Source organism: Solanum dulcamara, chromosome 10 (genome assembly GCF_947179165.1).
Source record: "Solanum dulcamara chromosome 10, daSolDulc1.2, whole genome shotgun sequence".
NCBI classification, from domain to species: domain Eukaryota; kingdom Viridiplantae; phylum Streptophyta; class Magnoliopsida; order Solanales; family Solanaceae; genus Solanum; species Solanum dulcamara.
Genome location: NC_077246.1, coordinates 64,815,771 through 64,959,949, shown reverse-complemented (window position 1 = coordinate 64,959,949; position 144,179 = coordinate 64,815,771). Strand labels below are relative to the sequence as shown.

At 35.8% G+C, this 144,179-nt stretch overlaps 3 protein-coding genes, 2 long non-coding RNA genes and 2 pseudogenes across 6 annotated transcripts; 3 read left to right on the top strand and 4 right to left on the bottom strand.

The window, feature by feature from the left end:
• The first annotated feature begins 26,919 nt into the window (after positions 1 to 26,919).
• On the top strand, positions 26,920 to 29,975 carry LOC129870731 (LEAF RUST 10 DISEASE-RESISTANCE LOCUS RECEPTOR-LIKE PROTEIN KINASE-like 1.1). The gene is made up of 4 exons (XM_055945581.1): positions 26,920 to 27,690; positions 28,343 to 28,375; positions 28,540 to 28,794; positions 28,910 to 29,975. The coding sequence occupies exons 1-4, from the start codon at positions 26,934 to 26,936 to the stop codon at positions 29,881 to 29,883; spliced, it is 2,019 nt and encodes a 672-aa protein (XP_055801556.1). The 5' UTR covers positions 26,920 to 26,933; the 3' UTR covers positions 29,884 to 29,975.
• Positions 29,976 to 34,096: 4,121 nt separating this feature from the next.
• Positions 34,097 to 36,686, bottom strand: LOC129870470 (PR5-like receptor kinase; annotated as a pseudogene).
• A 19,887-nt stretch (positions 36,687 to 56,573) lies between these two features.
• Positions 56,574 to 58,612, top strand: LOC129870472 (uncharacterized). Its single transcript, XR_008762086.1, has 2 exons — positions 56,574 to 56,793; positions 58,364 to 58,612. It is a non-coding gene; the product is annotated as an uncharacterized LOC129870472 (long non-coding RNA).
• A 5,382-nt stretch (positions 58,613 to 63,994) lies between these two features.
• Positions 63,995 to 66,033, top strand: LOC129870473 (uncharacterized). Of its 2 annotated transcripts, XR_008762088.1 has the most exons (3): positions 64,008 to 64,214; positions 64,952 to 65,075; positions 65,785 to 66,033. It is a non-coding gene; the product is annotated as an uncharacterized LOC129870473 (long non-coding RNA). The 2 variants fall into 2 exon arrangements; XR_008762087.1 differs by lacking the exon at positions 64,952 to 65,075 and having other exon boundaries at positions 63,995 to 64,214.
• Positions 66,034 to 90,401: 24,368 nt separating this feature from the next.
• Positions 90,402 to 93,069, bottom strand: LOC129870471 (PR5-like receptor kinase; annotated as a pseudogene).
• LOC129869881 (uncharacterized) lies at positions 93,047 to 93,854 on the bottom strand. Its single transcript, XM_055944461.1, has 2 exons — positions 93,221 to 93,854; positions 93,047 to 93,073 (listed from the first exon to the last, which is right to left on the bottom strand). The coding sequence occupies exons 1-2, from the start codon at positions 93,827 to 93,829 to the stop codon at positions 93,047 to 93,049; spliced, it is 636 nt and encodes a 211-aa protein (XP_055800436.1). The 5' UTR covers positions 93,830 to 93,854.
• A 35,963-nt stretch (positions 93,855 to 129,817) lies between these two features.
• On the bottom strand, positions 129,818 to 133,081 carry LOC129869880 (LEAF RUST 10 DISEASE-RESISTANCE LOCUS RECEPTOR-LIKE PROTEIN KINASE-like 2.3). The gene is made up of 3 exons (XM_055944460.1): positions 132,695 to 133,081; positions 132,494 to 132,604; positions 129,818 to 130,270 (listed from the first exon to the last, which is right to left on the bottom strand). The coding sequence occupies exons 1-3, from the start codon at positions 133,079 to 133,081 to the stop codon at positions 129,818 to 129,820; spliced, it is 951 nt and encodes a 316-aa protein (XP_055800435.1).
• Between the last annotated feature and the right edge of the window lie 11,098 nt (positions 133,082 to 144,179).

Genomic DNA, 144,179 nt, shown 5'->3' with positions numbered 1-144,179 from the left:
TGGCAGTACTCACATTCTTGATAATCATCTTATTGACAATGTCCTATTTGTCCCTAACTCTAAATGCAATCTCCTATCTGTATCAAAACTCACCAAAGAACTCAACTGTATGGCAACCTTCTTTCTTGACTTTTATATTTTTCAGGATCTCTTCAGTAGTCAGGTCAAGGGGATTGGTAAAGAGGATCAAGGACTCTACATTCTAAAGGAAGGTGGTCTAAAGACAGCAGTCAATGGTGCAGCAACTCAGCTCCAAATGTAGTCCCTACTCTCCCTACAAGGAGCAGTGTCACCTCATCTTGTAACTCTGCTTCTGCTTCTCTATGGCATCTAACACTAGGCCATGTACCTGTAGATATAATAAAGAAATCTTCTAGTATTGAGATTCTAGAAACTGATCACTCTACTTGTACAGTTTGCCCACTTGCTAAGCAAACTAAACTCCCCTTTCCTGTAAGTTCTCATGTTTCAAATGCTATACTTGAGCTGGTTCATTGTGATATTTGGGGTCCCTACAGGGTACCTACTCATGATGGAAAAAAGTATTTTGTGACTGTGGTAGATGATTACTCCAGGTTTACTTGGATTTTCCTTATCACTTCTAAGTCTGATGCCATTGTGGTGTTAAGAAACTTTTTTACACCGGTTCACAACCTCCACTCTACAACTGTTAAGACTCTGAGAACTGACAATGGAAGTGAATTCTTCAGTGCTGCATTTCAGACCATGCTGTTTAACCTTGGAATCCTACATCAGAGTACTTGTGTATACACTCCTAAACAAAATGGTATTGCTGAGAGGAAGCATAGAACTATCTTGGAGATGGTCAGGGCACTCAGGTTTCCTTCAATAGTGTTGCAGGGTAAATCACCTTACGAAATTTTCTTTGGCAAAGCCCCTTCCTTAGATCATTTGAGAATTTTTGGTTATTTATGCTACATTGTGAATGTCAAGAGGCATGATAGGTTCTACCCTAGAGGGATTCCTGTTGTCTTTCTAGGTTATTCTTCTACCAGGAAGGATTACAAGGTATATGATTTAAAATCCAACCATGTCACAGTTAGTAGAGATGTGGTGTTTAAAGAGGATTTGTTTCCCTTTAAGCAAATGAAAAAAGCTCTCCAATTCTTTACTTTATGTTTTGGATTTTGTTGAAGGACCTGATACACTAGATCATGCTATCCCTGTAGTTTTGGATGAGCTTATTACTATTACTGATCCAATCCCTGATGTTGAGGTACTTGATGTTCCAGATGTTATGCTACCCATGGCTTCTTTTCCTGAGACTCAGGATATTATGGCCTCTTTGCTTATTGATCTTGCAAATATTCCTATGGTTGGTCCTATTGCTCCTTCTGATCTTCCCAGAAGATATCAAAGGCAATCTGTTCCTCCCATTTTGCTGTATGATTTTGTTACTCCTCAACAGGCTCATGGTTCTTATGTGTACCTAATCTTTTATTATCTAGGTTATGATTACCTATCTTTTGATTATGCTCATTGCCTTGTTGTTCATTCCTCTTTGAAAGAACCTTCTTCTTATTTAGAGGCTATTACTAATAGTAGATGGATTGATGCTATGCATCAGAAAATCAAGGCTTTAGAAGATAATCACACTTGTAAGGTCTTACCTTTACCTCTAGAAGCATCTAATAGGTTGTAGGTAGGTCTATAAGATCAAATACCAAGCCAATGGTGAAGTTGAAAGATTTAAGGCTAAACTAGTAGCCAAAAGATATAGTCAACAAGAGGATTTGGACTATGAGGATACTTTTACTCCTGTTGCCAAAATGGTTACAGTTAAGGCTGTTATATCAGTGATCTTCTAAGCATTGGGACATATTCCAAATGGATGTCTATAATGTTTTTCTGCAGGGGAATCTCATTGAGGATGTTTACATGTGAATTCCTCCAAGTTTTGTCTCTTAGGGGAAGTATTCTGGTGAGGCCAAAGTATGCAAGTTGAAAAAGTCATTGTATGACTTAAAATAAGCATCAAGGCAATGGAATCCCAAGCTCACAGAGGCACTGAAGGGTCTAGGATTTCTACATAGTCATTTTAATTATTCCTTTTTCACATTGAGACAGAAAAATGATATTGTGATGGTGCTAGTATATGTTGATGATCTCTTAGTGACCGCAAATTCTCCAAACCTAATACAATCTTGATGTGCCGTGAATTTACGATACTATCAATGCTCAAAATAAAGGATTGTCGTGAGTTTCCAAGCATGTTTAAGTTGATACGATGTGTTTTTGTGTAAATGTGTAGAAAAAGTAAGTTAAGGCATTGGGAGAATAAAAGTGGAAAAAATTGAAGTTGTGGTAGTCCACGAGACCTTATACGGACTGTAAAAATTTGTATGTTCTGTGGACTTGTTCATGAAAGGTATGATTAAAAGATAAAGAAAGGGCTAAGGCAGGCATCATGATACCCTATATGGATTGTGAAAACTTATATGGTCCATAGTGTTATCTATGAAAAAAAGCGAAGGAAACTGTGAAGGAATGTATACGAGATCCTTCACAGACCGTGAAGATCTATACGACTCGTGGAGATGCCCGTGGAGAGGAAAGGCCAAAGCTAGTTATGAAACCAAGTCAAAGTTCACGAGCCCTTATACGGGCCGTGAACATCTGTATGGACAGTGAAGATTGAGCGTAAGGAAGTGCCGACTTAAGTTTTCCAATTTTGTTTAAGATTCGTCTTATGTCTATAAATAATTCATGTTAGAGTTTATTGTTTTCTGGATATATGCACTGGAATGCAGCCTTGGAGCATTGCTAAGGATATTTTAAGGATTTTGACTTGATTAATATTATTACTCACTTCTTGATTCATCGTTCTTCCATTACTTCGAGATTTGTTGTTTAATTATCATAAATATCAGTTATATGAATTTTACACAAATTCTTGATATTTTTCTTGCGATCATGAACAGTTAAACACCACATCTAGGATTGTGTGAATCATGACTGAGTAATAACGTAGGCCAAATATGAGTGATTCTCAATCAATGTATTAGCATTAATAAATTTTAATGAGTGCACACTTTAGAACTCGCCTGTATTCAATACTTGCTTAGAAGAGGGGTAGTGATTTGAAAAATATAACAACAACAGAGATTCAAAGCCGCAAACCTTCGTCTAAGGACTTGAGTCCGGGAGAGAATAGTCTTCTAAGATCAAAAGTAAGGGTTAGTTGGTAATACATTCTAAAACTAAAAGATGATGAGTGAAGTTCATTTAATAGGGTCGGAATGCGTTTAGGTTCATTAAATTGTTATATATTGCATACTACACATTGAGAAAAAATTACTAATACGATATGCCTATTGAGTTACGACATCATCGAAAACACAATCCTAGCTACTTCCATACATTATTCACAACTCTAAGTTTGTTTTGATTTTCTACTGCGAACACTGTTACTGAATTACTAAATTACTAAATTAATCCAAAACTCAATTTACTTTATGCATTTTTACTTTTTAGAAATATTGACTACAACTGAATATAAGTGTTAGTAGATGTATTTCCTCCGCATTTTCTGTGGGATCGACCCCAACCTAGTTGGATTCTATATTTGATAGCGACCACTTTATACTTCTTAATTGAGGTATAAGTTTGAGCATATCAAAGCTAACATAGAAAATTTTCAAAAAAAATTTCAAGATGAGGGACTTAGGAATTCTCATGTTTTTCCTTGGTATTGAGTTCTCTAGAAGTCAAGAAGGAATTCTCATGAACTAAAGGAAATATGCATTGGAAGTGATAGTAGAATCAGGTCTAGGGGGACCCAAACCTATGTCCACACCTTTGAAGTTCAATCAAAATTTGACTTCAGTAGCTTATGATAATGCTGTTGGAAGTAATGATATTGTTGATCATGTCCTAGATGATGCAAGTTCATATTAGAGATTGGTTGGACGGTTGATATACCTAATCATGATAAGGCTAGACATTGCTTTTGCAGTAGGTCGTAAGTTAGTTCATGCACAAGCCCAATGTGTCACACATGAATGTAACATTGAGAGTGGTCAAGTACATCAAGAATGCACTTGGTTTAGTCATTTTGATGTCTTCCAAGAAGACAAAATTGTTGACAGCTTATTATATAAGTAACAGATTGTAAATTTTAGAGATCATTAATTTCTTAGAAATCTAAAAAGCAAAACATAGTCTCTAGAAGTTCAGCAGAAGTTGAATTTAAAATCATGACATGCATAATGACTAAATTACCTTGGTTGATCAGGTTATTTGATGAATTGGAAGTCATTATTTCACAATTTGTAGCCTTATACTGTGATGGTAAATTAGCCATCCATATTGTTGCAAATCCTATATTTCATGAATGAACTAAATATATAGATATAGATTCTCACTTCATAAGAGATCATTTACAACAAGATACAATTCAAACATAGTATGTGAAAACCACTAAGAAGCCTGGAGATTTATGAACCAAGGGTCTTGGCAAATGATAACTCCATTGATAGAGTCCTAGCATTGATCAATTTACAGAGAAACAAGAGACAAAAAGAAGAAGAAAGGATAAAAGAGGAGAAGCTGCTATTGAAAAATCACTATTACATTGAACTCCCTTGATTGATTGATCATGTCATTCTACCCCCCTCCACATATTTACACACACATCTATATCTAACAAACTCCTCAACTAACTTATGCTATAAGTTCATATTCTAACTAACTAACTAACTTGTGCCAGCTCACATTCTAACTAACTAGTCACACCATACAAATTGTTTAACTACCATCATTGGCTAACACTCTCTCTCACGCTTATGGTTGAAAGAAGTTCTTTCCAAACTTGCTCAATAGTTGATTATGTTGTGCTTTGCTTAGAACTTTAGTGAGTAAGTCAGCTGGCTGATCCTTAGTGTTGATATGCTCAGTCTTCAACATACTTTGACAAATATTTTCTCACACAAAGTGACAAACAATGTCTATATGCTTTGTTCTTTCATAGAAGATTGGATTGGCTGCAATTTGAATAGCCGCCTTGATATCACGTATCATCTTTATTGGGAGATTCACACTGATTTCCAGTTTTTTATACAGTCCTATCAACCAAGTTATCTTAGCTGCAGATGTTGCCATGCTTCTAAATTCTGCTTCTGCTGAACTTCTTGACGTATTATCTTACTTATTTTACTTTCAAGAGATGAGTCCACCTCCAAAATTCACCAAGCATCTTGTAACTAACCTCATGGTTTCCAAGCATGCTCCCCAATCAGAGTCACAGTAAGCTGTGAGTTGTGTAGTGTGTTTTGTTGGCATTAATAGACCTAGACTAGGAGCTTCTTTAATGTATCTCACTACTCTTAGTGCTGCTTCTATGTGGGACTTCTTGGGATAATGCATGAATTGGCTTAGTACTTGTATAGAGAAGGCAAGATCAGGTCTTGTCATGGTGATATAGAGTAGTCTTCCTACTTGTCTTTGGTACTTTGTATGATCTGTTAGAATGTTGTCACCTTCAATGCCTTTGTTGTTTACCTATTTATCATATTATACGGATGTGATCTTTTGATTCATCTCTAGTAGTGTGCAGGCATGTTTAGCTCCGCCTAGTCCAGTTTTAGAAATTAGCTCTAATATACTTTCTTTGTAACATTAGTATCCCCTTGCTAGACCTTGAGAACTCAATTCCCAGAAAGAATTTAAGTTCCCCTAGATCCTTTATTTTGAACTTCTTTTGAATTTCTTATCTAGTGTTACACAAGAGTTGATGATTGTTATACTAGTAATCAGTAGGCCATCTACATAAACTATCACCACCGTAGTGTCATTACTAACTGTTTTTGTGAATAATGAGTAGTCATAGCGACTTTGCTTGAACCCCATTCGTACTAGAGCCTCATCAGTTTCACATTCCATTGCATTGGTGCTTGTTTAAAGTCATATAGAGACTTATGTAGTTTGCAAACCTTCTGAGTCTCTCCTGTTTGGCAAACACACAAGGAATCTCCATATAGACTTCTTCTAGTAAGTCACTATTGAGAAAGACATTATGGACATCCATTTGATAGATGAACCAGCCTCTAGAGGCTGTAATGGCCACCACTGACCTGACTGTAACCATTTTTTCCACAAGACTAAAAGTTTCTCCATAGTCAATGTCTTCCTTCTGACTAAAGCCCTTGGCTACTAGTCTGACCTTATACATTTCAACTTCTCCTGATACTAAGTATTTGATCTTATAGATCCACTACACCCAATGGGTTTCTTGACAGGCGGTAAGTCAATAATGCTCCATGTTTTGTTGCTCTCTAGTGCAGTAATTTCAAGTTCCATAGCTTTACCCAAGCAGGATCAGTAGTTGTCTCTTTGAAGGACATAGGTTCACTCAAAATAGAATAATACTTTAGGACCTGTATATATGAATGAGAGAGATGTGAATAAGAGAGTTGAGATATCAAGGGATAAACACATGCATTACTCTTCCTTTTAGTCACAAAATCCTATAACCACAATAATGGTCTAGTTGCTCTGCTGGATCTCCTAGAGGGTGCAACTACTGATGATTCTGCAGGTCGAAAAGGCTCTACAGGTAAGGATGGAGGAGGGATGTTAGGAGGTATTACAATAGCCATAGAAGTAGTAGTATCAGTAGATACAACACCAAGAGCAGTATGTAAAGTGTCACTATTTGGCAACACTAGTTCAAGGACTAGAAACATAGGATCAAATGAAGCTTTCATAGTCTTAAAGGGAAATATATTCTCCTGAAACACCACATTCATATTCACAAAGAAGGAAGGAGCATGGATATCATACAACACATAACCCTTTTGAGTGGAGGAGTATCCCATAAAGATAGAAGGAACAACTCTAAATGAGAACTTATCAGGTGCTCTAGGACATACAACATAATACAAGCATCCAAAAACCTTGAGATAAGATAAAGAAGGTGGATAGGAATACAATTTTTCAAATAGACATTTGAAACTAAGCATTCTGGATGGTAGTTTATTGGTAAGATACACATTAGTAGATACACACTCTCCCCAGTACCTGAGGGGTATAGAAGCTTGAAATCTTAAGGATCTGGCCACATCCAATATAGTTCCGTGCTTTTTCTCATCCACCCCATGCTGATGTGGTGTATACACAAAACTAGTTTGATAAATAATACCAATCTCACACAGTAGGTCTTGAAGTGCATGGCTAAAGAACTCACATTTATTATCAGTTCTCATAGTTCTAACATTTGTAGAGAATACATTTTTTACTTGTGAATGAAAATGTCTGAGCACTACAATAATATCAACCTTAGAAGCAATCAAGAAAAACCATGTATACCTGCTAAAGTCATCCACAATAGTCATAAAATATCTTTTTCCATTATAGTTGGGAACTCTGTAGAGTCCCCAAACATCACAATGAAACAATTATTTAGTCTTGTTTCCACCTTTTCAGTCATTCTCGTTACTATTTTCTTTTGATTTTCTGTTATTCAAAACACATTTTTGGACACATGAGTGCTTATAGGGAAATAGGGTTTTTTATGTTTAGCTAGAGGACACATAATGCAATGGGAGTGATCTTTGCTTCTTAAGGAGATAAGGGAGCCATGTCTCTTTATTATATCTATAGGAGCATGATCTAGTCTTTTGTACAAGATATCAACAGAGTTAACAAAAACAGACCGAATAGACTCAACAAGACCTCTACTACTATTGACCAGCTTCTTTGGAGCTTGATATGGTCCTCTTTTTAGTATTTAGAGTCCAATTTCTTCCTTACCAATCCCTTTCACCCGACTAGTGTAAAGATCCTGAAAAATACAAAAGTCAGGGAAGAAGTCTACCATGCACTATAATTCTTCAATGATCTTTGAAATTGATAGTAAATTAACTTTGAAGTCTGGTAAGTAGAGAACATTAGAGATATGTTGGTTTGCAAGCACACATGTACTGCCAATATGAGAGATTGAAACTGCTTTTCCATTTGGTAAGTATACTCTACTTCTTGCATTATCAAGTACATCCTTGGCTTTATCTAGTATTTCCAAGTTAGATGTGACTTAGTGAGTAGCTCCAGTATCTAATATCCACTCACCACCTTTGTACTTACATAAAAAGGCTCTAAGAGAACTACCTGCATCAGCAACAACTTCTTTGGCTGGTGGTCCTGACTCACTCATACCACTGATTTTAGACAGAAATTATAGGATTTGTTGGTACTGATCCTGGGTAAAGAAAGCTCCAGAGTATGGGTTTGAAACTTATTTTCCTTGGCTATCCCATGCTTTATGGTAGTTCAACATGATTTGCATATGCTCCTAAGTTCATAGGTTTTTTCTTAGACTTAAACTCTGCAGGATAACCTACAATTTTGTAGCACTGATCATTAGTATCCCTTGCATCCATAATGTTCACACTACAGAAATTTCTTCCTTGCTCAATAGTTTCCTCTAGAGGTACCTGCATTACCACCACAACTTCCACAAGGATTTCTGTGTCCACTAGAATCACCACTAGAGTAGGAGACACCAGAGTAGGAACTAGGAAAGGGTCCTTTGGATGTACCTGCTCCATTGTTGTAATAAGAGTTCTTGTGACTATATATTGTTGTACCTTCTATTACCTCTGAGCTAGATGAACTTATTAGATTTCTCTGACTCTTTTGATCAATGAGAAGAGCATAGGCTTTGTTCAATATAGGAATGGGATACATCATGAGAATTTGACTTCTAGAAGGGGAATAGGACTCGTTTAATCCCATCAAAAGTTGTAGTAACCTATGATACTCACAATGTTTACTGAATTTCTTTGATTCAGGACATGGACATCTAAGGCAAGGAATAAAAGCATCATACTCATCCCAGAGATCTCTAATCTTGGAGAAGTAATCACCAATTGACATTGTGCCCTGAGTGAGAGTGTGAATTTCTCTATGTAGATGGAATATTATAAATCCATTTACAATGTCAAATCTCTCTCTCAAGTCAAGTCATACCTTGCGTGCAGCAGATCCATACACAACAAAACTAAGTAGGCCAGGTCTAACAACATTCATAATCCAAGACAATACTACTGCATTACATTTCTTCCATTGATCATGCAACTCTGCTTAGAATTTAGACTTAGGAAAACTGCCATATACAAATCCTAGCTTACTTCGACCTACAAGTCCAATCCTAAAGGATCTACTCCATAAAACATAGTTCTCTGAGCCTGTTAATTGTAGAGAAATTAGGGTGCTACCTGTAGTATCTGTGGGCTGGAGAAAGAGTGAATGATTATGATCAATGAATGGAAATGTAGTTGTGCGTGTAGTTCCATTGTCACCACCAAATCCTTCAGTTGCAATACCATTCGACATTATAGTGAGCTTTCTCTTGCAGCTTTGACTTGTGATACTTCTTTTCAATTCACCTTTATCACTAAGTGAACCTGAGCATCCAATAGTCTCTTGCTTAGTGAGTGATCACTTACGATCTAAGTTCTGATACCATGATAACTCTATTAATAGAGTTCTAGCATTGAACAATTTACATAGAAAGAAGAGCGAAAAGAAGAAAAGATGAGAAGCTGCTATTGAAAAATCATTGTTACATTGAACTTTCTTGATTGATTGATCATGCCATTCTACCACATATATACACACAGTTATAGCTAACAAACTCCTCAACTAGCTTGTGCTGCAAGTTCACATTCTAACTAATTAACTTGTGCCAGCTCACATTCTAACTAACTAACTAACAAGTCACATCATACAACTTGTTTAACTACCTTCACTGGCTAACAACAAAGGTCAACATCATTTTTTTTAGGCAAGCTAGTGTAAAAAATCTATTTTTACCTTCAGCATGAGGGAGAGTATTGACGGTTGTTAATTAACTTAAACAGTTAGTTAGTTGACTATTGTGGTTAGTTGTCTAGTTAAGACAATTGTTAATGTAACCATAGTTAGTGTTAAGTCGGTTAGAATTAGCTATAAGTAGTTAGTTACATTGTATAATTTTTCACTTCAGCTCATTATCAATACAACAGTATTTTGATAATAATATTTCTTCTCCTTCTTCTCTCTATCACTCGAGCATTTTGTTTAAGCTCAATCCATGAAATCCATGGGTGCATGGATAGATTGAGCTAGGTTCACATATTCCTTGCTTATTCAAGAATCGTTCAATTTAATCCAACGCGTTCACTTGTCACGCCTAGTCTAGTACTAAAGCATCAATTTGCCCATCCTTCATCTCACATAATACAACAATTGAAGTTTTTTCAATAGTATTAATATCCCTTCAGACGCTATGCTTTTTCCACACACCTACACTGTGGATAGAGACTTTGACTAAATATTATTTTGTTATGCTCAAAATTATGTGCATAAGCTTTCAGTAATGTGTGTATCACATTGCTCACTCTTCAAATTAGATTTTTTTTTTAAAAAAGTGACTAATAGTTTGTTGGTACTTAAATATGTGGATCCCATTGCTCTCTCTTCAAATTTAGATTGGAAACATGAAAGTGACTAATAGTCTGGTCACATTACTAAAAATAGAGAAAAAAATTTTCACCCACGAATCAATAAAAATTTTATACTATAAAATATGATTTTTTCACTCATTTTTTATTAAACCAATTTACAGAGAAAATACTAGTATTTTTTTTTTCATTGATTCAGTCAAAATATCTGTGAAAATAGACACAAAATATTTTTCAGTGGAAAAATATTAATTTTTTAATATATAAATTTTATATATTTGAGCTAGTTCCGATAATTAAGTTTAGCCGACGGTACAAAATAAAGACCATGACGTTTCGTCTCTGTGAGTTATCTACTCATCTTTGCACTGCTTCTCCAACTTTAACAAAACAAACACAATTTGATAGTGGCGCACAAAACGCCCATTTGCGAAATAATTCAAACAAAGGCAAAGTCGGAATTTTAATTTTATTGATTTTGAATTTTGTAACGATGATTTTAAGTGTTAATAACTGGATTCTAAGTTTAATATATATACCTATTTAATAAATTTCTTAATACAAATACATTATTTGAGAGCAAAAATTACTAAGGTCGATTGAACTCGTATCCGGACTCTTAACTCCGCCCGTGAATTCAAGGTTAATTTCATTAATGATTACTAAATTATCTTTTCTTTTTTCCATCAAAGTCACCTAATTTTATTTTTGTCACACAAATATCACAATACTCTCATAAATGTAATTAAACGAATGTGAGGAATTCTGAACCTAAATGAGGGGAAAAGACTGTAAATGGACTCAAGTAAGGTGAAAAAAAAACTATATCCAATCTAGCTATAAAGCATGAAATATAGGGATTTTTACAAAAGTATACAGTTCAATATAAAATATTACATCTACATAATCCATATTTTCATATTACATTTGTATAGTCCTTTCTTTCCACAAGAGTGATTATACAGATGGACACAATTATACATTTACTATACATAATGTATAATATAAAAATATATAAGTGTGTATAATGTGCTTATACACACTTATACGCTGCTATAGATAATTAGTCAAACGTATACAAAAAAATTTTGTTTGGTCTCCTACGAATTTCAACTACAAAACTCCATTCGAAATGAGTCAATTTTTTTTCAAATAACTTCAAATTTTAACTGCAACTTCGAAATAATACCCCCTAACGAACCACAATCATCAATTTGTTATAATTTTCAACAAATTCAAAATCCATTTGTGAGTTTTCAATCTTTTGATAACTCCAACAATGAAGTTGAGTTTTACACATATCCCAAAAAAATATAAGATTTACACATAATATCTACATATATGAATACAAAAATCATGGAAAAAGAAAAATAAGAATAAGCAGTAATGACTATCAGAAAATAAAGAAGCAACAACAGTGGCTGCTAGGAAAAGTAAATTAAGGCGGAATAAAGTCGCAGAGGGCTAAAGCGGGTAACAACTAAAATATAGGGCTAGTTTGGTTAGTAATTTTACCCTAAAAACCATACAGTGTAATTTTTCCTAAAATGTATGTCCTACAAGGTATTTGACTAACGTCCCAACAATTAACCATCCGTTAGTTGTTGAGAACCAGCGTATCGATTTTTGAGAACCAGTTCAGATTTATGCGGGGGCATTTAACTACAAAATTCATTCATCTGGTTAGGAGACTGATGGATCAATATAGAGAGAGGAAGAGTGACTCTCACATGGTGTTCATTGACGTTGAAAAGGCTTATGACAAATATCTGAGGAGGTTTTGTGCAAGTGTTTGGAGGCTAATGGTATTCCTATGGCGTATACTAGAATGATTAAGGACATGTACAATGGATCCAAGACCCGGATTAAGACAGTGGGCTGCGACTTAGAGCTCAATTGTGATGGGGTTGCACTAGGAATCAACTCCTAATCCATTTTTATTTGTTGTAGTGATGAATGAATTGACTCAACAAATTCAAGATGAGGTGCAATTGTGTGTGTTATTTGCAGATGTCCGGTATGAAAATATGAGCGATTGTCTATGAATGATTACTTGAGAGGTTAAAATGACGTTTTATTTGTGGGATCGAGAAAAATTGACTTTAATGACTTTTTTTAAATTAAACAAAAATGAAAGTGGGAGACTAATGAGAAGAAAATGTCGAGGCATAAACTTTTAGGAGATTGTATAGCACATTAAATATATGTGATATATGGTTACTATAGATGAAACTTTCATTAGACAACGCCTAATACCCTATAGTCAGGGGCGGATCTATGGGGAGGGATTTGTCACGCTCCGGGATGGTACTCTAGACATGGCCGACACTCAAAAATCATTATTATCCTTCAAGCGAACCACTTGATTCAATCACACTTTTATTCAGTCATATTCTATCAGCGGAAGACTCAACTCACAAGAATACTATTCATAATTAAGGCCAAAGTCCAACCACATATCCAATCAACAACTACTAAGAATAAAACTAGTCAAAATGAAACAAATCAACATCATCCACACTCTAGTCTATGAAGCCTCTATCAATAATCCAAGAGGTGCCAATGACAGGTTAATGGCTACCAAAAATCAAAATAAAAGAAAACTAACTCAAAGCTGAAAAGATAACTGCGGTATCCTCCGGAAATAGGGAGGACTCACCAACTAGCTAGAAGTGAATAGATCCTCAACGGTGCACCTGTTGATGATCTCTAGTACCTGTCTCTACATCATGAAATGATGCAGGACAAATAGCGTTAGTACGTGAAATGTACGAGTATGTAAAATGGCCGAATAAAACAGACATCAAGGTAGAATCAAATCAACTCGGAATCTCAACTCAGAAGAAGGAGCACCTCAATCAAAATGTCCTGAGTCTAAACAAGAATATATGATTTAGACAAGACCAATCATATACAATCTAACCCAATCAATCCCAATCCGACTCAGAGTACTATCAAGACCTATATATGAGTTTTTTATCCAACAACTATCACTTATGAGCCAGTTATAGTACAACAAGCCGACGTTGTTGCCATGTCCATTCATACCTTTCTAAGGTAAGAATGAATCAACCATCATGGATCCGTAACCAATCAAGTCCTATCATGTCAAGACAAATAATTTGGGAAACATCCAACTTTAACGGTTCAATCCTCTCCTACGTTTGGCGACATAGTTATTGGGTTCGAGTTATTACTTACTCTTACCCAATTTGGTGCTCGATACTCCTCCCAAGACTCAATGCTCATAAAACTCTATCCAATCAGTTCAATCTAGTCATATTGACAAGTCTCATTTGGACCCTTATCAATTCATCAATTTTATCACAATCAACCCTTTCAACAAATCATACTATCCAATTAGTCTCAATCACATCTTTCAATAGTAATTACATATACTTGTATGACAACATTAAGTTATTTTCTATTTTATGCCATTGACAACATTAATTTATGTTTCTATTTTATGTCATTCACATTCCTAGCTATCCCAATTCATGCTTTTCATTTCAATCAATACATATACATAATAATTTATAATCAATATATATATGGCTAAAGTTTATGAATTATCATTTGAAAAGTAATTTGTTCAAGAATTTAAGTGATGAAGATCATCAATAAGTTAATAGTATGTAAAGATATTCTAGGGTTTTAGAAAAATTCGAGAAAACGTTCATAGAGGGTTCAAGTCTTTCACAATTTCTATCCAACACATCTATGAGGCATATGGAAGAACTCAATCCATATTTTAGGTTAGCCTTATATACCTTAGAGTAGATTTTGAAGGAATCTTGATGTTACGTCTTTAATGGAAAGCTTGAATCCTTGAATTTTGAGGGCAAATCTTGTTGGAGATGATTTGAGAGAGAAGAGGATGAAGATTAGGGTTCTTTGGAGGTGAAAGACTATAAAATTTTGACCCCAAAACGTTCCAAGTTCGTATATATAGATATTAGGTAATTTTCTCAAAATATCCCTACAAAATCTAGAAAACTGGACAAGTCCACAACAGGTCCGTGATGCGGACGTGTCGCGCACCTTTCTGGTCGACAAAAAATGAAATATGAAAAAATTGTCCAAGTTCTCTGCAGGTCCGCGACGCGGACTTATCGCAGACCTCTCTGTTCAATCAAGCATAACTTTTGACTCAAAACTTGGAAAAATACAATCTTGGTGGAGATGGAAAAAAGACTGGAAGACCTTTAATTTGATAGGTCATGGGCCACCCAATTCTTTATATTTTAGGAGATATGGTCGTTTCAAGGTTACCATCATACGGACTCATCGGAAAACTTAACCGATAGAAATTCTTTGGACTCGGCTTGGTGTTAGGAATCCCTTATGACCCTAAAACACATCTAATACACTTCAAATACTTAGGAATTGATCCTAACTCATGGATACAATTTGAATTCTTCGAGTTCAAATCTATACGCATACGAAGAATGGTTCGAGTCTTGACGTAGAAATATTTGAGGTGTTACAATATCCCCCCCTTGGGATCATTCGTCCTTGAATGATGAGTAAACCAAGGATGGACTTGAGGTGTAAATAAAAATCATGACTCCATCATTCAACCACTCAAATGCTCAAATAAATTACTATTCAAACTCAAGAATGGACATTCCAATTCAAATCAAGAAAATGGGCATTACCTTCAACATTTTCATCGATAGGCACGAATAGATGCGGATATTTAGCTTTCATATCTTCCTCAGCTTCCCATGTGCCTTCCTCAACAAATTGATTTCTTCACAAGACTTTGACTGAGGCAATATCCTTGGTCTTCAATTTGCGAACTTGACGATCAACAATTTGGATTAGAACCTCTTCATAGGACAAGCTATCATTAACTCTAATACTATAAATGAGGACTACCAATGAAGGATCACCCAAGCACTTCTTCAACATCGAGACGTGAAATACCGAATGAATAGAGGCTAGCTCAGAAGGTAACTCCAACTCATAAGCGACATTCCCCATCCTCCTCACAATCTGGTAAGGACCAATGTATCGAGGAATAAGCTTTTTCTTCCTTCCAAACCTCATGACACCCTTCATGGGTAACACTTTTAAGTATACCCAATCATCCACCTCAAACTCTAAGTCTCTCCTTCTCACATCGATGTAAGATTTATGGTGGCTTTGGGCTATCTTTAGCCTATCTCGAATAACCTTCACCTTCTCCATAGCTTGTTTAACAAAATCAGGCCCAATCAACTCAACTTCACCAACTTCAAACCACCCAATTGGCGACCTACACCTCCTCCTATACAAAGCTTCATAGGGATCCATTTGTATACTTGCATGATAATTATTATTGTATGCAAACTCTATGAGAGGTAAATGATCATCCCAATTTTCTTTGAAGTCAAGTACATATGCCCTCAACATATCCTCTAATTTTTGGATGGTGCGCTCCGCTTGGACATCTGTCTGGGAATGAAAGGTTGTACTAAGATTCACCTTTGAACCCAGTCCTTTCTGAAAGGATCTCCAAAATTAGTAAGTGAATTGAGATCCTCTGTCTGAGATGATAGACAAGGGAACCCCATGAAACCTGACAATCTCCTGAATATATAATTTTGCATAATTTTATGCGGTGTCAGTAGTCTTAAATGCCAAGAAGTGGGCTGATTTAGTCATTCTATCCACAATCACCCAAATTGAATCATGTTATTTTCGGGACTTGGCAATCCTGTAATAAAGTCCATATTAATCATTTCCCACTTCCATTCCAGAATTTCTATATTTTGAGCTAACCCACATGGCCTTTGATGCTCAACTTTAACTTGTTGGCAATTTAGACACTTGGAAAAAATTCAGCGATATCTCTCTTCATTCCACTCCACCAATATACTTAAGTCATGATATATCTTTGTAGAACCCGGATGACTAGAGTACCTGGAACTATGTGCTTCAGCCATAATCCTTTCTCGAACATCATCAATATCCGAGACACAATTTATTTTGGTACCTCAACGCACCATCTCCCCCTTTGGAGAAAACAATTACCTTTTATTTGTGAACAAACTCTTTCAACTGAAGGAGGATAGGATCTTGGTCTTGCTTCTCTTCTACCTCTACCACAAGGGAGTATGCAGACCTATTCTAAACATTAACTCCACCTTCATTATTGTCTTCAAGCTGAACTCCTAATCAAGCTAATCTATGCACCTCTTTAGCCAATTCTTTCCTTCCCTTCTTTATATGGGTAGTTCTACCCATAGATAACCTGCTAAGAGCATCAACAACAACATTAGCTTTACCTAGATGGTAGAGAATGCTCATATCATAATCCTTGAGCAACTCTAGCCATCTCTTTTGCCTCAAGCTGAGTTCTTTCTGACTAAAGACGTACTGCAAACTCTTATAATTGGTGAACACATCAATATGCACTCTATACAAGTGGTGGCGCCAAATTTTAAGAGCAAATACCACAGATGCCAGCTCAAGGTCATAAGTTGGGTAATTTCTCTCATGAATCTTAAGCTGTCTTGAAGCATAGGCTATCTTTTTTCCCCTCTGCATCAACACACAACCCAAACCAACTCTAGACACATCACAATAGATTACAAAATCCTCTGTTCTATCGGGCAAAGTCAAAATAGGAGCAGTGGTCAGCTTGGTCTTTAATTTCTAGAAACTCTCCTCGCAACCATCAGAACATTGGAACTTAGCCTTCTTTTGGGTCATCTTGGTCAATAGTGATGATATGGATAAGAATCTCTCTACAAACCTTCGATAATAGTCAGCCAAACCCAAGAAGCTTCTTATATCTGTTGGGGATATGGGTCTGGGCTAATTTTTCACCGCCTCAATCTTCTGAGTATCAACCTGAATACCATCTCTAGATATAATGTGGCCTAGGAAAGCCACTGATGCAAGCCAAAATTCATATTTGGAGAACTTTGCATACAATACCTGGTCTTTTAGAGTTTGCAAGATGACTCTAAGATGATAGGCGTGCTCCTCCTCATTCTTGGAGTAAACCAAAATATCATCAATGAAGACAATCATAAATATATCAAGATATGACTTAAATACTCGATTCATGAGATCCATAAAAGCTGCAGCGGTATTAGTCAACCCAAAGGACATAACCAAGAACTCAAAATGGCCATAACGGTTCTGAAAAGTTATCTTTGGGATATCACATTCCCTCACCTTCAACTGATGGTAACCTGATCTTAGGTCTATCTTTGAGAAACAAGTGGCACCCTGAAGTTGATCAAATAAATCATCTATTCTGGGAGAGGGTATTTGTTCTTTATGGTGACCTTGTTTAGTTGCCTGTAATTAATACACATTCTAAGGGACCTATCTTTCTTTCGCACGAATAGGACAGGAGCACCCCATAGTGAGACACTCGGTCTAATGAATCCCTTATCTAACAAGTCTTTCAACTGTTCTTTCAACTCTTTCAACTCAGCCGGAGCCATTCTATATGGAGGGATAGAGATAGGCTGGGTATCAGGAAGAACATCAATCCCAAAGTCGATCTCCCTATCAGGAGGGACTCCGGGCAGGTCTTCAGGAAAGACTTCAAGAAACTCATTGGCAATCAGAACTGACTCAAGGGATGGAGACTCAATATTGTTATCTTTCACTCAGACAATGTGATAAATACACCCTTTCGAGATTAACTTTCTGGCCTTAAGGTAGGAAATAAACTTACCCTTAGGCACGACAAGACTAGCCTTCCACTCTATGACTGCCTCATTCGAGAATTTAAACTTAACAATCTGAGTCCTACAATCGATAGAGGCATAACAGACATAAAGTTAGTCCATGCCAAGAATCACATCAAAATTAACCATGTCCAACTCAATTAAGTCAACCAAGGTATCTCTGTGATAGATTGACACGGTACAATCTCTATAGATTTACTCAGCTAAGACAGAATCACCAACAGGAGTAGCTACACTGAAAGGTTATAGAAGATATTCAGGAATTTTATCAAATTTACTAGCCACATAAGGTGACACAAAAGATAGTGTGGTACCCAGATCTATCAAAACATAACAATTAAGAGTAAAGACTAGGATCATACCTATCACAACGTTTGGGGAGTTCTCCTGATCTTGGCGACTACCCATGGCATATAGACAATTTATACCTCCACTCATACCTGAAGTAGTACCCCTCTGATTACTTCTAGCTAGTGGTGCAGTGGTAGAATATTGGGCTCTGTTTTCCCATGTCGAACACTCCCTTAGAAAATGGCCCACTTGGCCACATTTATTACAACCATCCTTTCCCTCTCTACACTCTCCAAAATGGAGCTTACCATAATTGTGTAAGATTCCTAAAATGTGCTCACAAAATTCCTTAAGAATGCCTTGAAAATAGGCAGTTCATGTAACACATTATCCTTAGTCTTTTTGGAAAATCCAAGTTTGGAATATTGATTAGGGTTTAAAGCCTGTGGGAAAATGGTCTCGGGGAATTTTTAGGATCCGTAGATAACAACAACGATTTTCAAAAAAATCCACAAAATAGTGTGGTCCACGATGCGGTCTAGTTTTTCGATCTAGATGATCGCGACAGGTCTGCATCGCGAACCTAAGAAGGATTTCTGGCCGAATTGAGTTTTTAAGGGTGTTTTAGACTTTTTCCAAATTATTAGTTAATGAATCTAGACGTTTTTAGGACCTAATTCAAATCTATAAATTAACCTATACTTCTAATTCTATTCATTCTTCTATAATTCATCTATCAAATATTTCTCTCTCTACAAAAACAATTTTCAAGAGTTTTCATTGAAGATTTCAAGCAAATTCACTCAAGCTCTCCATCAAAACTCTCAAGTTATTCCAAATTAATTGGTGTTCTCACTCAAGGTATGTGAGTATTGATTCATGGATCTTTTCATCCTTGAAGCTCAATCAATTTCTCAAGGTTTTCTATCAAATCAAAGTATGATATTTTATGGGTTTTGTGATCTCTATTTCAATTGCATGAATTTTGATTTAAAGTATGATCATGAGTCTATTTTGATATAAATTTATGGTTATTGAATTAAATTGAAGAGTTTTTCCATGAATTTTCCTATTTTAATTTTCTAGGGTTAATGGTGTAAATTATGAGTATTTTCAATTATACTTCTAAATGATATTATCTATATGAATTATGTATGGGCTGATATAAAGTTTATGATCATGCATGTTTTTAAGTTAATTTTATGATTCTTAAGTCAATTGATCATGCATTTATGTCTTACCCAAATTTTTAAGTATAAGCTATGATCATGACTTCTCATGGATGAATTATGATTACGTATTTTAATTATGATCATGGAATATAAGTATGTTCCGAATAATGATTTTTACACAAGTCATGAAGTATGGTTGTAATGATGAAAGGGCAATTCTCACATTACTAACTATATGAATTATGAATCATGATTGTAATGTGGAAGGACAATTCCGGCATTGCACTTATGTTCATGTATGGATAATGGCGATGTGGAAGGATAATTCCCGCATTGCACGCATGTTATGTCATGAGCTACTCTATGATTCCAAATCTATGTTAATAACTATGGTATATGAAATTATGGTTTCTATGTATTCTGTGGGGTTTTGACTTAGCACCGAATGTGGACTTGAGGTGGGGGCTCGAAAGAAGGGGTCCTTATATAAACTCTCTTGTCTCATAACTACGTGCCACCGTAAGATTGCCTTTTTTGCCTAGCTAGTGGATCCATAAATAACACATGTTCATGATTAGGAGTCTACCTTGGCAAAGTAGTCTCCTCCTTCTCGATGTGGGTATCATCGGATTCCATGTTATAGCTCACATGGCCTTATTATCGGTTACGGTTCCTATCCCACATATGTATGATCTCTCAAGTATGCTATTATTTAAAGATTTATGTTTTAAAACTGATTTGGTCAATATAATTTTCTCATGACTTTACATATTTCATCTTATCATGTGATTTACTTGATCCTTGCATTCTATGATTCATGTTGCATGTCGCGCCCTCATACTTAGTACATTCCAATGTACTAATGCATATTTTTTCCTACATTATGAAATAATGTAGGGGTTGAGGTTGAAGATCCTTATCGTCTACATAACTAGTACGCACTCCCTATCCGCAGGTGTTGTGGTGAGTCCTCATTGATCGGGGACTAGTTTCAAGTTGGTTACTGTATTCTTTTCAAAAGACTTTTTGCTTATGCTGTATATTGAGGGTGAGCTAGGGACATATCTTAGCCCCCACCAATACTCATGTTTAGAGGCATTTAGTTGGACTTATGTTTGAGTCTATGCTGTCATAAAATATTTCCAAATTTCTATTCATGGTTTTAGACTCTCTTATGATGTTTCTGCTTTTATATTTTACCTTATGTATGCTTATGATATGTACAAGAGGTTTGATTGGAGCCCTTCAAGGTTTCGATCGTCGTGTTACGACTAGGACCTAGGTCGGATCGTGATAATTTGCCGCATGGTGGATTTCCCTTCGAATCTTGACCTACACTAGCCTGGGATTAAGAACCCTAGGACCTAAAATTCTGGTGACTCTGTCCCTGCCGATCATACTTGTTATGCGGCGCAGATGCACTTATCGCAGATGGGGCATAGTTGGAAGACCTTTTCTGAAAGAAGGACCTGTTGCCCTTGCTTTACCTCTACTCACTCTCATGTCCAACTGATTTTGCCTTCTCGCTCAAATGCTCCTACTTGTCTTTCCTCTTCTCATCCTCTACCTGCTGAGCATACATCGTTAATATGGAAATATCTATGTCAGAGATCAACAATGCTGCTTTGCACTTCTTCTTCACATGTCTTCCCAATCCGGAGACAAATTTTCTCATCTTTGACCTCATATCTGGGATTATCTCTGAGGCACATCTGGATAGCTGGGTGAACTTCAGACTATACTCCTTAACTGCTATACCTTTTTATTTCAAATTCACAAACTCTTCTACTTTTTCTTCCCTCAATTCTTTGGGAAAGAAGTGATCAAGGAATGCCCTCTCAAACTCATCCCAAATGACAGGCTCCGCATCATTATCTCTACTTTCTTCCCACTGGTTATACTAGATATTTTCCACATCCTTGAGCTGATAAGACACTGAATCAACCCTCTCGATCTCTGTAGCATGCATCGCCTTCAGGATCTTCCACATCTCATCAATAAAATTTTGAGGGTCCTCATCAACCTTGAAACCCGTGAATATCGGCGGATTCATTCTAAGAAAGTCTCTAATCCTCGTGGCAGCAGCGGGCTCCTGATAACTAGAGCTAGGAGTTGGTGAACTCTGGCTACCATTGCGGGCAGTCACCAACTGAGTGAGCATAGCAATCGCTCCTCGGAAATATGCTTCCGAAGTTGGTGTAGGCTGAGTAGTAGGCATTTGAGGTGCCTCAGTATATCTTGTAGGTCGGTCCTAGTCCTCAGCAGGGGCATCTCTGTCTGTGGAACCTTTGTACGAACAACGTTCCTCTAACTTGCGGTATGTTTTGAAGGCATTATCTGCAATGTGTAAATGCATGAATTAGAAAAGAACCTTCATAGAATTAGACTCTATTGCACGAATTCAGAACATGAAAGAAGTGAAACAATTCATAATGTCCTATAGCCTCCTGATTATAAGCGTGGTGCACAACACACCCATAAGCAAGACTCTACTAGACATGGCTTCATAGACTCCCTAGGACTCTTGAACTCTGTGCTCTAATACCAAATTTGTCACACACCGAAAGGGTACCCTAGACGTGGCCGGCACTCAAAAACCATTGCTGGCCTTCAAGAGAACCACTTGGTCCAATCATACTTCTATTCAGTCATATTCTATCAGCGAAAGAATCAACTCACAAGAATACTATTCATAATTAAGGTCAAAGTCCAACCACATATCCAATCAACAACTAGTAAGAATAAAGTTAGTCAAAATGAAACAAATCAATATCATCCGCACTCTAGTCTATGAAGCCTCTATCAATAATCCAAGAGGTGCCAATGACAGGTTAATGGCTAGCGGTATCCTCCGGAAGCAGAGAGGACTCACCAACTAGCTAGAAGTGAATAGATCCTCAACGGTGCGCCTGTTGATGATCTCTATTACCTGTCTCTGCATCATGAAACGATGCAGGCCAAATAGCGTCAGTACATGGAATGTACAAGTATGTAAAATGGCCGAATAAAACAAATATGAAGATAGAATCAAATTAACTCGGAATCTCAATTCAGAAGAAGGAGAACCTCAATCAAAATGTCCTGAGTCTAAACAAGAATATATGATTTAGACAAGACCAATCACATACAATCTAACCCAATCAATCTCAATCCGACTCAGAGTACTATCAAGACCTATATATGAGTTTTTTATCCAACAACTATCACTTATGAGCCAGTTATAGTACAACAAGCCGACGTTGTTGCCATGTCCATTCATACATTGCTAAGGTAAGAATGAATCAACCATCATGGATCCGTAACCAATCAAGTCCTATCATGTCAAGACAAATAATTTGGGAAACATCCAACTTTAACAGTTCAATCCTCTCCTACGTTTGGCGACATAGTTATTGGGTTCGAGTTATTACTTACTCTTACCCAATTTGGTGCTCGATACTCCTCCCAAGACTCAATGCTCATAAAACTCTATCCAATCAGTTCAATCTAGTCATATTGACAAGTCTCATTTGGACCCTTATCAATTCATCAATTTTATCACAATCAACCCTTTCAACAAATCATACTATCCAATTAGTCTCAATCACATCTTTCAATAGTAATTACATATACTTGTATGACAACATTAAGTTATTTTCTATTTTATGCCATTGACAACATTAATTTATGTTTCTATTTTATGTCATTCACATTCCTAGCTATCCCAATTCATGCTTTTCATTCCAATCAATACATATACATAATAATTTATAATCAATATATATATGGCTAAAGTTTATGAATTATCATTTGAAAAGTAATTTGTTCAAGAATTCAAGTGATGAAGATCATCAATCAGTTAATAGTATGTAAAGATATTCTAGGGTTTTAGAAAAATTCGAGAAAACGTTCATAGAGGGTTCAAGTCTTTCACAATTTCTATCCAACACATCTATGAGGCATATGGAAGAACTCAATCCATATTTTAGGTTAGCCTTATATACCTTAGAGTAGATTTTGAAGGAATCTTGATGTTACGTCTTTAATGGAAAGCTTGAATCCTTGAATTTTGAGGGCAAATCTTGTTGGAGATGATTTGAGAGAGAAGAGGATGAAGATTAGGGTTCTTTGGAGGTGAAAGACTACAAAATTTTGACCCCAAAACGTTCCAAGTTCGTATATATAGATATTAGGTAATTTTCTCAAAATATCCCTACAAAATCTAGAAAACTGGACAAGTCCACAACAGGTCCGCGATGCGGACGTGTCGCGCACCTTTCTGGTCGACAAAAAATGAAATATGAAAAAATTGTCCAAGTTCTCTGCAGGTCCGCGACGCGGACTTATCGCGGACCTCTCTGTTCAACCAAGCATAACTTTTGACTCAAAACTTGGAAAAATACAATCTTGGTGGAGTTGGAAAAAAGACTGGAAGACCTTTAATTTGATAGGTCATGGGCCACCCAATTCGTTATATTTTAGGAGACATGGTCGTTTAAAGTTGACCATTATATGGACTCATCAGAAAACTTAGCCAATAGAAATTCTTTGGACTCGGCTTGGTGTTAGGGATCCCTTATGACCCTAAAACACATCTAATACACTTTAAATACTTAAAAATTGATCCTAACTCATATACACAATTTGAAGTCTTCGAGTTCAAGCCTATACGCATACGAAGAATGGTTCGAGTCTTGACGTAGAATTTTTTGAGGTGTTACAGGATTCAACCAAACTCCCTCGATAAAAAGTTATATTGATGTATAAGGTAATTTTTTTATGTACATATATTAATTTTGAACCACCTAAATAAGAAACAAAGTATAGCTCAGTGGTATAGGTCCTTGCAAATTGACCCCTCTGTCTATGGTTTGAACCTCACTGTAGGTATTACATTTTTGGAAAAAGAACATTTGTATCCAAAAAGGGAAACTATATACAAGCAGTTACCCCATTACTTTCATTCTCCTTGTTTTTAACTAGTAATTTGTGTGACTATATATATAACTGACATTATTTCAGTGAAAAGACTACTCAATTATTGTTTGATACCATCAAATTATTTAAATACCATCAGAGTGTATATATAGATACCATCGAGTATATATATATTCTGATGGTATTAAAGATGAAAAAGCAGTGATTCAATGAATAGAACAATGAGGCAGCCAGGTAAGTAGTTTGGGTTGGGTCCAATTTGAGTAAATACTTTGCCTAATAGGTCCAATTTGTGTAGTTTTCCCCACATTTTTAGCTTCTGTTATTTCTTTTTATTTAATTTCGGAAACAATCACTAGCCCGACCCAATATTTCACTATTAATTATTAATTTTTTTTAAAAAAAAGTATTGAAATAGTGGATTTAACCCCCCAAAAAATTAATCAGTGCCAAAAAATTGAATCTCCTGAGTAAAAATCCTGAATCACTAACTGCCTATAGCACATATATTTCATGTGCTATACATAGTTTGGGTATAGTTTGTTTTTTCCAAAACTCCCCTTTGGGAGGCTCCTCCTAATTTCACTAGAGAGCAATAGTCTATTTGACCAAGCTTCTCGAAGTTAATAATAATTTTTTTTTAGAAATACATGTTTATTTTTTAAAATTGAATAGTTTGGCGTATCTTTTAGGAATAAAATAAGTGTGTTTAAGTAGCAATAAAAAGTAGTTTTTAGAAGCTAAAAAATAGTTTTTTCGTAGACATTCTTAGAAATTTGATCAAGCACACAAATTACTTCCTCCGTCCATCTTTACTTGTCCACTATACTAAAAATAGATGTGCAACAATACTTGTCCAATTTATGAAATCAAGAGATAATTTTAACTTAGTTTCTAATTTATCCTTATCATTAATTAGTTGTTATTTCCCTATTATATTTTTCAAAATATTGTATTTATTATATTCAAATGGTGATATAATAAACTTTATTTATTATATTCAAATGGTGATATAATAAACTTACCCTTCTATTTATAGTTTCTTAAATATTGTGCAAAGTCAATAGTGGACAAGTAAAGATGAACGAAGAGAGTACTGTTCTAATATTGACAAAAACGCTTTGAAATTGATTAGCCAAACATAAATTGGAACTTTCTAAAACACTCTTTTGAATCACATTTATAATTTGGAAGTTCGACCAACTAGGTTATAATTTGGAACCACATTAAAAAAAACTTTCTTTTAAAAAAAATATTTTTGCTTTATTTTTTTAACTTTTCTTCTATTCAATTAATCGAAAAAAGGAGTCAGAATTCGAATTCAAGTCTTCATGGATGACTAGAAAAAGGTGAAATTGTCATCCCTCCATCATAGCTTTGATTAGTATAATTTTTTGTCAAAACTTTCCCCTTTTAATGTTCTACTAGCTGTAATATCTCTATTTCTTTATAGACTTCAAGAGAGAAGACAAACTCAATATTGATTCTTTTTTTCTATGATGCAGTCAGAATTTTCACTAAGATGATCCAAAATATAAAAAATTAAACACACGAAGAAATCAAGAAAAATTCAACATCTTCCAGGTAGAATACATAGAAAAATACTTTTGATCTTATATATATAATGTAAATTTTTAACGATACGATATGATAACCTGACTCTACCCTTGTTTTTCCCAGCCTATACTGAGAAAGCGATAGCAAAGAGACTTTAGAAATTTTGGAATAATGTCAATCCAATTCCAATAACAACTTGTCATTTTGTCAATACTGAAGGAGTTTAAGAAAAAAAAAAGTGGTGTGTTTGGTACGAAGGAGAATATTTTCTATGAAAAATGTTTCCTTAAAAAATAAGTTGGTTTCTTACTTATTTTCTATAGATAATTAAGTAAAAATTCTATCTCAAGAACATTAATATATAATCTATCAAAATACTGTAAGGAATGGAAAGGGATGAGGAGTGGGGCCTCGCGGGTGGGATTGTGAAAGAGTAGAGGTTGGGACTTTGGGTGGGTCGAGAGAATACACTTATAAAATTTGTTTTTCCTACTTTCATTAAAAAAATTATTTTTTTCATTAGAACTTATTTTTGTAGAGAAAATATTTTCTGACTAAACATAATTTTCCTCAATACCAAACATACCCTTAATATGAAAAGTCATAAAAAATGTCTAGTCAAATGGGCACAAAAGTCGGTGATGTCTTTCATTTTCATTCAGCCCTCTCTTTTGATTCTTTCTTAAAAAGTAGTCCTAAGAGTTAAATCTCCAAGTCAACTAACGTGTTAAACGAATAGAGATACATACAAATATGTAGTGCACAAAATAAAAACTACTATAGTTTACTTTTTGCATATACATCTTATGAACAATTTATTATTAGTACTTAGATTTTTGAGTATGGTGTTATTAAATTCTTTGTCAGCTTTCTTGATTTTCTATCCTTTGATGAATTTTCATTCAGTTGTATCTCAGAATCAAACAGAAAATAGTAGTAACAGCTGCCTCAATGAATTCAAGTGTGGGAATCTTGGAAATGTGAGATTTCCTTTTTCTATGAATCAGTCACAACCTGATTGTGGATTGTACACTATAGATTGTGATGTTACTCCGAATCCAACAATTCACCTAGGAGAAAATGTTTATAGTGTTCTGCAAAAACGGTCGTTTGATGGTTTTCGAGTTTTAGACCTTAGGCTTCATGACTTGTTGGCGAAAAATAGTTGTCATTCTTTTGATAGAAGTATATCGTTTCCAAGTTCTCCTTCTATCTCGTTTGGAATCAACGAACGTAATCTTACCTTGTTTAGATGCAATGATAGTCTAGATATCAATAGAACCATGAATGATAATCATTTTCGCGATTATCTGAACTATAGTAAATGTAGTGGCTTCAACATATACTATAAGTATCCTAGAAGAGAACGGGAAGGTTCCTTGGATGCACCAGAGGGATATATTCCGGGTAACTGTTCACCGATTCAATTGCCAATTACATGGGGGTCACTGTCAAATGCTCGAAATAGTAATAGCTTGTTTGATCTCATAACTGCGAATTTTAGAATTCAGTGGAGCCTGTCTGATGATTGCAGTAAATGTTTCTATGGAGGGGGTCGATGTTTAACCGACAGCAACAACAATTTTCATTGTTCCACAGGTAATATTTTACTTCGAATAGTTGCTTCTAGTTTTTGTACTCCAAGAAAATGGACTGCTTTCATGAGATTCTCCTTTTTTCTGGTGCCATTCAGTTTTCATTGTAGTTTATTGGCTTTATCCATCTGTGATTTCAACTGTATAGCTTTTGAATTCATGACAATGGAAAGAATTTTAGAAAAGGCGTAAGACATAAACAAGACATCTACACACCTCAATTAGTAATTGAACACTCCAACTCGGCTCCATTGTATCTCATGGACACCGACTGACACATAAATTTTGGAGGTGTTTATATGATCATTTTGTAAGTTAGAGCGCTTGTTCAACTAACACAGTAGAGACTAGTTGAGGTGTCTAGATGTGCATTCTCAAAGCTGAAGTATTTACTTGTCAGTTGAGGACAAATTTGAGTGTCTGTTTATGTATTATGCCGATAGAAAATAATGAGCCACAAATGTTCTGCTTGTTTCCATGTATTACCGCGGAAAAATTATTTTTACAGAATTTCTGCAGGATTTATGGCTGTAGCTTCTTCATGTTGATCTTGTTCTGAATTTAATATAGCAGTATAAGCTTGTCATATTTAACTCTCAGTTCCTCCTCCGCATGCAACATTTATCTAACATTTTCATGATTTGCTTTGGTTGCAGTAACAAGAAAGTCAAGACGAGTTCTAGTTGTAGGTAACAATCTATAACTTCAAAATACTTTTCATATTACCAGATGTTCTCAACTATGTTCCTTACTTTGAGATGTCTAACCACTGACAGCTTTCATCGAATTCTATCCACTCTTCTATAGACATTTTTCAAACAAATTCTGATTAGTTTCTCTGCATTTGCTTCAGTCTTACCTGCAGTGATTGGCTTGACCCTTTTAATCTGTCTTGGTGTTGTTATCTGGCATTTCAAGAAAGGAAAAGGCGGTCGTTCTCACTCTTTCACAAGAAATACATATTCTGATCCTTCAAGAAAAGATCTTGAAGGGGATAGCAAGTACTTTGGGGTCCCTGTCTTCTCCTACTCTACTCTTGAAGAAGCCACCAATAATTTCGATTCCTCCCAAGAGCTTGGAGGCGGAGGTTTTGGAACTGTATACTATGGTAATAAGCCACATAAATCAAGTCATGGCATTAGGCAGAGTTTTGCATTATTGTATTAAAAATGCGATGGTTTGGTAACATATTTCAGTAGCTAACAATGTACTTCTTTGATTAGGTAAACTTCGTGATGGACGAGAAGTTGCAGTGAAACGCCTCTATGAGCAAAGTTCCAAGAGGATGGTGCAATTTAAGAATGAAATTGAAATTCTTACTCGCTTAAGACACCAGAATCTTGTTATGCTTTATGGTTGCACGTCAAGGCATAGTCGTGAACTCCTCCTGGTTTATGAATACATCCCGAATGGAACAGTTGCTGATCACCTTCATGGAGAGAAAGCAAGGAATGGAACCCTTAAATGGCCTATCCGCATGAAGATTGCCATAGAAACTGCTAGCGCTTTAGCTTATCTCCACGCTTCTGACATAATACATCGTGATGTCAAGACTTGTAATATTCTACTTGACAACCATTTCTGTGTCAAAGTTGCAGATTTGGGGCTTTCACGACTTTTTCCAAATGATGTGACTCATATCTCAACTGCTCCACAGGGGACACCAGGATATGTTGATCCGGATTATCATGCTTGCTATCAGCTAACTTGTAAAAGTGACGTATATAGCTTTGGAGTTGTCCTAATTGAGCTCATATCATCTCTCCTTGCTGTGGATATAAGAAGGCATAGGGATGAAATTAGTTTGGCTAACTTTGCAATAAGCAAGATTTTGAAATGTGCATTTGAGGAGTTGATTGATCCATCTCTTGGTTACAAGTCCAATGCTGAAGTTAGGAGAATGACTACTTCAGTTGCAGAGCTAGCTTTTCAATGTCTCCAACTTGAAAAGGAGATGAGGCCAACAATGGATGAAGTGTTGGAAATTCTAAAGGCAATTCAGAGAGGCGAGTATGAAGACCAGAAGAAAGAGGAGATTAACGTCGTTGATAATGAGCTTAGCTATGTAGAAATCCCTCCAGATCCTGAATCAGAAAATGATGATGCACAATTGATGAAATCAAAATTACCTGTTTCAATGAATTCTGTAAATGATAAGTTGTTTAGGTGCTCTACCACACCTAGTATTAGCGGGTAAAATTCCTTCGATGTCAATGCTAACTTCATTATTTTTTAGCTTTCACACGCTCTTTTTAAAAGGCTTCATTCGCCTATATGAAGTAAACTTTGGTGTACAAAAAATAGTTTGTGAACATTGTTATACCTCATTTTAACTCAAGGTAAAACGATGTACAACATATTAGTGATTTCTAAAATATTTAAGTTAAGGAGTCGTCACCTAATTATTTTTTAAGGTAAATTAGGACACCTAAATATTTAACTAATGTAATGCTAAAATTAACTCCATTTAATGGTCTACTTAACTTATATGATTCTAGGTAAGGGTTTTAGTTATTCTAAAGGGAAGGGGTTAAGCATCCTTTAAAATTAGTTAAAACGATTACCGGCCAAACTTAGATTAATTAAAAGAAGATTATAAAAATATATTATTGAAAAATTTAGGAAAATATCAATATCTATGATAACTAGATTTAAATTAACCTTAAGAAGATTTCAAAGTAGAAAGTTTTAAAAATATACTAACTTTACATATAAAGACTCCAAAAAAATGAAAGAAAAAGTTATCATAATTTTTTAAAGAATTGAATTGATTAAAACTTGATTTTTTTTTTGTCTTTAAATGAGTCTAAGAGTTTGAAAGAATGTGTATAAATTGTTAGGTTTTTTTTTTAAAAAACATAACTAAGAGAGATGCTTCCGTTTTTTTTTTTCTAAAAAAAATTATATATATATATATTTTATAAAATACTAGTTTAACAAAGTTTTTTTTAAAAGCTAAGAGGTCTAAAAAAAAATTATATATATATATATTTTATAAAATATTAGTTTAACAAAGGTTTTTTTAAAAGCTAAGAGGTTAAATTTTCAACAATATATAACATGCATTTTACTTTAAAAAAATATACTTTTTATCCACTTGAAAGCTATATTTCATTTTTTAAATCGGCCAATTTAAAGTTTTCAAAAAAAAAAGAGAGAGAGTGTTTTTAACTCTAAACCATGTCAATATTTTATACTAAAATAAAAAAAAATCTGCATTTAAGAGTGCTAAAAATGGTGTATCTTCATTTAAGATCAATCTTTTAATATTTAAATTGCTTCACTTTAAAGCCCTCAAATATTACATTTTCTTTTTAACATCAAAATCTATTTTAATTTTTTTTAAGACTATATTTTAAAAAAGCTAATGATTTATCGATTTAAAAAAAAAAACAAATATACATCTACCAAAAAATGGTTCACAGTCTTCATAATTAAAAGAAATAAGTTAAATAATAAAACTCAATTAAGAGAATCATTCCGAATGAGTATACTAAACTCAATATCTAAAGGATAGATAAGCGAGTGACTACATCTTACTATAGTTCTTAGTTGGTTTGTATAAATTCAAACACAAATAAAAGCAAACATAACTATAACTACAAAAATATGTAAAATATTAACCAAGGGATAACAATATATGTATGCATAAAATAAAAATATAAAGCTTTGAAGTGAGGAGGAAGTGATGGATTTTGGAGTGAGCAAATCACTATAGACTCAGCCAAAAAATGCATATATTGATCGCTTCTCTGATTTGGACAGAAATGGAGTCATATCACAACTCCAAATACGCTTTCGAGTGTACATGTAAATAAAAAGAGTAAGAGATTAGGAATACGATTCAAATTTTTATGATAAAAATATATATACAGGTATTTACAAACTTAAAATAACGAAGGATTCTGCAATATTAAATGCAAAGGAAAGGGGACAAGAAAAAAAATTAATATTATAGAGTTTCTAGCAGAATTCAATTTAATTTTTCATGAATAACTTTTCTATTTTTATTTATTTTTTACTTACCTTCTCTCAATTGATAACATTTCGAACTATTTAACTTTATAATGGAGTATTATCCAATATAATCTTTAAACTACAGGCAGCGTCTTATTATTATGACATAGTTGCATTTCACCACACAATATGCCCAATATTTCTAACTATGTGAGAATAAAAAATCATCGCCTTTAAATCAGCCTTTGCATAAAAAAATATGAGCTAAAATTTTCTCATTCATATAAAGATCCCAAATGAATCATCAACGGAAAATAAAAAATAAAAAAATAAACAACGGAAAAATGAAAGAAAGGGGCAAAAATCACCTGTTGCGGAGAAGTAAACGGGAAAGTTATTAGCCTCGAATCTACCCTCGCTCTTCAAGTAGAGACAAATGCAGTAGAGAAAAAAAATTCGAAAATCCTTTGTCAGAAAAAAATTCTCTCTTTTTTTTTGGCTCCCTCTCCTTTTTTTTCTTTCTTCCTCTCTTCTTTTTCTTTTTTTTGGCTCTCTTCTTCTCCTCCTTATATAGGAGTGAAAAGTTGAGAATTTTTTTTGGGAAACTTACATAAATATACAATATTAAGAAAATATTTATCATTTATAGCAATAAATATTTTTTTTCAGTGAACACTTATAATACATTTATAATACAATTTTAATACATATTGCAGAGAACTATTTATAAAACATATATAATACAAATTTTATAGATGGATAATACATTTATCACATATTTTAATAGATTTATAATACATTATGTTAGTTTCTTACTACACAAACATAATATATATTTTAAAACACTTATAATACATTTATATTGTATGCATAATTCACTTTTAATACAAGTGTAGATTTATCATAGTATTGCTATATATTGCTATAAATGGTAATAAATAAAAAATATCGCTAAAATCGGTAATTAATTTTTAAAAAGCACTCAATCAAGTAATTTTTCCATTTTTTTGGGGGGTGAGAGAGTTTAGTGGAGGTTTTTAGGGAAAAGAAAAGAAAAAGGAGAGGTTTTTTTAGGAAAATGGGTTTGCATGTTTTAGGGCAAAGATGAAATATGGGGTAGTAGGATGATTTTTTATTTTATTTTATTTTTCATAAAAAATGAAATAATAATAATAATAGTAACCAATTAAAAAGGAGAGCGTTTTTTAGGAAAAGGGGTTTGCACGTTTTAGGAGAAAGATGAATATGGGGTAGTAGGATTGTTTCTTTCATTCATTTTATTTTTCATATAATAATAGTAACCCATTATTTTATACTAATAAAATATATAAAAGTTAAATGACTAGTCAAAAAATATTAAAATAACTAACTTATTTATTAAACCTAAATTTAAATAAAACATATGTATTTTTAAAACTTTCTTTTCTTTTGAAATAATAAAAATAAAAATAAAATAAAACTTATACTAAAATGTGACTCTATTTTTGTAGTTTTTTTTTTAAATTCCCCTTTTCTTTTTATAGAATAAACTTACTAAAATAAGATAAAAACCAAAAATATTTAATTTAGATATAAAATAAATATTTAAGAACTAAAAATTGTGTAAAATCTCAAATTCGGTTAAAAATTACGTGTCTACATATATTATCTTAAAATAATAAAGATGACAAAAATTGTTTTAAAATAACTTGAAAATATTTTGAGATTTATAAAAATCAATTATTTCAATTTATTTAACATTGAAGAGAGCTAAAATTAAAATAAGGTGAATAAATATTGAAAAAATATTTAATTAATTAATAAATAAAATATAATAATAATAATAATGATACTAATAATAAAAAATAAATTTGAGATGATTTTCGTAATAATTATATAAATAAAAAATATATATATTGTTCAAGAATTATTTAAAAAATTGCAAAAATTACGTAAAATAAAAAATGTATATATTTTTTTTGATTTTTGCAAGCTAATTGTTTTTGGAGTGTCAAAATTGGATGTCAACAAACATGGCTTTAGAATATAATGAATCCAAAAGTATAATACGTTTATGGATGCATGATGAACTCCTTGTTGTTTACGAGTACATTCCCAAAGGAACAGTAGTTGATCACCTTCATGAAAATGCAGCAAAGTCACTTTCTGGCCTGTCTGAATTATGAGACTTGCTATTGAAACTACTAGTCCATTGTCTTATCTTTATGCTTCTATTTAAGACAATCCCTAATAAGCTTATAAGCACCTCTTGGCTTATCTACGCGTTTGGACAGGATTGCAGCAAGGGTGAGTTGCTGGACAACAAGGTTCTTATCCTACAGTGTAGAGTACAATTAATCAGAAGACTAACCACAGTTGATCGATTGGCAAAATGGATATCAAAGTGCTACTCACTTTAGAGTGCTCTATAATTCTATTAACAATGGAACTAAATTACTAAAAGTAGTTTATGTGATATCTTGATTAGTTCAAAATAATAACACATTATTTGACAAGTCTAGATCATCAAATTTGATCTTTCGAGTCCAAAATCATAGAGGTAGTACTAGGCATGTCTCTGTCTGATACTGAAGAAGAATATAAGAAAGGCTTGGGAGGCATTTGCAAAGATCCGAGTTCACCGTGTAACATCTCTACAACCATACTGATAGAAGGCCTGCTGGATGGATCGGTTTGTATGCACCACAGGCTCACCAGTATCATCTTCTCTGCAAGTTTTTTATCCTCTTCCTCTACAATGCCAGTTGATCCAAGCTCTTTCTTTTGTTCAATTTGTTTCTAAATCCAGTGTGGAAAGTATATTTCACTGGTACGATCAACAACATCAACATTTTTCCTTCCCCCAACCATCTCGAGCACCATCATACCATAGATGTACACATCTGACTTGTGAGAAACTCCTCCAATGTTTTTACACACAATTTCAGGCGCAATGTAGCCAATAGTCCCTCTTGCGCCCAATAAAGTTACGATGCTTTCCTTATTGTTACATAGTTTTGCAAGGCCAAAATCGGATATTTTTGGACAAAAGTCTTCATCAAGAAGAATGTTGTGAGGCTTTATATCGAAATGCAGGATTCTAGTATTGCAACCGCGATGCAGATACTCCAATCCTCTAGCAATGCCAAGCGAAATGTTGTACAATGTTTGCCATCCTAGTTGACGATTTGTCCCAGATTTTGCATCGTAAATGAACTTCTCAAGGGATCCATTGGGCATGAAATCATATATGAGAGCTCTGTCTTGACCCTCAAAACAAAATCCCACAAGTGATACAATATTAATGTGAGAAGTCCTACTGATACTCGCCACCTCATTGATAAACTCCTCTCCCCCTCCCTTCGATTCCTTCAAGACCTTGACTGCCACAAGACTCCCATTATGTAACTTTCCCTTGTACACAGAACCATAGCCACCTTGACCAAGTTTATTTTTGAAATACTCTGTCATCTTTTTAACTTCAGAATAACTGTACTTCCTTGACACGAGTGATCCATGGTTCTTCAAGAAGGCTTTTACAATTCTGTAATCCTCTCCTTTTGTCTTCCAGAAAATCAGTGAGCATTTTGTTCTTAAGTAGAGGAGTAAGACAACTACCATAGCAATTCCTCCAATAGAAGAAGTAACTGTTGCTGTCAAGACACAAATTGGAAAATAGTTGTCAATTTTTGAAGATGCACCAGTTTTGCAGGATATTGTATTGGCCGTAAACGTGCCTTTTAACTTGGACTCATCTGGCATCTCTGCCCTTCAACTTTAGGTGTGCACAAAGAGGCACTTAAACTTGTGTAGAGTTACAAGTAGACATACATGTCCTACTTGACAATTTGCGTCATATCTAGCATTCTACATGTATTATGCCAAGTGGGATGTATATGTCTATTTGTTCAACTTTATGCAAGTTTAAGTGTCTACTTATGCACATCCAAAGTTGGAGGGCATAGATGCCAGTTGAGGCCAAGTTAAAGGGCACTTTTATGTTTTATGCCTACTATATTTTATCAGCATAATAACGTTCCCGTGAAGAAGGTACTCTTTATCTGTGTGTGTACGTGTTTTTATGCAATGGTAACACATTTGTAGTAATATGAAATGGAAACTTGTAGCTATAGATAGTTACCTGCAACTAGAATACATTTCGACTTTCTTTTGGCTGCAGCCAAAGAAAAACACAAACATGTTAGATATATAAAATATAGGAGTCCAGTATGTTTGTTTTATAGGAGAAACCTTTAAACTTTATTGCAGTGTAGGGAAGAATAACTAAGTTTATTAACTTCTCTTTAGAAGTAAAATTTAACTTTGGGATAGGTGGAACAAAGAAATTTGTTATTGTTGTCAGTCAAACATTTACCTCCTCCTTGAGAGTAACAAGTACTACAATCATCAGACAGGGTCCACTGAATTGTAAAATTTGCAGTTAAGAGATCAAACAAGCTATTACTATTTCGAGCATTTGACGGTGACCTCCATGTAATTGGCAATTGAATCGGTGAACAGTTACCCGGAATATATCTCTCTGGTGCATCCAAGGAACCTTCCCGTTCTCTTCTAGGATACTTGTAGTATATGTTGAAGCCACTACATTTACTATAGTTCAGATAATCGCGAAAATAATTATCATTCATGGTTCTATCGATATCTAGACTATCATTGCATCTAAACAAGGTAAGATTACGTTTGTTGATTTCAAACGAGATAGAAGGAGAACTTGGAAACGATATAATTCTATCAAAAGAACGACAACTGTTTTTCGCCAACAAGTCATGAAGCCTAAGGTCTAAAACTCGAAAACCATCAGACAACCGTTTTTCCTGAACACTATAAACATCCACAATCAGGTTTTGAGGATACAGAAAAAGGAAATCTCACATTTCCAAGATTCCCACACTTGAATTCATTGAGGCAGCTGTTACTACTATTTTGTGTTTGATTCTGAGATACAACTGAATGAAAATTCATCAAAGGATAGAAAATCAAGAAAACTGACAAAGAATTTAATAACACCATACTCAAAAATCTAAGTACTAATAATAAATTGTTCATAAGATGTATATGCAAAAAGTAAACAACAGTAGTTTTTATTTTGTGCACTACATATTTGTATGTATCTCTATTCATTTAACACGTTATTTGACTTGGAAATTTAACTCTTAGGACTACTTTTATAGAAAGAACCAAAAGAGAAGGCTGAATGAAAATGAAATACATCACCGACTATTGTGCCCATCTGACTAGACATTTTTTAAGACTTTTCAAATTAAGGGTATGTTTGGTATTGAGGAAAATTATGTTTAGTCGGAAAATATTTTCTCTACCAAAAGAAATTTCTTATGAAAAAAAGTATAGGAAAAAAATTGTGGCGTGGGTTAGATTAGAGGATATTTAGGAGTTTAATTTTATGAGTTAGATATGTGGGAATAATATTGAGTTGTGTATAATAATTAATTAGGATTTTTTTTTAAATAGAACCAATATATATATATATATATATATCCATGTAGGCACGCCACGTAGGCGCCACATAGGATATAATAAAAGTGGGACATAAACTTTACAGTCCAAAGATAAATATGTGCTTAACGTTGGATGACATGGATAAATATATCAAAAAACATATGATAAAAGAGCAAATATAATCCTTTTAAGAGAATATAGAGAAAAATATGACCCTTTTCCGTTCTTCATACTGCAGTTCGGCGACTCTTTTTTTTCTCTCCCTGAATTGGGCATTTGACTACTTTCTTTTTCTTTTTATTTTTTTTCCTTTTCTTTTATATTTTAAGAAATTTAATCTCTCCCATCTTCTTTTTTTCATTATTAGTAGCAATAAAATAATCTTTACTTAATTTGAAAATCATGCCATTCATTTTCATAAGTCATAAATTATTTATAAAAGCTAAGGATTAAAATAGGAAAATCAACAAAATTCACAAAACGACTAGAAAGGTCGTTACACAAATTGTCATGTAAGATGTCACGTAGGATAAAAATGTCTACTTGTTTAACTTTATAAAAGTTTAAGTGTTTACTAGTGCACACTCAAAGTTGGAGAACATAAATATGAAGTAAAATCAAGTTAAAGGGCATATTATGTATTATGTTTTAAGAATTTTCAATATTTTGGATTGACATTATTCCAAAATTTCCGAAGTCTATTGACATATCTTTGTTAGCATGATCAGCAGATCGTACAATATCTTGTATAATCTATATTAAGATATTTAGATACTATATTTAATGTAGAATATTATGTAGCATTAGTTGTAGAATATATGTAAGAGATATTTTAGTTATGATATTTAGTGTAGTATATTGTGTAACATTAGTTGAAGAATATTATGCACATTTATTTGTAGGATTTACATTAAATGTAGAATATTTTCTCTTGTGAATAAATATCAATGTTTCTTTTATGTATTGATTTTGAATCAATGAATTGAGATAATCATTCTTCAGTTTCTCTTGTGTCTATTCTTGACATGGTATCAGATTCTGCTCTTCTTTGTTTCATAGAGTCCTTGAATTGTGGTTTCAATTTTTTTAAAAGTTTTTGTTTTCTTGGTTGTTCATCAACAGGTAGTCTTAAATATTTAGGGCTCTTGATCTTGGTTGTTCTAGCTATTTTTTTTGTCTCATAATATTTTTGATTTACGCTATTCAAAAACATAACTTCACATCACTTTGAGTGATTCAATGTTCGTTTCACTAAAAAAAAATTATTCTGCTTAGGAATTTATGTTTCAACTATTTGTCACTGAAAAATATATTATGGAGCCATATAGATGGAAGTGATCATGCTCCTACTGATCCTATAAAGTTAGGTTAGTGGAAGGTCAAAGATGTTCGGGTGATGACATGAATTTTAAGGTCAATTGATCCTCTTATTGTCCTTAATCTCAGGTCATACAAGATTGCAAAGGCCCTGTAGGATTATTTACAAAAGTTTTACAACCAAGACAATAGCCCAAGACGTTTTAAGCAAGAGCATGAAATTGCTAATTACTCTCAAGGAGACCTCTCTGTTAGATTATTTTCTGGATTTCAGAACTTATGTGTTGAATTTACTGAAATCTTTCTTGCTAAAATAGCTCCGGAATCTCTCTCTATAATTAAAGCAGTTCATGAAGAAAGCAAGCGTAACCAATTTTTGATGAAATTGCAATCTAATTTTGAGAGTGTTTGTTCTAACTTGATGAATCGTGACCCATCTTCCTCCTTGGGTGTCTTTTTTAGGGAATTACTTTGTGAATTCCCGCATCCCTCTTCGCACGAGTAAAACACCAAAGATACACAATACATGGGTCTTATCTAATGATGATGACTTTTGATTCTTCACTTCAAGGAGTTGAGCAATGTCTTCTCATACAAAATGCTTTCAAGCATGACAATATTCACATTGTTGTATTTTCTACTCAAGAAAAATGAAGGGGCGGGGATGTGAGCAAAAACGAAATCTCTTCTCAGTCTATGATCTCAACTGTGGGTGGAAAAACTAAATGCTACTATTACTCTTTTTCATCTTGAGAACCAATGAAAGTTGTGAAATGAAAGAATGGCCTAAAGGAAATGAATTGGAAGGAATATGATCATATTGCTAGCAATTATGGTAAGAAGTTTTGCAATTATTATAAACAACATGGGCATATTATCAAAGAGTGTCCCTCACGTCCTCAAAATCACAAGATCAATATTTTTCAAGCTGGAACAAATGCTTCTGCTTCGGATAACTCATCTTCAACTGGAGTAGCTAGACAAGTTCTTTCTCTTGAAATGATACAACAAATGATTGTGTCACCCTTTTTAGCTTTGGGGCTACAAGGTAATGATATTATATTTAATTTTTGGCCTGTTGATTCTGGCACTTCCAATCATATGACCAACTCAGCTAGTATGCTAAAAAATGTTCGTGAGTATCACGATCCATCACAAATCTAGATTGTTAATGGTAATAATTTATTCACTACCAAGGTTGGAAATATTACTAAAACTTTCAAGAATATTTTTATATCACCAAAGCTCTCCACTAGTCTTATTTTGGTTGGTCAGCCGGTACATAACAATTCATGTGATGTGATTATTTTTTTTGTAATGATAGCCTTGTGCAGGATCAAGTGTCGGAGACAATAATTGCTGAGGGGCCTAAAGTTGGAAGATTGTTTCCTATATGCTTTTTCATTCCTCATGCTTTATCTCTTGCTTGTACTTCTACAGCTAGTAAGACTGAGGTTTGGCATAAGCATCTAGGATATTTAAATTCTATCGTGTTGTCTCATTTATCAAATCTGGTCTAATGAAAAATAAAAATCAATTTTCAGCAACTCTCTTTGATTATTCTACTGGAAAATTAGGCAAAAGTAAAATTCTTTCTTTTTTAAATTTTGATAGTTGTGCTACTAAGTATTTTGATGTCATTCATAGTGATGTTTGGTTTCAAAAGAGGTAGGGGTAGGCCGACAAAATATTGGGGAGAGGTGATTAGACGGGACATGGAGCATTTACAGCTTACCGAGGACATGAACTTAGATAGGAGGGTGTGGAGGACCCATATTAGGGTAGAAGGCTAGTACATAATCTCGTTATTCTACCCTATTAGTAGAATATTAGCCCACTATAATTTCTTGTGCTCTGTTTTCTGTTATTATTTATTATTTTCTGTAATTTGATTACTCTATTTTATCTGTGTCGCTCTCGTTATTTGCTTTCTCATATCGCTTTGAACTTCTTAGCCTTATCTAACCTCTTTTTATGCTTTTACTGAGCCGAGGTCTATCGGAAACAATCGTCATACATTGGTTGGAGTAAGGTCTGCGTACACTTTACCCTCCGTAGACCCCACGTTGTGGGATTTCACTGGGTTGTTGTTGTCGTCATAGTGATGTTTGGAGCATTTCACCATTCTCATTTTAAGTACTTTGTGACATTCATAAATGATTATAGTCATGTATTTTCTCCATTCCAAATCTGAAGTATTTCCATATTCAAGACATTTTGGCTTACGTTGAGACTCAATCTTATATCTGCATCAAATTATTAAGATCTAATTCTGGTGGAAAATATATGTCTAGTGAATTCCATACTTTCATGCTTCAAAAAGAAATTGGCTACCAAAGTTCTTGGCCATATACGTCACAACAAAATGGGGTTATTAAGGGTAAAAATCGTCATCTTTTGGATATAACCCGTAGTTTGTTGATTAAATCCTCTGTCTCATATAAATGTTGGGTAGAAGCTTTTTCTATTGTTATCTATTTAATTTATAGGCTGCCAGCTTGTTAATTCTTGACTTTCCATATTATCGTCTTTATCACCAAAATTCTAAATATGATATTTTTCATACATTTTGTTGTGTTTGTTTAGTGCACCTGCTTCCTTCTCAACACAATAAACTTTCTTTTCAATCTACAAAATGTGATTTTATGGGTTATAGTACTTCACATAAAGGTTTTACCTGCTATGATCCAAGTTCTAACTAATTTCATGTTTCTAAAATTGTTGTTTTCTTTGAGAATCAATATTTATTGTCTGCTCATGTTGAGTCATCTTTTGTTTCTCCTCTTATTCCAACCTTTGAAGATGTATCATTTGCTTCTTAGCAGTTCAAACCTAAATTTGTATATGAATGACCTCTATCAACTTTACCCCATCCCAAAATTGTCCGTCAATTGATACTACTCTTTAATCAGAATTTGGGATTTTTTTCAAGGCATGCTTCTCTTGAGCCTCCTCGACGATCAAGCAGAGTATCTCGTACTCCTAACTGGTATGGTTTCTCTTTTACATTATCCACTATCTATATTACAACTATTACTCACAAGCCTCCAAGCTTGAATGTTGGCAGAAAGCAATGAAGAAGGAACTTTTGGCACTTAAAAGAAAATAACACATGAGATATAATTTCTTGATCGGTACATATATAGTTCGATTGCTGGTCCTTGGTAACAAACAGGAGTATGGTGTGGACTATGGAAGAATTTTGTACTGATAGCAAAAATGACTATGGTGCGAACTATTATTGCCATTGTTGCGTCACAAAATTGGTCTCTTCATCAAATGAATGTAAAAAAATGTTTTTCTCTATGGTGATCTCTAAGAAGATGTTTATATCAAACCTCCACCTAGTTTGTTTTCATCACCTACATCAAATATTTGCAAGCTGAAGCGCCACAAGAACTGATTCTTCATTAATCTCTACCCTCCAACAACAATCTTGGTACTCTTACATATTTTTTGGGGTTGAAATTTCATTATGATTCTTTAGATGTGTTCTTAAACCAACACAAATATACGTATCTCTGTGATGGAGGAGATCTACTTCCTGATCCTTTGTTTCAACGATTAATTGGGAGCCTAAATTATCTTACTATTATTCAATTTGATATATCTTTTGCAGTTCAACGAGTCAGTCAATTTATGTAGGCTCTCCGTCATCTACATTTGGTGGTTATTTGTAGCATCATTCGGTATCCCGGGATTATCTACTCGTTGATTATTCTTTTCTAATGGTTCTCCTACTCAGCTTAACGTGTTTAGTGATGCAGATACTCCAATCCTCTAGTAATGACAAGTGAAATACCATACAATGTTTGCCATCCTAGTTGACCAACTGTCCCCATTTTTGCATCATAAATGATCTTCTCAAGAGATTCATTAGGCATGAAATCATAGATGAGAGCTCTGTGTTTACCCTCATGACAAAATCCCACAAGTGATATAAAATTAATGTGAGAAGTCCTACTGATACTCACCATCTCATTGATAAACTCTTCTCCCCCACCCTTCGATTTCTTCAAGACCTTGATTGCCACAAAACCCCAATTATGTGTCACGATCCGAATCCTGGTGTGATGGCACATGTCCTTTCCCACCGGATAAGTCAGCCTAAAACCAAACATTCACTGAAAACAAAGAGGAAACAGTTTAAATAGGAAAGTAATAAACAAAAGCAGAAGTCTTTCAACTTAAATAGCCCCCAAGGATTGGTTGTCACATGTACAAGCCACCAAAACAGAACTGAAATGAAAATACAAGTTTCAAGTATGTCTTTGACTCTCAAATAGAGTAAAACATAAAAATACAGGAATCGGAGAGTCCGTCGGACAATAGCTACCTCTCTCAATCTCCTGAAAGCCTCAGACGATCAGAAAGATGAGTAATCAAAGTCTACGCTCGGAACCTACACAAGTGTAGAAGTAAGGAGTGAGTACTAAATAACACGGTACCTAGCAAGCCATAACAAAACTAAGTAAATCTAAAATGATACACGAACTCATTTCCAACACAACCGAACCTCCATAACTATAACCTACATAGAAAATCAACCCAACAGAATAGTTCATACTAAACAGTTCAAATAATGTTTAAATCATATCTCAATATCACAAGTCATGGCGTACAATTGATCACAAGTCAAGTAAAACTATCAAGTCTGCCACACAGTATATGCAGGAATATATATGCATACTAAATGATCATGCATGTGTGCAATTGCCAAAGACCTCAGCATCACAATATAAGTTTTGCACTTCTCAAGCTCTTGGAGGACACCGGAATGCTCATAAGCGTGAAAGAGCCGCTTCTCGCCGTAATATGTTCTCCGGAAATGACCTTGGCATCACACTCTCGCTAGAAATGATCTCGGCCTCGCACTCACATCGGAAATGACCTCGACATCATACTATCCCACCGAAAATGACCTCGACATCATAATACCTCACTGAAAATAACCTTGGCATCATAGTATCTCATTGGAAATAACCTCGGGATCATAATATCTCGCCATGAATGACCTTGTCATCATAATATCTCGCCATGACCTCAGCCTCACAATCATATGCATCTCATCACGGTGTTTCAGAATAAATGCAATCAGCATGCTCACATAAGTAATGAGGAATATAACAAGTCCAAACAATCCACAATCATACTCAAACTATCAAAGTATTTTATCAAATACACATAGATATCAAGATCATGTCATGTCATACTTGAATCATTACAATAGCACATATTATGTTTTATTAAGCCTGTCGATCAATTTAGATTAGTTCATATCATAACTCAATCCATAACCTCATCCCCGTTACTCCCCAATATACACAACAAAGGAAATTTTGGGATTCTATAAGATTCACGGAGTTTTAGGTGTCCACTTGCCTTAGCCAATTCGCGATCAGTCAATCAACGTGAGCCTTCCCCTTCTGAATATACTCTCAATCGCCACAATCTAGTCAAATAAGGTTTGGCAATCAACAACCAGATCCAATGACACCAAAAACACAAAATTTGGGTAAAAGAGTCAAAACGGCTCAAAATTCTGATTCCTGAAACGAAGTCTAAATCTGGAAATTTTTGGTTGAAATCATTCCCTAATCATTAGGAACCTATCATTGAAAAGTGTTATGAAAAATGAATTCAAATCAGATCATAATCACCATTTAAAACATTTTTTTAAAGTTCTTGAAAAACCCCAATTTCACCGATTAAAATCATCAATTTCCGGTTAAAATTCGATATTATTCAATGTGAAATGAAGGTTTGAAATTAAAATAGCTTATCCAATAGTTTTCACGCAAACATTTACTTAGAAATTGCTACTCACGAGGTCCCAAGTCCCAACAATGGAGAAAAATGAATAATTCTCGACTAAGCCCCTCTCAGATGTCGCTTAAGAAACACATGGTTCACTTTAGCGACTAGTGGCTCGCTTACCTGCTTAAATGACCTTGTTCGCTAAAGGGGACTCCCTTCGCTAAAGCGGAGTTCGCTTAAGCGACACTCCTTTGGCTAAAGAGGCACTCCTTTTGCTAAAGCGGAGGCACCAGATATCAGCAACCTCAAAAATTCACCGTCTCAAAAGTTTCCGAATGACCCTTGGGATTCATTCGAAATCCCATACACATAAATCATATATTCCAAAATACTAATTTCGACGTTCCGGACTCAATGGATCCATCAAAATTCAAATTCAAGTTCTTCTTGACCTAGAATCCAAAAATACGTAACTAAACCAACTTTATTCCTCCAAAGACCAAAATGCCATAAGGGCTTCCGAATGATACAAAGGAACTCTCATTAGGCCTAAAATCATCTGCTGAATATAATAGATTTTCAAAATTTAATTTCGAGTATTTGATTACCAAATGTTGACCAAGGTCAAGTCTATGGCCAAAAACTCAAACATTTTCAACTCAACACCTCAAATCTACGATATAACCCCAAATCGAATTCCGTCAAGTCTCATAGACCAAGATCAACATTCCGGAGCCGATGAAATTGATAGAATTTCATTCCGAAATTTGAAACTTCAGATGACCTCAAATACCACTTTTAAGACACTTAAACCTCTAAAACTCAAAGTTTACCAAAAAATCTCAACTTTTCAAGGAACTTCACGAAATTGACTCCGGATATGATCAAATATGACTCAAAAAAATTTTGGGAGGGGGAAAATGGTTATTTTGTGAAATTTACAAAAAATGACCTCTAGGGTCATTATATTATGCAACTTTCCCTTGTACACAGAACCATTGCCACCTTGACTAAGTTTATTTTTAAATACTACGTCATCTTTTTAACTTCAGAATAACTGTACTTCCTTTGCGCGAGTGATCCATGGTTCTTCAAGAAGGATTTTACATTTCTGTAATCCTCTCCTTTTGTCTTCCAGAAAATCAGGGAGCATTTTTTTCTCAAGTAGAGGAGTAAAACAACTAGCATTGAAATTCCTCCAATAGAAAAAGTAATTGTTGTAGTCAAGACACAATTTGAAAAATTGGGGTCAATTTTTGAAGTTACACCAATTTTGCAGGAATCATGATATTATTCTTAGGTATCGGTGAAAAAGGTACTCTTGTTTAGGCATAATACATAAACGTGCCCTTTAACTTGATCTCATTTGACATCTACGCCTTCCAACTTTGGATGTGCACAAATAGACACTTAAACTTGTATAGAATTGAACAAGTAGACACGCGTGTCCTGCGTGAAAATTTGCGTACTACGCAATACCTTACGTGACATCCTACGTATATTATGTCACATAGGAAGCGTGTGTCTAGTCGTTCAACTTTCTACAAGTTTTTATCTGTGCACACCCAAAATTGGAGGATATAGATGCCAACTGAGGCCAAGTTAAATGACATATTTATGTATTATGCCTTTTTTAAAAATATTTTTGTATACATATTTTAGCAATAGTAACACATTATGTTTGAATGAAAACTGTTACAGAATGAACCTAGACCATTTCATAGGAATGTACATATATATAGAAATAACATATTTATAGGAATCTCTTTTATTTCTTTCCTTAGCTAGAACCTTATGTACTTGTATTTATATTGCTCACCTCTTGGAATTATATATTAAGTTATTCTCCACACCTTATCTATTACATGGTATCAGAGCCATGATAGATCTATTTTGTTTGTGTTAATCAGAATATTCACCGGAGGAACTAATAGATTTTCCGGCGATCTGCTGAGGTGGCCTATCTGGGCGCATTCATCACCAGAAATTGGATCTTATTTCATTTTCAACATTGTCTCAGTGTTTCCAAATAGGACGTGGTAATATCTCATTCGAATAATCTCTCTTTGTGAGAGCTTTAATGGTTCCAGACTTGACCCAGGTTCTTTATTTTCGATTAGTTAATTTTCTCTGTTATTTGACTGCTTGACCCAGGTCTGGCATTTTGTTTGGTCTCTGATTATTTGTTAAGCTTTGGGTGTTAGATTTTTTCTCCTTGTCAACTCAATCTTGTTTGCAAATTGAATTTATCAAGTGGGTGGACTAGTGTGCTTTCAAATTTCATAGTTAAGCAAAGTGATTGTCTTTTTGTCTAGGATTAATCTGTTGGTTATTGACATACCGTTGGTCCAACTTCATTTTTTTTAAAGATATTGTTATCATTTAGTTGGAAAATGACTCAAACAGCTAATCTTGTAATTACATCTGGTCCATTATCTGGTCAAATAATTTTGGTTTCAATGGAGGAGTTTAATAAGTTATTGCAATATCAGAAATCAGTAAACGAATCTATTTTAGTTACTACCCTTGCTGAGTTAAGTAAAATATATTCGAGAAAACTCTATTTGAATCCATTTAATTTGTTTAACGACAAACTTGTTCTCGAAAATCAAAAGTCTTATGATATATCTTAGTATGGAGGATGAGACCAAAGAGCTGTATTTGTTTATAAACTCTCTCGGGGGCTGGGTAATACCTGGGATCGCCATTTATGATACTATGCAATTCTATCTTGTCTCCTCTTTAAATAAGTGGGTTATGGATTCGGGTGCCACTAATCATATGAGCGGTAATCCTAATATATTTTCTAGCTTTCAGTCATACAAAATACCCTCTCTTGTTAAGGAACTAATGGTTCAACTTGGATCTGGGACTTTTAAACCAACCTCTTCCATTACTTTGTCATCTGTATTGGGTTTACCAAAGCTGGCCTTTAATTTGATATATGTCAGTAAACTTACTAAAGACCTCAATTGTTATATCTTCTTCTTTCCCGATCATTGTCTATTTTGATATTTTACAACAAATCAAGTTATTGGTAAACGACATATATGTGATGATCTTTACATCCTTGATGAATTCAAGCCTCTATTTGTTGCCTATTCCAGTGTCGGGTCTCCATATGAAGTACATTGTCAATTAGGACATCCTTTTTTACCTATTTTAAAGAAGCTTTATCCTCGATTTCAGAACATTTCTTCATTAGAATGTGAGTCATGTCAATTTGCAAGATATCATTGTAGCTCCGTAGGTCCAAGTGTTAATAAGCGAGTTGAGTCATCTTTTGAGTTAGTTCACTCTGATGTTTGGGGACCATGTCTGGTCGTTCCCAAAACTGAAAACAAGTATTTTGTCACTTTTGTGGATTATTTTTCTCAAATGACTTGGATTTATTTTACGAAGAGTCGTTCTGAAGTGTTCACTCATTTTTTTTCCTTTTATGCTGAAATCAAAACTCAATCCAATGCTTCAGTACGTATTTTAAGAAGTGACAATGCTAAAGAATACATGTCAAAATTGTTTCAGTCCCACATGAGAATACACAATATTCTTCTTCAGTCTTCATGTGTTGATACACCTTCTCAAAATGGAGTTGTTGAGAGGAAGAATAGGCATCTACTTGAGACAGCTTGGTCACTTTTGTTCCAAATGAAAGTATCTAAATAGTTTTAGGCATATGTGGTTTCTCCGGCTTGTTTTCTAATCAATCGCATGCCATCTATTGTGATTGTCGGTAATGCTCCCTAGAGTGTCCTTTTTCCAAACAAGTCACTTTTTTCAGTGGAACCTAAGGTTTTTGGAAGCACATGTTATGTTCCAGATATTCGGCTTTCTGTTACAAGTTGGATCCCAAAGCAGTAAAGTGTGTTTTTCTGGGCTATTCTCGACTCCAGAAAGGCTAACGATGTTATTCTACTGAACTTGGAAAATACTTGGTGTCCAATGATGTGGTGTTCTCAGAGACTACACCATTCTTCTATGCATCTCCCATTTCTACAAATCAGGGGGAGGAAGATGACTAGTTAGTCTATCAGGTTACTCGTGCTTCGACAGCACCATCAAACAATATTATTCATCCATATTTTATTCCATCTATTGAGCACCAATTGTGTATTGTGCCTTCATTACCTGCTCTATCTGTGATAGCCAGACTGTCAATTATTCAAGTTTACTCAAAGAGGCAAGAGACTAATGATATATGTCTTGCACCAATCCCTTCGTCATCAGATCTTCCTCCACCTGATCCTCCAGAAAATCTTGACCCCCCTATTGCTCTTCACAAAGGTACAAGGACTTGAAAATCCATAAATTCAATTGCAAATTTTGTTTCCTATGATCGCTTATCCTCTACATCAAGATCTTTGATTGCTTCTGTAGACTCTATATATGTACTTAAAATAGTGAAGGAGGCTTTGAGTCATCATGGATGGTCTAATGTGATGTTTGAGCAAAATACATGTCTTAGAGGAAAACCACACATGGGGTTTAATAGATTTACCAAATGGAAAGAAACTAGTGGGGTATATGTGGGTGTTCATAGTTAAAGTAAACCCAGATGGTTCAGTGGCAAGACTTAAAGCCAGACTTGTGGCTAAAGGGTATGCTCAGATTTATGGAGTGGATTATTCAGACACCTTTTCTCCGGTTAACAAACTTACTTATGTCCGCTTGTTCATTTCTCTAGCTTCTTTTATGAATTTGTAATGACCTCCAGGTTTATTTTCATATTTTTGTGTGAATTTACCATTTTACCCTTTTCTATAGCTTTTTTATAACTCTTATGTGATGTTGGGATATATGGAACGCTCCTCGAGGTGGTGGAGTGAGCTTGTTGCCAATTTTCCTCTTTTTAGAGGTTTAAAATGAAAAGAGTTGACTTCAGTCAGAATCTGTAGATTCAATCATCGTATGGAAATTCTGATGATTTCATCAGCTCTGGAAGGTCTATTTTGGTTTGGAAGGAAGGTTAGTTTGGGTTTTGGAGTCTTCGCTTTGAGATTGTGTAGTTTTGTCATTTTAACTTTAAGTTTTGGCCATGTTTGACTTTGATCAACATTTGGAGTAAACACGCTCGGATAAAAATTTTGTAGTGTGGTTAGCTTTGGAACATCGAATTTGATCTAAAAAAAACCTTTGGTTTGATTCACAGGCGCTCGTAATGAGTTTTTGGCTGTTTAGGCATTTTAAGTGTTTTCCTTTGAAAGTGTTGACTTTGGTCAACATTTCGACGAGACGACCTTTGTTGGTCATTTTGTCGATTTTATTGAGTTTGAAATGTCATTTTTAGTTGGGTAGCATAGTACGTTTACATTGATGGAGTTTCGAATGAGTTTCGAGCCTCTGCCGGGGGACTTTTTATCCCTTGGTAAAATGCTGATGCACAGCTGCTGGTGCAGCTCTTGGTTGTTCTCCGTGATCTCAAGCCTTTTGGCCGCATTCGTAGAAGGTTACCTGACCCTTCTCTATGTTTGTGAACTAGCCTCTACGTTCACTGAGGGTCAGCTGACTGACCTCCGCATTCACAAAGCTAGTCTCCGCTTTCGCGAAGGCCAATTAGGTCTGGCATTTCAGTCCCTTCAAGACCTATTTCCATCCCCTCCTATTTCATTTTGCTCCATATACAAAGCTTGTTTTTGAGAGCTCCTCTTGACCAATTTCAATTTTTTTGTTGCTTTACGTCGTGAACTCTTGCGGGAATGTTTTGGAACCCTTCCTCATCCTAAAACCCTCGTAAGTCTTGCATAAATTCATCATTTTCGTGCATTTTTTACCATCTTTGGGATTGAATTTGGTGGGGTTGATTTGACACCTTTCGGTGCTTGGATTATGCCTAGTTTTGGGGCACAAGTTCCTTGAGCTATTTGTGACCTTGTGACAAAGTTGGTTTTTTAATTTTGCGCGCGAGTCCCAATGTTGAATTTTGACCCAATTTTGGTTCCATTTTTAATTGTGGTAATATGGATATAGTTGGCTTTGTTTTGATGTGTTCTTCGATAATTTGGTAGAGTGGCATCGGCCAGAGGTGGCCCAGAAAGGAAAAGCTCTGGTTCAGCAATTAGTATGCAGTTTCGCCGTGAGGTAGGTTACAGTTTTTTCCTTTTAGACTTGGCTCGTTTAGAATTTGTATATTATGAGTAGCAACGTATGTTTAGGTTGGTAAATTTAGGTGTTGCTATCCTTTTAAGTAAAATAGGAGTAATGGCCATAGTGGGTAATTAGCTTGGATCTTAGCCGTTAAAGCCTTAATTTAGGCGCTTTCTTTTCTTATTTGTATCGCTTAGTATCCTTAGAAATTTCTCCTAGGTGGCTTAAAATATAAGATGCCGCTTGTTTGACTTGGTTGACTACGTTGCTCTTTTTGGGGTGTTTTCGGCTTAGGCTTGTGTTTTACTTGCTTATGATATTGAAATGCTGGGCCCAAGCTATACTTTTGGTAAGCCGGAGTTCCAAGTTAGTGAATTGATGCCTTTGGTGTGGGTCTTTCCCCGACCTTGAGTGATAAATGATTATTGATATGCCACTTGCCTTGGTTGTTTCACCGATGTTTAAGACCATTTAAATGGATGAATAAATTAAGAGACTGGATTTTGGTAAATAAATAAATATAAGGATTTTAAAATACTGATAATCTCATTATTTATGACACTCATACTTTTGATGAGCTCGATGTATGATTCCGGGCGACCCTCTTATTGACTTTGGGCTACTCTATTATTTTCAGTGTGATAAGCTAGAGGCTTGAATCCCGGGCGGCCTGTTGATAATATTTCGGGTTATGACTTTGATATTGATGAGCTCAAGGGTTATTCCGAGCGTACCGTAATATTTTTGGATTATTGTTACATCTTTGTTTTGTTATATTTTGCATATTCTATGAGTTAAGGCCATTATTATGATTATTTGTTGTTATTGAATTATTTGGCCTCTATATGTTCTCTCTCCTTACCCGATGCACATGTAGTTATAGTTTATAACTCATTTATGTTATTATTAGTTACATCGTACTGCTTATTTTATATTTGTTCTATCTGAGTTCGGTCGGCCTATGATGTGATACCCCAGAAATCTTTTTCGCAAAGACTCGAACATTTCTTCACGTGTGGGTAGACTCAGACCAGAGGACTTGTAATTCTACACATGAGTTAGGATTAATTCCAAAGTATTTGAAGTGTGTTAGATGTGTTTAGGGGTCACAAGGGATCTCTAACACCAAGTCGATTCCAAAGAACTCCAATCGATTAAGTTTTTGGATAAGTTAGTATAAGGGTCGACTTCAAACGACCATATCTCCTAGAATATAATGAACTGGGTGGACCACGACGAAGCAAACCATTTCTCATAATAGAATAGAAAATCACAAGAAAGATTTCCTACCAAATTAAAGGTCCTTGAGTCTTCTTTCAAACGCCACAAAAATTGCAATTTTTGGAGTTTGGAGTCAAAAGTTATGGTCATTTTACTACAGACTAGTACTGCAGGAATTTCATGCCTGAGCAAAATTTAGGCTTGGCGCTCCAGTGGCGCTGTCACGCTCCGGGAGGGTACCCTAGACGTAACCGGCACCCGAAGGCCATTTCTGACCTCCGAGCGAACCACTTGGTACAGTCACTCATTCATTCAAACACATTCTCTTAGCGGAAAACTCAATTAAAGAAATACTTTTCATAACATAAGGGCCGAAGGCCAAACATTTACAAATCAAAGGAGATAATCAAAATAGGACTCCTCAAGATGACTGCTCGACCTCCCCACACTCCAATCTATGAAGCCTCTATTCAAGTCTAAAAGGTGCCAATGACAAGCCCATGGCTACCGACAATCTAAATAAAAAAAAGACAATCAAAACTGTACAAGAAGGCCCAATGTCCTCCGGGAACTAGGAGGACTCACCGACTGGCTGGGAGTGTAATCGGATCTTCAACGGGGCGCCGGTTGATGATCTCTAGTACCTGTCTCTGCATCATGAAACGATGCAGGCCAAATGGCGTCAGTACATGGAATGTACGAGTATGTAAAATGGACGAATACAACGAACATCAAGGAAGAATCAATCAACTCGGGAACTCAACTCAAAAGGAATGACAACTCAATCAAATGCCCTAAGTCTAAACAAAGATATGATTTAGACGGGATCAATCATATACAAATAAACTCAATCTGACTCAGAGCACTACCAACACCTATTTGGGAGTTTCTCTTAACCGACAACCAACACTTATGAGCCAGTGAAGGTACAACAAAGCGACGTTGTTGCCACGCCCGTTCATACCTTGCCGGGGTATGAACGAATCGAACACTCATGGATCCAATCCAACCAGGTCCTATAATGTCAGGACAAAAGCTCTCGGGGAAGCATCCGACTTTAACGGTTCAATCCCCCCTACGTTTGGCAACACATGTATTGGGTTCGAGTATGGACTATACTCTTGCCCAATTCGGTGCTCGATACTCCTCCCAAGACTCAATGCTCATAAAACTCCATCAAATCAACTCAATCAACTCATATCAATAAGTCTCATTACAACCTTGTCAACTCATCAACTCTATCACAATCAAATCTCAATCTCAATGCTCAATCTCAATCATATCTTCAAGGAAGTTTTAAATGCACATATATAACATCATCTAGATATAATCAATCATTACCTCCATCCATTTGAGAAAATCCTTGTGACTCATCACATACTCAAGACTTCAAATCGACATTTTTATAATAAGCAACATGTTTAAGAAAATAATATACTTTATCAAGTCTACATAATTAAGAAGACCAATAAAACATATTTAGCAACTCATTTCTTCATCATCTCATACTCACATAAGGGCTCATTTTAGGAACCTCTTAGCTCAACAACATCAATGCATATAGAATCAAATAAATAGGGGACAAAACTCATTAAACTTAGACCATATCAAGAGACTCCATTTTCATGGACATCTAACCTTAAAACAAGAATAGGGCACATGGGTGGACTCAACCCATGTTTTGGATAGCCTTACATACCTTAGTGAAGACTTGGAGAAAACCTTGAGGTTGGGTCTTCAATGGAGGACTCTAATCTTGAAGCTTCTTGGACTCCTTTTTGGTTAGAAGTGGAGAAGAAGAGTAGAGAGAGAAACTAGGGCTTTTAGAGAGAGGGAGGGGCTGAAGAAAATGATCCCAAAATACACAAGGATTGTGTATATATAAATTTGGGAAATTTCCCAAATTGCCCTTTCTCCAATTTCTGAAAATTAGGCAAAAACGCCCTTGGCGCGATAGTGGCGCGTCGCGCCTTTACAGCGCCAAGGCCAATTACGCCTAAAACCTGCACAACTTTTAGTGGCGCGTCGCGCCAGGGACCAAACTACTGAGGCATGTTTCTGGCGCGATAGTGGCGCATCGCGCCCTTACAGCGCCAAGCCTATTGTCCTAAATTCTGGAATTTGGCCTGAAAAACCCTACACACTTTTAGTGGCGCATCGCGCCAGGGACCAAACTACTGAGGCATGTTTCTGGCGCGATAGTGGCGCGTCGCACCCTTACAGCGCCAAGGCCATTTCCCCAGCAGTTGTAACCCAGGCCAAAATGAAATCCCTGTCGTGCTAGTTCATCTTCAGATCGTCATATCTTTTGACTCCGAACTCCAAATTTTATTTTCTTGGTGGCGTTGGAAAGAAGACCTGACGACTTTTAATTTGATAGGTCGTGGGCCACCCAGATTGATGTCTTTCGAAAGATAGGGTCGTTAAAAGTCGACCCTTACATAAACTCATCTTAAACTTAGCCACGACGGATATTTTGGACTTAGCTCGGTCCTAGAGGCCCTCAATGACCCCACATCACCTCCAACGCTCTTAAATTTACCAGGGACTCATCTTAACTCAAGCACATACTTCGAAATAAATACGATGGGCCCCCATACGTATGCAAAGAAGGCCCGAATCTTAGGAAAATTTTAAGGGGTATTACATTATCTCCCTATTGGGATCATTCGTCCTCGAATGACAAGCAACCAAGAATGGACTCGGGGTACAAATCACAATCAAAACTCAGTCATTCAATCAATCAAATTTTCAATCAAGTATCAATCAAACTCAAAAAAGGCACAAATGAATTTGAGTCAAGGAAATAATCATTACCTTCAATATTCTCCTCGGTAGGCACGAATAGATGTGGATATTTAGATTTCATGGCCTCCTCCGCTTCCCATGTGGCTTCCTCAACAAGTTGGTTCCTCCACAGAACTTTGACTGAGGCGACTTCCTTGTTCCTCAATTTGTGAATCTGGCGATCAAGAATTTAGACTGGGACCTCTTCATAAGACAAGTTATCCTTGATTTCAACACTGTCAATGGGGACTACCAATGAGGGGTCGCCCAAGCACTTTTTCAATATCGAAACGTGGAATACCGGATGAATAGAAGCTAGCTCTAAGGGTAAGTCCAACTTATAAGCAACACTCCCAATCCGTCTCAAAATTTGGTACGGACCAATATATCGAGGACTAAGTTTCCCCTTCTTTCCAAACCTCATGATGCCCTTCATGGGTGACACTTTCAAATATACCCAATCATCCACCTCAAACTCTAAGTCTCTCCTCCTCACATCGGTGTAAGATTTTTGGCGACTTTGGGCTGTCTTTAGCCTCTCCCGGATAACTCGTACCTTCTCCATGGCTTGATGAACGAGGTCAGGCCCAATCAACTCGGCTTCACCTACTTCAAACCACCCAATGGGTGATCTATACCTCCTTCCATACAAGGCTTCATAAGGAGCCATTTGAATGCTTGCATGATAGCTATTGTTATATGCAAACTCTATGAGAGGCAAGTGATCATCCTAATTCCCCTTGAAGTCAAGCACACACGCCCTCAACATATCTTCCAATGTCTGAATGGTGCGCTCTGCTTGGCCATCTGTCTGGGGATGGAAGGCTGTACTCAAGTTCACCCTCGAACCTAATCCCTTCTGAAAGGATTTCTAAAATTGGGAAGTGAATTGAGCTCCTTTGTTTGAGATGATAGACAAAGGGACCCCATGCAATCTGACGATCTCCTATATATACAACTTTGCATAATCTTCTGCGATGTCAGTAGTCTTAACCGCCAAGAAGTGAGCTGATTTCGTCATTCTATCCACAATCACCCAAATGGAATCATGTTGCTTTCGGGACTTCGGCAAGCCTGTAATAAAGTCCATGTTGATCATCTCCCACTTCCATTCTGGAATTTCTATGTTTTGGGCTAGACCACATGGTCTTTGATGCTCAACCTTCACTTGTTGACAATTCGGGCATTTGAAAACGAATTCCTCAATATCCCTCTTCATCTCGCTCCACCAATAGATCTCCCTCAAGTCATGGTACATTTTTGTGGAACCCGGATGAATAGAGTATCTAGAACTATGCGCTTCGGCCATAATCCTCTCTCGAACATCATCGACACCTGGCACACACAATCTATTTTGGTACCGCAATACACCATCTCCCCCTTGGGTAAAGACCATTACCTCTTGTTTGTGAACGACTCCCTTTAATTGGAGAAGGACGGGATCTTGGTCTTGCTTCTCCTTCACCTCTGCCACAAGTGAGGATGTAGACCCATCCTGAACTGTAACTCCGCCTTCATTGTTCTCTTCCAGATGAACTCTCAATCGGGCTAATCTGTGTACCTCCTTCGCCAATTCTCTCCTTCTTTCCTCCACGTGGCTAGTGCTACCCATAGACAACCTGCTAAGAGCATCAGCAACAACATTAGCTTTACCTGGATGGTAGAGGATGCTCATATCATAGTCCTTGAGTAGCTCAAGCCATCTCCTTTGCCTCAGGTTGAGTTCCTTCTGGCTAAAGACGTATTGCAAGCTCTTGTGATCGGTGAATACATCGATATGCACTCCATACAGGTAGTGGCGCCAGATTTTAAGTGCAAACACCACAGCTGCCAGCTCAAGGTCATGAGTTGGGTAATTCCTCTCGTGAAGCTTAAGCTGTCTTGAAGCATAGGCTATCACCTTCCCCCTTTGCATCAACACATAACCCAAACCAATTCTAGAGGCATCACAATAAATCACAAAACCCTCTGTTCCATCGGGCAGAGCTAGAATAAGAGCAGTTGTAACACCCCAATTTATTTTTAAGATTTTTTTTTTATTTATTTGTTTTAAGTTATGTTTTTTTTTGGATGATTTGACTTCAGGAGGACATAATCCTATCAAAATTTGAAAATTTGGGAAAACTCATAAAATAAAAGTTGTAGATAATTGAAATACCTTTCCAACCATAGGTCATGGGCTTATATACGACATCGGAATAAAAAGTTATGGACATTGCAAGGCAGAAGGGTCAAGATAGGAAGAAAATTTGGCCCAACCCGATTCCAAATCGGGTCAGCCATATTTATTTCCATGTAAGAGATAAGTTCAGCCTTATCTCTTTCCTTTCATCCAAAATATTTCCAGAACACCATAGAAATATAGAGAGATAGAGAGAGAGTGAATTAAAATCCATTTTTGACCCAAATTCGAGTTCCGATTTCAAAAGCTCATGAAGAGAAAAACGTTGCACGTTGCGTTGTCTTCATTTTGAGCTAAAAATCAGAGAAGAAGGAGTGTATTAAGGTGGTTGACTTATACTTCAAGGTAAGATTTAGTTGTTGTTTTTCCTTTTTATCAAACTTGTTTAGAGATTTAACGGATTAGAACGGAGAAAATAGTGTTATAAACTTGTTTGTTGCTTTGTTGGAATTTATGGATTAGGGGATGTTTTGGTTGGATTAAATGGGTGGAATTAGTTAAGTTATGAAGTAGAATGATTGTTTATATTGTTGTTGATGTTCTTGATAAGTTGTTGTTGTCGAAATTGGGGGAATAAACTTTGGTTGCAAACCCGTTTTTGGTTGGGACTGCTGTTAGTAATTGTAGTATAACTCCTTGTGTAAAACTTAGTTTTGAGTGATTCAAGATGTTTTGGAAAGCTATTTCATAGGGCTATAACTTTTATTTAGGATCCAAAATCCAGTTTTGCTTTTATTGACTCGAAAAAGGGTGATGAAGTACAGGGGAGGTGCTGCCCAGATTTTGGTCTAAAAGTCCTACATGGACTGCTGTGGGTATTTTGAGCATATCTTGTTGTACATAATTGATGTAGGGGTGATTCAAAGTTGTATATGACCCTAAGACATATAGCTATAACTTTCTTTGAGGACACAAAGCCTAATTATCCCATTTACCCCTTCGAAACTGAGCAGCAATACAAGACAGTAGTGCTGCCCAGAATTTCTGTTTTGATATTTTGGGTTGATTTTCAGTGATTTTATGTTTAGTTTCGATATGTTGGAGCTTTTAAACTTAAGTAGATGTTTGATTGTGTATTTAAGGTGTATATTCTCTTATACAAGCTAAGAGGAATTGTTTGACGAAGTGGATTTTGGTTGATCTATGACATAGAGAAATTGAACTCCGCGAGTGGTGGTAGAACTTGTTGTATGCTAAAATGCCAAGGTTCGTGTATAAACTTGAACTTGAAATATTTTATTTTTCAGAAATTTAAAGTATTTTATTGGGTTGTTTTCTTACTCCTTGTTTTATATTTTGGTATGACTATTATCTCAAGTATTGCAAAACTTTCGTTGAATCGCCCACTTGTACGAATTGCTAGATCATTTTGCATTCTTGTTGGGAAATTGTCCTTCTTGTTACGGTGACTTATCATCGATATTGGCATGCCTCTCGATTCAGATCTTGCCCATCTTGACTTTGGATTTACATTTCGTCTTGACGATGGATTTTCGCCCATTTTTGAGTACGAGTGAAAAGCCACTTTCAACATGGTCTTTGATCTTCTTGATATTGGGTGACGACCCTTCTTGATATGGACACTTCTTGATTTTGGGGCTTCGGTCCGTCTTGATATTGATTGTGCTTAGTGTGAAGGCATGACGTACATATGGGGTGAAATTGGTTATTTGACTACTCTTTTGAATTGAATTATAAGCATTCTTGGTACTTAAGCCTGTGAATATTAGTATTGGTATTTTGAAACTCTCTAAGATTTGTATTTGATACTTGATATACTTGTTCACTTGGACTTAATGCTACCTTATTGAACCGTTTATGATGAAAAAGAAAATTGAGAATTTTTAATGGCTCTAAGTCCAAAGGTTATACACCACTAAGCTTTATGCTTAGCGATAGTTATTTTCTATCGTAGGTGATATGCAAGGCGGGATATGAAGATGGTCATGTGGAGTAGACTTTTTGGGAGCTCTTTTGAAGATCACATATGCATATACATCTAGTTTTTGTATATTATTTTGGGGACTTGTACATGATACATGTGTGGCACTTATTTACGAAATTTTGAAGGCTTGTAACTTAAACCAAGTGACTAATTTTGTTATTTTAGAGTGTGCTTTTAACTCAAGTAATGCAATGTACTAGGTTATATTTTGACTTGTCATTATGCACGAAGGAAGATAATATTTTTGTGATAATTACTTATTTGAAGTTTTGTGTATTTTATGGACCTGCAGTATTGTTGAATTGGAAATCATTTTTTTTAAATAAAACTCATATATCTTATTTCAATAAAAAAATTTTAGGGTAAAATAATAGAAAAAAATTAGTTTTTATTTCGTAAGTGGTATTCTCCTAAAAGGGGATGCTACAAGAGTTGGTATCACAGCCTAGGTTTATAATTCTAGGACTTTTGTTGTGATTTGTTGGCAGACTATTTTCTTTTGTCCCGTATATTTTTTTTCTTGTATATAGTGCATATGCATCATGTGCATGTCCCTAATGCAATGTGATCTTCCCTTATGTAGGAGTTAATTCGTGGCATCTTGTACTTTTAATAGACTTATGGAAGCCGCTCGTGAGGGGGGAAATATCCCTAATGCCCAACCTCACCTACAAGAAGGGGTTGGAGAACATTTTTCTGATCCTAATCCTCTTAGCACAAGTGGATCTGAAGCGGGAAATAATCGGGGCACAAGAGTTGGGCCACACCCTCAAATGAGTCATAGTGCTCCTGCTGCTGATCCTCCTTTTCAACAAATGGCTGATTTCTTTCATCACATGGCTAGAAGAATGTCTGACCCTGATGAAATGAACTATGAGAAAATGAGAAAAATGGGGGGAGTTGAGTTTGAAGGAACTGTTGACCCTACCGATGCCGAGCAGTGGTTAGAACGAATTGAAAGAGTATTCGAGCAGTTAGAGTGTTCAGACACTTCCAAATTTAAGTATGCTGTCTCACTGTTACAAAAAGATGCTTATGATTGGTGGATAAGTGTACCAAATGCCAGGGCAAAACCTCCTGTTCTTACTTGGGATGATTTTGTGAAGGAATTTCATAAGAAGTATGTCCCACCTGCTTATCACGATGCAAAAAAAAAAGAGTTCTTAAATTTAGAGCAAGGGAGCATGTCTATCGCTGAATATCAGCAGCAATTTCTCAGGCTGTCCCGCTATGCTGGGGGTATTATTAATGATGAAAAAGATAAGTGTAGGCGGTTCGAAGACGGTTTAAATGATTCTATCAGAAAATCTGTAGCGGTCCTACAACATGAAAATTTTTGTAAATTAGTTTCAGCTGCTCTTACTTGGGAAAGGATCGACAAGGAACAAACTGGTAGAAATGAACATAAGTTCAGGAAAGCTTATGCAGATTCAGGAGGTCCATCAAAAAGAGGGAAATTTGACTGTTCCACAGCTAATACTTTTCGCAAGATAGCCCAACATAAGCAGAATAGATCAAGTTACTCTACTGCCAGCACTCCAAGCTATGGTCAAGGCAAGACTCGTATACCCACTTGTGCACAATGTGGGAAAAATCACTTTGGTACTTGTAGAAGAGCTTCTGGCGCTTGTTTTAATTGTGGGAGCTTCGATCATAAAGTGAGGGGTTGTCCTAATCCTAATCCCATTTCTTCTCCGCATACGGAAGTCTCTGTTCAGAAACCTATTACCACTCAATCTCAAGGGAATAGAGGTGCAAGATCTAGAAACACACAAGCAACAGGTGCAGGTGGATCCAATCAAGCGAGTGGATCAAGAGCTACAGCACGAGCTTATGCGATGAGACAGAGAGATGAACAAGATGAAGCAGATGTGGTTGTTGGTAAATTTCACTTATTTGACTTATGTGTCGTTACATTATTTGATCCTGGTTCTACACATTCGTATGTTTGTTCATTATTGGATTTTCCTGAAAATGTGAAGCCTGTGAGACTCGATTATGGTGTGCTTGTCCAAAGTCCTTTGGGTCAACAGGTTGTTTGCAATCAAATCTATCGAGGTTGTCCCTTCATGATTCAAAACCTGGTCCTTCCTGCTGATTTGATTGAAATGCCTTTCCATGATTTTGATATTATTATCGATATGGATTGGCTTTATAAATATCATGCAGTAGTGGATTGTAGGTCCAAGCATGTGACTTTTAAGGACCCTGCATTTTCACACATTATTGTGCAGGGTGAAAGGTCATTGTCCTCTAATATTATTTCTGCGGCCTTAGCAAAAAGGATGATTCGTCAGGGTTGTAGTGTGTATCTTGCTCACATAATTGATACACGTGTGGAGAGTCCTATTCTTAAAGATATACCTACTGTGTGTGACTTTCCTGAAGTGTTTCCAGAAAATCTTCCTGGGTTACCACCAGAAAGAGAAGTTGAATTTCCGATTGAGCTCATTCCTGGATCTACTCCTATTTCTATCACTCCTTATAGGATGGCACCAGCAGAATTAAAGGAATTGAAAACTCAACTGCAAGAACTTCTTGAGAAAGGTTTCATTCGTCCAAGTGTTTCTCCTTGGGGAGCCCCTGTGCTATTTGTGAAAAAGAAAGATGGTACTCTTAGACTTTGTATTGACTATAGACAATTGAATAAAATAACAATCAAGAACAGATATCCATTACCAAGAATTGATGATTTGTTTGACCAACTGAAGGGTGCTAATTTATTCTCCAAGATCGATTTAAGGTCTGGGTATCACCAACTGCGTGTTAGAAAGGAAGATGTTCCTAAAACTGCTTTTAGAACTCGATATGGTCACTATGAATTTTTAGTGATGCCCTTTGGATTAACTAATGCGCCTGCAATATTCATGGATTTGATGAATCGAGTATTTAGGCCTTATCTTGATCAATTTGTGGTGGTATTTATAGATGATATTTTAATATATTCCAAGAATGAAGAAGAGCATGATAAACATCTTCGAATTGTTTTGCAAATTCTGCAAGAGAAGAAGCTTTATGCTAAGCTTTCTAAATGTGAATTTTGGCTCGGTGAAGTGGCCTTTCTGGGACATATTGTGTCGGCCGCAGGTGTGAAAGTGGATCCTGGTAAGATTCAAGCTATTGTTGAATGGAAACCACCTAAAAGTCCAACTGAAGTAAGGAGTTTCTTGGGTTTAGCGGGATACTATAGGAGGTTTGTCAAAGGCTTCTCCATTATCGCCTCCCCTTTGACTAAACTTTTAAGGAAGGATGTCAAGTTTGTATGGGATGACAAATGCCAGGAAAGTTTTGAAAATCTCAAATCCTTATTGACACAAGCTCCTATACTTACTCTACCAACTGAAGGTAAAGAATATGTGATATATAGTGATGCTTCTCATCATGGTTTGGGTTGTGTACTGATGCAAGAAGGGAAAGTGGTTGCATATGCTTCCCGAAAATTGAAACCACATGAATTGAACTATCCTACTCATGACCTTGAGCTCGCTGCCATAGTGTTTGCCTTGAAAATTTGGAGGCATTACTTATATGGCGAAAAGTGTCACATATTTACTGATCATAAGAGTTTGAAGTACTTGGGTACACAGAAAGAGTTGAATTTGAGGCAACGTAGATGGCTTGAACTCATTAAAGATTACGACTGTACCATTGACTATCATCCTGGTAAAGCCAATGTAGTTGCAGATGCTCTAAGTCGTAAAGCCTTTGCTAGTTTATCTATTAATCCTCTAACTTCATTTCTTGACTTACGAGCCATGAATGCTTGTCTTGCATTTAATTCTGATGGCTCTATTGTTGCTAGATTGCAAGTCAAGCCAATTCTACTTGAACAGGTGAAAGAAGCATAACAGTTAGATGAGAAGCTTGTAAAATTGATCAAAGAAGTTCAAACTGGAGGAAAGCTTGATTTTACTTTAGGGGAGAATGGTGCTCTATTTTATCATAATAGGTTATGTGTTCCAAAGGATGACAACTTGAGGAAAGAGATTTTGAATGAAGCACATACGTCACCATATGCAATGCATCCTGGAGGTACCAAAATGTACCAAACCATCAAAGAACACTACTGGTGGAATGGTATGAAGAAGGACATTGCGGAATATATTTCCAAATGCTTAACTTGTCAACAGATAAAGGCCGAGCATCAAGTCCCAGCAGGATTATTACAACCCCTATCAATACCTGAGTGGAAATGGGAAAGAATAACCATGGACTTTGTTTCTGGGCTTCCACGTACCCAAAGAAATCATGATGCAATTTGGGTTATAGTTGATAGGCTCACTAAAAGTGCTCATTTCTTGGCCATCAGAATGGACTACCCACTTGAACGTTTAGCAGAATTGTACGTTAATGAAATTATGAGGCTACATGGAGTTCCTGTTTCTATTGTATCTGACCGAGACCCGAGGTTTACATCTAGATTCTGGACTAGCTTGCAAGAAGCTTTGGGCACTAGGTTGAACTTTAGTACATCTTTCCATCCTCAGACAGATGGCCAATCCGAGAGGGTGATTCAAATCTTGGAAGATATGCTTCGAGCTTGCATTATGGAATTTGAAGGTAGTTGGGACAGACACCTAGCCTTGGTAGAATTTGCTTATAACAATAGCTACCAATCAAGCATTGGCATGCCACCCTATGAAGCCTTATATGGGAGAAAGTGTAGAACTCCTCTTTGCTGGAGTGAAGTTGGTGAACGAAAACTGGTTGGTCCTGAGATTGTGCAACAAACTGAGGATAAGGTAAAAATAATCAAGGATCGTCTAAAAATTGCTTCAGATAGACAAAAGTCTTATGCTGATCTTAAGAGGCGTGAAATTGAATATCAAGCAGGAGACAAGGTATTTTTAAAGGTTTCTCCATGGAAGAGAATTATGAGATTTGGCCAAAAAGGGAAACTTAGTCCTCGATTTGTTGGACCATATGAAGTACTTGAGAGAGTTGGTCCAGTTGCATATAAACTAGCACTTCCACCGGAGTTAGATAGGATCCACAATATCTTCCATGTTTCTATGCTTAGAAGATATCGCTCAGATCCATCTCATGTTCTTCCTGTTGAATCCATTGAGGTCAATCCTGACTTGACATACGAAGAGGAACCTATCAAAATCTTGGAGCATGATACAAAAAAGCTTAGAAATAAGAAAATCCCTTTAGTAAAGGTCCTTTGGAGAAATCATTCTGGCAAGGAAGCTACCTGGGAGAGAGAAGAGGATATGCGACTCCAACATTCACAGTTGTTTTGAGGAGACTATCAGGTAAATTTCGGGACGAAATTTCTTAAGGGGGGTAGAGTTGTAACACCCCAATTTATTTTTAAGAATTTTTTTTTATTTATTTGTTTTAAGTTATGTTTTTTTTTGGATGATCTGACTTCAGGAGGACATAATCCTATCAAAATTTGAAAATTTGGGAAAACTCATAAAATAAAAGTTGTAGATAATTGAAATACCTTTCCAACCATAGGTCATGGGCTTATATACGACATCGGAATAAAAAGTTATGGACATTGCAAGGCAGAAGGGTCAAGATAGGAAGAAAATTTGGCCCAACCCGATTCCAAATCGGGTCAGCCATATTTATTTCCATGTAAGAGATAAGTTCAGCCTTATCTCTTTCCTTTCATCCAAAATATTTCCAGAACACCATAGAAATATAGAGAGATAGAGAGAGAGTGAATTAAAATCCATTTTTGACCCAAATTCGAGTTCCGATTTCAAAAGCTCATGAAGAGAAAAACGTTGCACGTTGCGTTGTCTTCATTTTGAGCTAAAAATCAGAGAAGAAGGAGTGTATTAAGGTGGTTGACTTATACTTCAAGGTAAGATTTAGTTGTTGTTTTTCCTTTTTATCAAACTTGTTTAGAGATTTAACGGATTAGAACGGAGAAAATAGTGTTATAAACTTGTTTGTTGCTTTGTTGGAATTTATGGATTAGGGGATGTTTTGGTTGGATTAAATGGGTGGAATTAGTTAAGTTATGAAGTAGAATGATTGTTTATATTGTTGTTGATGTTCTTGATAAGTTGTTGTTGTCGAAATTGGGGGAATAAACTTTGGTTGCAAACCCGTTTTTGGTTGGGACTGCTGTTAGTAATTGTAGTATAACTCCTTGTGTAAAACTTAGTTTTGAGTGATTCAAGATGTTTTGGAAAGCTATTTCATAGGGCTATAACGTTTATTTAGGATCCAAAATCCAGTTTTGCTTTTATTGACTCGAAAAAGGGTGATGAAGTACAGGGGAGGTGCTGCCCAGATTTTGGTCTAAAAGTCCTACATGGACTGCTGTGGGTATTTTGAGCATATCTTGTTGTACATAATTGATGTAGGGGTGATTCAAAGTTGTATATGACCCTAAGATATATAGCTATAACTTTCTTTGAGGACACAAAGCCTAATTATCCCATTTACCCCTTCGAAACTGAGCAGCAATACAAGACAGTAGTGCTGCCCAGAATTTCTGTTTTGATATTTTGGGTTGATTTTCAGTGATTTTATGTTTAGTTTCGATATGTTGGAGCTTTTAAAATTAAGTAGATGTTTGATTGTGTATTTAAGGTGTATATTCTCTTATACAAGCTAAGAGGAATTGTTTGACGAAGTGGATTTTGGTTGATCTATGACATAGAGAAATTGAACTCCGCGAGTGGTGGTAGAACTTGTTGTATGCTAAAACGCCAAGGTTCGTGTATAAACTTGAACTTGAAATATTTTATTTTTCAGAAATTTAAAGTATTTTATTGGGTTGTTTCCTTACTCCTTGTTTTATATTTTGGTATGACTATTATCTCAAGTATTGCAAAACTTTCGTTGAATCGCCCACTTGTACGAATTGCTAGATCATTTTGCATTCTTGTTGGGAAATTGTCCTTCTTGTTACGGTGACTTGTCATCGATATTGGCATGCCTCTCGATTCAGATCTTGCCCATCTTGACTTTGGATTTACATTTCGTCTTGACGATGGATTTTCGCCCATTTTTGAGTACGAGTGAAAAGCCACTTTCAACATGGTCTTTGATCTTCTTGATATTGGGTGACGACCCTTCTTGATATGGACACTTCTTGATTTTGGGGCTTCGGTCCGTCTTGATATTGATTGTGCTTAGTGTGAAGGCATGACGTACATATGGGGTGAAATTGGTTATTTGACTACTCTTTTGAATTGAATTATAAGCATTCTTGGTACTTAAGCCTGTGAATATTAGTATTGGTATTTTGAAACTCTCTAAGATTTGTATTTGATACTTGATATACTTGTTCACTTGGACTTAATGCTACCTTATTGAACCGTTTATGATGAAAAAGAAAATTGAGAATTTTTAATGGCTCTAAGTCCAAAGATTATACACCACTAAGCTTTATGCTTAGCGATAGTTATTTTCTATCGTAGGTGATATGCAAGGCGGGATATGAAGATGGTCATGTGGAGTAGACTTTTTGGGAGCTCTTTTGAAGATCACATATGCATATACATCTAGTTTTTGTATATTATTTTGGGGACTTGTACATGATACATGTGTGGCACTTATTTACGAAATTTTGAAGGCTTGTAACTTAAACCAAGTGACTAATTTTGTTATTTTAGAGTGTGCTTTTAACTCAAGTAATGCAATGTACTAGGTTATATTTTGACTTGTCATTATGCACGAAGGAAGATAATATTTTTGTGATAATTACTTATTTGAAGTTTTGTGTATTTTATGGACCTGCAGTATTGTTGAATTGGAAATCATTTTTTTTTAAATAAAACTCATATATCTTATTTCAATAAAAAAAATTTAGGGTAAAATAATAGAAAAAAATTAGTTTTTGTTTCGTAAGTGGTATTCTCCTAAAAGGGGATGCTACAGCAGTGGTTAGCTTGGTTTTCAATTTCTGGAAACTCTCCTCACAAGCATCTGACCATTGGAACTTAGCCTTCTTTTGGGTCAGCTTAGTCAATGGTGATGATATGGATGAGAATCCCTCTACAAACCTTCAATAGTACCCGGCCAAACCTAGGAAGCTCCTTATCTCTGTTGGGGACGTGGGTCTGGGCCAATTCTTTACTGCCTCAATCTTCTGAGTATCAACCTGAATGCCATCTCTAGATACAATGTGGCCTAAGAAGGCCACTGATGCAAGCCAAAATTCACATTTAGAGAACTTTGCATACAATACCTGGTCTCTCAAAGTTTGTAGAACGACTCTAAGATGATAGGCGTGCTCCTCTTCATTCTTGGAGTAAACCAGAATATCATCTATAAATACAATCACAAACATATCAAGACACGGTTTGAATACCCGGTTCATGAGATCCATAAAAGCGGTGGGAGCATTAGTCAACCCAAAAGACATGACTAAAAATTCAAAGTGGCCATAACGAGTCTGGAAAGCAGTCTTCGGAACATCGCATTCTCTCACCTTTAACTGGTGGTAGCCGGATCTCAAGTCTATCTTTGAGAAACAAGTGGCACCTTGGAGTTGATCGAATAAGTCATCTATTCTGGGGAGAGGGTATTTTTTCTTTTCAGTGACTTTATTCAACTACCTGTAGTCGATACACATTCTAAGGGACCCATTCTTCTTCCACACAAATAGGATCGGAGCACCCCATGGTGAGACACTCGGCCTAATGAATACCTTATCTAACAAGTCTTTTAGCTGTTCCTTCAACTCCTTCAACTCAGCCGAAGCCATTCTATATGGAGGAATTGAGATAGGCTGGATATCAGGAAGAACATCAATCCCGAAGTCAATCTCCCTATCAGGAGGGACTCCAGGCAGATCTTCAGGAAAGACATCCGGAAACTCGTTGACAATCGGGACCGACTCAAGGGAGGGAGACTCAATGCTATCATCTTTCACTCGGACAATGTGATAAACACACTCTTTTGAGATTAGTTTCTTGGCCCTAAGGTATGAAATAAACTTACCCTTAGGCGCAATAAGACTACCCTTCAACTCTATGACAGCCTCATTCGGGAATTTGAATGTGACAATCTGTGTTCTACAATCAATAGAGGCATAACAGACATAGAGCCAGTCCATGCCAAGGATCACATCGAAATCAACCATGTCTAACTCAACTAAGTCAGCCAAGGTATCCCTGTGATGAATTGACACGGTGCAATCTCTATAGACTCTCTCAGCTAGGATAGAATCACCGACAGGAGTGGCCACACTAAAAGGCTCAAGAAGACGCTCAGGAATTTTATTGAATTTACTAGCCACATAAGGGGTCACAAAAGATAAGGTGGCACCTGGATCCATCAATACATAACAATCAAAGGAAGAGACTCGAATCATACCCGTCACGACATTTGGAGAGTTCTCCTGATCTTGGCGACTACCCATGGCATATAGGCGGTTTGTACCTCCACTCGTACCTGAAGTAGTGCCCCTCTGATTACCTCTAGCTGGTGGTGCGGTGGCAGAGGACTGGGCCCTGTTCCCCCATGTTGGACATTCCCTCAAAAGATGGCCCATTTAGCCGCATTTATAGCAACCAACCTTTCCTGCTCTACATTCTCCCAAGTGGAGCCTACCACACTCGCCGCATGGTGGCTTTCCCTTCGAACCTTGACTCACACTGACCTGGGATTGAGAGCCTTGGGGTCTGAAATTCTGGCGACCTTGTCCCTGCCGATCATACCTGTTCTGCGGCATCGGTAGACTGGCGGTAGATGAGGCATAGTTGGGAGGCCTCTTCTGGAAGAAGGACCTGTTGCCCTTGCTTTGCCTCTGCTTATTCTCCTGCCCAAATGACCTTGCTTTTTTGCTCAGGTGCTCTTCTCTGTATTTTCTTTTCTCCTCCTCTACCTGTTGAGCATACACCATTAATCTGGAAAGATCCATATCCGAGATCAACAATGCTGCCTTGCATTCCTTCTTCACATGCCTCCCTAATCCGGAGACAAACTTCCTCATCTTTGACCTCACATCAAGAATCATTTATGGAGCATACCTGGACAGCTGGATGAACTTTAGGCCATACTCCTTAACCGACATACCTTCCTATTTTAGGTTTGCAAATTCCTCCACTTTCGCTTCCCTCAATTCTCGGGGAAAGAAGTGGTCAAGGAAGGCTCCCTCAAACTCATCCCACCTAGCAGGCTCAACATCTTCACCCCTACCCTGTTCCCATTGGCTATACCAAATGTTTGCCACATCTTTGAGTTGATAAGACACCAACTCGACTCCCTCAATTTCCGTAGCATGCATAGCTTTCAGAATCTTCCACATTTCATCAATAAAGTTCTGGGGATCTTCATCAACCTTAGAACCCATAAATGCCGGTGGGTTCATCCTCAAAAAGTCTCTAATTCTAGTGGCAGCAGATAGCTCCTGGGAACTAGAGCTGAGAGTCGGCGAACTCTGGTTACCACTTCAAGCCGCCATTAGTTGCGTGAGCATTGCAATTGCCCCTCGAAATTCAGCCAATGATGTGGGTGCAGGTGGGGTAGATGGCACTTGAGGTGCCTCCGCATATCTCGCGGGTCGGCCTCTAGCCCTTGCTGGGCGTGCCTCTGACTGTGGCATCCCTGCATTATCAACATTCCTCTGGCTAGCAGTACGTTTAGGAGGCATTATCTATAACGTATAAATGCACGAATTAGAAAGAAAGTTTCATGGAGTTTAACTCCATCGCACGAATTCAGAGTATGAAAGAAGTGAAACAATTCCTAATGTCCTATAGCCTCCTGCTTATAAGTGTGGTGCACAACACACCCATAAGAAAGACTCTACTAGACACGGCTTCATAGACTCCCTAGGACACTTGAACTCAGTGCTCTGATACCATGTTTGTCACGCCCCGGGAGGGTACCCTAGACGTAACCGGCACCCGAAGGCCATTTATGACCTCCGAGCGAACCACTTGGTACAGTCACTCATTCATTCAAACACATTCTCTTAGCGGAAAACTCAATTAAAGAAATACTTTTCATAACATAAGGGTCGAAGGCCAAACATTTACAAATCAAAGGAGATAATCAAAATAGGACTCCTCAAGATGACTGCTCGACCTCCCCATACTCCAATCTATGAAGCCTCTATTCAAGTCTAAAAGGTGCCAATGACAAGCCCATGACTACCGACAATCTAAATAAAGAAAAGACAATCAAAACTGTACAAGAAGGCCCAATGTCCTCCGGGAACTAGGAGGACTCACCAACTGGCTGGGAGTGTAATCGAATCTTCAACGGGGCGCCGATTGATGATCTCTAGTACCTGTCTCCGCATCATGAAATGATACAGGCCAAATGGCGTCAGTACATGGAATGTACGAGTATGTAAAATGGCCGAATACAACGAACATCAAGGAAGAATCAATCAACTCGGGAACTCAACTCGAAAGGAATGACAACTCAATCAAATGACCTAAGTCTAAACAAAGATATGATTTAGACGGGATCAATCATATACAAATCAACTCAATCTGACTCAGAGCACTATCAACACCTATTTGGGAGTTTCTCTTAACCGACAACCAACACTTATGAGCCAGTGAAGGTACAACAAAGTGATGTTGTTGCCACGCCCGTTCATACCTTGCCGGGGTATGAACGAATCGAACACTCATGGATCCAATCCAACCAGGTCCTATAATGTCAGGACAAAAGCTCTCGGGGAAGCATCCGACTTTAACGATTCAATCCCCCCTACGTTTGACAACACAGGTATTGGGTTCGAGTATGGACTATACTCTTGCCCAATTCGGTGCTCGATACTCCTCCCAAGACTCAATGCTCATAAAACTCCATTAAATCAACTCAATCAACTCATATCAACAAGTCTCATTACAACCTTGTCAACTCATCAACTCTATCACAATCAAATCTCAATCTCAATGCTCAATCTCAATCATATCTTCAAGGAAGTTTTAAATGCGCATATATAACATCATCTAGATATAATCAATCATTACCTCCATCCATTTGAGAAAATCCTTGTGACTCATCACATCCTCAAGACTTCAAATCGACATTTTTATAATAAGCAACATGTTTAAGAAAATAGTATACTTTATCAAGTCTACATAATTAAGAAGACCAATAAAACATATTTAGCAACTCATTTCTTCATCATCTCATACTCATATAAGGGCTCATTTTAGGAACCTCTTATCTCAACAACATAAATGCATATAGAATCAAATAAATAGGGGACAAAACTCATTAAACTTAGACCATATCAAGAAACTCCATTTTCATGGACATCTAACCTTAAAACAAGAATAGGGCACATGGGTGGACTCAACCCATGTTTTGGATAGCCTTACATACCTTAGTGAAGACTTGGAGAAAACCTTGAGGTTGGGTCTTCAATGGAGGACTCTAATCTTGAAGCTTCTTGGACTCCTTTTTGGTTAGAAGTGGAGAAAAAGAGTAGAGAGAGAAACTAGAGCTTTTAGAGAGAGGGAGGGGCTAAAGAAAATGATCCCAAAATACACAAGGATTGTGTATATATAAATTTGGGAAATTTCCCAAATTGCCCTTTCTCTAATTTCTAAAAATTAGGCAAGAACGCCCTTGGCGCAATAGTGGCGCATCGCGCCCTTATAGCGCCAATGCTAATTACGCCTAAAACCTGCACAACTTTTAGTGGCGCATCGCGCCAGGGACCAAACTACTGAGGCATGTTTCTGGCGCGATAGTGGCGCGTCGCGCCCTTACAGCGCCAAGCCTATTGTCCTAAATTCTGGGAATTTGGCCTGAAAAACCCTGCACACTTTTAGTGGCGCGTTGCGTCAGGGACCAAACTAATGAGGCATGTTTCTGGCGCGATAGTGGCGCGTCGCGCCCTTACAGCGCCAAGGCCATTTCCCCAGCAATTGCAACCCATGCCAAAATGAAATCCCTGTCGTGCTAGTTCATCGTTGGATCGTCATATCTTTTGACTCCGAACTCCAAAATTTACGTTCTTGGTGGCGTTGGAAAGAAAACTCGACGACCTTTAATTTGATAGGTCGTAGGCCACCCGGATTGACGTCTTTCGAAAGATAGGGTCGTTAAAATTCGACCCTTACATGAACTCATCCTAAACTTAGCCACGGCGGATATTTTGGACTTAGCTCGGTGCTAGAGGCCCTCAATTACCCCACATCACCTCCAACGCTCTTAATTTACTAGGGACTCATCTCAACTCAAGCACATACTTCGAAATAAATACGATGGGCCCCCACACGTATGTAAAAAAGGCCCAAATCTTAGGAAAATTTTGAGGGATGTTATAGGCGCCCCACGCCACTATAGCGCCAGAAAACAGCCTCAGTAGTTTGGGGCTTGGATCGACGCGCCACTATTAGATGTGCAAGGTTTTAAGCCTATTTTGACTTGGCGCTGCAGTGGCGCGACGCGCCACTATAGCGCCAGCAAGGTTTTTGCCCAATTTTTCAGATTTTTGAAGAGGGGTAACTTGGACTTTTCCCTAATTATATATATCCTATCCTTGAACATTTTGGGACCATTTTTCAGTCCTCCCTCTCTCTAAAAAGCCCTAAAATTTTCCCTCTCTTCTTCTTCTTCTTCTTCTCCAAATCCATCTCCAACAAAGGGTGCCTTCAAGAGTTTCAAGGATTCAAGCCTCATATTGAAGGTCTAACATCAAGGTCTCTTCAAAGTCTTCAAACAAGGTATGTAAGGCTAACCTAAAATATGGATTGAGTTCTTCCATATGCCCATAGATGTGTTGGTTAGGAGTTGTGAAAGAGTTGCACTTTCTAGAAAGGTTTTCGTGAAAGTTTTCCCTAAACTATGGAATGTTTTTAGATACTAATGGTTGATTAATGATTTTAATGACTTGAGTTACTAAATAGTTATTTTTCATATTATCGACTACAAATGTACCTTTGTATATAGATTTATAGGTATTGACGATATTCTTGAGTTGAGTTTTGTTGAGAGTAAGGATTCATGTTTCATTCACATGAACCCAAGATGAGATTTCTTTTGTCATAATTGTCTTGAGGTTGAGATGGATAGTTGTGTGTATATATGTATTGATTGGAATGGAAAGAATGAATTGGATAATTAAGAATGTCCCTTTGTTTCTATAATTTGAACATAGGACTAAAATGAAGATTGTGGAGTAGATGTTTGATAATGATATGATGATAATATTTGACAATGATGTGATGATAATATTTGATGGTGATGTGAATGGTGGTGTTTTTATGATAGTGTAATAATGATGTGAATGATGATGTTTTGATGATGGTGTGAGTGATGATGTGAATAGTGATTGTTTAATATGTGTAGAATGATTGATGAAGAGGTATGTTGATGAGGATATTATGTGATGAAGTGGATTAGAGTCTAATGTGATTATGTGATATGAGATTTGCATAATCTGAGTTGATTGGAGTCTTGTGAGTATTTTGAAAATAAATGATCTTTTAAGAAGGAGTTTTAAATAAATAATTTATGAGCATTTTTGCATAAACTATTTATACACTATTTTTGAGTTTAAGAAATGATTATTTTCATCTATGATTTAAAAAGAGTTTAAGCATGAGTGGAGTTTGAGAAGTCTTTTAATTATTTTTGAACACGAGTATTTTGATTATAAATGAGTTGAGCATTTTTACTTTAAAAATGTCGATTTTGAGATTGAGTTGAGGTTGCATAAATTTTAAAGGAAGAGTTTGATGATTTGAGATGAGTCGATTTGAAAGAAGGTCCAATGAGGCCAGATTTGAGTTGAGTTTTGAAAAGAGTCCAATGAAACTAAATAAGTATTTTTGAGTATCTTACTCACCTGATAGATATGAGCATATTGATTCTTGGGAGGAGTATCGAGCACCGAATTGGGTAAGAGTAAGTCCATATTCGAACCCATACTCGAACCCAATAACTACGTCGCCAAACGTAGGAGGGGATTGAACCGTTAAAGTCGGATGCTTCCCCAAAATGTTTTTCCTGACATTATAGGACTCGGTTGGATTGGATCTATGATTGGTTGATGCGTTCATACCCTGGCAAGGTATGAACGGATACGGCAACAACGTCGGCTTGTTGTACTATCACTCGCTCATATGGTGATGGTTGTTGGTTAGAGAAACTCCCAATTGAATAGATTGTGCTTGATCTGATTGGTTTGGTTGTGATTATAGATGATTGAGTTGAATTGTAAGACATTGCATAACTTAATTTGCATATTTATTGAGTTGAGCCCCTTTGAGTTGATTGTGAGTTGATTGCATTGATCGGATTGGATTAGATGAATTGTGATTTGATAGTGTACGATTAGACTAGATTGGATTAGATGATATGTTGATTGGGTTGAATGGAAGGATATATGATTGGATTGGATCGGATCGTATATGACCGGGTTGAACCGATTGTATACAATTGGATTGAATCGGATGATATATGATTTGATTGAACTGTATTGTGTATGATTGGATTGGATTGGATTGTATGATGTGTGATTGGTCTTTGTCTAGAAATGTATTCTTACTTTAGACTTATGACGTCTTATGTGAGTCTCTCCTACCTTTCTGATTCGAGATAGTTGATCCGATGTTATTCTTTCTTGAGGTATATTTTATTCTGCCATATTACATACTCGTACATTCCACGTACTGACGTCCATTTGGACCTGCATCGTTTCATGATGCAGAGATAGGTTTAAGAAATCGTCAATAGGAGCACCATTAAGGATCTATGCACACTCACCGTATTGGTGAGTCCTTCCCTATATTCGGAGGACACCGCTTATGTTATTCTTGCGTCGAGTTAGCCCTTTTCATTTTTATTTGAGGTAGACATGAATATCATTGGCACCAATTAGATAGTAGTGATAGAGGCTTCTTAGACTAGATAGTTAAGTATTTCTTTCCTTAAATTATTCTCGTCAAACTATTTTTAATGACAAATATTAGAGTTGATTTTTTTGGCCCATGACCTTTATTCTTTGAGTTAGATTGATGTTTTGAGTTACCCACTGAATATTCTCTTTATTTTTTTATCTTCCGCTGATTGAATGAAGGAACGAATGTGTGATCAGGCTATGTGGTTCGCTTGGGAGCCAGAAATGGTTTCTGAGTGCCGGTTATATCTAGGGTACCCTCCCAAGTAGTGACATATGATGCCTACTAGGTAACCCTGTTTGGTACTCATACTTCATTTCTACATCTTTTGATGCGGCTCCCAGTTTGATCCACCCCTAGCGCGTGCCTGATCATCCTTAGCTATGCTAGATATAGATAATGGTGAGCTCCAGAGCCCAGATACTTGTTGTTTTCCCTCTTTTGTACTTACTTACACTTGTATTTTTGGACAGTCAACTCTGTATTGTATATATATTGTCAGTTTTTGTACTTAGTAGCTCATGTATAGGTGACACCAGGTCTAGAGTTCGGTCTAGTGTCAGTTCGTCCTTTTTGGTCACTTTGTTTTTTTTTTTTGTATATTTTGCATCATATTTACGTATTTATACCTTGGCCCGATCCCTTTTGCTATATTATTCTTGCTTCTGCCTTCTTATGTTACTACGTATCTATTTAAATTAATGTTTGACTTTCGCTTTTGAATTGGGTCATCATGGCCTAGATTCATGCCATCATGGCCCGGATTCGAGTCATGACAGAATTGGCCTTTACATAAGTTGGATATCAAAAATGCATTCCTTCAGGGTATTCTTCAGGTGAAAGTGTATATGGAGTAATCACCTAGTTTTGTTGCTTAGGAGGAGTATAAGAAAGTTTGTCATAGGAAGAAGTCTTTGTATGGCTTGAAGTAGAGTCCACAGGCTTGGTTTGGTAAGTTCAGTGAGGTTGTTAAGGATTTTGGGCTGAAAATGAGTAAATATGATCACTTAGTCTTCTTTCGACAATCAACAACTGGTATTATTCTTATTGTTGTATATGTTGATGATATTGTCATCACAGGAAATGATTATGCAGGGATCTCTTCCCTCAAGTCATTTTTGCACACTAGTTTCATACGAAGGATTTGGGTCAATTGAAATACTTTTTGGTGGTGGAAGTAAATACAAGCAAAAAGGAAATTTTGTATCTCGATCCAGTGCAGAATCCGATTACAGAGATATGTCACAGTCTACATGTGAGATTATGTGGATACATCATCTTTTAAATGAAATTGGATCGAAGCATTCAACTCCATCAAGACTTTGGTGTGATACTCAAGCTGCACTCCATATTGCCTCAAATCCAGTGTATCATGAAAGAACCAAACATATTGAAATTGACTGTCATTTTATTTGTGAGAAGATTCAGGAGAATTTGATTTCCATCGAGTACGTGAAGACCGGAGAGCAACTAGTTGATTTGTTCACAAAAGCCTTAAATGGCGCTTGAGTTGATTATCTTTGTAACAAGCTGTGCATGATCAATATATATGCTCTAACTTGAGAGGGAGTGTTACAGAATAAACCTAGACCATTTCATAAGAATGTAAATACCACATATATATAGAAATAGAAGATTTATAGAAATTTCTTTTATTTCTTTCCTTAGCTAGAACATTATGTACTTATATTTTTATTGCTCACATCTTGGAATTATATAATAAGTTATTCTCTGCACCTTGTCTATTAGAAAAACTAAAGAAGCACATATTTTGAAGAAGATAAACAGATAGAAAATCTAGATATATGAAATGGAAATTTGTAGCTATAGATAGTTTACCTGCAACTAGAGTTCGTTTTGATTTTCTTCGTACTGCAGCAAAAGAAAATCACGAAAAAAGTTATATCTTCTCTGTATATATACATATATCATCAATTTGTGCTATCTTATTCTGCAACTTCTCTTTGGAAGTAAAATATTACCTGTGGAACAAAGAAATTTGTTGTTGCCGTACTTCTATCAAAAGATTGACAACTGATCTTTGCTAATAAGTCCTCAGGCCTCTGGTGTAAAACTCGAAACCATCAAACAATCATTTTTCCAGAACACTATAAACATTTTCTCCAAGACGAATTGTTGGATTCGGAGTAACATCACAACCTATAGTGTACAATAAACAAGAAGATTGTGAAGAGATAGAAAAAGTTTCCAAGTCTCCAATGCTTGAATTCATTGGGGCAGCTACTAATATTTTGGGTTTGATTATGAGTCTTGGCTGAATAAGGTTAAATGAGCTTCAACTCTCTTACTATAATAATATTAATTTGATACTCTTATAAGATATTCAAACTAATTCAAGGAAAGAAGCAGATATATTCAAAATTTATTTTAGCAAGATAGCTTGATTCACAACAGATGCAGTGGCAATGTACTCAGCTTCTTCTGTTGATTGAGCTATAGTTTCTTCTTTCCTAGTGCTTCAAATAAAAAAAATTGTGCCCAAACAAAACAGATATCCAGAAGTACTGCTGGAATCATCAATGCAGCCACCCCAATCTCTATCAGAGTAACCAACCAGATTCATAGTCTCTCCTACAGATGTTGGAAAGAAAATTCCAAAAATGTTGGTTCCTTAAATATACCTTAACACTATTTTAGCAGCTGTGAAGTGTCTCTAGGCGAATGCATGAACCTAAAGAGCAAACTTACAACAAATAGAATGTCAGGTCTGCTTGCGGTGAGATATAGAAGGCCTCCACTTAAGCTTCTATACATACTGTCATCCACTTTTTCAGAATCCTCACCCTTGCCAAGCTTCACTCCAGTAGAAATTGGAGTATTCACAGGTTTGCAGTCTTGCATTTTGAACCTGTTTAGAATATCCGGAATGTATGCAGGCATATGAAAATTGCATCACTGGACTGCAACACTTCCATGCCAAGGAAGTACTTCATGATTCCAAGATCAGTCATTTCAAAGACTTTCTCCATTTCATCCTTGAACCTTTGGATTAGTTCAATTTTGCTTCTTGTCACAAGCATGTCATCCACATAAATTTAAACAACTATGGATTCACCACCAGTGACTTTCACATACAAAGTAGCTTCACTTTGACTTCTATTAAAGCCAAGTTGGATGAGATGATTGTCCATCCTTTCGTACATGCCCACGGAGCTTGTTTTAAGCCATACAGGGCCTTCATTAGGAGATAGACTCGATCCTCTTTTCCAGGAATTGAGAAACCATCAGGTTGCTCTACATAGCTCTCTTAAGCAAGCAAATCATTCAAAAAAGCCTATTTGACATCAAACTGATGAATCTGCCAGGAATTGTGAGATGCAAATGCAAGAAGAAGCTTGATTGTGTCATTCCTTGCTACTGGAGCAAATGTTTCCAGGTAATCCACACCATGTTGTTGTATGTAGCCCTTCACCACCAATCTAGACTTATGTTTGCAAATTGAGCCTTCAGGATTGAGTTTTGTCTTGAAAATCCATTTTACACCAATCTCCTTGTGATTTCTAGGCCTCTAAACGAGTTGCCAGGTTTCATTCTTCTCGATCATATCTAGTTCAGCTTGCATAGATCTCCTCCATGCCTTAGAATCTTGTTCTTCAAAAAGCTTGTTTCAGAGATAACCAAGTTACACCACTGATAGACATCTTTTAAGGTTCTGGCGCCCAACACTGGTACGTCATCCACTAGTTCAGCTTCCGCAAATTGAGGCTGCTCTTTTGAAAATAAATAAGAATAAGAAGACTTGATTTTTCTAATCCCAAGAAGCTGCTTCATCAAACTTCACTTCTCTGCTGAGAATTATTTTTTCTGTTTTCAAACAGAAAATCCTGTAACCTTTGGATGATGAACCATAGCCAATAAATATGCCCTTCTGAGCCTTGATAATAACATAAACACCCAAAGATTCTAATTTCAAGATGCACGATGAACTCCTAGTTGTTTACGAGTACATTCCCAAAGGAACAATAGTTGATCACCTTCATGAAAATGCAGCAAAGTCGATTCCTGGCCCGTCTGATGAGACTTGCTATTGGAACTCATGGTCCATTGGCTTATCTTTATGCTTCTGATATTAATACTTCAGCAATGAGGGTGTTTGACAAACTTATAAGCAGCTGTAAAGTATATCTCTAGGCGAATGCATGAACCTAAAGAGCAAACTTACAACAAATAGAATATCAAGTCTGCTTGCCGTGAGATATAAAACGCCTCCATTTAAGCTTTTATACATACTGTCATCCACATTTTCAGAATCCCCATCCTTGCCAAGCTTCACTCTAGTAGGAATTGGACTATTCATAGGTTTGCAGTCTTGCATTTTGAACCTGTTTAGAATATTCGGAATGTATTTCTGTAGGTATATAAAAATTGCATCACTAGACTGCAACACTTTCATGCCAAGGAAGTACTTCATGATTCCAAGATCAGTCATTTCAAAGACTTTCTCTATTTCATCCTTGAACATTTGGATTTGTTCAATTTTGCTTCTTGTCACAAGCATGTCATCCACGTAAATTGAAACAACTAAGGACTCACCACCAGTGACTTTCACATACAAAGTAGCTTCACTTTGACTTCTATTGAAGCCAAGTTGGATGAGATGATTGTCCATCCTTTCGTACCATGCCCTCAGAGCTTGTTTTAAGCCATATAAGGCCTTCTTTAGGAGATAGACTCGATCCTCTTTTCTAGTAATTGAGAAACCATCGGGTTTCTCTAGATTCTTAAGAAAGCAAACCCTTCAAAAAATTCTATTCGACATCAAGATGATGAATCTGCCAGGAATTTTGAGATGCAAATGCAAGAAGAAGTTTGATTGTTTCTTGGTAATCCACACATTTAATGTTGTTGTATGTATCCGTTTTATAACAACCTAGCCCGTCATTACTAAAAATATATGCGGTATAGGTATACAAATCTCTTTCATCATAATATTAGGATCAATTCCTTGGTATGCGAGTGCATTAGTTGTTAATTCAGGTCATAATATGCTCATATCTCAAAGTTAAGTTGAAAGTGTCTTTCAAATTTAGTTTTGGACTTGAGTTTAAACTAAGGTCAATTTCAAATGATCATATCTATCATCTTATAATGCATTAGGTGGACTAATCACATTAAAGGTCTTTGCATCTTCTTTCCAACGCCACTAAATTTACCTCATTTGGAATTTAGAGTAAAAAGTTATGCCCATTTTATTAGACACTGTTCGGGTCAGGCCGCTGTAGTGGGATTCGACGGGCCATAACTTTAAAATGACGTATTTTTATTACCTCCTTCTTCCCCTAAGTGCCAAAATAAATGAGGGTTACCCTAGAGACCCCCAATAAGCTATTTTAGGCTTAGAGAGAATGAGAGAAGAGATTTCTAATGCAAGAAAAGCTACAACCCACGGATTCAAGCCCGTCTCCATAGATTCTCCTTCCAAAAGTCAAAGATCGTGCTATAATCCTTCTACAATTGGTTAGCTCCCAGGTAGGCTAGGTTTCTCTAATTGATTAGTTGTAAATCTGTTTCCACACATTTTATATTGCAGTTGACAAGACATTTCATGCCTAGGCCTACGGGAACGGAGTTTGGATGACTAAATGTAATGTTATTGTTGTTTAGGATAAGAATGTACCATGTGGGTATGATTATCATATGACTAGTGATGATAGTCTGGTTCTAGGTTGATAACGTAATACTTTTTATTGATATGATTGATGGTTCTTGTAAAGATTAAGGTGAAGAAAATTGTCGGGTTAGAGTGAGATCTTAAGGTTTATGATAATCAGGGAGGGTCCATAGCAATATAGGGGCTATATATATATATATATATATATATATATATGCGTGAGTTCATACTGATTGTTCTATGTGTATTATCTAATAATATGAATCATGAAGTTAGGGGAGGAGGTAATTGATTTAGTATTGATAAATCTCTTGAATGAACCTATTAATTATTTGTGGTTATAGTTTATGGTTAGTCTATATCATAGAGAGATTCTCAATAGTGATTGAGTAAGGTTATGATGTCTTCTATGTATTTAATTGGTATGGTTGAATGGTTGATATGCTGTTGTAATGGGTCTACAATTCTAGGACAGTGAAATCCATAATTTTGAACTTACTTTATCAAAAGTGATGTCTTAAATAAAGAAGGCTTGACAAAATATTGTTAATGAAGGGAAAGATAGAATGTAACTAATGAAATGACTATTGTGAACAATTACATGTAATGAACCTATTACTTGATTGTGCAAGTATGTGAACCATTCATTGTGGACTGTCATTATGGTTGTGATTATGATGTTGGATCAGATTTCACGTACTGACACATATATTGGATCGGATGTCACATTTTGACATATAAATATAGGATCGGTTGTCATGCTACGACATATATATAGGATCGGGTGTTATATTCCGACGCATATATAGGATCGGGTGTCATATTTTGACACACATATGGTTTGGGTATGGGTTCCATGAGAGAACCAATATATGACTATCATCTATGAATTGATCTTGACTATATGTGTGATGATAGAGAAACTAATCCAATTATAATTGAGCATGCCCATCCTGTTTAATAACTGATATGAAAGGACCGAAGGTCCTAGTATTATCATATTGACTATTGTAATTAAGATTTACCTTGTGAAACTGTACATTTATCTTGAAATGGTAAATTGATAATGTGTTCATGTATATGCTTGATTGGATTATGTTATGGGTGCTAGATGTATCCGCATAGTAGGTATGAGTTTGTAGGTAAATCAGTGGAAAGCAGTTACTGTATTGGTATGGGAGATTAATGTCTTAAAGTCAATTAATTTTTATGTCCTATGGGCACCTAGGCTAAAAAGAGGATTGATAGGTTTTCAGAGATTCTGCCTCCGGGCAGGCCGCCCTGGCGGGAGGAATTCTGATGTGGCAAGGTCGCCAGAGCGGGATAGGTCCCGCCATGGCAGAATAGTAACAGTTAGTAGGTGAGCTTTAGTCCCCCCAAATATTTTCTTCTTCCAAGTTAGATATTAATTATCCTAAGGCGATGTGATGGTGTGATACTAATTATAGTAGACGGGTTAGATGAAGTTAGTACTAGCCCGTAGTTTAGAAACATCTCTATGTGATAGAAGAGCTAGGCCTTGATCTGTATTAGAGTTGACAACGGACCAATTATAAAGGGTGAAAGTTAAGCTTGAATGACTCTAATGAGGTTAATGGGAATAATAATAGTTTTGCATAAGGTTTGGTGGGGAATATCTTAAGAGCACTTTTCCTTCTTATCAATTCATTTATATTATGTGGTAGGTATCGAGTTGACCGATGATGCCTAGCAGTACATATTGCTTGTACTGATACTACTGTTGCTATGCAACTTGTCATAGTTTGGTCGTAGGGTCAGTGATGTTTCGTAGGTGAATACGAAGATGAGTTTGCAACGGCTTCTACTCTTTCTTCCTTATGGTGGGAGATGTGTCTTATTTTTATTTATACTCTGTATCTTTAAAAGCTCTTGTACCTGCGTAGACTAGTATCTTTGAGGGTGTTAAAGTATTTTCTTGTATTCAAATTAAAGCTTTAAAATTTTCATTTACGGTGTTTTCACTACTATTTTTGGCTATTAAATGGCTTTTTGTCAAACTTTCGCATGTATTTTTGTAAGGGTTCTCCTATCTAGATATTAGAGTAGGTGCCCGCACGGCTCGGTGGATTAGGTCATGACAATTTGGTATCAGAGCCCAAGTTACCTGTTTCCCTGTACAAGAGGAAGTGTGGAATAGACTCATGCGGATTGGCGTGTTGACGTCTACATCTAATCTTCAGGAAGCTATGAAGCATTTTAGGAAGTAGTTTCATTTTTTCTCTACTTTTGTGCGGTTTTTCGCTTGTGGTATGGGTTGAATCTAATTGGTATCTCCAAATTCCAATTGGTATCTCAATGAAGTAAACTTGATGATATTGTCGCGGCTGAAAGGACACAAGCGAGAGGAATTGGAATCGAGAAGGTTCTAATTAGTATATGGCCTTACAGGCTGTGTAAGTGCATGGATGATCAGTTGAATGTCATCCATGAAGTGAACTAATTAAATAAATTGACTTGCTTGTGCGTTGTAGCCTTGAACTCTGATTATGTTCAGAGTGTTGCCTAAATAACTACCAAGGTGTGAAGTGTACTTCCCTGATATGATGTGATTATGTATACAATATTGCTTGAAGCACCTATAGTGTGTAAAGTGTGCTTGTATGAATGGTTGAAATTATGTGAGACATGATTGCTTAGGTTTCTATTAACTTATTGTTAGAAATAGAGTCATAACTTGGTTATGTGCAATGGTCTAATGATAAACCACAATGTGATTAATGAAAGAATTTCTAACATGTGAAATGATATACTCATATGAGGGAATACAACTCTTAATTGTGCGTGGACTTACCGTTGAAAAAGATGGTAAGGGAAAAGAATGAATTATGACCATAGAGAAACTCTGATTTTGGGACAGTCTAGATTGGTTGGGAACCATGTGAGAAAATGGCTATTGTTGCATAATAGTGGAATTTATTGTTATGAAAGATCTCCTTAACATCTTTCATAACTGGTTTAAAATAATGTGATGCTGAATTTTGGTCTATGCATTTCTTTAGTAAATTGAAATTATGCTAAATTCCTCAAGGTGAATTCATGTGTTTATTAAGTCAATACTTGAGACTGGGGTTCCGAGCAATGTTGTACTTGTGATCATAATTATTTTGACTAGTGGATTGAGTTTATGGGGACTCAATACTTTAGTTGTTGCTAGATTGTATTTCTATTTGTGATAATTGTTTGAACTATTGAATTGAGTTTATGGGAACTTAATTAGTTGTTCCTAAATTATGCTCCTACTTATCATGAGGTTATTGGAGTAATGGGGGGGGGGGGTAATGAACGACTCCTTGTGGAGTGCATAGTTGTTATGCTAAGGTAATAGTGTCACGCTCTGGAAAGGTACCCTAGGCGTGACCGACACTCAGAAGCCATCACTGGCTCCCAAGTGAACCACTTTTCCTAATCACATATTTACTCATTCAGTGGAATACTTAGTTTAAGAGAAAAACAATTCTTAGTGGGCTAACGCAATCAACAATTTCAGAAACATAGTTTGAAAGAAAACCAATCATGAGTTGAAGACATCAAAACAAATTCATCACTGTCTAGTCTACGAAGCCTCTATCTCTACTCTCTAGATGATGCCAATGAAAAGTCCATAGCTACCTAAAAAGGAATATTTAAAAGAAAGATGACAAATCTAGAGTGCCACCGGATGAGAAGAAGGCTCAACAAATCTGAGAGTAGAAGTGATCTTCAACGATGTGCCTGTTGAGGATCTCTAGTACCTGTCTCTGCATCATGAAAATGATGCAGGCCAAATGGTGTCAGTACACAGAATGCACGAGTATGTAAAATGGTAGAGTGAAACATGCATCAGGGTAGAATCAAAGCAACTCAGAAACCTAACTTAGAAGAAGAAACAATTCAATCAAGACATCCTAAGTCTAAATAAGAATATGATTTAGACAAGACCAATCATGTACAATCCAATCCAATCCATTCCAATCCAACTCGGAGTACTATCAAGACCTACATAAGAGTTTCTCTTATCCGATAACTATCACTTATGAGCCAGTGATAGTACAATAAGCCGACGTTGTTGCCACGTCCGTTCATATCTTGACAAGGTAGGAACGAATCAACAATCATGGATCCATAATCAATCAAGTCCTATCATGTCAGGATAGTAATTTGGGAAACATCCGACTTTTATAGTCCAATCCTCTACTATGTTTGGCAACGTAGTTATTGGGTTCGAGTTATTAGTTACTCTTACCGAATTCGGTGCTCTATACTCCTCCAAGACTCAATGCTCATAAAACTCTATCCAATCAGTTCAATCTAGTCATATCGACAAGTCTCATGTGAACCCTTATCAATTTATCAAATTTATCACAATCAAACCTCTCAGCCAATCATACTATCCAATCAGTCTCAATCACATCTTTCAAGAGTAGTTAGATATACTTTAATGACAACAATAAGCTATGTTCCTATTTTATGCCATTCACATTCATAGCTACCCCAATTTATGCTTTTCATTCCAATCAATACATATGCATAATCGTTTGTAGTCAATATATGTAGTTATAGTTCATGAAATAGAATATGAAAATTAATTGTTCTAGAATTCAAGACATGAAGATCATCAACCAATTAATAGTATATAAAAATATTCTACGGTTAACGAAAATTTTAAGAAAACATTCATGGAAGGTTCAAGTCTTTCACAATTCTATCATATGCATAATCGTTTAGAGTCAATATATGTAGTTATAGTTCATGAAATAGAATATGAACAGTAATTACTCAAGAATTTAGGTCATGAAGATCATCAACCAATGAGTAGTATGTAAAAATATTCTAGGGTTTAGGAAAATTTCAAGAAAACATTCATGAAAGGTTCAAGTCTTTCACAATTCTATCAAACACGTCTATGGGGCACATGGAAGAACATAAATCCATGTTTTAGTTAGCCTTACATACCTGGAAGAATTCAATTCTTGAAAGACTTTGAAGAACTTGACGAATGCTCTTGGAACCTTACCTTTCTCTCCTCTTGAATTAACTTAGAACTTGAACTCTAGCCCTCTTTCTCTTCTCTAATCCTTGCTCTCAATGTTCTTGGGCGTTTTTGGAGAGAAAAACTCCTTAGAAACTGATATGGGGTGGAATGGTGATCCCTAATGTAGTGGGTTAGATATAGGATGTGTGGAAAAGCTCTAGAATGCCCTTTTCTCAAGAAAAATTTGAAAAAAATGGGTCCAAGGGCCTATAGGCGTGATAGTGGCATGCCGTACCATCACCCAAACTACTGCAGCTAGTTTCGGGTACTCTGCTGGCGTGCCGCGCCAAGACCCAAACTACGGTGGAAAACCAGCTTAAGCTGGTTGTACTTTTAAGTTCGTTCAATTCACACAGGCAGGGTGATTGAGGTGCGTGCCTGCAACAATAGACTTTGGTAAAATAGTTATAACGTTTTACTACTAACTCAGAATGAGGTGACTTGGTGACGTTGGAAAGAGGATTCAAAGAACTTTAATATGATAGGTCATGGGACACCTAAATCTTAGTACTTTGGAAGTTATGATTGTTTAAAGTTGACCCTTATACGAAACTCATTCAGAAACTTAGTCGATAGAAATTATTCAGATTTGGCTTGGATTTAGGGATCCCTTATGACCCTAAATCACATCTATTACCCTTCAATTACTTAGGAATTGATCCTAACTCATGCATGTAATTTGAAATCGTTGAGTACGATCCTATATGTATATGAAAAATGGTCTGAATCTTAGCGAAAAAATTTAGGGTGTTACAAATAGGGAGCGATAATCTCCTACGTGCAGTGCTAGATTCGACTATGGGATAGTTCATGTTAAAATTCTCATGAAAATGGAGTCAAATGGGTTAAGTTTAACTCTGAAATTCCTAAGGAGGATATGGGTTAGGAAAATACACCAGAGAAAGATACTGAGGCTACTATCTTGGTAATTTTTGCACCAGCGGGAATATCCCGCCAGCGCGGGACTACCAGAGCGGGATTACACGAGATAGAAACCTTAGAAAGAGCTTTCCTATTTTCCCTTATTTTGCCTTGTGTCACCCTTTTTACTCAAGAATGAGTAATAGTTAATTCTCTTATTTGAGTAGTTAAATATATACCCATTATTTAGTATACAAGGGAACTTAATGAGAATTCATATAACTAAGTTATGGGTCACGGGTCATGGGTAGAAATTTGGTTGTCTTAGTTGTTTATTTGAAGTGAACTAGGTAAGAGGTTAGTGTAATGATTAGGGAGACACTGATTGTGATATTGTTACATATAGATGGGTGAAGTTGTAATGAACACTGTAGCATGTACAGAGATATAAAATATATGAACATTGATGATAAACCTTAGGGGTTTGCAACGTAGGTGATGACTTTATTTCTCGTAGGTGTTTCATGTACTTGTTAAATTACTTTATGATATACATATGTGTATATGAATATTGAAACATGCAAGAATACATGTGAAATGATCTCCGACTAGCCTGTTTTGTGATGAACATATTCTTGGTGATATAATGCTGAAATACTGAATGTAATTATTGTCTGTATGTTGGGATTGGGTGTCACGTTCTGATACAACCCTTAGATCGGGTGTCACGTTCCAACATAAGTAGGTGGTTGTAGGTCCCATGAGAGGACCCTTTATTGAAAATGTCTGATATTGACAGGGGTGGGAATCTTATGGTATGCCTTGATAGTCCCATTGTGATAGTAAATTACTTGATCTTGACATTCTTCATTAATGTGTGAACATGCCAAATTGCATTTGTTCTTGGATCATGTGATGGGATGAAGAGTGTGATGTCGGGGTCATTACTGGCGAATGTGATTGATGCTCGATTATTGATCATGAATTAGAATCCTTATAAACTTAGTCATTATCTATTGATTCTTGTATCTGATTAGTGAGATGCCTTATGGTTACTACTCTTTGAGTGGGGATGATGTGCTAGTTATAGCATTGGTTAGGGTGTAGGTACCCGGGTAAAATTTTCCCTAATATGAGAGTTGACAATGTTTCAGTTAGCATAGAATCAAATGAACCTTATTGATTGGGTGGTTTAGAGATATTTGGCAGGCTTGAGGTGTAATGTTTGAGAAAAATTTAATATGGTATCATGATATACAAGGGACGTAGTATCCCATAGAAACTTTTGGAATGGATTTCACATTAGTGAAACTTTGAACATTGATTGACGTAAGAGTGGTTAGTTTGGGATGTGATTTTTCCCAAGTAGTAATGTGACTCATCATTGGTTTTGAAATACTCTTAGATCATCTTGTGCCCTCTTTGATGTGTTGTCATTCGAGGATGAACGAAGGGTAAATTGGTATCTATTGTAATGACCTAGCCCGTCGTTACTAAAAATATATATAGTAAAGATATATGAATCTCTTTCGTCATAATACTAGGATCAATTTCTTGGTATGTGAGTGCATTAGTTGTGAATTAGTCGTAATATGCTCCTATCTTGAAGTTAAGTTGAAATGTCTTTCCAATTTAGTTTTGGACTTGAGTTTAAACTAAAGTGAACTTTAAACTACCATATCTATTAGTTTATAATGAATTAGGTATCCCATGACCTATCAAATTAAAGGTATTTGAGTTTTCTGTCCTACTACATTAAATTGGACTCATTTAGAGTTCAAAGGAAGAATTTATGCCCATTTTACAGGACACTATCCGGGTCAGGGCGCCAGAGCGAGATTGAGGCCACTATAGCGGGATTCGATGGGCCAGAACTTAAAAGAGACTTACTTATATTATTTTTTTCTTCCTCTAAGTGCCAAAATAGATGAGGGTTTCCCTATAAACCCCCAAGAAGCTATTCTAGGCTTGGAGAGAAGGGGAGAAGAGATTTCTAATGCAAGGAAGGCTACAACCCATGGATTCAGGCCCATCTCCATAGATTCTCCTTTCAAAAGTCAAGGATCGTGCTATAATCCTTCTACAATTTCTTAGCGCCCAAGTAGGCTAAGTTTCTCTCTCTTACTGTTTAGTTGTAAAAATCTGTTCCAACGCATTTTATATTGTAGTTGACAAGAGATTTCATGTCTAGGCCTTTGGAAATGAAATTTGGATGACTGAGTGCATTGTTATTGTTGTTTAGGATAAGAATGTACTATGTGGGCATGATTATCATATGACTAGTGATGATAGTCTAGTTCTTGATTGATAACTGTAATACTTCTTGTTGATATGATTGATGGTTCTTGTAAAGATTAAGGTAAAGGAAATTGTTGGGTTAGAGTGAGATCTTAAGGCTTGTGATAATCAAGGAGGGTCCATAGCAATATAGGGGCTATATACATATATTTATATGCGTGAGTTCATATTGATGGTTCTATGTGAATTATCTGAGTAATGTGAATCATAAAGTAAAGAAAGAAGGTAATTGATTTACTATTGATAAATCTCTTGAATGAACCTATTAATTATTTATGGTTATAGGCTATGGTTAGTCTATATCATAGAGAGACTCTCACTAGTGATTGAGTAAAGTTATGATATCTTCTATGTATTTAATTGGTATGGTTGAATGGTTGATATGTTGTTGTAATGAGTCTACAATCCTAGGACGGTGAAATCCATAATCTTGAACTTGCTCTATCAAATGTGATGCCTTAAATAAAGAAGGCTGACGAAATATTGTTAATGAAGGGAAAGATAGAATGTAATTAATGAAGTGACTATTGTGAACAATTACATGCAATGAACCTGTTACTTGATTGTGCAAGTATGTGAACCATTCATTGTGGTTGTGATTGTGATGTTGGATCGGGTGTCACGTACCGATGCATATATTAGATCGGGTGTCACGTTTTGACACATAAATATAGGATCAGTTTTCATGCTCCGACACGTATATAGGATCGGGTGTCACATTTCGACACATATATAGGATTGGGTGTCACATTCTAACACATATATAGTTTGGGTATGGGTTCCATGAGGGAACCAATGTGTGACTATCATCTGTGAATTGATCTTGACTATATGTGTGATGATAGTGAAACTAATCCGATCATAATTGAGCATGCCCATCTTGTGTATTAACTTATATGAAAGGACCGAAGGTCCTAGTGTTATCATGTTGAGATTTACATTGTGAAATTGTACATTTATCCTAAAATGGTAAATTGATAATGTGTTCATGTATATACTTGATTGGATTATGTTATGGGTGCTAGATGCATCCGCATAGTAGGTATGAGGTTGTGGATAAATCAGTGGAAAGCAGTCACTGTCTTGTTAAGGGAGATTAATGTCTTAAAGTTTGTTATTTTTGATGTCCTATGGGCACCTGGGCTAAAAAGAGGATTGGGTGGTTTTCGGAGATTCTGCCTCTAGGCAGGCTGCCCTGGCGGGAGGAATTCCGATGTGGCGAGGCCGCTAGAGTAGGGCAGGTCCCGCCATAGCAGAACAGTAGCGGTAAGGAGGTGAGCTTTAGTACCCCAAATGTTTTCCTCTTCCAAGTGAGATGTTAATTATCCTAAGGCCATGTGATGGTGTGAAACTAAATATAGTAGATGGGTTAGACGGAGTTAGTACTGGCCCGTATTTTGGAAATATCTCTATGTGATAGAAGGGCTAGGCCTTGATCTGTAGTAGAGTTGACAATGGACCAATTAAAAAGGGTGAAATTTAGGCTTGAACGACTTTAATGAGGTTAATGGGAGTAATAAGATTTTTGCTTAAGGTTTGATAGGGAATGATCATGTTTCCTTCTTGTTGATTCCTTTATATTATGCGGTAGGTGTCAGATTAACCGATGATTCCTATTAGTACGTGTTGTTTGTATTGATACTAATCTTTCCATGCAACTTGTCATAGTCGGGTTGCAAGGTCAGTGATGTTTCATAGGTGAAGACGAAGATGAGTCTCCAACAGCTTCTAATCTTCCTTCCTTATGGTGGGAGTTGTATCTTGTTTTTATTTATATTTTGTATCTTTAGAAGATCTTGTACCTGCTTAGACTAGTATTCTTGGGGGTGTTAAAGTGTTTTCTTGTAATCAAATTGGAGTTTTTGTGCCTTCATGAAAATGCAGCAAAGTCGCTTCCTGGCCCATCTGAATGAGACTTGCTATTGGAACTCCTGGTCTATTGGCTTATCTTTATGCTTCTGATATTAATACATCAGCAACGAGGGTGTTTGACCAACTTATAAGTACCAGTTGGCTTATCTATGTGTTTGGTAAACAATTAAATGGCTTGTAAGCTAAAATCAATCATAAGTCATGTAAATCACCCTCAACTTGTGGTTTTACATCATATAAGCACTTTTGGTTTGATTAAGACTTTGACGATTTTATATCTAATATCTTTATAATCTCTGTTGATTAAGACTGTGACTATTTTATCTCTAATATCTTTACAATCTCTGAAGTACTCTTGGTAAAACATAACTTTTCATTATCTCTCTATTTTATATCCGTCATTCATCTTTTTTGTTTTTTTTAATGAAAAGTACTCTTAAATTTATAGCTTTTTGTAAATAGCATTAAAGACATTTCCATCATTTTAAAACAAAAGTACTTATCAACACACTTCTACCAAACACATTAACTGCGTATTATTGTTTCAGCATTCTGTCCAAACACGTAAGCGTTTATGCATATAATTATTTTCAACATCTAAATGTTTTTTTCCAGCTCTTGATGCATAGTTTCTGCTAAGATTTGATGAGTTTAGATCAACAACAAACTTCAACTGTCCTTTCTTAAACCATATAGGTAGTAGTAGGCATGTCTCTGTCTGGTACTGAAGAAGAATACAAGAAAGGCTCCGGAGGCATTTGCAAACATCCGAGTTCACCTTGTAACATCTCTACAACCATACTGATAGAAGGCCTGATGGACGGATCGGTTTGTATGCACCACAGGCTCACCAGTATCATCTTCTCTGCAAGTTTTTTATCCTCTTCCACTACAATGCCAGTTAATCCAAGCTCTTTCTTTTGTTCAATTTGTTTGTAAATCCAGTGTGGAAAGTATATTTCACTGGTACCATCAACAACAACATCAACATTTTTCCTTCCTCCAACCATCTCGAGCACCATCATACCATAGCTGTACACATCTGACTTGTGAGAAACTCCTCCAATGTTTTTACACACAATTTCAGGTGCAATGTAGCCAATAGTCCCTCTTGCGCCCAATAAAGATACAATGCTTTCCTTATTGTTACATAGTTTTGCAAGGCCAAAATCGGATATTTTTGGACAAAAGTCTTCATCAAGAAGAATGTTGTGAGGCTTTATATCAAAATGCAGGATTCTAGTATTGCATCCGCGATGCAGATACTCCAATCCTCTAGCAATGCCAAGCGAAATGTTGTACAAAGTTTGCCATCCTAGTTGACGATTTGTCCCAGATTTTGCATCGTAAATGAACTTCTCAAGGGATCCATTGGGCATGAAATCATATATGAGAGCTCTGTCTTGACCCTCAAAACAAAATCCCACAAGTGATACAATATTAATGTGAGAAGTCCTACTGATACTCGCCACCTCATTGACAAACTCTTCTCCCCTTCCCTTCGATTCCTTCAAGACCTTGACTGCCACAAGACTCCCATTATGTAACTTTCCCTTCTACACAGAACCATAGCCACCTTGACCAAGTTTATTTTTGAAATACTCTGTCATCTTTTTAACTTCAGAATAACTGTACTTCCTTGACACGAGTGATCCATGGTTCTTCAAGAAGGCTTTTACAATTCTGTAATCCTCTCCTTTTGTCTTCCAGAAAATCAGTGAGCATTTTGTTCTTAAGTAGAGGAGTAAGATAACTACCATAGCAATTCCTCCAATAGAAGAAGTAACTGTTGCTGTCAAGACACAAATTGGAAAATAGTTGTCAATTTTTGAAGATGCACCAGTTTTGCAGGATATTGTATTGGCATAATACGCAAACGTGCCTTTTAACTTGGCCTCATCTGACATCTATGCTCTTCAACTTTGGGTGTGCACAAAGAGGCACTTAAACTTGTGTAGAGTTACAAGTAGACATACATGTCCTACTTGACAATTTGCGTCATATCTAGCATTCTAGATGTATTATGCCAAGTGGGATGTGTCCGTCTATTTGTTCAATTTTATACAAGTTTAAGTGTCTACTTATGCACATCCAAAGTTGGAGGGCTTAAATGTCAGTTGAGGTTAAGTTAAAGATTTTTTTTTATGTAGGCATAATACATAAATTGATCCTTAAAGTTGGCTGCAAATTTTAAGAATGACCTCAAACTTTTATAATGCACAAGTAGACACCAACAACCTTTTGGGTTGATATACAAACGCTGCCACATGAATCTTTTAGCCACTCAGTGGCCGCCACGTAATTACAAACTTTACACATATTTTATTAAAAAAAACAAAGAAAATAAAGAAAACAAAATAAAATCATGCCCCCATCCCCTTACCACTAGCCAGTTCAGCCCACCCACTCTGCCCCCTCCCCCACCTCACCCCCCAAAAAATGTTAATTTTGCTTTGAAGAAAAAAATTTGAATTTTTTTTGTTTTTTTGCGCCATCCCTGTCCCCCACCACCCACCACTCACCCCCGAAAAAAATTGTTTTGAAAAACAAATTTGAATATTTTTTGTTTTCATCACCCCAGCCCACCCCGCCCCCTCCCAAAAAAATTAATTTTGTCTAGAAATAAAAGTTTTAATTTTTGTTTTTTTGCACCACCCCATCCCCACCGCACTCATCCCCCTCCCCCGTCAAAATTAATTATGTTTTGAAAAAAAAGTTTTGAATTTTTTTTTGGGTGTTTTGCACCACCCACCCCTGCTCCAACCCCACCTCCTCCCAAAAAAGAACAAAATAACCACCTATATATATTAAGATATTCATTAAGGGTAGAGTTGTCATTTCCACTTCTTTTTACTATTGTGAGCCTCAAAAATTATACTTGATGCGCCTGAATTGCGTTCCGATCACGCGTTATGCCAGGTTGGATTCGCGTGTTTTTTTGTTTAAGAAATGGATAGCTAAAGTGCCTACTTATGCACTATAAAAGTTGGAAGTCATACTTATAATTTGAAGCCAAGTTTAGGAGTCAATTTATGTATTATGCCTACTATATTTTATCAGCATAATAACGTTCCTGTGAAGAAGGTACTCTTTATCTGTGTGTGTACGTGTTTTTATGCAATGGTAAGAAGTGGAAATTTGTAGCTATATTTAGTTACCTGCAACTAGAGTACGTTTCGACTTTCTTTTGGCTGCAGCCAAAGAAAAACACAAAAATGTTAGATATATAAAATATAGGAGTCCAGTATGTTTGTTTTATAGGAGAAACCTTTAAACTTTATTGCAGTGTAGGAAAGAATAACTAAGTTTATTAACTTCTCTTTAGAAGTAAAATTTACCTTTGGGGGATAGGTGGAACAAAGAAATTTGTTATTGTTGTCAGTTAAACATCTACCTCCTCCTTGAGAGTAACAATTACTACAATCATCAGACAGGGTCCACTGAATTGTAAAATTTGCAGTAATGAGATCAAACAAGCTACTACTATTTTGAGCGTTTGAGCTTGACCTCCAAGGCAATTGAATCAATGAACAGTTATCCGGAATATCTCCCTCTGGTGAATCCGAGGAACCTTCCCGTTCACTATTCGGAATCGTGTAGTATATGTTGAAGCCACTACATTTAGTATAGTTCTGATAGTCGCGAAAATAATGATCATTCATGCTCGCATCAATATCTAGACTGTCATTGCATCTAAACAAGGCAAGATGGGGTTTGTAGATTCTAAACGAGATAGAAGGAGAACTTGGAAACGATATACTTCGATCGAAAGATTGACAACTGTTTTTCGCCAATAAGTCATGAAGCCTATGGTCTAAAACTCGAAAACGATCAAACGACCGTTTTTGCAGAACACTATAAGCATTTTCTCCTAGGTGAATTGTTGGATTCGGAGTAACATCACAATGTATAGTGTACAATCCACAATCAGGTTGTGACTGATTCATAGAAAAAGGAAAACTCACATTTCCAAGATTCCCACACTTGAATTCATTGAGGCAGCTGTTACTACTATTTTGTGTTTGATTCTGAGATACAACTGAATGAAAATTCATCAAAGGATAGAAAATCAAGAAAACTGATAAACAATTTAATGACACCATACTCAAAAATCTAAGTACTAATAATAAGATATTAAACACTAATGCAAGGAAAGAAGCAGAGATAGTCCTCTATAATCTCTGCCATTTTGTGCATATTTTCTCTTCTTGCTCTTTTTCTACACCATATATTTCCATCTACCCTTTTAAGACGCTTGTTGACTTGGAATGGTTGTGTCATGCACCTTGACTATTTCACTAGTAAAGTCACTTTTCTTTTTTCCATTACATAAAAATCAATAATAATAGTATTGATATTAATAATTCAATACTTACACTTTCTTAAGAATAATATATTTTAAGTACTCAATAATAATAGTAATAATAATAAAGATATTGAACAACATCAATATATTAATATGTACAATAATAAAAATATAGTTGAAAAGAACGCACTATATAACTCGATAAATAATATATACAAGTTAACAAAAAGAGATATGTGTAGTGTGTATTTCTTTTCTTTTGATTGAAAAGTGTGTTAATATTGAAAATCAGTTAGAAATTATAGAAATCTAGCTAGGGCATTAAATGAGTATGCGAGCATGAAAAAGACAGAATTGGAATATTTTTCGTTCCAATTACATAAAAATATGTATACAAAATATTTTAAATATAACATTTAAACTTGAAAAAAATAAAAAATAATTAAATATTAAGTAAATAAAAAATAAGAAAATTACGCGACTAAGCAAATATATATTAGTAAATTAGTTAACATAGCTATAGTTTAGCTAATTTACAATTCGCCACAAATATTTAGCGTTAATTACGGTTCGAGTTTGTATAATTCGCACGTTTGTGTAATTCAAAATTTGTATAATATAGTTTGTATAACTTTTGTATAATGTAATTTTGTATAATATAATTTGTATAATTGTTTAAAGTTCAGATGTTTGTGTTTGTTATAAATTCGTTATTTTGAGTTTATATAAAAATAGCTCAATTATACAAACGTACCCACGAATTATACAACCCCACGAATTATACACTTAAAATAATTCAAATAAAAAATAACCAATTAGAGAAAATCAAGAGACAAAATCTTTCAAATTAGGTAACATGCTGAAATTTCTCATTACTTCCATAACAAGGTAGGAGTCTCAAAATAGGCGATTTTCTTCATTCTTCCCCGATTTCAATTCTCCACTGATATTTGTCCTTAAATTCAATTCTCCATTGATAATCTTCCTTCTTTCACGAATTCAATTGAACAACTGATCAGATCATCATCGTTTTTACTTTGCATTGCATAAATCGCTGATATAAAAATTTCAAAAAGGTCGTACCATCGAAATTGTGGCTTTGCATTGAAGAAATTGCAAGGGAACTGTTCTTATTCGTCGCGATATATGATTATCTCATATCGGATCCGCTGATTGTGGAGTGAAGGATGTCTATCATTGATTGCTAAGGCGACTGGTCATTCATCATGTTCTTCACCTTCTGTGGCAGTTGCCGAAGACAATAAGAGAATTTTGCTTCCGATTAATGAAGACGATGGAGATCTCATTTTCACAAGGAAGAAACCTTAAGTTTAATTTGGAGAAAATAACTTTTCATCTTATAAAAATATGATTGGAAATACAATATACAATTGATAATGTGATCCGCAATGTAAATTGAATGAATATGAATTTATATGTTGGATGATTGGAATACAATTTAGATGATCATATACAAATTATATATTGAATATAATAAATTTTGGAATACAAAAACAATTTGGAATACAATTTTATTTAGAATACAATTTGTTTGGAAAACAATTAAGATAATATGATCCAAATTGTATATTTAGAATGCAATTTTATTTAGGATATATACAGTTTGTTTGGAATGCAATTTAGATGATTTGATCCAAATTGTATATTGAATACAATAAATTTCTGAATACAAAATCAGGTTTAAATACAATTTGTTTGAAATACAATTTAGATAATCTGATCCAAATTGTATATTTAGAATATAATTTTATTTTGAATACAATTTGTTTGGAATCCAATTTAGATGACATGATCCAAATTGTTTTTTTAGTGTTCTTCTTTACTGGTTGCTTCCGGTTATCTAGAAGATTCTCATCGGATATCACCGTCAATTCTAACAAACACGACGAGGACGAGGACGATGATAATGGCTTCATTGTAATAATAATATTAATAATGAAGAAAAACAATATATGTTTTATGTAAGAGAATAGATACAAATATATTATATATATATCGATATGTTAGAGTAAGGAGGAAAGAAAGGAGAGAGAGAGAGGGATGTTGGTTTTGATTTGGCCAGTTAATAATAAATGTTCTCCGATTTCGAAAAGGAAAAGAAATAGTTTCAGATTATTTTCTTTATTTTTGGCTGAAAAAGTGGATTTAAGTGGAGTAAAATTAGGATGTATTTTAAGATACCTTTAATTTGCTATGCACATAAAATATTGTTCTTTTTCATAATATTTTTAAACTATAGTTGTTTTCAATAAATAAATTGCTAATTTTGACTATTTCCATAATTTTTCATTTAAACTTTAGCTACAATCCGTAAATATACAAACCATAGCTAAGAAGCCTAATTAAGTTTATTATAGTGGCTATTTGCGATATTTTCCTGAACAAATACACACAAATGGGCTAACTAATTTTTGTCTACCGTTGTGATCCTATTATACATGAATTTTTCTCTCTTTTCAACCTTCTCAAGGTATTGTCCATCTTCAATGAAGGTGTAATGTTCAAGTCTTTTCCACTTGTGACAGTTTGGACCCATATTCTCAAATATTCTTGGCAAGTTATTTTTGAGAGAAATTTTGGAGAATTTCACCATGCGTTTTGCCACAAATTTTTTCAAGTTTTTGATGAAATTTCACAAAATGTTATTTTGTACCTGTAAGTTCTAAAAATTACTAAAAATACTCATTCGTTTGCGTTATTATTTTATAATGAACATATTCCGTTAAAAAGGATTTATAACATAACTGATCACAATCAACAACAACAAAATAACAATATAGGCAAGAGCAATAAATTATTTGAATTAAAAACAAATTATTTTTTTCCCAATTTTGTCACTCAAACTATTCTTTTTTGGAGGAGGTAATAACAAACTATTCTTTTATAAAATCTTCTCACATTCTTCGAACAATCTCTTTCGGGCAAGCTTTCATTTCTAAATTAGATGACTAAGAAGACGAAACAATATTGTTACTCTGAGCCGATTGTTCACCATTTTCATCAACGATCATATCATCACTTTCATATTTAGTGAATATTCCATCACTCCTTTGATTTTCACGCAAAATATTATGTAATACGGCATAAGCAACTACTATTTTCACATGCATGTCTAAGTCATAGTTGTTCATTCCTTGTTGTAGTATTCTAAATTTACTTTTCCATGCACCAAATGTTCTTTTAATTACATTACGCAAAGATGCATGTCTATAGTTAAATAGCTCTTTGTCATTCTTAGACTCTCTTTTACTTCTCATGTAGTCTTGCAAATGATATTGCATTCCTTTAATAGAAATATGATTGTTAGCTCATTGAGAGAAGTTTCATTAAAGAGGGTCGGTGGACATTTTTATAGATAAGTTTTATTTAAGAGGGATTAATGGTATTGTAATGAAGTAAGTTAGTAAATAAATATTTAGTTGGAATTAATAAAGGATTGGTGTTTTTATAAAATATAAAATTTGGGGTTATTTTTAAATTTTTAAAACTTCCCAAGTTCTAGTTTTTTTTAGAACTTGGAAACTTGGAGATTTTGCCAAATATATTTGTCAAGTAATGGCGAATTGTATGGACAAACACAAGTTCCCAAATATTTCAAGTTTTTCCCAAAAACTACTTGGGGACAAATGCTCGAAGTTGTTTCATTTGAGATATCTCCAAGTTCAATTTCATGGAGATATTCCTGAATCAATCTCAGAGCTTCAAAATTTGCAAACTCTAATTTGTGGTGGTTATCCTTCCATTGTAAACTTACCTGGGAAGATATGGATGATGAAGAACTTGAGGTATATATGTCTCGAAGGAGATACTAATTTACCTAGTCCTAGAACAGAAAGTCTTGGACAGGGATGCCAAATATAGACGAACTTTCTAGTCTTTGTTACACCAGTTGTATAGATGAAGTCTTTTCTGGCATTCCCAATCCAAAGAGATTGATCATTCAAGCACCTTTTAACAAAGAAGAGTTTTCCAATTGGCTATTGGATATGTCCAGATTGGTAAAACTCGAAGCATTCATGTTTTACGGGTCACCTTTTTGGGGAGACTCCATCAAGAGATTTTGGTTTTCCAACATCACGTAGGAGGTTGTCTTTAACTCAGTGTTGTTATTTTGATTAGGCAGACATATCATCAACTTTTATCATGTTGCCAAATCATAAAGAGTTCAAACTTAAACATTCTCGACCCTTGAGTCATGAATGGATATTGAGTGATAAAGACGGATTCAAAAGCTTGAAGTTATTGTTACCAAGTGGCTCAGGGCTAACTAATAAATTATGGAACAACTATTTATTGTCTGCTCATGTTGGGTCAATTTTTATTTCTACTCTTCTTCCTACTTTTGAAGATGTGTCATTTGCTTCTAAGTAGTTCAAGCCTAAATTTGTGTATGAACGACCTCTATCAACTTTACCCCATCCAAAAATTGATCTGTCAATTGATACTGCTCTTTAATCAGAATCTGAGATTTTTTTAAGGCATGCTTCCCTTGAGCCTCCTCGGCGATCTAGCAGAGTATCTCGTACTCCTAACTGGTATGATTTCTCTTTTACATTATCCACTATCTATATTACAACTATTACTCACAAGCCTCCAAGCTTGAATGTTGGCAGAAAGCAACGAAGGAGGAACGTTTGGCACTTAAAGAAAATAATACATGGGATATTGTTTCTTGTCATTTAAATGTCCGTCCAACTGGACATAAATGAGTTCATCAATTAAACTTCATTCTAATGGAACTCTTGATCGGTACATGTATAGCTCGGTTGGTGCTCCTTGGTAACAAACAGGAGTATGGTGTGGACTATGGAAGACTTTTGTACCGATAGCAAAAATGACTATGGTGCGAACTATTATTGCCATTGTTACATCACAAAATTGGTATCTTCATCAAATGAATGTAAAAAAAGTTTTTCTCTATGATGATCTCCAAGAAGATGTTTATATGAAACCTCCACCTAGTTTGTTTTCATCACCTACATCAAATGTTTGCAAGTTGAAGTGCCACAAGAACTGATTCTTCATTAATCTCTAACCTCCAAACAATCTTGATACTTTTACATATTTTTTAGGGTTGAAAGTGTTAGTAAACTGTATTGTAATATTAAAATAGTAACAATAACTACTGAAAGTAATAAAAGACATAATCTAGACTGAAACTAAAAATAATAACAGTATCTGAAAAATTAATGTCAGAACAAAAATCGAGTCCACTGAATACACAGTGTCCTTAAGAAAATTATTCCACTCAACGTACCCGAGGTTTTAGAATCTTTCCTCCCAGGATAGAACGATTTACTCACTAAAATAGAGGTACTGCAAATTTTGGTGACTGCGAACCACTCGAAGGTAGTATATCATAGGAGTTTTTAAGAAGTACAGAGAAGAAGAAGAAGAAGAAGAAGATGTCTATCAAAATTTTCGTATGGAGCATTCTGAGGATTAACAGATATATATAGTCTGTTTGCACCTTTTAAGAAAAAGCACCTATTGGGAAAAGGTTTGTCTATTGAGAAAAGGTTTGCAACTTTTCGGACAAGGTTGCAACCTTTCAAAAAATACGTTGGAAAAATAGAGGGAAATAAATTTTTAAATTAATCCGGAAAAGAAACTGGTCGGGTCACGGGTCAGGATTTTCCACTTAATTAATTAAATAAATAAATAATATTAATTAATTAATTAAAATTAAAGGAAATTTGGTCCAAAACAATTATCAATCAATCATATCAATTGACCAAATCCAAATCCAAATCCAAAGTCGAAGCCGAAGCCGTAGCCGAAGCCGAAGCCGAGCCGAGCGAGCGACGACGACGATGGTGCGAGGGGAGACCCTCTTCTTGACCCTTTAGCAACATGAAGCAGTGCTTGTACTTTTAAGTAGGAGACTTTTTCTTTCCACCACCTATGTGAGACTAATGTTTATTTCATAAAGCAAGAGAGAACAAATTATTTTTCCCTCCACTTCTTTTCCCTCTATTTTCCATTCAACCTATCAATTAAACCCAACAATCCCCCACATGAATGGGGAATGGATACAAGATAAAGGAATGTACGGATAAGTGTGTGATATAAAAGCGAAGATTAATTGCATCTGGATAAGTAGGTTTCCCTTTGAACTTTTCATAGTGAACTTATATAGGATATACTCGATCAATCGGTAGATGTGATATCTTTGAACCGTCGAACTTTGTTGTATAACGAGACAACATAAGTCACATAATTAATCATCAACCATCTATAGTTCTCATGGTTGTGTTCATTTCAGCCATGAACACCGCTTGGTTTCGTGAATGCATAGAGAATGGGCCTTTACAGTCATTTCCCTTTAAACGGCTTATACTTCACACTCACATAGGTGATTTCTAAACGTGTAGTCCTATAGATACACTATCTAGTCATTTTCCGCCAGACTTAGATAATCATTAAAAAACCTTTAATGCTTTATTAACTCATGAAAAAACCTTAAGATTTTATCCTTGTTTCTGAACATTGTCATCATTAAGAGAATGGATTGAGTTATTTGACAATGTTGAACCGCCAATCATAACTTTGTTTGATCTCTTTGAACTTAGTTCTTGGGATCTCTAGTCTACTAGGTAGAGTTACCGCCATGATGACTTGTCCTAAGCCTTAACCCCATTCCCCTCGGTGATCTTTCAACAACCTCTCTAGATAGGCCTTTTGTTAGTGGATCCGATATGTTAGCTATTGAATTTGTGTAGTCAACAGTGATAACACCACTAGAGAGCAGTTGTCTAACAGTATTGTTTGACCGTTGAATGTGATGCGATTTTCTGTTATACATAATGCTTCCTGCCCTCCCTATTGCCGCTTAGCTATCACAATGTATATATATGGGTGCCAAATATTTGGGCCAAAATGGAATATCTTCCAAAAAATTTCGAAGTCATTCAGCTTCTTCACCGGCCTTGTCTAAAGCTATGAATTCAGACTCCATTGTAGAGCGGGCGATGCATGTCTATTTTGATGATTTCCATGACACTGCTCCTCCACCAACGGTGCAAACATATCCACTTGTGGATTTAACTTCAAATGATCCAGTGATTCAGTTTGCATCACTATATCCCTCAATTACTAGAGGATATTTATTATACTGCAAAGCATAGTTTTGGGTGTGTTTCAAATACCCCAAGACTCATTTCATTGCCATCCAATGAGTTTGATTGGGATTATTCGTGAATCGACTTAACTTGCTAATAGCACATGCTATATCTGATCGTGTACAATTCATAATATTCATCAAACTTCCCAAAACTCATGCATAATCCAATTGTGAGTCACTTTCACCTTCATTCTTTTGAAGTGCAAAACTTACATCAATTGGAGTCTTTGCAACATTAAAATTTAAATACTTGAACTTATCAAGTATATTTTCAATATAATGTGACTGTGATAATGCTAGAACTTGTGGAGTTTTATGGATCCTAATTCCTAAGATCAAGTCAGCAACCCCTAAGTCTTTCATGTCAAATTTGCTAGCAAGCATACGTTTCATAGCATTTGCATCGACAATGTTTTTACTCATTATCAACATGTCATCAACATATAAACAAACAATAACTTCATGATGTTGACACCCAATTTTGACCATCCATAACTACTTTTCGAATTGCTATCTAAAAAGAATAAGCATTTTTTCAAAATTATTTCTTTATTAATTAAATAAGTTTACATTTAGTTTAATAAATAAATCGTATATTTTCATATTCATAATTTATAATATTTTGCTATTTATTAATATTACTACTATTATTTTTATTATTTTTATAATAAGCTTAATACGTTTAAATATTCTTACGTATCTGTTTAGTATATATGTGTGTATTTTGTTTACATAAAGAATATTTATTAACTAAGTTTATTTTATAATTTACTTATTCATATTAACATGCATATGTTATATATCTATTTTAATACGTATTGTATACATGTGCACATAAATTTATTATTTAATTAAATTTATTATATATTTTAGTTAACTATATTAATTATGCATCTATTTTAGTATATGTTATATGCATACGTGCGCCATATATATACATATATACACATATCTGCGTGGCGTATACATAAGTAGTTTCTTCATATATAAATATGGCTACTTGAATAAATTTATGTTTTTACTTATTCAATATATATATTATGATTATTAATCAATTAGCAATCTATTCAATTTTTCTCCATTTGATTTAAAGCATAGTCATTTTATTCAATCCATTTTAATTTCAATCTATACTATATAACCATTTTTAAATCTTAAATCCATCTTTCAATCACAACCATCCATCTCTCCTTTATCAAATATCAAGATTTAATCCCAACCGCTCATCTCAATTAATGAACGGCTAGGATTACAACTACACTATCAAAATACCCAAATCCTAACCTAAACCAAATTATTTTTGGTATTGCTTCCTTTTGGTCATCTTCTCCGAGGAGAAGAAGACATAGCCGCCGCCACACCTTCACCCCTCTCTCGCCGGAAAAAACCATAACCAAACGACCCTCATCTCCTCTCTTCTTCTCTCCCTCACCGTCAGCCTCACGCCGCACACCCCTAACTCCGGCGAGATCGTCTCCTAGTACCCACCTCCATCTTTCTTTTTCTCACTCTATTTCTCTATGCAATTCAGATCTTCGATCATCATCATCATCTCACTCTCTCTATAGATCTATCTATGTTTCGTGGAGGCACACACACGCATACCCCCGTCTCCTTCTGTCTCTTCTCATCGTCGGTGAGACGACCATGAACAGCTGCAGCGACGGCAGCCTCCTCCAGCTCCACAATGCAGCAACCAGTGAGCCAGCAGCAACAACGAATGACACCAACAACAGCTCGCAGCTCTTTCTCCACGCAGCATCCACAGCGACGTCTCCAACGAGATGCTATTCGGAGAAAACTGTCGCTCCATCAGAGAGCCATGAGGAGGACCAAGCACCGGCCAACAGTCACAAATGATGAGGAAAATCGACATGATTTGAGGACGATTCGGTAAGAACATGGGGTTTTTGAGGTCAAAATATTTATGGGTAAGAACGGATCTTTACAGATCCGTCTCTAGTATGGGCTTCCTAACCCTCACATTTTTTTTAAAACACTTTGATGAATTGACTCTCATACTTGTTTGTTGTTTGGAATGATTCGTATGTGAATTCTTGGCTTAACATCGATCTTCCTCTTGACTCATTTCGTTGATATTCTATTATCATTTTAGCTCCAAATAATTTTGTTTGAGTATAGTGTCTTCTCTGTGGATGCCCATATGTATTTAGCTTTGTCAAAATTATTGGCATCTCGAGTCAATTTGAAGATTAATCATTTTGTATAAGTTTGGTGGCTTCTAATCTGATTATCCTCCTTAATTAGTCTGAAAAGAATTCTCTCTTTCTAGTTTCGATTCCATTTTCTATGCCGAATGACTTAGTTAATAAATCTATTTGAATATGATTCATAACAATATGTTTGTTATTCCTTTGGATTTTAAGCGTTAAGACAGTGTTACATTCTCCATTTTTTGCAAACTCATCCTATTTTGATTCTAAAAAAAATATGAATGAATACTGCTAGAACTTGGTTATTTTGGGTTGACTTTGATATATAGTTGATTATTTCTCCTTGTATTTACAACTTGTGTATTTAGCTTGATTATGGTTTAATTAAGTAGTTGGATTTACAAATCTTTTAACATCTTTGGTGTTCTCCTATTCTTGTTAATTATTCATTATATTTGGAAATTCAAGCATAATTGACTGATTCACATCAAAATATTGCTTGCCTTGGATATTACTTCCCTTTTACCAGATTTAGTCTCCTTATCATAATTAATCTTGCCTCCTTTATTAAATTTGAAATAAAGTTAGTACCCACAACTTTAGATAAAGAAGTACCTCACTACTTTAAATAAAGTTATTCCCTTTTAACTTTTTTAAAGCATCTTTTAAAAAAAAGGTTAGTCCTTTTTAACTTTTTTAAAGCATCTTTTAAAAGATTTTAGAGACAAATCTTGAAAAGTAGTTTATTTTTGTCTAACTTGGTGGAAAATTTTGAATTAAAGGGATTTGACCAGTTGTCTCTCTTGAGGGAGATGGTCTTTAACCCATATATATAAAGACAGAGATTACACACACAGAAGACAGACCAGAGTAGGGAGAGAGCTAAGAAAGAAAGAAAATATTTTTACTTGATAGAAAAATCTCAAACGAAAAAAAAAGAGTAAGTTTCTTGCATACTTTAACACCACTTCTAATATTTAACATTGGGTTTTCAGATTCCTATTTACTTATTCCTCTAACCAAAGTACCCAGGTTAGTTACAACTTTCTTTATATGTTTGGTTTATTGTTTTACATTGTTTGTTTGTCTTGTTGAGATATAATTATCATTACGATGTGTCCCTTGTTATTCGTATACTACTTTATATCTTCTTCATAGTTTAATAGGATTGGAACTTCCAAGTTTGAGACGGGAAGAATTCGCTTGGGTCGGAGAAGCTACTACATTTTACATCTTTGTCTATTCATATTATTTTTATTTATTTATTTACTTTTGTCTAAAAATGTAATAATTTGTAAATATTACATAATGAAATTACTTGGGGAACTATTTAAGAGGGGGAGGGTTTATGTGCTACATGTTTTACTATCTGTATCTACTTGTTAGATTTGTTGATAAAATAGTTGTCTATCTATATCACCTTAAGCATGTTAGGCTAATTAATTAACCATTAACATGTGTGTCAAAATATTTAAATTTGGGTTTTTTAAATATCCGTAGTCATTCCAATATGTTTGTATGTATCTAATTTTGACTTCTTAGAACATCTTCGTATTGTAGATTTAATAAGTTGCATTTGTCTTGGTGATTTTAAATTGTCATAATATTATAAAATGCTTATTCAAGAATTAAATTTGTATTATAACTTGTCTTTTAGATATCATATTTGTAGGTGTTTATTGATTAATTTTCAGCATGTAAACTTGCATAGCTACTATGTTCATTTTAACGATAAAATATTACTTTTATCATGCCTATAGAAACTATATAAACCCCAACAAGTCAAATATTTGATATCATATTCAAAGACCCTATTAATATTTTTAGCATGTTATCCGATAATAATGAATGCATTTATGATGTTATTTTAATGTAGAAAATCATGACTACAAAATCTAACAAGTCTTGATCCAATTATTCTATTTAGAAATTCGTGCCTATAGGATTCTATAAATATTTCTCATTATGTCAAATGCTTAAATATTATAGACCCTTGTCAATTTAGTTTTAGCATGCAAATTAAGTCGATATCATGTCTATGGGCCTTTATGAGTATCTCTTTCCATAATGTTATATTTAAAAATCATGTCTATAGGATTCTAATATATATTTATTACATTATTCTATTTTTGATATCATGCCTACAATTTTAATTAATTTTATGCATATTATGTTATATAGAAATCATGAATATAGTATTTATTTAATAATTTTCAACCTTTTAAGTTCATGAGTGGAAATCATATCTGTAGGATTTTAGTAATTATTTTGTCATATTATTTTATATTAAATCCATATGTATAAATACCTTAATAAATTTTCTGCATATCATTTCATTTATGAATCATGCCTACAGTATATGTTATAATTTTTCAGCATGTAATAAAGTATAAATCTTGTTTCTATAATTTCATTAAGATCTTTAATTAATAAATTAAAATGGTCAACAATGTCTTTCTCTTATCACAACTATGCTATAATTAAGATTGCTCTTATATGTTTACTTAATTAAACTTTGTTTCTACGACCTTTTGGGCTTGACGTTCACACACACGCTTAATACTTGCTTTGACCCTCACTATTTATCTGTGTTTTCAAGCATGCTAGCTAATTAATATAGAGGCTTATTTGAGATTTTATGTGCTAAGTAACGTCTTATTTGTTTTTGTTTGACGATGTGTCTAATTAAGAAACTTATATTTTCTTTAGTCTAACACCTGTCCTAATAGTACGTCCAATGCCTCTTGGATATTAAGTTGGGACGCTAGACACCTTTTAAGACGCTAGTTTTTAATATTTCTTTTAGATCGCTTTAGGATTGAATTAACAAACAAATTTAGGAGGGGTAGGGGTAGATAGGCCCTTCGAAAATGATGGAAATCGACCCGAGCAGAAAACGACAAAATACTATATTTTTGTCTTCCGATTAATAAGCCGGCGCTGATCCGAAGAATATGAGTACATAAATATTTCTACCCTATTTTTAAATACTTTCGTTTATATATATTTGGGATAGTTTATTTATTATTTCGTTTGCCTTTTGCTATTATTTAATTAATTGATGATATTTATTTATCCTGTGTTAGTTCTAATATTAATTGTTTAATTTAACTTAATTAAATCCCCTAAAGAGATACCATTTTTGTTTACATAATTTTTCCTTTATTTAATCATTTTACTAAGTCAATCATTCTTATAAACTACCTTAAATATTTTTAAATTTATATTTTTCTTAAAATTGTTTAATATTTTAACTATTGTTAAAACACATTTTCCCAAAGTTAGTCAAATAATTTTCAAATCATTGGACAACCGCACGTTAGCGGCTATTTTAAGTGTTAAAACCTTCTTAAAATAGTAATATGAACTTCGTACCTTTTTCTCTGAATTTTTAAGACTTAAATCTATTAGGGTCTTTTAAATTAAGTTTTCTTAATTTCTTTAAAAAACTTAAGTGGCGAATTTTCTTTTTTACTAAAATTGATTTTTTTTTCTAATAAAGATGAAATTAATTTTAAACCACGCTCATTTTTCGACATAACAGAAATGGCGACTCTGCTGGGGACTAATTAGGTTTTAACCATCAGATTTGATTATTTGACTACCTATTTGAATTTGTAATAATTAGTAATTCTTGTTTTCCTTAATTGCACCTTACGTGTTTAATTTTATATTAAATTGTCATTTGCATTTCATGGCATATTTCTATTGAACATATAGTATATTAAAGAACGGTTTTGCGGAACCACAGCCGGGATTTTTATACTTAACCTTTTTTCGGAATGACCGACAATTTATTGATACGCCATGCGTCCAATGGTTGTCGTTAGTTCCAACCTAAGTTGTCCGCTTAGGTTACCAGTCTTGCAAAAGCCACTCTTAGTCAAAGTAGCGTAGAGCGAAACCAAAATTCTGATTTAGCGCATTGACCTAGGAAGACCCAATACCCCAGGCGTATTGGGCCCATTAGAAGCCCACCTTGTGTCTATTTGGCCTATTGGTCAATAAAAGACAATCATGCCTATGTGTTTAATTGAAGGATGTATATGTCATTTTAAGAAAATCAATTATCTAATAGAGGTGGGGTAATTTATTTTCTTTTGTAGGATGGACCCGATAGGCGAACCCTTGAGAATCCGAATGGTGACTATACCTCATCCTTACCTCCGAGTGTGGTGGAAATTCATGAACAACGAAGATAAGAAAAAGGTTCGAAGTCACATAGGCCACATCCCGTCAATTATGGAAATGGAAGCTTGGCCTCATTTAGTTGGAACAATGGTGAAGTTTTGGGATAGTGACAACATGGTGTTTAGATTTGGTGAAGTAGAAATGACCCCAACTATCGAGGAAGTCCTTGCTAGCTACGAGAGTACAGGCATGTGTAACAAACGAAAGCATAAGCCTGACAATGACCTCCTTATTCCTAAAATATGGGATTTTGACAAGATAAAAGAAAAACTTTCACTTGTCAAAGCTAAATGGATGGATAGCCTTTCCGGACCAAACATCCCACTTCAAAAACTTTACACTCGATTTGGACGAGCGAGGGCTTTCGAAAAGTATCATGATGAATTTATCTCAGAGGAAAAATGGAAGGATACACGTCCCCTTGCATTTGCGGTATGCCTACTTGGGACAATGGTGTTTCCCCAAGGACCAAACTATACTATCCATCCAAGTGTAGTAATGGTCACTCGTGCCATCTTCAATAGGGTAAACTACAGGTCCTCAATCAAGTACTACACTTTGGCGCCTATGATTCTTGCGGACATTTATCGAGCGTTGGATAAGTGTAAAGATGGTGGACGATTCTTTCAGGGATGTAATTTGATACTTCAATGGTGGATGATGAGACACTTACTCAAAGCTGATGCTCCGGAACATCCAGATCCTTTGAGACGATCAGATGAACTTGGAGGTCACAGTTGGTGGTTATATTGCAATCATTTTCATAGAACGGGAGGTCAAAAATTCTGGTATCCAAGGCTTCAGGTATTAAGAGAAGAAAATGTGCAATGGTCAATCGAGAGTATGGTGCTGCCAGAGAAAATAACAATTCGAGGGGAAAAGGTCCCTTACTTAATATTAGCCGGATTAAGAGAAACCCGACCATATTCCCCCGCTCGATTCCTTAGATAACTAGGAGGAAAACAGGAACTTCCACAAACCACGAGTATGAGAAAGTTTGCAACAGACCATGAAAATGGCCAAGTCTCTTTCGCTGAACAGATACTTAGAACATGGAAAACTCGAAGGGTGTTGGGTGAGTCATTGCCAAATATATTTCAACCTGAGTGTTCTGCGGAGTACAGGGAATGGATAAAGAATAATCTTATCAAAACCATCGAATCAGGACCAAATATCCCCTATCACGTTCGACTCTATCAGCTCCAAGAGAAGTATGAGAAAAATAAATTAGATCATCAACGCCGACAGTTAGATGACGCCAAAGTCATAGCCCAGCTAAAGCAAGAGTTACAAAGAGTAAGACAATGCATGTCTGAGTTAGATGATGGCATGGAGCAACAGATCCAGTCCATAGAAAGGTTCAGGCATCAAGAAGGGGCTCAGCTAGGTAGCGATCATCTATGGGCAAACAGATATGCCATATGGGAAGAGGTCAACATAGCCAAGAAAAACAAATCCAGTGAAGGATCAGAAGAAGTGTAAAGTTCACTATCATCCCCTGCGTGGGATTGCTTTTATTTGTAATTTGTTTTGTTGTTTCCATTCTGAACTTCTTTACCTGTTTTGGGATACGTTAAACATGTTGAATGTTTTTACTTTAGGGATAATGAATTGGCTTAAGAAAACATATACATCCTTCAAATCGCAAGGCCTACCCTTGGCACAAAAGGGTCACACATCTGTTTAGGAAGCGCAATAACTGTTTATGTGTCTTAGGTGTTTATCTGCTTCATTATATGTGACATTTTGCATCACGTGCTATGAACAAAGACTAACATATTTATTTCTGAGTTGTTTTTCTTTCGCCAGGTATTTAAAATTGATCTGTGTTGATAAACTAGCTGAGCACCCTTATTTCACCAAGTCAAAGGCTTCCAAAGATTCCTTCACCGATCAAAATTTGTTAGTACGGAAAAGGAAAATGACTGGTAATAATGACAACACTAGTTTGATGGATATTGTTGTGACGGACCCTATCGTCGCGGAACAAAATGAGCTGATTGCACAGTTGGTGCAACATATCGCCGAGATGAGAGTTGAGATACAAAAAAATCAAAAGTTATCAAAACTGGCTATCGCCGCCAACACGCCGGTTTCAGGTGAGGGAAGGCCTCCATTCCATTTCCCTTCTCCAAATTCAAGTACGGAACACGTTTAAAATCCATCTTTAAACCCCGCTCAAAATACCTTCATTGTTGACCTCACTGCCTCAAATCCCTATCATGCCTCCACTTCCCACCAAGCACTACCTCATCCTCAAAATAACAACCCTCCAACCTTCCCTCCTCCACAAAGTACCAACCCTCCAACCTTCCTTCCTCCACAAAATACCAACCCTCAGGCTTGTCCTCCCCCACAAAGCCAAAATGTTAACAATCAGCAGACCTTCCCCCATCATCAAAATCAACACACTGACCGTTAGACATTTCCCCAAAACTACCAAGCTCCTCAAAATACACAAAATCCCCTGTTTACCCCCCTCTTTCCTCAAAAAACACCTTTCCAAATCCCAATCCCAAATGAACCCCATGCCAACAATTCCGAACTCGATCATTATGAGGAGCAGGAAAGGGAGTGGAGGGCAAAAGAAGAGACATCTAAATGGAATATGAAAGAGGAGATCATGAAAGCTATGAAGGAGTTTCATTACACTCCGAATGTTACAGGATTAAATTATGAAGATTTGTGTATCCACCCGAATTTGGACCTTCCTGAGGGGTTCAAAGTGCCAAAATTTGATACTTTCAGAGGAACTGGAAATCCTTTGGCTCATTTGAGAGCATACTGTGACCAACTAGTAGTAGTTGGGAAGAATGAAGCCTTGCTAATGCGGCTCTTTAGCCGAAGTTTGAGTGGAGAGGCCTTGGAATGGTTCAACGCTCAAGAAATAAAACAATGGTCTAATTGGAACGCTTTGGCCAGAGATTTTATCGAGAGGTTCGCATATAACTTGGAAATCGTTCCTGATCGATATTCTTTGGAGAAGATCAAACAGAAATCCACTGAAAGTTATCGTGAGTATGCGTACAGGTGGAGGAAAGAGGCCGCGAGAGTTCGACCTCCCATGATAGAGAAAGAGATCGTGGAAGTATTTGTACGCACGCAAGAGCCCGAATACTATGAAAGATTGATGTTGCTCGTTGGAGCAAAATTTGCCGAGATAGTCAAGGTAGGTGAGACTATTGAGGATGGGCTCAAAACTGGAAAGATAGCCCGTGTAGCCTCTTCAACTGGGTCTTTGGGATTATTTAAGAAGAAGCGAGAGGATGTATCTACCATCTCCTACACAACTGAAGGGAAGAGGTTCGCCAACACCAAGCCAGGAAAAATCCATACCTTTCAAGACCTATTCACGAGGTCCACAAAATTCACATCAAGTTTACTACACTCAACTGAATTACCAAACCCCAGCTTCCAGTCACCAAACCCCATACCCAAATGACCAAGTCCCATTTAACAGTTATCAAGCTCCACCTTCTAATTAGCCAGCTCCATATTACCAAAACACCCCGCTAAACTACCGAACTCCACAACCAAGTTACCAAACCCAACTGTACCCAAGATTCCAAACTCCTGCACCTTCCCACCAAAATCGTCCGAGTTATCGCCATGTGCCACCACCCCCGCAAAATAATTACAACCTTTCCCAACCCAATTTTGAAAATAGGCCCACCAGGAATTTTACTCCTCTGGTGGAGAGTCGAACTAAGTTGTTTGAAAGATTGAGAGACGTAGGCATTATTCACCCCATTGCACCTAAACTGGCTGATACAAGCTCTAGATTCTATAGAACTGACAAAATATGTGCGTATCATTCCAATAGTATCGGGCATGATACTGAAACTTGTGTCAATTTGAAACACAAAATTCAGGATTTGATTGATCGTGAGGTCGTTACTCTCCAAACCGCCGCCCCTAATATCAATAGTAATCCTTTGCCAAATCATGGAGGGGTTAATATTCACATGATTGAGATGGAAGAAGATTGGTGTGTAACAAAGGCCATAGTCCCAACCTATACTAACAGCCTTGAAATGGCTGTGGCTTCACTAAGCATAAAGGAGAAATCGAATTTTGTGATTTTGACACCTCCAAAGGTTGTTGCTTTGGTGTCGAAAGAAATTCCTAACCAAAAGAAGTTCGTGATCGAGACTGCAGCAACTCAGGGAATGATGCGGTCTGGTAGGTGCTACACCCTAGAAGAATTGGCTCAAGAATGGAATAAGAAAGATTAACAAAAGAGACCGATTAGTGAAGCTGAGGCTGAAGAGTTTTGGCGGAAAATGCAGCCAAAAGAATATTCTATAGTAAAGCATCTGGAGAAAGTACCAACCCAAATATCAGTGTGGGCATTGTTGATGAGCTCACAACAGCACATACATGCTTTGATGAAAGCTTTGGATGACACCTATGTACCTGTGGGCACAAATGGAGATAATCTGGCCGCTATGGTGAGTTGAGTTGTTCAAGGACACCGCATCAGTTTTAACAATGAATAGTTACCGTTCGAAGGTGTGATGTATAACAAAGCTCTTCATATCACTGTTGTGTGTCGAGCAAAGATCATGAATCGTGTATTGATCGATGATGGATCGGGTCTTAATATTTGTCCTTTGTCGACTCTCAAACAATTGAACTTTGATTTAGGGAAAGTCCGACAGAACCAAGTTAATGTAAGGGCTTTCGATGGGGGTCAAAGAAATACATTAGGTGCTGTGAATTTGGATATTCAAGTAGGGCCTGTTGATTTCATTATAGAGTGTCAGGTGATGGACATCACCACCAGCTACAACCTACTGTTAGGAAGGCTATAGATCCACATGGCTGGAGCCGTTCCCTCTACTCTCCACCAAATGATAAAGTTCGTAAAGAATGACCGGAAGGTGGTTGTTTATGGTGAGGGGAGGCATTCAAACAGTTGCGCATCAATTATTTATGATATTATCAGAGGTACTGATTTCTATACAGTTGAGCTGGTGAATGCCACTAACGATGATTCGGCCCCACAACCTCTTATGCCATTTGTTTATAAAATGATAGCCACTGTCATGCTCCAAAATGGTTTTGAGCCATGTTTTGGATTGGGGAAGTACTTCCAAGGAATCATCGAGCCCATTCAGATTCCCGATAAAGGATTAAAGTATGGCTTGGGATATGACCCTATAGAAGACGACGAGGCAGATGTGACAAATAGGAAGATTGATCGGGTACTCTCTAGGCCAATACCTCACCTGTATATGTCATTTCCAGTGCGAGAATGTGTCAATGATGGCGATCTTGGGGAAGGAATCTGGGATCTTTTTGAAGAAATTGATGCAATCCTAGAGGAAGAAACGGGGACATCGAGCATTCGTCATGTTGAGTCAAGGGAGCAACTGTCTAATTGGACGTCTGCACCGCTCTTAGTCCCTCACTCATCTTGGTAGATAAAGACATATTATCTACTTATTTTTAAATCAAAGGTAGTCCGGAGGAGGCCCGAGACCCACCCTTCGTTTGTTTCTATTTTATTATGCTTTAAGTTACCTTTATGATATTTGAAAAAAGGCAAATTGACCCACGGTCATGGCCAAAATTTGTATTTATTATGGTAAATGAAGGCCTCCTTTATTATGAAATTTACTTGTTATTTGTTTATCGGTCTATATTTTACTTATCTGACTTTGTTTGCTTTTGATTTCAGTAAAAACAAGTTAAAACCTACCAATATCATGTCATGTCACAAGCTAAATGAACAAAATGAGATAGATGGTGATGAGTTTGAGGATTATGATGAAGATGCTACCATACCTGAACACCTCACCGAGGGTTTGAAACAATTTGAGGATCAGTACAAGCCAAATCAAGAGGAAACTGAGGTTGTGAATCTAGGAGATGACGAGTGTATCAAGGAAACCAGAATCAGTGTCCATTTAACAAAAGCTCAGAGGAAAGAACCAGTTTTCTTGAAGAGTATATCGACATATTTGCTTGGTCTTATGATGATGTGTCAGGTTTGAGTGTAGACATCATGTCTCATAAATTTCCAATAAATCCGGATTGTAGTCCAGTAAAACAAAAGAGTCGAAAATTCAAGCCAGATTTAAGTTTGAAGATCAAAAAAGAGGTTACCAAGCAAATTCAATCTAGAGTTGTGGAAGTGACGAAATATCCGACTTGGTTAGCCAAGATTGTTCCAGTCCCTAAGAAGGATGGCAAGATCAGAATCTGTGTTGATTATAGAGATCTGAACAAAGCTAGCCCTAAAGACAACTTTCCATTGCCAAATATCCACATTCTCATTGATAATTGTGCCAAGCATGAGATGCAGTCATTTGTGGATTGTTACGTAGGTTATCACCAGATTCTAATGGATGAAGAAGATGCAGAAAAGACATCCTTCATCACACCGTGGGGTGTGTATCACTATCGAGTAATGCCATTTGGTCTTAAAAATGCTGGGGCTACTTACATGAGAGCCATGACAACCATCTTTCATGATATGATTCATAAATAAATTTAAGTATATCTGGATGATGTCATTATCAAATCCCGCGAGAGTGAGGGTCATTTGACTCACTTGAAAAAATTCTTTGATCATTTGCGCAAATACAACCTAAAATTAAATCCCGCTAAATGTGCTTTTGGAGTGCCAGCTGGCAAGTTATTAGGGTTTATAGTCAGTAGAAGGGGTATCGAGCTTGATCCCTCTAAAATCAAATCGATTCAAGAATTACCTCCACCAAAGACTAAAAAGGAAGTGATGAGTTTCTTGGGAAGATTGAACTACATCAGTCGATTTATAGATCAATCCACGTTGATTTGTGAGCCTATCTTTAAGCTACTGAAAAAAGATGCATTGACAAAATGGACTGCAGAATGTCAGACAGCTTTCGAGGCTATCAAAAGTTACTTGTCTAATCCACCGGTGCTAGTTCCTCCGAGGGAAGGAGTTCCATTGTTGCTATATCTGTCTGTCTCGGACAATGCATTTGGATGCGTGCTAGGCCAACATGATGAGACGGGGAAGAAGGAACGATCAATCTACTACTTAAGAAAGAAGTTTACTCCATACGAGGCTCGTTACACTCTTTTGGAGAAAACTTGTTGTGCTTTAACCTGGATTGCTCAAAAGTTGAGACATTACTTGTCTTGATACACTACATATCTCATTTCCAAGATAGATCCTTTGAAGTATATTTTTCAGAAAGCGATGCGCACTGAGAAATTGGCAAAATGGAAGATGTTGTTGAGTGAGTTTGATATTGTGTATGTGACCCAAAAGGCGATAAAACCACAAGCCTTAGCGGATCATCTCGCAGAAAATCCAGTAGACGAAAAGTATGAACCGCTCAAAACTTATTTTCCCAATGAAGAGGTATTATTTGTAGGAGAAAATATCTCCAAAGCATACCCTGGTTGGAGAGTTTTTTTTTATGGAGCGGTGAATCATGAAGGAAGTGGAATTGGAGCAGTCCTAATATCGGAATCTGGCCAACATTACCCTATGGCAGCCAAACTCCGATTTCATTGCACGAACAACATGGCTGAGTATAAAGTATGCATCATGGGTCTAAAGATGACGGTCGATAAAGACATTCAAGAGTTGTTGGTAATAGGAGATTCAGATTTGCTGATTCACCAGGTTCAAGGAGAGTGGGCTGTGAAAAATTCAAAGATTGCACCATACGTGAAGTTAGTGCAAAGGTTGTGTAAAAGATTTCGCAAGATCGATTTTAGGCATACCCCAAGGTTGCAGAACGAATTTGCTGACGCTCTTGCTACTATCTCCTCAATGATCAAACATCCAGATACAAGTTACATTGATCCTGTGGAGATATACTTGAAAGAACAACCCGCTCACTGTTCATATGTCAAAGCAGAACCAGATGGGATACCTTGGTATTTTGACGTAAAGAGGTATCTAGAAACTGGAACTTATCCAGAGAATGCGACTTTCAATCAGAAGAAAGCAATACATTGGATGGCTAACAATTTCTTTCCAAGTGGAGAAATCCTTTATAGGAGAACTCCAGAGATGGGTCTTCTCAGATGTGTCGATGCTATTGAAGCCACGAAGCTTCTCGAACAGACTCACGCGGGAGTTTGTGGAACTTACATAAATGGGCTTACCTTGGCGAAAAAGATCCTTTGATCCGGCTATTTTTGGATGACTATGGAGCATGATTGTTGTAAGTATGTCCAAAAATGTCATCAATGTCAAGTGCACGGTGATTTGATTCGAGTACCTTCTCACGAACTTAATGCTATGAGTTCTCCTTGGCCATTTGTGGCTTGGGGCATGGATGTTATTGGTCCAATAGAGCTATCCGCCTCTAATGGATATAGGTTCATTTTAGTTGCTATTGATTACTTCACCAAATGGGTGGAAGCAGCCTCGTATAAATCAGTTACGAAGAAGGTAGTAGCAGACTTCGTCCGTAACAATTTGATATGTAGATTTGGAATACCGGATTCCATCATTACTGATAATGGAGCAAATCTCAATAGTCATTTGATAAAAGAGATATGTGAACAATTCAAGATTAATCACCGAAACTCAACCGCATATCGTCCTCAAATGAATGGAGCCGTAGAAGCTGCCAACAAGAACATCAAAAAGATCATGAGGAAAGTGATTGACAACCACAGAGGGTGGCATGAGATGTTGCCATATGCTTCGTTAGGTTACCGAACGACTGTTCGAACATCAATTGGGGCAACCCCATACTTGCTAGTTTATGGGACGGAAGCCGTAATTCCTGCCGAAGTAGAAATACCTTCATTGAGAATCATCCAAGAAGCTGAGTTGAGTAATGCTGATTGGGTTCGCAATCGAATTGAACATTTGGCTTTGATTGATGAAAAGAGGATGGATGCCGTTTGCCATGGTCAACTGCACCAACAAAGAATGATTCGTGCTTTTAACAAATGAGTGAGGCCAAGAACGTTTGAAGTTGGCCAGTTGGTTCTTAAACGCATTTTTCCACATCAAAATGAGTATAAGGGAAAGTTTGCGCCAAATTGGCAAGGGCCATACATGGTGCGCAAAGTGTTGTCTGGAGGTGACTTGATATTATCCAAGATGGATGGACAAGAATGGTCGAAACCAATCAACTTAGATGCCGTCAAAAGATACTATGTTTGAAGGTTCAAATATTTGTAGCTGTATCATTTGCTTGTAACCGTTCCTATGTTGGTTTATTTTAAAAGTAGCCCTCCTATTGGTAATAAACTACGTCTGACTTGAATTCTCAAGAATGAGATACGTAGGCGGCCTATGTCATCTTCGGTCACTTTCTTATTAAAAATCCCTATTCCTCAGTTATCTCCCGAGAAAGGGGAACTACGTTTGACCTAATTCCTGTCTCAACGGGATACGTAGGCACCACAACGGTTCGGTCATATCTCCCGTAAGTTCTCTATTTATGATAGAAACTGGGACAGAAATTTTGAGAGAGACTCAAAATTTCAAAGAAAGATCTCTTCACAAAAGAAAACAAGACTGGGGTGCATCAGAAAAGTAACTGGGACAGAATTTTTGATAGGACCTCAAAAATTCTGCAAATCTCTTATTGGTAGTATAATATTTACCAAGACATCTAACTGGGATAGAAATCTTTGAGGATGACCTCAAAAATTTTATCTAATATCATCAGAAGGTTTTACTTAACTTCAAAGTTCAAGGTTGGCCTCGAATGATCCCTGACATTGTTGGAAGGTCAATGTCAACCTCAATAATCTCCAGCACCATCAGAGTTCAAAGTCAATTACAAAACTTTCTAATTATGTGAGAACTTCGCAGCTTCAACCTTCAAAAATCCTCAACTATTTGAACAAGCTAGCAAACATGCTCAAGGTTTCGAATCAAGGATGTTCGTTTGAGCTATGCACGACATGACATCTGGCAGTAACCTTTCTCAAATTGCTTTTCAAAAACTCATCTTTATTAAAGCTTTTAATACATCAAATATTTTTTACATAGAAATATTTTGTCTTGTATCTACTGAGAAGTGGGGAATCAGAGCAAGCAATCGAAGATAACAAGACAAGGAGAAAACAAATGGAGAATTCAACACAAATCAATTCATTCAACTAATAATTTTTCTGTGGATGCAGATTTATAAAAGACCACTGTATCCCTCCTTTCGGCAAATACAAAGAATTTAAAAGAACAAAGAGTTTTCAAAATGATGATTTTGTCAACAGGATTCGTCAGACGAAAAGGAGACGTTCAAAAAATGAACAACAACGCCTATTTCAGATATCCAGCAAACCATGTGCCAAAATGAATATAAAGTGTTTGAAAACGAGCATGATATTCACACACTAATGTCAAAGTGATCAGGCACTTTGTACATATTTTCGAAAATTCTCTCTAAAGATTTTTACTCAGTCATTAGTTAAAATAACATTGAGTCTATTACTTATTTTCTTTTGAGTATAGGAAAACGTCAAGGAGTTACTTTCAATGCAAGCATCCATAATGATGTCAAATTATATTCTCCATCCTCAAAGACGTCAAATAGGCATACCTTATAATGCTGTATATGATGATCTAATGTCGTATATGATGATTCATATTTATTATTCGACAAGAGGGCCATTCATATTTATTGTTCGTATTATATTACCGGAGGTGGTAATATCATTTGCCAAGAGGGCCATTCATATTTATTATTCGTATTATATTACTGGAGGTGGTAATATCATTTGCCAAGAGGGCCATTCATATTTATTATTTCCCAAGAGGGCCATTCATATTTATTATTCGTATTATATTACCGGAGGTGGTAATATCATTTGCCAAGAGGGCCATTCATATTTATTATTTGCCAAGAGGGCCATTCATATTTATTATTCGTATTATATTACCGGAGGTGGTAATGTCATTTGCTAAGAGGGCCATTCATATTTATTATTTGCCAAGAGGGTCATTCATATTTATTATTCTCCAAGAGGGCCATTCATATTTATTATTCACCAAGAGGGCCATTCATATTTATTGTTCGTATTATATTACCGGAGGTGGTAATATCATTTGACAAGAGGGCCATTCATATTTATTATTCGTATTATATTACCGGAGGTGGTAATATCATTTGCCAAGAGGGTCATTCATATTTATTATTTGCCAAGAGGGCCATTATTTTTATATCATTGCCAAGAGGGCCATCATTTTCATATCATTGCCAAGAGGGCCATCATTTTCATATCATTGCCAAGAGGGCCATCATTTTCATATCATTGCCAAGAGGGTCATCATTTTCATATCATTGCCAAGAGGCCCATCATTTTCATATCATTGCCAAGAGGGCCATCATTTTCATATCATTGTTGAGAGAGCCATCATTTATCATTGCCAAGAGGGCCATCATTTTCGTATTATTGCCAAGAGGGCCATCATTTTCATATCATTGCCAAGAGGGCCATCATTTTCATATCATTGCCAAGAGGGCCATCATTTTCATATCATTGCTGAGAGAGCCATCATTTATCATTGCCAAGAGGGCCATCATTTTTATATCATTGCCAAGAGGGCCATCATTTTCATATCATTGCCAAGAGGGCCATCATTTTCATATCACTGCCAAGAGGACCATCATTTTCGTATCATTGTATATTACATCAAAATTGAAACTATTTGCAGTCGAGAAATATATTATAAATCACATCAACTTAGGAAATACATTTTATTTTGTTCTACGTCAAAACCGGAGGAGGTTGACATTCGTACACAGTGATGACACTATCATCTTCTTTGAGTTACATTTTTCTATTAATGAGTTTTGTTTATGTCTTTAGCGAGATCATCCAAGAGGATAGATTCTCAATTGAACCACAGGTACGAATGACATCAAAAGAACGCAACACAACGTAGAACTTTTCTCAGTAGCAAATTGGAACACAAGTTGAAGAATAACTTCCACCACACCACACCACTACAAGAAGGCATGTGGCATCCCTTTGCGTTTGTTAGTCTCAATTTCGCTCCGAAAAACTTCAACTTGTCACCGAAAGCAATTTCTCAATCTGAGTAACGATACACCAAGAGTTTTGGAAATTATGTCCGTGTAAGTTCTTAATTATGGGTGTGAAGCTAGCCACATGCACGGTTAAGAGGTTGCAAGCCTATTTTTCATACTCGATTCATGTATCACTCCTCCCATTCAAAGGGTGATCTTATCATAAAAGATTTCTTTTTCAACCGATTGAGTCGAACTACAAGCAGTCTGATTCCTAAGTTTAAGGATATGTAGGCGAGCTCAATTTTGAAAACTCAATTGTACTCCAACAAACCTCCTCATCCAGTTCACAAGCTTTCTGGTTTCTCCATAATTCGACATCAGGATAATTCTGGTATTCTTTCAAAAAATCGTGCATCAAATCAAGCGTCAAAATTGGATTGGTCAATTTTCTTTGACCAGAATCTCTTCCATCGACCCTACTCAAAGAAAGGGACAAGTTGTTGACACCCAATTTTGACCATCCATAACTACTTTTCGAATTGCTATCTAAAAAGAATAGGCATTTTTTCAAAATTATTTCTTTATTAATTAAATAAGTTTACATTTAGTTTAATAAATAAATCGTATATTTTCATATTCATAATTTATAATATTTTGCTAATTATTAATATTACTACTATTATTTTTATTATTTTTATAATAAGCTTAATACGTTTAAATATTCTTACGTATCTGTTTAGTATATATGTGTGTATTTTGTTTACATAAAGAATATTTATTAACTAAGTTTATTTTATAATTTACTTATTCATATTAACATGCATATGTTATATATCTATTTTAATACGTATTGTATACATGTGCACATAAATTTATTATTTAATTAAATTTATTATATATTTTAGTTAACTATATTAATTATGCATCTATTTTAGTATATGTTATATGCATATGTGCGTCATATATATACATATATACACATATCTGCGTGGCGTATACATAAGTAGTTTCTTCATATATAAATATGGCTACTTGAATAAATTTATGTTTTTACTTATTCAATATATATATTATGATTATTAATCAATTAGCAATCTATTCAATTTTTCTCCATTTGATTTAAAGCATAGTCATTTTATTCAATCCATTTTAATTTCAATCTATACTATATAACCATTTTTAAATCTTAAATCCATCTTTCAATCACAACCATCCATCTCTCCTTTATCAAATATCAAGATTTAAACCCAACCGCTCATCTCAATTAATGAACGGGTAGGATTACAACTACACTATCAAAATACCCAAACCCTAACCTAAACCAAATTGTTTTTGGTATTGCTTCCTTTTGGTCATCTTCTCCAAGGAGAAGAAGACATAGCCTCCGCCACACCTTCACCCCTCTCTCGCCAGAAAAAACCATAACCAAACGACACTCCTCTCCTCTCTTCTTCTCTCCCTCGCCGTCAGCCTCACGCCGCACACCCCTAACTCCGGCGAGATCGTATCCTAGCACCCATCTCCATCTTTCTTTTTCTCACTCTATTTCTCTATGCAATTCAGATCTTCGATCATCATCATTATCTAACTCTCTCTATAGATCTATTTATGTTTCGTGGAGGCACACACACGCATACCCCCGTCTCCTTCTGTCTCTTCTCATCTTCGGCGAGACCAACATGAACAGCTGCAGCGACGGTAGCCTCCTCCAGCTCCACGATGCAGCAACCAGTGAGCCAGCAGCAACAACGAACGACACCAACAACAGCTCGCAACTCTTTCTCCACGCAGCAGCCACAGCGACGTCTCCGACGAGATGCTATTCGGAGAAAACTGTCGCTCCATCAGAGAGCCATGAAGAGGACCAAGCGCTGGCCAACAGTCACAAATGATGAGGAAAATCGACATGATTTGAGGCCGATTCGGTAAGAACATGGGGTTTTTGAGGTCAAAATATTTATGGGTAAGAACGGATCTTTACAGATCCATCTCTAGTATGGGCTTCCTAACCCTCACTTTTTTTTAAAACTCTTTGATGAATTGACTCTCACACTTGTTTGTTGTTTGGAATGATTCGTATGTGAATTCTTGGCTTAACATCGATCTTCCGCTTGACTCATTTCGTTGATATTCTATTATCATTTTAGCTCCAAATAATTTTGTTTGAGTATAGTGTCTTCTTTGTGGATGCCCATATGTCTTTACCTTTGTCAAAATTATTGGCATCTCGAGTCAATTTGAAGATTAATCATTTTGTATAAGTTTGGTGGCTTCTAATCTGATTATCCTCCTTAATTAGTCTGAAAAGAATTCTCTTTTTCTAGTTTCGATTCCATTTTCTATGCCGAATGACTTAGTTAATAAATCTATTTGAATATGATTCATAACAATATGTTTGTTATTCCTTTGGATTTTAAGCGTTAAGACGGTGTTACATTCTCCATTTTTTGCAAACTCATCCTATTTTGATTCTAAAAAAAAATATGAATGAATACTGCTAGAACTTGGTTATTTTGGGTTGACTTTGATATATAGTTGATTATTTCTCCTTGAATTTACAACTTGTGTATTTAGCTTGATTATGGTTTAATTAAGTAGTTGGATTTACAAATCTTTTAACATCTTTGGTGTTCTCCTATTCTTGTTAATTATTCATTATATTTGGAAATTCAAGCATAATTGACTGATTCACATCAAAATATTGCTTGCCTTGGATATTACTTCCCTTTTACCAGATTTAGTCTCCTTATCATAATTAATCTTGCCTCCTTTATTAAATTTGAAATAAAGTTAGTACCCACAACTTTAGATAAAGAAGTACCTCACTACTTTAAATAAAGTTATTCCCTTTTAACTTTTTTAAAGCATCTTTTAAAAAAAAGGTTAGTCCTTTTTAACTTTTTTAAAGCATCTTTTAAAAGATTTTAGAGACAAATCTTGAAAAGTAGTTTATTTTTGTCTAACTTGGTGGAAAATTTTGAATTAAAGGGATTTGACCAGTTGTCTCTCTTGAGGGAGATGGTCTTTTACCCATATATATAAAGACAGAGATTACACACACAGAAGACAGACCAGAGTAGGGAGAGAGCTAAGAAAGAAAGAAAATATTTTTACTTGATAGAAAAATCTCAAACGAAAAAAAGGAGGAAGTTTCTTGCATACTTTAACACCACTTCTAATATTTAACATTGGGTTTTCAGATTCCTATTTACTTATTCCTCTAACCAAAGTACCCAGGTTAGTTACAACTTTCTTTATATGTTTGGTTTATTGTTTTACATTGTTTGTTTGTCTTGTTGAGATATAATTATCATTACGATGTGTCCCTTGTTATTTGTATACTACTTTGTATCTTCTTCATAGTTTAGCAGGATTGGAACTTCCAAGTTTGAGACGGGAAGAATTTGCTTGGGTCGGAGAAGCTACTACATTTTACATCTTTGTCTATTCATATTATTTTTATTTATTTATTTACTTTTGTCTAAAAATGTAATAATTTGTAAATATTACATAATGAAATTACTTGGGGAACTATTTAAGAGGGGGAGGGTTTATGTGCTACATGTTTTACTATCTGTATCTACTTGTTAGATTTGTTGATAAAATAGTTGTCTATCTATCTCACCTTAAGCATGTTAGGCTAATTAATTAACCATCAACATGTGTGTCAAAGTATTTAAATTTGGGTTTTTTAAATATCCGTAGTCATTCCAATATGTTTGTATGTATCTAATTTTGACTTCTTGGAACATCTTCGTATTGTAGATTTAATAAGTTGCATTTGTCTTAGTGATTTTAAATTGTCATAATATTATAAAATGCTTATTCAAGAATTAAATTTGTATTATAACTTGTCTTTTAGATATCATATCCGTAGGTGTCTATTGATTAATTTTCAGCATGTAAACTTGCATAGCTACTATGTTCATTTTAACGATAAAATATTACTTTTATCATGCCTATAGAAACTATATAAACCCCAACAAGTCAAATATTTGATATCATATTCAAAGACCCTATTAATATTTTTAGCATGTTATCCGATAATAATGAATGCTTTTATGATGTTATTTTAATGTAGAAAATCATGACTACAAAATCTAACAAGTCTTGATCCAATTATTCTATTTAGAAATTCGTGCATATAGGATTCTATAAATATTTTTCATTATGTCAAATGCTTAAATATTATAGACCCTTGTCAATTTAGTTTTAGCATGCAAATTAAGTCGATATCATGTCTATGGGCCTTTATGAGTATCTCTTTCCATAATGTTATATTTAAAAATCATGTCTATAGGATTCTAATATATATTTATTACATTATTCTATTTTTGATATCACGCCTACAATTTTAATTAATTTTATGCATATTATGTTACATAGAAATCATGAATATAGTATTTATTTAATAATTTCCAACCTTTTAAGTTCATGAGTGGAAATCATATCTGTAGGATTTTAGTAATTATTTTGTCATATTATTTTATATTAAATCCATATGTATAAATACCTTAATAAATTTTCTGCATATCATTTCATTTATGAATCATGCCTACAGTATATGTTATAAATTTTCAGCATGTAATAAAGTATAAATCTTGTTTCTATAATTTCACTAAGATCTTTAATTAATAAATTAAAATGGTCAACAATGTCTTTCTCTTATAACAACTATGTTATAATTAAGATTGCTCTTATATGTTTACTTAATTAAACTTTGTTTCTACGACCTTTTGGGCTTGACGTTCACACACACCCTTAATACTTGCTTTGACCCTCACTATTTATCTGTGTTTTCAAGCATGCTAGCTAATTAATATAGAGGCTTATTTGAGATTTTATGTGCTAAGTGACGTCTTATTTGTTTTTGTTTGACGATGTGTCTAATTAAGAAACTTATATTTTCTTTAGTTTAACACCTGTCCTAATAGTACGTCCAATGCCTCTTGGATATTAAGTTGAGACGCTAGACACCTTTTAAGACGCTAGTTTTTAATATTTCTTTTAGATCGCTTTAGGATTGAATTAACAAACAAATTTAGGAGAGGTAAGGGTAGATAGGCACTTCGGAAATGATGGAAATCGACCCGAGCAGAACACGACAAAATACTATATTTTTGTCTTCCGATTAATAAGTCGGCGCTGATCCGAAGAATATGAGTACATAAATATTTCTACCCTATTTTTAAATACTTTCGTTTATATATATTTGGGGTAGTTTATTTATTATTTCGTTTGCCTTTTGCTATTATTTAATTAATTGATGATATTTATTTATCCTGTGTTAGTTCTAATATTAATTGTTTAATTTAACTTAATTAAATCCCCTAAAGAGATACCATTTTTGTTTACATCATTTTTCCTTTATTTAATCATTTTACTAAGTCAATCATTCTTATAAACTACCTTAAATATTTTAAAATTTATATTTTTCTCAAAATTGTTTAATATTTTAACTATTGTTAAAACACATTTTCCCAAAGTTAGTCAAATAATTTTCAAATCGTTGGACAACCGCACATTAGCGGCTATTTTAAGTGTTAAAACCTTCTTAAAATAGTAATATGAACTTCGTACCTTTTTCTCTGAATTTTGAAGACTTAAATCTGTTAGGATCTTTTAAATTAAGTTTTTTTAATTTCTTTAAAAAAATTAAGTGGCGACTCTTCTTTTTTACTAAAATTGATTTTTTTTCTTATAAAGATGAAATTAATTTTAAACCACGCCCATTTTTTGACATAACACATGATTTGTAGTATTTTTAATGTAAACACATTTGTCACACTCATTAATCTTAAATCCATTTTCCAACATTGTTTGGTCAAATTTCACATGCCATTATTTAGGTGCTTGTTTAAGTCCATAAAGTGACTTAACAAGTTTACACACTTTCCTTTCTTTACCTGGAACTATGAAACCCTCAGGTTGTTTAATGTAAATTTCTTCCTCCAATTCTCCATTTAAGAAAGTCGTCTTAACATCCATTTGATGGATTTCAAGATCATATACAGCTGCCAGTGCCACTAACACCCGAATAGATGTTATCCTTATTACCAGCGAGTATGTGTCAAAGTAAAAAATGGCTTCTTTTTGTCTATAACCTTTGACCACAAGTCTTGCCTTATATTTATCAATAGTGCCATCAGCTTTCATTTTCCTTTTAAAAATTCATTTTGATCCTAAAAGTTTATTTTCGGGAGGAAGATCAACCAATTCCCATGTATGGTTATTTAAAATTGATTGAATCTCACTATTAATTGCCTCTTTCCAAAATACTGAATCAAAAGAAGACATTACAGCTTTAAATGTTTGAGGCTCATTTTCAAGCAAGAATATCACAAAATCTGGTCCAAAAGAAGTAGATATCCTTTGACGTTTGCTACGCCTTGGATCCTCTTCGGTTGGTTTACTTTTCTTTGGTTCTTCTCGCAGTTGTTTAGATCTTTTACTTAAGGACTCACATTCAGTTTTATATGGATAAATATTTTCAAAGAATTCAGCATTATCTGATTCAATTACCGTATTAACATGAATTTCAGAATTGTCCGATTTATGAACCAAAAATCGACAGGCTTTGCTGTTTGTAGCATAGCCAATAAAAACACAATCCATGATCTTTGGTCCGATTTTTACCCTTTTGGGGAAAGGAACTTAGACCTTTGCTAAACACCCCTACACTTTGAAATATTTCAAGTTGGGTTTTCTTCCTTTCCATAGTTCATATGGAATAGATTGTGTTTTTCTGTGGGGCACCCTATTTAGTATGCGATTAGCTGTAAGGATAGCTTTCCCCACAAGTTCTTCGGTAAACCAGAACTTACTAATAAAGCATTCATCATTTTTTTTAATGTTCGGTTTTTCCTTTCCACAATTCCATTTGATTGTGGTGTGTAAGGGGCAGTAGTTTGATGAATAATTTCATATTCTAAACATATCTCTTCAAAAGAAGATTCGTATTCTCCACCCCTATCATTTCTAATCATTTTTATCTTTTTGTTCAATTGATTTTCTACTTCATTCTTGTATTGCTTAAATGCATCAATTGTTACATCCTTACTATTAAGCAAATACACATAACAATATCGAGTGCAATCGTCAATAAAAGTTATAAAATACTTCTTCCCACCACGAGTTAGCGTAGACTTCATATCACAAATGTCTGTGTGAATCAATTTTAAGGGACTGGAATTCCTTTCAATAGATTTATAAGGATGCTTAGCATACTTAGATTCAACTCATACTTAACATTTTAATTATTGCAATCAAATTTAGGCAATATATTTAAGTTAATTAGTTTTCGCAAGGTTTTATGATTGACATATCCTAAACGTGAATGCCATAAATTATTTGACTCAAATAAGTAAGAAGAAACTTGAACTTTATTATCATCAACAACCATTACATTTAGTTTGAAAAGACCCTCAGTGAGGTAGCCTTTTCCTAGATACATTTCATTCTTACTGACAACTACTTTGTCTTAAACTAGAACACACTTGAATCCATTCTTGATAAGAAGATCGGCAGACACCAAGTTCTTTTGCATTTTTGGAACATGATAAACTTTGTTTAGCGTCACCACCTTGCCGAATGTCATTTTCAGAAATACTCTACCATATCCTTCAACCTTAGCCATTGCAGAATTTTCCATATAGATAGTCGCATCAGGTGTTGTAGGGGAATAAGTAGAGAAGGCTTCTCGGACTGCATAAACATGCGACGTAGCTCCCGAATCAAGCCACCATTCTTTGGGATTTCCTACTAGGTTGCATTCTGATAGCATTGTACACAGATCATCCATACCTTCTTTATTTTCCACCATATTGATTTGTCTCTTTCCTTTGTTCTTTTTCGGAAGATGACAATCTGGAGCTTTGTGGCCAACTTTCCCGCAATTATAACAATTGCCCTTGAAATTTTTCTTGTTCTGCTCCTGATTCTTTCCAAAAGGTTTCTTTCTTTTCTTATTCTTTGGAGCAACATCTTCAACAATGTTCACTTCCATGATCGTTGAATTTCCATGCGACTTCTTTTCTGTTGTTTTGTTATCTTCCTCAATCTTGAGAAGAATCACAAGATCTTCCAACTTCATTTCCTTGCACTTGTGCTTTAGATAATTTTTGAAATCTCTCCATGAAGGAGGCAACTTTTCTATCATTATAGCCACTTGAAATGCTTCATTAACTACCATACCTTCAGCAATAAGGTCATGAAAAATAAGTTGTAGTTCTTGAACTTGGGTTCCAATAGTTCTGCTATCTATCATTTTATAATCTAGAAACTTAGCAACCATAAATTTTTTCAAGCATGCGTCTTCAGTCTTATACTTCTTCTCAAGTGCATCCCACAACTCTTTAGAAGTTTTCATAGCACTGTAGACATTGTACAAATCATCATCCAAAGCACTTAGGATGTAGCCTTTGCATAGAAAATCCGTCTGTGTTCATGCCTCAATATTCATAAATTTTTCATTGGCCGGCATATCAACAGCAGACATAAGAGGGTCTTCATTGGTGAACTTCTACATACCAAGAGTGGTAAGCCAAAAGAACACCCTTTTCTGCCATCCTTTGAAGTTGGCTCTAGAAAATTTCCCTGGTTTTTCCGCCGGTGGCACTGAAGTACGGCTTGTTGCAGCAACAGTCGCTGAAGTAGTAGCAGTATCACTTGTCATTTCTTTTCACTGTCAAAAATAGATAAACTATCTTAATACCTCAGAATTTTAGACTTTTTCTAATAACAACAATGAAGTTTTTATATTCTTCAAATCATTGTACAAGTATGAAATTTAATATTCCAATAAAGTTTTTATACTTTTCAAGTCTGAATATTTATTTCATACGAAGTAGAAAACCACACAGGTTTTAGTCTCTATAACAGAATACAGTTTAATCAATAACCAAATAATAATAATAATTTTCTTAAGATTGTTAGTAAATTGTATTGTAATATTAAAATAGTAACAATAACTACTGAAAGTAATAAAAGACAGAATCTAGACTAAAACTAAAAATAATAACAGTATCTGAAAAATTAATGACAGAACAAAAATTGAGCCCACTGAATACACAGTGTGTCCTTAAGGAAATTATTCCCTCAACGTACCCGAGGTTTTGGAATCTTTCCTCTCAGGATAGAACGATTTACTCACCAAAATAGAGGTACTGCAAATTTTGATATCTACGAACCACTCGAAGACAGTATATCATAGGAGTTTTTAAGAAGTGCAGAGAAGAAGAAGAAGAAGATGTCTATCAAAATTTTCGTATGGAGCATTCTGAGGATTAACAGATATATATAGTCTGTTTGCACCTTTTAAGAAAAAGCACCTATTGGGAAAATGTTTGTCTATTGAGAAAAGGTTTGCAACTTTTCGGACAAGGTTGCAACCTTTCAAAAAATCCATTGGAAAAACGGAGGGAAATAAATTTTTAAATTAATCCGAGAAAGAAATGGGTCGGGTCACGGGTCAAGATTTTCCATTTAATTAATTAAATAAATAATATTAATTAATTAATTAAAATTAAAGGATATTTGGTCCAAAAATATTATCAATCAATCATATCAATTGCCCAAGCCCAAGCCGTAGCCGAGCGAGCGACGACGATGACGGCGCGAGGAGAGACCCTCTTTTTGACCCTTTAACAACATGAAAGAGTGCTTCTATTTTTAAGTAGGAGACTTTTTCTTTCCACCACCTATGTGAGACTAATGCTTATTTCATAAAGCAAGAGAGAACAAATTAATTTTCCCTCCACTTCGTTTCCCTCCATTTCCCATTCAACCTATCAATTAAACCCAACAGAAAAGTTCATTATGATTCTTTAGATGTGTTCTTAAAACAACATAAATATACGTACTAAGGACTTGATTACTTTGGTTGGTCTTTAAGAATCTTTATATGTAGATATTCCATAGAAATTGAATGTGAAGTATCGTCATGATGAAGGAGATCTACTTCCTGATCCTTTTTTTCGACAATTTATTGGGAGCCTAAATTATCTTACTATTATTCAATTTGATATCTCATTTGTAGTTTAACAAGTCAGAAAATATATGTAGACTCTCTATCATCTACATTTGGTGGTTATTTGTCGCATCATTCGATATCTCAGGAATATCTACTCGTGGATTATTCTTCTCTAATAGTTCTCCTATTCAGCTTAATGTGTTTAGTGATGCAGATACTCCAATCCTCTAGCAATGCCAAGCAAAATGTTGTACAATGTTTTCCATCCTAGTTGACGATTTGTCCCAGATTTTGCATCGAAAATGAACTTCTCAAGGGACCCATTGGGCATGAAATCATATATGAGAGCTCTGTCTTGACCCTCAAAACAAAATCCCACAAGTGATACAATATTAATGTGAGAAGTCCTACTGATACTCGCCACCTCATTGATAAACTCTTCTCCCCTGCCCTTCGATTCCTTTAAGACCTTGACTGCCACAAGACTCCCATTATGTAACTTTCCCTTGTACACAAAACCATAGCCACCTTGATCAAGTTTATTTTTGAAATACTCTGTCATCTTTTTAACTTCAGAATAACTGTACTTCCTTGACACGAGTGATCCATGGTTCTTCAAGAAGGCTTTTACAATTTTGTAATCCTCTCCTTTTTTCTACCAGAAAATCAGGGAGTATTTTGTTCTCAAGTAGAGGAGTAAGACAACTAGCATTGCAATTCCTCCAATAGAAGAAACAACTGTTGATGTCAGAAATTGGAAGATTGTTGTCATTTTTAGAAGTTGCACCAGTTTTGTAGGAATCGTGATATTATTCTAAGGTATCAGTGAAGAAGGTACTCTTTTGAGGCATAATACATTAACGTTCTCTTTAACTTTGCCTCAATTGACATCGACACCCTCCAACTTTGGATGTGCACAAGTAGACACTTAAACTTGTATAGAGTTGAAAAAGTAGACACACGCATCATACATGGAAATTTGCATCCTATGTGACATTTGAAGTGGTGTCCTACGTGTATTATACCATGTAGGACGTGTGTGTCTAGTCTTTCAACTTTCTACAAGCTTTTACTTGTGCATATCCAAAGTTGGAGGATATAGATGCCAGTTGAGGTCATGTTAAAGGACATATTTATGTATTATGTCTTCTTCTTTTTATATTTTTGTGTACGTATATTAGCAATAGTAACGCATTATGTTCAAATGAAAACTGTTACAGAATGAACCTAATCCATTTCATAGGAATGTACATACCACATATATATAGAAATAGCATATTTGTAGGAATCTCTTTTATTTCTTTCCTTAGCTAGAACCTTATGTACTTGTATTTATATTGCTCACCTCTTGGAAATATATAATAAGTTATTCTCCACATCTTATCTATTACATGATATCAGAGCCATGGTAGATCTATTTTGTTTGTGTTAATCAGAATATTCACCAGAGGAACTAATAGATTTTTTGGAGATCTACTGAGGTGGAGCGTCTGAGCGCATTTATCGCTAGAAATTGGATCTGATTTCATTTTCAGCATTGTCTAGGCATTTCCAAAAAGGACCTCGTAAAATCTGGTTTGAATAATCTCGATTTGTGAGAACTTGGATGGTTTCAAACTCTGCCCAAGTTCTTTGTTAGCGAAAATGTGAAAATATAAAGATCAATAATATTTAACATGGTTTGAATCAGAATGGTCCTATGTCCACCAGAGAACAACTGTCTTTATATTAATAAAGAAAGGGGAGAGATCTTGAATATGTCTAAGAGAACTGCTCTATCAATTCTCTACTCTTCTAATTTATTTTACAAATGCCTTAGAATATGAGAAGACAAGTGAAAGATGTGATGAGAGGTGTGTTTTAAATGAATTAAAAGTTACATATTTATAGGAATAAATTCTTACTTTTGATGTCATCCATGACATCACATTCTTGTCAAGATATCAAAGTTTACTGAACTTTCACCTGACTTTTACCTACCAAGTTGCTACATTAAGTCAAAGTTTACCAAACTTTCACCTACCAAGTTGCTATATTAATTTATCTAGAAACTTGTCAATTTTAACAAATCTCCACATTGGCAAGATTCTCTATTTTTAACTTTCTCTTAACAACTTTTGATTTTGTCTTTAACCTCAACTTTTTCAATCTCCACTATGGTTTATGTTCTGACCATGCGTATGAACAACTCCGTCCAAAACTTCTAAGCTTATTGGAAAATCTCGTTGTAAGAAAATAGAAGAATCAGACCTTTGTTGAACACACTAGCGCCACCAGTAGTTGTTCTCCCAGAGTTGCATTAGTTGATGCATACTCCCACCACCTACAGTGTGCAAACTTGGCAAGCGGGACTATCTTGGTCAATATGTCTGCAATGTTATTATCTGTGATAACTTTCTTGACCTTGATAACTCACTCTTCAATGACATATCGAATGAAATAGAATTTGATATCAATATGTTGATGCGCTCATGAAATCATTGATTTTTAATCAAATGAATGGCACTTTAACTATCACATCTTAGAGTTGATTCCACCTGAACCAAACACAATTCTACCACCAAACCTTTCAACCAGATGGCTTCTTTTATTGCCTCTGTTGCTGCATATATTCTGCCTCTATTGTAGACAAAGCGACAATTGATTGTAAAGTCAATTTCCAACTAACGGCACTGCTAACGAGAGTAAAGATGTATCCACTTATGGACCTTCTACTAGCAAGATCCCCTGTATAGTCAGAATCCATATATTCGAGAACTGAAATACCTACACTTTTTCGAAAGGTTAGGCTAATATCAGAAGATGCTTTGAGATATCTCAATATCCACTTGACAACTTCCTAATACCCTTTCCCTGCATTGTCCATGTACCTACTTACCACACTTACAAATTGAGCAATATCTGGATGTGTGCACACCATAGCATACATAATGCTACCAATTGTGCTAGCATAAGGAATTTTTGACTGATGCTCCACCCCATCCTCAAACTGAGACAGATGTAACTCTGAAAGATTAAAATGAAAAGCTAATGGTGTACTTATAGGCTTGCTCATCTATATATTAAACCTCTCAAGAACCTTTTTGATGTACCTCTTCTGAGAAAGATGTAAAATACCATTTTCTCTTGAAATCTCCATTCCAAAAATTTTCTTTGCAGCTTCCAAATCCTTCATGTCAAATTCCTTGCTCAACAGTTTCTTCAAAATATTTATCTCTGTGATGTTGTTAGCAGCAATAAGCATATCATCAACATACAACAGTAAATAAATCATAGAGTTACTAGACATTTTCTTGTAATACACACAGCTATCAAATGCACTCCTCGAGAATCCATGTGTAGTCATAAATGCATCAAACCTTTTGTACCACTGTCTAAGGGATTGCTTCAAACCACACAAAGACTTCTTCAGTTGACATACATGATCTTCTTTTTCCTCAGCTAGGAAACCTTCAAGCTGATCCATATAGATTGTCTCTTATAGATCACCGTGTAAGAAAGCAGTTTTGAAATCAAGTTGTTGAAGCTCCAAATCAAATTGTGTAACCAATGCTAGTAGCACACGAATTGATCTATGTTTCACGACTGTAGAAGAGATATCATTATAGTCAATTCCCTTCTTCTGACAGAAACCCTTTGTAACCAATCTTTCCTTGAACCTAGCATCTTCTACTTCTGGAATACCTTTTTTCTTTCTGTAGATCCATTTGCCTCCAACTATCTTCTTCCTCTTTTTCCTTTCAACTAAGACCCATATCTTATTTTTGTGAAGAGACCATCACTTTCATCATGGCTAACTGTCATTGTGCAACATCTTTGCAAGAAGTTGCTTCAACATACGGAGAGGGCTTGAGGTTTCTAATCTCTTCTTCTACAGCTATGAACGCGTATGCAATCAGATTTGCTTGCACTATAAGATGTTCTGATTTCCGTATCTACCTTTTGTCCTTTTCTTTCACAATTGTATATGGTTCATTGACAACATGTTCTTTAAGATCTGCATCTTTTGACTCATCAACTTGAGTCTCTTGATCCTTTTCCTTGGTAAGCTCCACTAGTAGCTCCACCTGCTTCTTATTCTTGTTTCTTGAAAACTCCACAGAAACTTTACGAAGTCAAGTACAGAGGATTCATCAAAGGTTACATATCTACTAACTACAAATTTGAGTAAAGAAAAATACCAAAGTTTGTACCTTTTTACTCCATCTACATATCGTACAAATATGGCCTTTTAGCCCTAGGTTCAAGCTTTTCTTCATTAACATGATAATAAGCTGGACATCCAAATATTCACAGGTATGAATAGTTAGAGGGTTCACCTGACCATACCTCATTCGGAGTCTTAAAGTCAATCACTGATGCTGGAGATCGATTGACACTATGAGAAGTAGTGTAAACTGCTTTAGCCCAAAATATTTTGGACATTTTAACTTGTAAGAGTGTAAAACAAGCCTTCTCAAGAAGAGTTTTGTTCATCCTCTCGGCAACTCCATTTTATTGTGGTGTGTGCCTGATCATCTTATGTCTTGTGATCTCATGAACTTTGCAAAAATTATTAAACTATTCATTGCAAAACTCTAAGCCAATGTTTGTGCAAAAATACTTGATTTTTCTCTCTATTTGATTCTTAACGAAAATCTTCCATTCTTTTAATGCTTTAAAAGTATCACTTTTTGTCTTAAGAAACGCACCCAAACCTTTCATGAAAAATCATCAATGAATGTGAAAAGATACCTCTTTCTTCCCTTCGATTGAGAGGGACCCCATAAATATGAATGGATGTAGTCTAGCACTCCTCCCATCTTGTGCTTGCCAGTGCTGAACTGACCTTCTTCTGCTTTCGTAGGATGCAATGCTCACAAAATTCAAGTGTGCTGATCTTTTCACTATTCAAAAGATTGTTTTTGCTCAACATATAAGGTCTTTGTGCACTCATATGGCCCAGTCTCATGTGTCATGATCTTTCCTTGTCATCATCAGATAACTGCTACATAGTAGATGCATTAACAGACCGAACAATGGTGTTTCCTGCTTGTGTGTAGAGACCATCCTTCAACTTGTCCTTCAGCATGACTAAAGTACCTTTAGCCTCATTCATTGTACCTCCCTCCCTCATGTACTTGTAGGCTTATTTATCTAAAGTACCTAGGGAGATCAACTTTTTCTTCATATTAGGAACATGACAAACTTCTCTAATAGTCCTCACGATTCCATCAAGGCAGCGAACCTGAATTGAACAATGAAAACTATTTTACAAGTTGCATTATTTCCCATTACTACAGTTCCTCCACTTGCCTCATAGCTGTTGAACTAATCTCTTTGGAATGTCATATGCAGAGTACAACCAGAGTCTAAAACCCATTTATTGTCATAGACTCCATCATTGCATGATGTTGTTTGTACATATTCATCATCAGAATTATGTACCTATTCAATAATGGATACACTCGCCTTTTCTTTGGACTTTGACATAGGATAATCTCGTTCAAAAAGTCCCTTCTTATGATAGCCCCAATACTCTGTGTTGTTCTTGTTCATACAAGACTTTGATCTATGCTTTAATTTGCTCCTTCCCTGTTGGCTAGTACGACCTCTCACAAAGAGCCCACTAGCTTCATCATCTTTATCTCTTTCAGAATGCCTCGGCACATCACAAGAGTTAAGTGTTCGCTACAATTGCTCAAGAGTGATAGGCACCTTGCTATACATTATTGAATTCTCAATATCATGATATTTTGAACTTAATGAAAATAGCAAAGAATATGCAAGTGTCTCTTCATCTTTGTTAATTTCGGCAATCTGTAAGTGCATCTCAAGTTTATTGAATGCATCTAGATGGTATTGCAACAACGTACCTAACTCCATCTTAAATGTGTGAAGACATTATTGTAAAACATCTTTGTTGTAACCGACCAGTCCTGGTAAAGCCCTTCTAGTCCTTCTAATCTATCTCATAACTATTTGACCGTCTCCTCGGTACTTGTACTCACTTCAATAAGTACATTAGGTGTAAGAATAGTTGAATTGCACTCAATGCATCTCCTTCAATCTTCTCCATATCGGAAACCGATATGGTATCGAGGTACTTTCCATCAATAACGTGTATTGAATCTTCTCTCCGTAGTAACACCATCATCTGGATTTTTCAGATATTGAAGTTATTGCACCCACTAAATCTATCAATTTCAAACATCATGGAACTCATTGTTACTTGTTATTCCTCTTCTACTATAAAGTTTTCAGAATACAGGAAATCAAGGTAATTCTTTTCTGATGTGGAAGTTCAGACTGTGCTGCAACTATAGAGTATACTCAGATAAAACCTTAGCTCTGATACCAAATGTTAGCAGAAACATGAAAATATAAAGAATAATAATATTTAACGTGGTTTGGATCAGAATGATCTTACGTCCACCAGAGAACAACTGTCTTTATATTAACAAAAACAAGGGAAAGATCTCAAATACATCTAAGAGAACTGTCTATCAATTCTCTATTCTTCTAATGTATTTTACAAATGCCTTAGAATATGAGAAGACAAGTAAAAGATGTGATGAGAGGTGTGTTTCAAATGAATCAAGAGCTACCTATTTATAGAAATAAATTCTTGCTCTTGATGTCATCCATGACTTCACATTCTTGTTAAGATGTCAAAGTTTACCAAACTTTCACCTAACTTTCACCTACCAAGTTGCTACATTAAGTCAAAGTTTTTCAAACTTTCACTTACCATTTTGTTAACTAATTTATCTAGAATCTTGTCAATTTTAACATTCTTTATTTTTTATTAGTTGATTTTCTCTGTTATTTGGCTGCTTGATAACATTGTTGGGGAAGCTTCTGTTTGTCTTTGATTATTTGTTAAGAGTTAGGTGTCAGATTTGTTGTCCTTGTCAGTTCTTCAATCTTGTTTGCAAATTGAATTTATCAAGTGGGTGGACTAGTGTGCTTTCAATTTTCATCGTTAGGCAAAGTGATTGTCTTTTGGTCTGGGATTAATCTGTTGGTTATTGACTTACTGGTGGTCCAACTTCATTTGTTTAAATATATTGTTATCATTTAGTTGGAAAATGACTCAAACAGCTAATCTTGTCATTACGTTTGGTCAATCATCTAGTCAAACAATTTTGGTTTCAATGGAGGAGTTTAATATGTTCTTGCAGTATCAGAAATCTGTAACTGAATCTATTTCAGTTACTACCCTTGTTGAGTCAAGTAAAACATGTATTTTCTCCTCTTCAAATAAGTGGGTTATGGATTCGGGTGCCACTGATCATATGACCAGTAATCCTAATGTATTTTCTAGCTTTTAGTCACACAAAATACCCTCTCCTGTTAAGGTAGTTGATGGTTCAAATGGTAAAATTGTTGGATTCGGGACTGTTAAACCAACCTCTTCCATTACTTTCTCATCTGTATTGAGTTTACCAAAATTGTTCTTTAATTTGATATTTGTCAGTAAACTTACTAAAGACCTCAATTGTTATATCTCGTTCTTTCCCGATCATTGTCTGTTTCGTGATCTTACAACAAATCAAGTTATTGGTAAAGGACATATATGTGATGATATTTACATCCTTGATGAATACGAACCTCGATTTGTTGCCTATTCGAGTGTCGAAAGCACATTGTCGATTAGGACATCTTTTTTACCTATGTTGAAGAAGCTTTGTCTTGAGTTTCAGAACATTTCTTCATTAGAATGTGAGTCATGTAGATTTGCAAAACATCATCGTAGCTCAGTAGGTCCAAGTGTTAATAAGCGAGCTGAGCCAGCTTTTGAGTTAGTTCACTTTGATGTTTACCATGTCCAACCATTTCCAAAACTAGAAACAAGTATTTTGTCACTTTTGTGGATGATTTCTCTCGAATGACTTGGATTTATTTTATGAAGAGTTGTTCTGAAGTGTTCGCTCATTTTTCTGCCTTTTATGCTGAAATCAAAACTCAATTCAATGCTTTGGTACGTATTTTAAGAAGTGGCAGTGCTAAAGAATACATGTCAGAATTGTTTTAATCACACATGAGACAACACAGTATTCTTCATTCGTCTTCATGTGTTGATACACCTTCTTAAAATGGAGTTGTTAAGAGGAACAATAGGCATCTACTTGAGATAGCTCAGGCACTTTTGTTCCAAATGAAAGTTCCTAAATAGTTTTGGGCTGATGCGATTTCTACAACTTATTTTCTGATCAATCACATGCCATTTACTATGCTTGTTGGTAATGTGCCCTATAGTGTTCTTTTTCTAAACAAGTCACTTGTTCCAGTGGAACCTAAGGTGTTTGAAAGCACATGTTATGTTCGAGATATTCGGTCATCTTTTACCAAGTTGGATCCCAAAGCAGTAGTGTGTTTTTCTGGGCTATTCTCGACTCCAGAAGGCTATAGATGTTATTCTAATGAACTTGGAAATACTTGGTGTCCAATGATGTGGTTTTCTTAGAGACTACACCATTTTTCTATGCACCTCCCATTTCTACAAGTCAGGAGGAGGAAGATTTGTTAGTCTATCAGGTTACTAGTGCTTTGATAGTACCATCAAATAATATTGATAATCCATCTTCTGGTCCTTCTACTGAGCACCAATCGTGTATTATGCCTTTATTACATGCTTCATCAGTGATAGCCAGACTACCTGCTTCATTAGTGATAGCCAGACTGCCAATTATTAAGTTTACCCGAGGAGGCAAGAGACTAATGATACATGTCCAGCACGAGTTCCTTAGTCATCAGATCTTCCTCCATCTGATCCTCCAGAAACTCTTGACCTCCCTATTTCTCTTCGTAAAGTACAAGGACTTGCAAATCCACATATTCTATTACAAATTTTGTTTCCTATGATCGCTTATCCTCTACATCTAGATCTTTCATTGCTTCCCTAGACTCAATCTATGTACCCAAAACATTGAAGGAGGCTTTGAATCATCATGGACGGTCTAATACCAGGCTTGAGAAAATACATGCCTTAGAGGAAAATCACATATGGGATTTGGTGGATTTACCCAACAGAAAGAAACTAGTGGGATGTAAGTGGGTGCTCACAGTTAAAGTAAACCCAACCCAGATAGTTCAGTGGCAAGATTTAAGGCCAGACTTTTGTTAAAGGGGATGCTCATATTTATGGGGTGGATTGTTCAAACACCTTTTCTCTGATTGCCAAACTTACTTCTGTCCACTTCTTCATTTCTCTAGTTGCTTCTGAGAATTGGCTTTTACATCAGTTGGATATCAAAAATACATTGCGTCATGGTGATGTTCAGGAGGAAGTGTATAAGGAGCAACTACCTGGTTTTGTTGCTCAGGAGGAGTATGGGAAAGTCTGTCATTTGACGAAGCCTTTATATGGCTTGAAGCACAGTCCACAAGCTTGGTTTGGCAAGTTCAATGAGGTAGTTCAGAATTTTGGGCTGAAAATGAGTAAATATGATCACTCAATCTTCTTTCAAATATCAGCAGCTAATATTATTCTCCTTGTTGTATATGTTGATGATATTGTCATCATAGGAAATGATTATGCGGGGATCTCTTCCCTCAAGTCTTTTTTGCATACTAGGTTTCATATGAAGGATTTGGGACAGTTAAAATACTTTTTTCTTTCTGAGAGAAAGTATATTATTGATCTAGAAAGTTAGTGGCCAAACCTTGCAAAACCCCAATGATTCCCAATGCGCATCTTGTGAAAAACGATGAAAATCCTTTTGATGATCCAGAGAAATATAGAAGGTTAGTTGGGAAGTTAAACTAACTTACAGTGACTCGACGAAATGCTGCATTTGTAGTAAGTGTTGTTAGTAAGTTCATGTTTGCACCTACAGTCAAACATTGGGAAGCCTTAGAACAGATTCTATGTTACTTAAAAGGAGCTCCTGGACTTGGCATATTGTATAGTAATAATGGTCATACTCGTATTGATCCAAAATTAATTGGAGATCTACTACAGGCTATTGTGTTTTTGTTGGAGGGAACCTAGTATCTTGGAGGAGTAAGAAGCAAAAGTATTGTATCTCGATCCACTGCAGAATCCGAGTACAGGGCTATGTCAAAGTCTACATGTGAGATTATGTGGATACATCATCTTTTAGATGAAACTGGATTGAAGCAATGTACTCCATCAAAACTATGGTGTGAAATCAAGTTGCACTTCATATTGCCTCAAATCCAATGTATCATGAAAGAACCAAACATATTGAAATTGACTGTCATTTTATTTGTGAGAAGATTCAGGAGAATTTGATTTCCACTAGGTACATGAAGATAGAATGAATCTAAACCATTTCATAGGAATGTACATACCACATATATATATATATATATATATAGAAATAGCAATTTATAGGAATCTCTTTTATTTTTTTCCTTAGCTAGAACCTTATGTACTTGTATTTATATTGCTCACCTCGGAATTATATAATAAGTTATTCTACGCACCTTGTCTATTACAAAACTAAAGAAGCACATATTTTGAAGAAGATAAACAGAGAGAACATCTAGTAATATGAAATGGAAATTTGTAGCTATAGATAGTTTACTAGCAACTAGAGTTAGTTTTGATTTTCTTCGTACTGAAGCAAAAGAAAATCATGAAAAAGGTTATATCTTCTCTGTATATATACATATATCATCAATTTGTGCTATCTTATGCTGCAACTTCTCTTTGGAAGAAAACTATTACCTGCGGAACAAAGAAAATTGTTGTTGTTGTCGGTTAAACATCGACCTCCTCCATAGTAACATTTACCACAGTCATCAGACAGGCTCCATTGAATTGTAAAATTCGCAGTTATGAGATCAAACAAGCTACTACTATTTTGAGCATTTGACCATGAACTCAATGTAATTGGCAATTGAATGAGTGAACAGTTATCCGGAATATCTACCCCTGGTGCATCTGCGGAACCTTCCTGTTCTCTATTCGGATTTTTGTAGTATAAGCTGAAGCCACTACATTTAGTATAGTTCAGATATTCGCGAAAATAATGATCATTCATGCTCCTATCGATATCTAGACTGTCATTGCATCTAAACAAGGTAAGATTGGATTCGTTGATTCTAATCGATATAAAAGGAGGACTTGGAAACGATATACTTCTATCGAAAAATTGACAACTGATTTTTGCTAATAAGTCCTCAAGCCTCTGGTCTAAAACTTGAAAAACACCAAACAATCGTTCTTGCATAACACCATAACCATTTTCTCCAAGACGAATTGTTGGATTAGGAGTAACATCACAATCTATAGTGTACAATCCAGAAGAAGATTGTGATGAGATGGAAAAAGGAAAACTCATATTTCCAAGTCTCCCACACTTGAATTCATCGGGGCACTACTATTTTGGGTTTGATTATGAGCTTCAGCTGAATCAGCTTAAATGAGCTTCAACTCTCTTACTATAATAATAATAATTTCATACTCTTATAAGATATTCAAACTAATTCAAGGAAAGAAGCAGAGATATTCAAAATTTATTTGATACTCCTACAAAATACTCCTCTATACTATCTGTCACGCCCCGAGAGGGTACCCTAGGTGTGGCCGGCACTCAAAAGCCATTTCTGACCTTCAAGCGAACCACCTGGTCCAGTCACACTTTCATTCAATCACATTCTCCCTGCGGAAGACTCAATCACAGGAATACTATTCATAATTTAGGGCCGAAGGCCAAATAACCATCAAATCAACAAATAGCTTTAATAGAACTACTCAAAAGAACAATCCAACATTCCCACAGTCTAGTCTATGAAGCCTCTATCAACAATCTAGGAGGTGTCAATGACAAGCCCATAGCTACCAACAATCAAAATAAAAGAGACAAAACAATGCTATGAAGACAATCTCGGCATCCTCCGGAGACTAGGAGGACTCACCAACTAGCTGGGAGTGGGTAGATCTTCAACGGTGCGCCAGTTGATGATCTCTAGTACATGTCTCTACATCATGAAACGATGCAGGCCAAATAGCGTCAGTACGTGGAATATACGAGTATGTAAAATGACCGAATGAAACAAACATCAAGGAAGAATCAAATCACCTAGGAATCTCAACTCAAGAGAAATAACAACTCAATCCAATGTCCTAAGTCTAACCAAGAATATGGTTTAGACGGGACCAATCACATACCATTCAACTCAATCCGACTGAGAGTACTATCAAGACCTATATGGGAGTTTCTCTTATCCGACAACCATCACTTATGAGCCAGTGATAGTACAACAAACCAACGTTGTTGCCACATCCGTTCATACTTTGCCAGGGTATGAACGAATCAACCAATCATGGATCCCATCGATCAGTCAAGTCCTATCATTTTAGGACAATAAAATAGGAAATATCCGACTTTAAAGGTTCGATCCCGGGAAGCATCCGACTTTAACGGTTCAATCCTTTCCTACGTTGGCGACATAGTTCATGGGGTTCGAGTATGGACTATACTCTTACCCACTCGGCGCTCGATACTCCTCCCAAGACTCAATGCTCATAAAACTCCATCCAATCAACTCAATCAAAATCATATCGACAAGTCTCATTTACAACCTTGTCAACTCATCAACTCTATCACAATCAAATCTCTCCCAATCATACTATCTGATCAATCCCAATCACATCTTTCAAGAGTAATTTAAATGTACATTTATAGAAACATACAAACATATCCAATCATTTCTCTATTCATTCAACACGTCTTTGGAACTCATCACAACTCCAAGGTTTTAAACCAACAATTCAAGATGAATAACATATGGAGAAAATCAACATCTTTATCAAAATCAACATGGTTAAGAAAATCAATAAAGTATGTCTAACAACTCATCTCTATCAACTCATACTCACATGAAGGCTCTTTTTAGAAATTTCTTGACTCAACAACATCAACATAACAAGAATCAAATTAATAGATGACAATAATTTTGACCTCTCATCTCAATCAACTCATAACAACATGAAGCACATCACTTTCTCGACTCCACAACATCCACATAATAGAAATTTGGGTAATAGATGAAAGGGACCTACTTGGACCTAACTCTATCAAGAAACTCCACTCTTGTGAACATTTAACCTCAAAGAAGATGTAGGGCACATGGGTGGACTCAACCCATGCTTTAAATAGCCTTACATACCTTATTGAAGACTTTGAAGAAGACCTTGATGTTGGGTCTCCAATGGAAGGCTTGAATTCTTAAAGCTCTTGGAGGCACTCTTTGTTGGAGAAGGATTTGGAGAAGAAGAAGAAGAAGAGTGGGAAATGTTAGGGCTTTTAGAGAGAGAGGGGGGGACTGAAAATGGTCCCAAAAACGTCCCAAGGCAGATACATATATAATTTGGGAAAATACCCAAATTGTCCTTTCTCCAAAAATCTGGAAAATAGGCCAAAAACACTCTTGGCGCGATAGTGGCGCGTCGCACCACTACAGTGCCAAGTCGAATAGGCTTAAAAAACCTACAGCCTAATAGTGGCGCATCGCGCTAGAGACCAAACTACTGAGGCTATTTTGTGGCGCGATAGTGGCGCGTCGCGCCCTTACAACGCCAAGCCTATATTTTCTGGGTTCTGGAAAATAGGCTTGAAAACCCTGCACATCTCGTAGTGGCGCGCCGCGCCAGGGACCAAACTACTGAGGCTTGTTCCTGGTGCGATAGTGGCACATCGCGTCACTGCAGCGCCAAGCCCAGGTTTCCAGCAGTTGTCACCTAGGCCTGAAATTCTTGCAGTACCCATCCGTCTTAAAATCGTCATATCTTTTGACTCCGAACTCCAAAAATTACATTCTTGGTGGCGTTGGAAAGAAGACTCAACAACCTTTAATTTAATAGTTCGTGGGCCAGCCAGATCGTCATATTTCAAATAAAATGGCCGTTACAAGTCTACCCTTATACAAACTCCCTCAACAACTTACCCAAGACGAATCCTTTTGGACTTAGCTTGTCTCTAAGGATCCCTTATGACCCCACGTCACCTCTAACACTCTTTAATTACTTAGGAACTCATCCTAACTCATGCATACGCTTCACAATAATCGAGTTCGACCCTATACGTATACAAGAAAGGTCTGAATCTTAGGAAAAAATTTTGGGGGGTGTTACACTATCTATCATTTTGTGCATATTTTCTCTTCTTGCTCTTTTTCTACACCATATATTTCCATCTACCCTTTTAAGATGCTTACAACAACAACAACCCAGTAAAATCCCATAACATGGGGTCTGGAGAGGGTAGAATGTACGCAGACCTTACTCCTACCAAGGTGTTGTTTCCTGGAGACCCTTGGCTCAGTAAAAGCATAAATGCATAAAAAAATATTAGATAAGAATAGAAAATTAAAAGCTTTATGAGAAAAACAACAAACAAATAATGAATAGATAACAAATAAATACAAATAAATAAATACAAATAACAAAAAACGATTAAATAAATAAATAAAAGCGTCACAGGTAAAATTGAGTAATCAAAGCATAGAAAGTAATAAATAATAACAGAAATCAGAAGTCAAAGCGCAAGAGATCGTAATGCACTACTACGCCTATGAATAGAGAAGAATAACGAGACTATGAACTAGCC

Bases quoted from the DNA above. Each gene is read 5' to 3' on its own strand.
- LOC129870731 (XM_055945581.1), top strand. From the start codon at position 26,934: ATGGTGTTATTAAATTCTTTGTCAGCTTTCTTGATTTTCTATCCTTTG. The intron at 28,376-28,539 runs GTAACAATCTAT...CATTTGCTTCAG, and splicing joins AAGACGAGTTCTAGTTGTAG to TCTTACCTGCAGTGATTGGC. The intron at 28,795-28,909 runs GTAATAAGCCAC...TTCTTTGATTAG, and splicing joins TTTTGGAACTGTATACTATG to GTAAACTTCGTGATGGACGA.
- LOC129869881 (XM_055944461.1), bottom strand. From the start codon at position 93,829: ATGAATCAGTCACAACCTGATTGTGGATTGTACACTATACATTGTGAT. The intron at 93,074-93,220 runs GTAAATTTTACT...CTTTGGCTGCAG, and splicing joins GTTCCACCTATCCCCCAAAG to CCAAAAGAAAGTCGAAACGT.
- LOC129869880 (XM_055944460.1), bottom strand. From the start codon at position 133,081: ATGGATCAGCTTGAAGGTTTCCTAGCTGAGGAAAAAGAAGATCATGTA. The intron at 132,605-132,694 runs GTTCTTGAGAGG...CATCTGTCTCAG, and splicing joins AGAAGAGGTACATCAAAAAG to TTTGAGGATGGGGTGGAGCA. The intron at 130,271-132,493 runs GTAAGTAGGTAC...ATTTTCTGGTAG, and splicing joins TTGCTCAATTTGTAAGTGTG to AAAAAAGGAGAGGATTACAA.